At 37.4% G+C, this 143,070-nt stretch overlaps 11 protein-coding genes and 1 long non-coding RNA gene across 20 annotated transcripts; 4 read left to right on the top strand and 8 right to left on the bottom strand.

Moving 5' to 3' along the window:
- Positions 1–17,111: 17,111 nt before the first annotated feature.
- Positions 17,112–29,758, top strand: LOC149951373 (uncharacterized). 2 transcript variants are annotated; one of them, XM_090168008.1, is made up of 5 exons: positions 17,112–17,374; positions 20,766–21,082; positions 23,795–24,027; positions 26,488–26,696; positions 29,538–29,758. In XM_090168008.1, exons 1-5 carry the CDS (start codon positions 17,240–17,242, stop codon positions 29,667–29,669), a joined length of 1,026 nt encoding a protein of 341 aa, XP_090024134.1. In that variant the 5' UTR covers positions 17,112–17,239; the 3' UTR covers positions 29,670–29,758. The 2 variants fall into 2 exon arrangements, with proteins under 2 accessions (XP_090024134.1, XP_090024133.1); XM_090168007.1 differs by having other exon boundaries at positions 26,485–26,696.
- An 8-nt stretch (positions 29,759–29,766) lies between these two features.
- Positions 29,767–34,797, bottom strand: LOC149951372 (beta-hexosaminidase subunit beta-like). Its single transcript, XM_090168006.1, has 4 exons — positions 34,539–34,797; positions 33,148–33,481; positions 32,399–33,079; positions 29,767–31,373 (listed from the first exon to the last, which is right to left on the bottom strand). The coding sequence occupies exons 1-4, from the start codon at positions 34,730–34,732 to the stop codon at positions 30,936–30,938; spliced, it is 1,647 nt and encodes a 548-aa protein (XP_090024132.1). The 5' UTR covers positions 34,733–34,797; the 3' UTR covers positions 29,767–30,935.
- A 30,711-nt stretch (positions 34,798–65,508) lies between these two features.
- LOC149951371 (putative glutamate receptor) lies at positions 65,509–77,696 on the bottom strand. Its single transcript, XM_090170005.1, has 8 exons — positions 77,563–77,696; positions 76,870–76,958; positions 75,505–75,595; positions 72,272–72,433; positions 72,068–72,215; positions 71,781–71,995; positions 69,771–70,057; positions 65,509–65,889 (listed from the first exon to the last, which is right to left on the bottom strand). Exons 1-8 carry the CDS (start codon positions 77,617–77,619, stop codon positions 65,520–65,522), a joined length of 1,419 nt encoding a protein of 472 aa, XP_090026131.1. The 5' UTR covers positions 77,620–77,696; the 3' UTR covers positions 65,509–65,519.
- Positions 77,697–80,835: 3,139 nt separating this feature from the next.
- Positions 80,836–87,343, bottom strand: LOC149951370 (uncharacterized). The gene is made up of 2 exons (XM_090169550.1): positions 86,743–87,343; positions 80,836–81,381 (listed from the first exon to the last, which is right to left on the bottom strand). The coding sequence occupies exons 1-2, from the start codon at positions 87,341–87,343 to the stop codon at positions 80,990–80,992; spliced, it is 993 nt and encodes a 330-aa protein (XP_090025676.1). The 3' UTR covers positions 80,836–80,989.
- Positions 87,344–103,734: 16,391 nt separating this feature from the next.
- On the bottom strand, positions 103,735–105,931 carry LOC149951369 (uncharacterized). Of its 3 annotated transcripts, none has more exons than XR_016479993.1 (9): positions 105,860–105,931; positions 105,633–105,765; positions 105,480–105,567; positions 105,189–105,403; positions 105,058–105,121; positions 104,870–104,980; positions 104,694–104,810; positions 104,547–104,633; positions 103,735–104,489 (listed from the first exon to the last, which is right to left on the bottom strand). It is a non-coding gene; the product is annotated as an uncharacterized LOC149951369 (long non-coding RNA). The 3 variants fall into 3 exon arrangements; XR_016479995.1 differs by having other exon boundaries at positions 103,735–104,460; XR_016479994.1 differs by having other exon boundaries at positions 104,870–104,977.
- A 213-nt stretch (positions 105,932–106,144) lies between these two features.
- Positions 106,145–107,536, bottom strand: LOC149951368 (nurim homolog). The gene is made up of 4 exons (XM_090170004.1): positions 107,240–107,536; positions 107,000–107,175; positions 106,765–106,932; positions 106,145–106,585 (listed from the first exon to the last, which is right to left on the bottom strand). Exons 1-4 carry the CDS (start codon positions 107,403–107,405, stop codon positions 106,319–106,321), a joined length of 777 nt encoding a protein of 258 aa, XP_090026130.1. The 5' UTR covers positions 107,406–107,536; the 3' UTR covers positions 106,145–106,318.
- Positions 107,537–108,130: 594 nt separating this feature from the next.
- On the top strand, positions 108,131–116,511 carry LOC149951367 (prostaglandin reductase-3-like). 2 transcript variants are annotated; one of them, XM_090168003.1, is made up of 10 exons: positions 108,131–108,329; positions 108,399–108,489; positions 108,980–109,078; positions 109,138–109,236; positions 109,315–109,383; positions 110,224–110,298; positions 110,801–110,872; positions 112,613–112,774; positions 114,186–114,371; positions 116,173–116,511. In XM_090168003.1, exons 1-10 carry the CDS (start codon positions 108,202–108,204, stop codon positions 116,218–116,220), a joined length of 1,029 nt encoding a protein of 342 aa, XP_090024129.1. In that variant the 5' UTR covers positions 108,131–108,201; the 3' UTR covers positions 116,221–116,511. The 2 variants fall into 2 exon arrangements, with proteins under 2 accessions (XP_090024129.1, XP_090024130.1); XM_090168004.1 differs by lacking the exons at positions 108,131–108,329; positions 108,399–108,489 and adding an exon at positions 108,533–108,748.
- Positions 116,208–123,436, bottom strand: LOC149951366 (kinesin-like protein KIF18A). Of its 4 annotated transcripts, none has more exons than XM_090167999.1 (16): positions 123,066–123,436; positions 122,789–123,003; positions 122,566–122,720; positions 122,400–122,501; positions 121,717–122,028; positions 121,486–121,659; positions 121,348–121,422; positions 120,368–120,682; positions 120,224–120,298; positions 119,434–120,160; positions 119,096–119,368; positions 118,247–118,294; positions 118,096–118,179; positions 117,703–118,032; positions 117,325–117,481; positions 116,208–116,627 (listed from the first exon to the last, which is right to left on the bottom strand). In XM_090167999.1, exons 1-16 carry the CDS (start codon positions 123,290–123,292, stop codon positions 116,549–116,551), a joined length of 3,348 nt encoding a protein of 1,115 aa, XP_090024125.1. In that variant the 5' UTR covers positions 123,293–123,436; the 3' UTR covers positions 116,208–116,548. The 4 variants fall into 4 exon arrangements, with proteins under 4 accessions (XP_090024125.1, XP_090024127.1, XP_090024128.1 ...); XM_090168001.1 differs by having other exon boundaries at positions 118,096–118,164; XM_090168002.1 differs by having other exon boundaries at positions 118,096–118,161.
- A 278-nt stretch (positions 123,437–123,714) lies between these two features.
- On the top strand, positions 123,715–128,062 carry LOC149951365 (uncharacterized). Of its 2 annotated transcripts, none has more exons than XM_090167997.1 (14): positions 123,715–123,819; positions 124,085–124,195; positions 124,268–124,387; positions 124,456–124,597; positions 124,669–124,797; positions 125,486–125,587; positions 125,727–125,822; positions 125,903–125,977; positions 126,040–126,102; positions 126,175–126,216; positions 126,273–126,341; positions 127,008–127,121; positions 127,187–127,394; positions 127,452–128,062. In XM_090167997.1, exons 2-14 carry the CDS (start codon positions 124,133–124,135, stop codon positions 127,648–127,650), a joined length of 1,422 nt encoding a protein of 473 aa, XP_090024123.1. In that variant the 5' UTR covers positions 123,715–123,819; positions 124,085–124,132; the 3' UTR covers positions 127,651–128,062. The 2 variants fall into 2 exon arrangements, with proteins under 2 accessions (XP_090024123.1, XP_090024122.1); XM_090167996.1 differs by lacking the exon at positions 123,715–123,819 and adding an exon at positions 123,866–123,994.
- Positions 128,063–128,135: 73 nt separating this feature from the next.
- On the bottom strand, positions 128,136–129,892 carry MED18 (mediator complex subunit 18). The gene is made up of 9 exons (XM_090167998.1): positions 129,789–129,892; positions 129,408–129,517; positions 129,089–129,284; positions 128,953–129,022; positions 128,765–128,887; positions 128,624–128,702; positions 128,463–128,549; positions 128,347–128,393; positions 128,136–128,277 (listed from the first exon to the last, which is right to left on the bottom strand). Exons 3-9 carry the CDS (start codon positions 129,276–129,278, stop codon positions 128,229–128,231), a joined length of 645 nt encoding a protein of 214 aa, XP_090024124.1. The 5' UTR covers positions 129,279–129,284; positions 129,408–129,517; positions 129,789–129,892; the 3' UTR covers positions 128,136–128,228.
- Positions 129,893–134,625: 4,733 nt separating this feature from the next.
- On the bottom strand, positions 134,626–136,916 carry thoc5 (THO complex subunit 5). Its single transcript, XM_090167995.1, has 2 exons — positions 136,857–136,916; positions 134,626–136,786 (listed from the first exon to the last, which is right to left on the bottom strand). Exon 2 carries the CDS (start codon positions 136,777–136,779, stop codon positions 134,683–134,685), a length of 2,097 nt encoding a protein of 698 aa, XP_090024121.1. The 5' UTR covers positions 136,780–136,786; positions 136,857–136,916; the 3' UTR covers positions 134,626–134,682.
- Positions 136,917–137,135: 219 nt separating this feature from the next.
- Positions 137,136–138,532, top strand: LOC149951362 (uncharacterized). The gene is made up of 5 exons (XM_090170003.1): positions 137,136–137,304; positions 137,369–137,496; positions 137,559–137,638; positions 137,705–137,794; positions 138,289–138,532. Exons 1-5 carry the CDS (start codon positions 137,185–137,187, stop codon positions 138,426–138,428), a joined length of 558 nt encoding a protein of 185 aa, XP_090026129.1. The 5' UTR covers positions 137,136–137,184; the 3' UTR covers positions 138,429–138,532.
- Positions 138,533–143,070: the final 4,538 nt, after the last annotated feature.

Genomic DNA, 143,070 nt, shown 5'->3' with positions numbered 1-143,070 from the left:
TTTAACCGTATTTCTTGGTATTCGATCGAATTATTTAGTATTTGATCGAATTATTTGGTATTCGATCTAATGATTGGGTATAACCAAATATCTAACACACCCCAATAGTTCCTTTAAGACTCATTTACTGCAATATATATTGACCGGAAGTACCTTGCACCAACTGCTGGGTTTAGCACATGGAGAAACATCATTAAGCCTTATAAAAACTTGATTTGCTACTCCTCCGGTATACTCTCAACGGACGTACAAAGACAGCCATACTCGTAAACCCGTCCGTAATTGGGCGATCGCTTTCAAAACTAAACGCGAGGGTTCGGCAAACTTCGATCAAAGACTGGCAACTATCAATTTCGCGGGTTTTTCCAAAGTTCAAGAAGACCCTCAAATGACCCCTCAAGAAGGACGGGTCTACACGTTAGACGGACAATGGAAATGACCCTTGCCCTTCCCCGGCCAAACCAAAAAAATAGCAATCATGATTGTGTCCGCGTGGTTGGCTACGGAGTAGTACGGAGAGCTTAAACACCGGACACGTTAGTAACGGGAAACGTCGAAGTTTGTTTCGCTAGGCGCTTCCACAACTTAACATGACAGTACTGTCCAAGCCAAGTGAAATTTTCACCGTAACCTCTACATTTTTTTCTTACTTTCCAATGAAACTTTGAAACCTTACATTTTTTTATTTATTTAAATCATCTGGGTCTATTATATTGAAACGTTAGCCAAAAAGCAATTTGAGTTCTATTCCTGTAGGTATAAGGAAACCCCGGAAAAGTAACGACCAAATTAAATTTGATACTGGCTGAGTGTGTCACAATATTTGTAACAGGGAGAACTTAGGTCTATTTCAGTTTTCATTTCCGTGGAGTTCTACCAATTTTAAATATAATTTAGGAAAATCTAAAATAGGTACCTTTCTATACGATAAGTTAAGTTAGAAGAGACCACCTATGGACTGTGAGAAGGATGATAAAATACGCGAAAAAGTAGATTAGTCCATAATTAAAAGGGATAATAAAGCTAAATCCTAAACAAATTTGAAGAAATTAAAAAACATACTAATAACTCGTACCGATAGGTCTTCGAGCGAATCTCGGATCAAATAGATCTTCGAGTAATAAACTACATAAAAACTAAATAAAATAGCCAGAAATTCCAACGGTAGACCGGTTTCGTTCTATTTGGAACTCATCAGTACCGTGCGGGAAATCTGGCCGGCGACTGTTATATCGAAAAGAGAACCTAAGCCTAAACATTAAAAATTTCAAAACGCGTTGCATATAGCAACGGAAAGCCGAAAGGGGGGGGGGGGGGGAGTGTGGTGGAGAATAGTATTTTATCATCCTTCTCACAGTCCATAGGTGGTTTCTTCTAACTTAACTTATCGTTTATACTATTCTCCACCACACTCCCCCCCTTTCGGCTTTCCGTTGCTATATGCAACGCGTTTTGAAATTTTTAATGTTTAGGCTTAGGTTCTCTTTTAGATTTGACAGTCGCCAGCCAGATTTCCGCACGGTACTGACATGGGCCAAATAATGATAAATCCAGGACATGACTCTATGCGAAAAACCCGTCCGACAGCGCTAACACCCGACCACTATTGCCCCCTATTGGGAAAAATGCGCGATCGCGGACCTACGTCACTTTGGGGGCAAAGTGTTTAGGGGTAGTTTTCAAAAATAATACACGTGGTCGTCGTAGTAAATATCCTGGAATACTTATTCACAGTTATCATATCTAGTGTGGTTATTAATGTAAGTACTTTTTTTACGTACTAGGTTCATAATTAGTAAAATATATATAATTATATAATATTAAACATATACTTTCCTAGAATCGTTAACATTAATCTAAAAATGAGGGACCAATATGGCAGGATTTTCGAATTACAACCGCCACTTATTTCCGAATTTCGACTTAGTCAACACATGTTGTCAGAATTTATAGCCCGCTGTACCGGTAAAATCAAGAAACCACACCAGCGGAGGCCTATCATCAGAATGCCCTACAAGCCCGGACAGGTGACAAAACCAGCATGGGTAGCAGAACCCCACTACTGATGGTCGCACCCTCGACGCAAGCCGCTCAACCCAGCAGAAGGTGCAACAATGGGACGACCAGCCCGACACTTCGCACACAGCAGTGGGATAGAGAACGGATGCTCTAGCAACTCCGGCCGACACCCCACCTACAAAGGCAGGGAGCCAAGCCCTTTGGAGAGAGCGCCTAAAGGGGAACGGCAGGCACGCAGCAGCCCGCATAACCCGGCACAGCTGGCACCGGAGATCCCGGTGTGATCCAAAAGGCCGGGAGATGGGTCCGCCGCGCCCTCATACGGAGGCCCGCAGCCCCACAGCAGGCAATCCAATCCGCCGAGGCGGCCAGTTTGCCCGGCCCCTCTCCATTAGCCTGGGCCGAAGCCCAGTATCCAGCCCACACCTGACCGAAGTCGGAGGTTGGAGATAGGACCCTTTGGACGGAGCTAACATCTCCCAGTGCGCCACCGCCCTTACGGGTTACAAGAGCCGGACCCCGACTCCCCGGTAAAGCCACCAGTTATTGCACACTCCGACCCCTTGAGGGCCGACTTAGTCAACACAAGATGGCGTTCGGGAAACCGGAAATTTCTGCTTGATTTTGCTCCCAATTTTTTTTGTACCTTTTCCCCGCCTTCTAAAATGGCTGCCCGTTACTTTTGGTGGACGACCGATTTAGTACGTATTAAGGTACAAGAGGCATGTCCTTGATTTATCACTATTTGGCCCATGGTACTGATGAGTTCCAAATAGAACGAAACCGGTCTACCGTTGGAATTTCTGGCTATTTTATTTACTTTTAATTTAGTTTATTTCTCGAAGATCTATTGGATCCGAGTTTCGCGTTTGCTCGAAGACCTATTGGTACGAGTTATTAGTAAGTTTTTTAATTTCTTCAAATTTGTTTAGGATTTAGCTATATTATCCCTTTAATTATGGACTTATCTACTTTTTCGCGTATTTTATCACCTTTCTATACATTTAATTATTAATTTTTCAAAACACAATATTATAAAATATAATGTATTTATAAAAATAATAAATAATATAATAATTTAGGAATAATGTTTCGCATTCCTCTCAAAAGATGGCGCTGTAGATCCAAAATCCAGGTGGAGCCCAAAATAGGGCGGTGCCTCGGCAGTGTTGCCAATGTGTGGGATATAAATCCCACATTGTGGGATTTATATCGATTTTTTGGGCTATATGGGATAAAGTGATTTTTAAGCGAAAGTCATTGATTTTGTGGGATTTTTTACCTTAAATGTTTTATTATTATTTTTTTGAAAAACCACTTATTTTTCTATGCTGACAGCCACCCCTTAGTCTAGTGCTAGCCTAGCCTAGTACACATAGTGATGCAGCTCAGAAACATAGCTAGACACATAGTTACACAAATTAGCAATGTATTAACTATTAACTGACTATTAGCCTTTTGGGAATCAAATTGAATAAAAAAATAGTAAATTCTAAAAGTATTTTCAATTTATTTTTTTTTCCCGGGCTAGTCTACGAAACTAAAAAATATTTGGCAAGTTTTGGGAGGGGGTGTGGCTAAAAACGTTTTGGGGGTTTGGCTGAAAATTTTGTAACTGGGCTCCTCAAACATTGGCAACCGGTATTTTAAGTTGGTATCACACGTTCTTCGTTGCATAAATTACTTCTTGGCTATGATTGTATGGCACTAGCGTTGAAGTTGTGAGAAACTCCAAACGACTAAGCTACTCAGTGGCGTAGCCAGGATTTTAGTTCGGGGTGAGGGCACCATATGAAGAAAAAGTAATAAAATAAAATAAAAAGGTTCGTACGTACGACCCCTTAATTTTAAACACATATTTGAATTAATGAATTGGTCCCAACGACTTTTTGAATTAATTAACCGGTCCTTACGACTTTTTGAATTAATAAACTGTTTCCAACTACTTTTTGACTTAATTAACTTAGGGTTCGTACACGACCTGGGAAACCTGGAAAAGTCAGGGAATTTGAAAATGATTCAAAAAGGTCAGGGAAAAGTCAAGGAATTTGAAAATGATTCCCAAATTAAGGTAAGGGAAAAGTCAATGAATTTTAAAATGGTCCAAAAAAGTAAGGGAATTTTAAAATGACATCAAAAAAAATCAGTCAAATAACCTTTTGAAAGGTGTATTAAAAAAATAACAAATATTTTTCAAGATTTTACCTTAAATCATTCATTTATTCTACAATGGTCAGGGAAAATTTGGAAATTTGGTCAGGGAAAACCTGGAAATGTCAGGGAATTTCGTTCCGGAAATTTTGTACGAACCCTGAAACTGCTCCCAGATACTTTTTGAATTAATTAACTTTTTACAATTCCTTTTTCAATTAATAAACTCTTCCCAAGTATCCCAACTACTTTTTGTCTTAAAAAAACTGCTCCCAGATACTTTTTCAATTAATAAACATTTTACAGTGCCTTTTTGAATTTATAAACATTTTACAGTGCCCTTTTGAATTTTAATCATTTTACAGTGCCTTTTTGAATTTATAAACATTTTACAGTGCCTTTTTGAATTTATAAACATTTTACAGTGCCTTTTTGAATTTATAAACATTTTACTGTGCCTTTTTGAATTAATTAACATTTTACAGTGCCTTTTTGAATTTATAAACATTTTACAGTGCCCTTTTGAATTTATAAACATTTTACAGTGCCTTTTTGAATTTATAAACATTTTACAGTGCCCTTTTGAATTTATAAACATTTTACAGTGCCTTTTTGAATTAATAAACATTTTACAGTGCCTTTTGAATTAATAAGCATTTTACAGTGCCTTTTTGAATTTATAAACATTTTACAGTGCCCTTTTGAATTTATAAACATTTTACAGTGTCTTTTTGAATTTATAAACATTTTACAGTGCCTTTTTGAATTTATAAACATTTTACAGTGCCCTTTTGAATTTATAAACATTTTACATTGTCTTTTTGAATTTATAAACATTTTACAGTGCCCTTTTGAATTTATAAACATTTTACAGTGTCTTTTTGAATTTATAAACATTTTACAGTGCCTTTTTGAATTTATAAACATTTTACAGTGCCTTTTTGAATTAATAAACTCTTCCCAAGTATCCCAACTACTTTTTGTCTTAAAAAACTGCTCCCAGATACTTTTTGAATTAATAAACATTTTACAGTGCCTTTTTGAATTAATAAACATTTTACAGTGCCTTTTTGAATTTATAAACATTTTACAGTGCCTTTTTGAATTTATAAACATTTTACAGTGCCTTTTTCAATTTATAAACATTTTACAGTGCCTTTTTCAATTAATAAACTGCTCCCAACTACTTTTTGAATTAATAAACTGGTCCCAACTACTTTTTGAATTAATAAACTGGTCCCAGATACGTTTTGAATTTATAAACATTTTACAGTGCCTTTTTCAATTAATAAACTGCTCCCAACTACTTTTTGAATTAATAAACTGGTCCCAACTACTTTTTGAATTAATAAACTGGTCCCAGATACGTTTTGAATTAATAAACATTTTACAGTGCCTTTTTCAATTAACAAACTGCTCCCAACTACTTTTTGAATTAATAAACTGGTCCCAGATACGTTTTGAATTAATAAACATTTTACAGTGCCTTTTTCAATTAACAAACTGCTCCCAACTACTTTTTGAATTAATAAACTGCTCCCAACTACTTTTTGAATTAATAAACTGCTCCCAACTACTTTTTGAATTAATAAACTGGTCCCAGATACGTTTTTTATTAATAAACATTTTACAGTGCCTTTTTCAATTAACAACTGCTCCCAACAACGTTTTGAATTAATAAACTGGTCCCAGATACGTTTTTTATTAATAAACATTTTACAGTGCCTTTTTCAATTAACAACTGCTCCCAACAACGTTTTGAATTAATAAACTGGTCCCAACGTAATTTCGTATTAGTATACGGGCTATATGACTTGGGCCTAGCTAGGTTGGTGCCTTGGGTATTAAATGCCTAGCGGATTGTTTATTATTAATTATTATTTGGAAATAAAAAAAACTGTCGCAGTGACCAGGGACGCCGTTATTGAATGAATAAACTGGTTTCAGAAATGAGAGCGATTAAATTGGTCGCAGTCTCAGCCGCTTTTCACGTTTCCTAGAAACGGAAGAAAAGACGCGTATTTCTCAAGGGATGTATTTCTACACTTTTTTAAAATTAAACCAGACAAAGAAAAAGAAAAGATAAAGTACCCAAAATAGCGAAGACGGCGAAGCAGAGGGTCTTAACCCCTGCGTGGGGTCGGCGGAGGGGAAAGGACATTGTCTCCCCCCAACGATTAGTAAAGAGCAATTTTATGTTCAATCGAACCAACCCAGACGCTCGCCTTCGACGCGACTCAAAAAAGAAAACATTTCAGAATAAATTTGCCTATTAAAACTAAACGCTTTTCTATATGAACCTTACCTGTTACCATAAGTTCATAATTGCCTTTTACATAAGTGTTTCATTTCCCTAGCTTCGGCGTGTTTGTTTTACAATGACGGTACTTTTTGCTGGTAACATCACTCGCCTTTTCCGTTGCTACTTTTTCATCTTAGTGAAGAACATTTGGTTCACGCGAAATTTACTACACTTTGTTCTTATCCAAATGACGAAGAATCTTTTTATTAAATTTAAAATTGAGGTCTCTTTGTGCACATAAATGTTTTATTAAAGTTTAGTAAAAAGTACGTTACATAATCAGCTAGGCTAATACCCAAGGCCTAAGTCATCAAGCGACTTTTAAAGCCATTAATTCAGGTGGTCGGGTTACAACGCGTAGGAGGGTGGTGGCAAGCCCTGCATGCCACGCGAGCCAACAGCTCAATACACTCACTATTACCGTTAAGCTCAACGAGTTTTTACGTAAGGGGAAACCGAAGATCTCGAGAGCTCGAGGGAAAACCCCTTAAATTAGTGGGGAGAGAACTTTCAAACTCAACGCGGAAGGAATTGTTCCGCGTTTTCAACCATTGCCACAAGCTGAGATCGAACCCGGCTCCTCTTTCTGCGAGACGAAAGTGCTAACCACTCCGCCACCCCACTTCACCAAAGAAAAGAAAGGTTGATTAATAGGACTTTCTAGAAAATAAGCAACGCTTGCTGATCTGGTTTTTATGTCGCTTATTTGTCACGAAATGTGTAGAAGTTCAGTTCAGTTGTGCTTAAAAGCAGGATGCCTCGTCGAATTTACTCTTATGTCCGGGGCTTTTCGTAGTTAAACGTCATCGATACGTCACCCGTGACGAAGCAGCAACATCAAAACAATAAGGACAATGTTACTTCATAGAAAGGCCTATTGGCTTCGTGGGTAGTTTAAATTTGGGTCACAAGTATTGCCGCCTACCGCCCGAGTTTAAATTGTATCTATGAATTCTGTCTGCTCGTTCAAAATACTCTTTGCGCAACGGCGGAAAGTTTCAAACCGAAGAACATTGAAATTCAAAAGTCGTCTGCAATTTCTTCACACTTTTTTGGAGAAATCTAGCGTTAGAAATACTGCCCAACTTTTAAAATCGAGTAGTTTTTGACCATCTGGTGACCAAACTCTGTAAGTATAAATTATAAGAAACTACGTAACCGGAATGACAGTTAAGGTAATACACAACCACCAAAAAGGTTTTGAGCCTCAAGAATGTATTGAGGTGAACGGAGCGGGGTATTGAGGAGGACGGAGCGGGGTATTGAGGTGAATGGAGCGGGGTATTGAGGAGGACGGAGCGGGGTATTGAGGTGAATGGAGCGGGGTATTGAGGAGGACGGAGCGGGGTATTGAGGAGAACGGAGCGGGGTATTGAGGAGGACGGAGAAGGGTATTGAGGAGAACGGAGCGGGGTATTGAGGAGGACGGAGCGGGGTATTGAGGTGAATGGAGCGGGGTATTGAGGAGAACGGAGCGGGGTATTGAGGAGAACGGAGCGGGGTATTGAGGAGAACGGAGCGGGGTATTGAGGAGAACGGAGCGGGGTATTGAGGAGAACGGAGCGGGGTATTGAGGTGAATGGAGCGGGGTATTGAGGAGGACGGAGCGGGGTATTGAGGTGAACGGAGTGGGTATTGAGGAGGACGGAGCGGGGTCTTGAGGAGAACGGAGCGGGGTATTGAGGAGGACGGAGAAGGGTATTGAGGAGAACGGAGCGGGGTATTGAGGAGGACCGAGCGGGGTCTTGATGTGAATGGAGTGGGTTCTTGAGGAGAACGGAACGGTGTATTGAGGAGGACGGAGAAGGGTATTGAGGAGAACGGAGTGGGGTATTGAGGTGAACGGAGCGGGGTCTTGAGGAGAATGGAGCGGGGTATTGAGGAGAACGGAGCAGGGTCTTGAAGAGAACGGAGAAGGGTATTGAGGTGAACGTAGCGGGGTCTTGATGTGAATGGAGTGGGTTCTTGAGGAGAATGGAACGGGGTATTGAGGAGGACGGAGAAGGGTATTGAGGAGAACGGAGCGGTGTATTGAGGTGAACGGAGCAGGGTATTGAGGACAACGGATCAGGGTACCTCCCAGATATTCTCTGTGCGCCTATATTCCTTCTTGGTAGCTGTACTCGCTCTTCTGTAGAAATCATTAAAACATTTTAAATTCTTTCCTCGTGGCTTAATGGGCAAAATATAAATATACGATTAATAGCCTCTAAACTAACGGCGTAATAAAATAAGACTTTTATATCAGTTATTTTTATTTTTTTGCTTAAAAATATCAAATTATAATGATATGGAAATTTGAGTTTTCTTCCTGGATACGGCAGTTATATTTAGTTTATATCCTCAAATATTTTATTGCTTTCGTTAATTGGAAATCTGAATACAGTTTCGACGATAAAATGTTTAATAGCAAATGACCAAATTTATTTTTATTTAAGTCAAATATGAGTGTTTCAGACTATAGGAAATTAAAAATGTAACCTGTTGAAGTCTTTTATACGCTCTTCACAAAATTTCGATCTCACCCTATCATGGCGACCTACGCTTGATTGTCGAACAGGTGGCGCCATCCTTAGATTCATTGCCAAACTATTTTTCAGCTAGTTTCACGGTGGTTTAATAATTAATATAGTTACTTATTTTATAGCCATTCAAATTTAAACGCATTTCCTAGCTAAAAGCATTTGTTTTCATCGTAATTAATAATTTTAGTTTACACAGAGCCACGTAGCGGCCAACGGTAGAAGCTCTTAAACTGCTGAATTTTCGTCTGCTAAGCGGGCAATAAATTACAAAGCGTCTGCTTTAGCAGACGAAAATGTATTTTAATGTAGGAATCAAAAATGACAAAAATTATTTCTTGAAAAATTAAAATGCATAGAAAATCTGAACAAACTAAAATATTATATAGTAATTAAATTCAATTAAGATTTCATGTAATTCAAGATTAGCTAACTCATAAAAGTTCAATATCCATTAATTATACAGGAAAAGAACCATTATCCAAGATGGCTGATCAATAATTTTGGCGTTTTAAAGCACGTGATGGCTGGCAAATCAAAATAGTGAAACAAAATTATCGTCGTCCGCTGTTACGTCTGCAGCTGTGTTTTTTATCTGTCTAATTTTTGGCAGGTACCACCAATTTGAATCGGTTCCATTGCGCCAAATCCCATTCGACCGAAAAACACCCACTTCTCCGGGTTTAGGATTCGGTTTTAGCCGTTTCAGCATCTGTCAGAACAGCATGCAGTGTTACCTAACCTAACCTAACCTAACCTCACCTCACCTAACCTAACCTCACCTAACCTCACCTAACAGACTTAAAAATATATTAAAACGCTTCCATAAAAAATCAAAAGGAGTAGAAATAATTTTTTTTTTTTTTGCGGTCGCTCAATTGTGAATATTGCGTCAGTCGATTTGAAAAATACAAAACCCGCCTTTGGGCTAATTTCATCAAAAACATTGGCGGAATTCGGTCGAATGGGATTCGGCGCAATGGGAAGATACCAGAGTAAGTTATTAAATTATATTGTAGTGATTTCTTAAATTTTGTATTTCTATAAAAAGATAGGAAATATTATTGCTTGTCAAATAAAATCGTAAACGTTTTAATTTCCAAAGTTAAACCATTGAATAGGGAAGATTATATTCCCAACTCACTGAGAAAATCCATTTCCCTGGTAATCTATTTGTCAACTCACAAATTGTTTATGCTCTTCGGTGTGATTGATTCATGAAATATGAGGAATTTCATAATTAAAAATGCCCTTCTAAGTTTATTAAAATGGAATTTGTAACCAAACTATAAAAAATCTTGAAAGATTAAAATCTTAATTTATACTTCTAATGCAAATTGAAATATAAAAGTTATCTAAAATTGTCAAAGTGAAACTTTCTTGTCTTAAAATATAAGTTCAAATCACCGCGGGAAATTTAAAATTTCATGTTTATTTTTTATGTATTTTATATTTAGTTACTTTAGTTTATCTTTAATAGGGTAATTAATTTAATTTCCCTTGAGCATTACAATAATTTCAAAAAGGACAGCTCAAGCCACAAAAAACGAAGATTTGATTTTTTCTTTGCGAATACTCGAACATCATCGATTACTCGCCATTTTTTGAGGTCGAGTACTCGAACTCGACCTCGAATAAGTAATTGGAAAATACTCCTGGATTATCGAGTACCAAAAAATTTCATAGTCGGGTACTCGATTACTCGAGTAAGCTGCAGTGGCGTAGCTGAGAACTCAGAGGCCCCCCCGCATAAATCTCTATGAGGCCCGCCGAAGCTCGAGTTCCCCCACACCGCGGGCCCTGCGGACCATCAGCTACGCCACTGATAAGCTGCTCTAAGTTCAAAGAGGGGTTTTTGTAACTTTTTGGGGTGGCAATAATTAACGGTACCTACAAGACTTTCAAACAACAAATGCATTGTAACCCGGCCACCTGAATTAATGGCTTTAAAAGTCGCTTGATGACTTAGGCCTAAGGTGGTGCCTTGGGTATTTGCCTAGCTGATTATTATTTTTTTTATTATTATCAGGTTTTTAATACGTAGTGCGCCTGTGCGCTTTTTCTCTAAACAATGTTATACAGTTTTGGTTTTGGTTTGGAGTCAGGGCCGGATTTAGAGATCCTGGGCCCATAGGCAGATAAGGAGTCTGGGCCCCCTTTTCACGCGCTGCATTTACTCTTATCCCTGGAACTAGGCTTTACGGTTATATTACTAAATATGCGATAAATTATACAACATTGCGATTTAAGGCTGCGTCCGCAAACTGCCAGGCAGAAATTTTGGTAATTTTAAAACAAAATCTTCTACCTAGGAATTTCTCCAATATAAATTACGATTGATATTATAGATTTATGCCTTCGAATACAGTAATTACGGTCACTGGAGGGCCCCTTCCAAGGATGGGCCCTAGGCCACGGCCTAGGTTGGCCTAGCCAGAAATACGGCACTGTTTGGAGTGTCACTTTGATGTCTCTTCGCGAGTTCGGATGTCTGCCGGCGTTAGGTCTCAGAAGTCTTAACTTCCTGAGCAATATACGGACAGACGGTACATAAATAATTTAAAAAAAATTATATTGTATTGTTAGTTTACTATTGATAACTATAATTAGCCTAGCAGCCTAGTATACTAAACTTTTATATCACACTAGTCACTAACTCACTATAAGGTTACTAAATTTGTGTAAACTGTGGTTCATTTAAATTAAAGGAATATTTTTCAGCATTGAAAGTTAGTTTATACTTATTTTAAATTTAATTATCTAATTACTCTAATAAAACCTAATCAAGTACTCGATTACTCGACTCGAATACTCGATGAAAAAATATTTCATAACCGACTCGATTGCCTAAAACCACCACTCGCACAGCCCTACTAAACATTGATCATATTTGATAGAAGGGCATTTTTAGTTATGGAACCTTTAACTGGAACTAGTCATTTTTAAATCCAAAACTAGAACTTGCCATACATGAATACCATAGGGCTGGGGCTTTGACAATCAAAACTTGCGTATCATTCTGGTCATTATATATTTTCATAAGCTTACTTTTAAATATTCTGATTTAACTTCATTTAAGTTTACATATTTAAAACCAAACATTTTAAAGTCTAGGAATTTGTGTTATGAATTTAGTATATTTAAAAGTAAACTATAATAAATAGTTTTTTTACTTGACTCGAATAAGATAAAATTTCCCCTTAATCAAGTACTCGATTACTCGAAAGGCCTTATTTTGTACGTGTCATAGAACATCTAATGGAAACACTGAAACTTTCGAACAAAATCTGGAAATGTGCGGGTTTCCTATAATTCGCCTATTTAGTTTCCTATATTTTCCTATAATTCTTCTATTTAGTTTCCTATATTTTCCTATAATTCGCCCATTTTATTTCCTATATTTTCCTATAATTCGCCTATTTAGTTTCCTATATTTTCCTATAATTCGCCCATTTTATTTCCTATATTTTCCTATAATTCGCCTATTTAGTTTCCTATATTTTCCTATAATTCTTCTATTTAGTTTCCTATATTTTCCTATAATTCTTCTATTTAGTTTCCTATATTTTCCTATAATTCTTCTATTTAGTTTCCTATATTTTCCTATAATTCGCCTATTTAGGTTCCTATATTTTCCTATAATTCGCCCATTTTATTTCCTATATTTTCCTATAATTCACCTATTTAGTTTCCTATATTTTCCTATAATTCGCTTTTTTAGTTTCCTATATTTTCCTATAATTCTTCTATTTAGTTTCCTATATTTTCCTATAATTCGCCTATTTAGTTTCCTATATTTTCCTATAATTCTTCTATTTAGTTTCCTATATTTTTCCTATAATTCGCCTACTTAGTTTCCTATATTTTCCTATAATTCTTCTATTTAGTTTCCTATATTTTCCTATAATTCGCCTATTTAGTTTCCTATATTTTCCTATAATTCACCCATTTTATTTCCTATATTTTCCTATAATTCTCCTATTTAGTTTCCTGTTATTTCCTATAATTCGCCTATTTAGTTTCCTATATTTTCCTATAATTCAAATATTTTATTTCCTATATTTTCCTATAATTCGCCTATTTAGTTTCCTGTTTTTTCCTATAACTCGCCTATTTAGTTTCCTATAGTTTCCTATAATTCAAATATTTTATTTCCTATATTTTCCTATAATTCGCCTATTTAGTTTCCTGTTATTTCCTATAATTCGCCTATTTTATATCCTCTATTTTCCTATAATTCACATTTTTATTTCCTATAATGTAAGCATCCGCGGTTTCATATTTACACGTTCCATATACATGGATACTTCTCTCGTAATAGGTTTATTATATACTTCTGATATGAAATAGGAAACTGTCCAATTCTGAAAACCCGCACAGTATGTTTAACATATAAATCAATTAAACTATTTCATTAAACTGGAATTTTCCCATTTAAAATCGGGCCATGAAATTCGTCTTTCGAAATTTGGACGAAGCAATATTTGAATTTCGGCGGCGTCAGCTGGCGGCCTTCCTCGAATGAGTGCTATTACGACGCTCCCACCCGAACCAGTTACGACCCACAAACGCCCTCTACTGGCCGATTTCCCGTTAACGTCCCGATTTTTAATTTAACTTTCTTGGAAAATTAAGACTCAAGCCCAATTAAAATGACACCTCTCCCAGAAATTAGCTCCTTTCTGTCGTCATTAATGACGTCTTACGACGAGTTCCTACGATGTGTTGTCGAAATTTTTGAATTTTCAATCTGTTATCGTTAAGTTACTTTATACAATATACCAAATAGATTGGAAATGTCATGATCATTACCTACGCCAATTTAATTCCAAATTGTTTTTTTTTAAGAAAATTTTTGGGGTTTATTGGAACTTTAAGATGTCTGTCTTTTTCATTTTTTATTGATATATTTAAAAACTAATATTTTTATAAATATATATCTTATTAACTATTATAAATATATATTTTATTAACTATTATAAATATATATTTTATTAACTATTATAAATATATATCTTATTAACTATTATAAATATATATTTTATGAACTATTATAAATATATATTTTATGAACTATTATAAATATATATCTTATTAACTATTATAAATATATATTTTATTAACTATTATAAATATATATTTTATTAACTATTATAAATATATATCTTATTAACTATTATAAATATATATTTTATTAACTATTATAAATATATATTTTATTAACTATTATAAATATATATCTTATTAACTATTATAAATATATATTTTATTAACTATTATAAATATATATTTTATTAACTATTATAAATATATTTCTTATTAACTATTATAAATATATATTTTATTAACTATTATAAATATATATTTTATTAAGTATTATAAATATATATTTTATTAACTATTATAAATATATATTTTATTAACTATTATAAATATATATTTTATTAACTATTATAAATATATATCTTATTAACTATTATAAATATATATTTTATTAACTATTATAAATATATATTTTATTAACTATTATAAATATATATCTTATTAACTATTATAAATATATATTTTATTAACTATTATAAATATATATTTTATTAACTATTATAAATATATATCTTATTAACTATTATAAATATATATTTTATTAACTATTATAAATATATATTTTATGAACTATTATAAATGCTTTAGTCCCATTCGACCGAAATCCCATTCGACCGAAGGCGGTTTTTGAGGTGTCCCATTCGACCGAATTCCGCCGAAACGTGCGGTTTTTATGTGTCCCATTCGACCGAACGCTGCTATATAAATTGGCTTTTGCTATGTTTTCAATTTAGTTACTGAAGTCGTTTGCAATGGAGCGGAAAATAAAATGGAATGAGCATGAATTATATTTTTATCTTCACCTAGTCAAGAAAAGTAACTGAACCAAAACTGAAATAGTAACCTTAACCAACTCTAACCTAACCTAACCTAACCTAACCTAACCTAACCTAACCTAAACATGGATCTTCGATAGTACATACCTTATAAATAAAATACCAAATCACCCCGCCAATTGGGCTACATTTTAAAATTCTTTCGGTCGAATGGGAATAAACGATTATAAATATATATTTTATTAACTATTATAAATATATATATTGCATATTAAATATTATAAATATTATATATTGTATATGAAATATTATAAATTTTATATATCGTATATGAAATATTATAAATATTATAACTTGTATATTAAATATATTATAATTATTATATATTATATATTAAATATATTATAGTTATTATATATTATATATTAAATATAATATAGTTATTATATATTGTACATTAAATATATTATAAATATTTATTCGCCGTAAAATAGCCAGCTGTAATGGCAGAAGGCTCGAACCTGCGAAGGCGCATGTTTCAATGGCCTAGATGGATACTTCATATTAAGAATAATGTTATAAACTTCTGGTAATAGTAGCCGGTAGCGATGACAAAAAAAGGGTAAATCTGCTACATATTTTATCTTAAAAACCTTTAATATTTATTAATATAATATATGGTAAAAACCGTTATATTTTCACCGGTCGTCCTACGACTAGTATTTCTCAATAGCTTAAGTAACATAATATCTATAAGTATGACTTTTCTACTTTTTCGCGTAATTTAAGCTAATACCCAAAGCATCACCTTAGTCCCAAGTCATCTGGCGACTTTAAATGCCCATTAGACGTTACCTGGTGGCGCTATTTAATATTTTTGACGTCATTTTGAAAAAAGGGTGTAGTAAAAAAGGATTACCCTAATGTCATACTTATTGTTATTATCTTCCTTATGACATAGGTAAAATAATTCATTATTACTTTAAACTTTGACTTCTTGTTCATACGTACACTACATATTCAAATTACAGTACAATTTAGTATAGCAATTAACAGATCCATATTTTTGAATATTTAAATGTGGTTTACATGACGTTCTTATTTGTTTGCAAAATTCATTGAAAACTCTTGGAAATCAATATCAGATTTTTTTTTAAATGTGGTTAACAAAATCAAAATTAATTTTAAAATCTTAGGAAATCAGTACAAGATTTTAAACATATTTTTACGATTCAAATCCCCAAAATTAACTATAAAATCGTTGAAATAACTGTAAAGATGTGATTCAAAATTTCAAAATTAACTTTAAAATCTCGGAAATCGGTGGTAGGTTCTAAATTATTGTAAAGTTCTATTCAAAATCTTAAAATAAATTTTAAAGTCATGGAAATCGATGTTAGGCGATAATTTATTGTAAAGTTGCGAATCAAAATCTCAAAATTAACTTGAAAATCTCGGAAATCAACATAGGTGATAAATAATTGTAAAGTTGCTATTCAAAATCGCAAAAAAAATTTAAAATCTCGGAAATCGGTGGTAGGTTCTAAATTATTGTAAAGTTCTATTCAAAATCTTAAAATAAATTTTAAAGTCATGGAAATCGATGTTAGGCGATAATTTATTGTAAAGTTGCGAATCAAAATCTCAAAATTAACTTGAAAATCTCGGAAATCAACATAGGTGATAAATAATTGTAAAGTTGCTATTCAAAATCGCAAAATAAATTTTAAAATCATGGAAATCGATGTTAGGCGATAATTTATTTTAAAGTTGCTATTCAAAATCTCAAAATTAACTTGAAAATCTCGGAAATCGACATTAGGTGATAAATAATTGCAAAGTTGCTATTCGAAATCCCAAAATAAATTTTAGATATTCGATCGGAAATCAGTGAGATTTAAAAGTAAATGCTGTAATATTACGAAATATCTATCAAACTCATTTACAACAATTAGAATTTGGAAACAATCGCGTTTTCTAGATTTGTCTTCGTCTTGCGACGGTGCATCTTGTTGCGGCGAAATAACAGGAGGCAAGAGTCGGAAGCCGTTAGAAATCAAAGCGATGAGGGCCGCCCGGAAAGCGTCGAGCCAATGCAGAAAAAACACACCCTGAGGAGTTAGCCGCGGGGAGGGAGGGGGGTTGTCTTGCGGGAGGGCCGAAGGAACGGGGGCTGAAAAAACCAACTGCCTATAAATTTGGTAAAAAGTGCTAAACTTCGGCAGAACGTGGCGAGACTCGACCGGACAAGTTGGGATGGTGATACGACCAAATTTATAGTTTAACCAAATACTTTTTAACCGTCAATTTCGCGTTTTATAGTCGCTAACAGGCAATCATCATTTAAATCGTTTAGAAGGGCTAATATGAATTTTAGAATGTTATTCGGGATTACTAGCTCCCTAAGTTGTCAGTCGCTTAATCGCTACAAATTGTTTTGGATCGTTCTTCTGGTCAGTCTAAGGTGCCACTGTTGTCTGGCATTCGAAAACGTCGAAAAGGTATTTTCAGTTGCAATTTTTAATCGTGTTACCATTAGCTTATAAATTAAAATTATCATAAGTGTGCCAGCTCCCTCTCTTCCGCGTGTTAAATTTTACTGAAAGCCATTTCTACAATGACCGCACATTTTGGTGGACTTCAGATAAGGTTTAATAGGTGCTCTTTGGCGTGACACTATCGCGTGATAATTGGTTTTCAAGTTGCATATTTTTATCTCGAGAGTAGCTTATCATTTTGGGTCAGGCCACACACAGGTATCAATAATTATTTCGACTAACTGGAACACTCGTGTTAAATAATTATCAACTTATGGTGTTACTTTGTTTTGATTGATTTAGTTTCCGAACTAAAAATCACACAATACACGAAGTACCTGATAACTCTCCTCAATCGGTGTATCTAGCCTTGAGTATACTGGAGTGATTACGTAGCTGATTACCAATTTATCATTACAAAGAGGAAGTGGTGGCAATGTACCACGGTTTCACAATTGGGGTTAAATTAGGAGGTATATTTTTAATGGCAACTTAGCAGCATAGATGGCAGCAGACGTTTGGTTCAGAACGCAAATTTAAATTAATAGATCTAATTTCAAAATATTTATTATCTCTTAAACTAAATAGGTTTATTACAGATAAAACAAGAAGTAAATAAATAGATTTATTACAGATAACACAATAAGTAAATAAATAGATTTATTACAGATAACACAATAAGTAAATAAATAGGTTTATTACAGATAACACAATAAGTAAATAAATAGGTTTATAACAGATAAACAATTGGTAATTAAATAGGTTTATTACAGATAAACAATTGGTAATTAAATAGGTTTATTACAGATAACACAATAAGTAAATAAATAGGTTTATTACAGGTAAACAATTGGTAATTAAATAGGTTTATTACAGATAACACAATAAGTAAATAAATAGGTTTATTACAGATAAAAGCTAAGAAAATAAATAGGTTTATTACAGATAAAAGCTAAGAAAATAAATAGGTTTATTACAGATAAAAGCTAAGTAAATAAATAGGTTTATTACAGATAAAACAAAAAGTACATGAATAGGTTTGTTACAGATAAAACAATAAGTCAATAAATAGGTTTATTACAGATAAAACAAAAAGTACATGAATAGGTTTGTTACAGATAAAACAATAAGTCAATAAATAGGTTTATTATAAATTATGTCTCATTGTTAGGTAAGATTTTTAAGAAATTGATTAAGTTTAACCAAGAATCTGTTTCACTCTGTTAACTTCATTAAATTCTTAGTAGAACAAACATCTTTATTAGGATTATTATAAGGCTTTTATATGCCATCGAAATACTTTCCAAAGAAAACTAAATTTGCCGGTGTTGCATCAAGATTCGAGCAACGCTTGACAAATCACTCGAGCTATAGATTATAATGACACAACCCTCATCCTTCCTTTTAGATAAAAACAAAACAAAAACAAGTTGGCAAGCCAAAATATACCTCTCCTCGGAAGAGTTTTTAATTTTCAGTGAAGCGTAACTGTATCCGTGGTTCTGCGGTAGAACGGCGACCTGTCGTGCAAGAGGGCTCGGGTTCAAAGCCCAGCCGATTAAAAAATTATACTACACCCAATGACAAAAAGAGGGCGCTTTTGGAAAAACCTTTTCCCCGATTCTAAGAAACTGTGTACGCAGTGATTACACTTTGCCCCGAAAATGCGAACGCGACAGACAGACCCACAGACAGACAGACACGGTGGTTGTATAACCCCTCCTAGGGTACAAAGTCCCCTCGGAGAGGTAATTAAGGTAACTGTTAAAGATATTAACGTGAATCTATATTTTTTTTTTATATGTTTGTCTCATTTAATCGTTGTTAATGGTTTAAAGAAACGCGAGAGAGTCTACTATATAATCAGTGTTACGAAAAAGTACACAGTTAAAGTTTGGAGAGTTAAGAATATGAAACGTCATACTTATGCCATTATTTCATAGACTTATGATACTACTCTAAAACCCAATTTATTTAATACGGACTACTTTCTAAAGCCAATGAAATATTATGTGCAGGGTAATTACTTTTATTCCTAAAATTAGGGCTTAACTCGGAACAACTCCTTCCGCGTTGAGTTTAAGGGGTTTTCCACGAGCTCTTCGGCTTCCCCTTCCATAAAAACTAGTGGAGGTTAACGGTATTAGTTAGTGTAGGGAGCTGATGGCTCGTTTGGCATGCAGGGCTTACCACCACCCTCCTAGGCAGTATAACGCGGCCACCTAAATTAATGGCTTCAAAACTTCAAAGGTCACTTGATGTCTTAGGCCTAAGGTGGTGCCTTGGGTGATTAGCCTAGCGTATTATTATTATTATTATTATTATTATTAAAATAAATTAAATTAAACTTAGATTTCAAATTTGAAAAAATATTTAGTTGGTTTAAAAAAATATATAACCACTTTTTTCATCGCAGTTTAACGCCAATTTTAAAACGAATAGTTTAGTAACGTTCAAAGCGAGTATTGTCTCGTCAGGTATCCCACTTTAACCCAAAATTTCGTATATTGATTTAAAAATCGTGCATGAGTAGTACTAGGAAACTATAGAGGTATACACTTGAAATGTCTAAGGTTCCATTGGGACGTTGATACGAAAGGGCGTCGAGAAAAAGGCGGGGCTTAACTACGTCAAGTGTAAGACGTAACGCGACATTTCTAATTCATTGGCTCGAGGTTTGACGCGTCGTCATGGTAACAAATAGGCGATCTTCCCGCGCAAAATAGGCTTATAAAACAAAGGATTTAAAAACCTCAATTTATTATCGTACTTAATATTTTGGAGTAATTATAATTTTCTTCGCCAAAGAAGTGTAGTGATACCTAATTTCAGGTATTTGTATGGTTATAAAAGAGATACTCAGGTAAGCTAATAATATAATAACCATGACTAGGCTTAATGACGAGTTTTCGTCGAATGAGGGTAGCGAGGCGCGCGAGTTTTTCTCGTGAGTTTTCCCGCTTTAAGATACGCCCATTTCTACCAGCTTCATCACGGCCTTAAAGGCCCAAACACACATACGGTTCGCAAGCGATTTCGCCTGCGAATTTTCGCGCACGCGCCCATGCGCCATGACTTCCATTCTATTTAAGTCACGAGACGCGACGCGATTTGCTAGCGAAATTTCGCGCGCGAAGGCTATGTGTGCATCCGCCTTAAAAATCTTCCTTAGGCGTTCCAATTAGTGTATACCTATATAGTTTCCTGGTAGTACTGCTTTCTAGAACATAAAATCGTAAAATAAATATTTCTTCAGCGGCACCAATGGCGGGAAAATTGAATGTCGATGTTCCACAAACAGAAACCTTAATTTATTAATAAATAACGAATGAAACAAAACCTATTTATTGATCAGTTTCTGGTGCCCATCGACGTCTCCATCACCCGCTCCCACTTGTCACCGGAAACGGAAGTGTCGCTGTCCTCGGGGAAGACTCGAAGACTAATCCGAACGCAACCGTTGATCATGGCGGTCGACTTGTCCATCCTATCCCCCAAGGAGCCCTCGCGCCCAAAGGAAGTCTCGGCCAATCAGCGGATCCCTTTCACGTCGGCGTCGCAATTGCAGCAAGAGCGCGGGGTGATCCAACTGCCCTGGGGCTTCCCGCCTCTTCCGGAACCGGCCGCTGTCGTCCAGGGACCCTCGCCTGCCCACCACAACAACAAAGCCAAGTACGTGACTTCGTGTTAATTTCGTGGCTTCTTTGTTGACCACTTAAGAATAGACTTATCGGGCTGCACTTTTCGCTGTTTGGTCTTTGTCGAGACCCGGAAAACAGAATAATGGAACAAAGCGTATTTTTGCGTTTCCCTTTTCGAGTTTCCTTACCTGAGTTTAAAAACAACGTATCTCTTCACTTTATCCTAACCTTTTATCTCGTAAGTTAATAGCGTAAGTAAAGTAATATAAATAAGAATGAATCTTCGTATTGTTTAAACTGGCGGATCCTTTTCCCGACACTCTCGCCCAGCAAAGAGTTGAACTCGCGATTGAACTAACAAGGAGAGTACCCGAGGTGTTTATTGCCGATTTTGTTCAAAATCGGGTATAATGTAGACCTATATGAGATATTAAATTTCACAAAAGGAGACGTTGCACTACCCATTTGATTTGCAATGTTTTTGATCACTCTAAAAAAAAATCCATTTAAAAAAGCATGGGATTTTCTCGGTTTCACATGGTCCTAACTACGATTTTATTTTAAATTTGGATATCACTAAATGGGTAATTTTGACCACAGTTTGGTAAATTTCATAAAGTTTGGGTAAATTGGAACATTTTTGGGTAAAATAACGAAAAAATCTTATCTTTGATTTAAGTAGTCAAAAACATTTTCGTTTGCCATGACAAATCGAATGGGTAGTGCAACGTCTCCTTTTAGGAAATTTCATACCTCATATAGACAATAAAAACCTCGGGTACTCTCCTTGTAAGTAGTGTATTATCGTCCTTGATAATTTTGTAATTCACCTTGGACATATTTAGACACTAGGGGGCTCTGTCACTCTGTGTTGATAATTAAACCTTTAATACCCAATAGCTCTGAAAATCAGTTCGGTGATATTTTTTGATCATTAATATACTTTTTATGAATAATGAATATGTAATTTATGATAATAGGTAGCACTTCGTTGCCCTTAGTAATGGCTGTCATGTTGGTATACCATTTTGTTATCTATAGGAAAAAGAGTGGATGACGTTGAGTGACGTCATAGCGCGAAGTCACTATAGGATTTGCAATATTTATTTTTAAATTTTAGATAAACAATATCTTTTTACCGATGTTATTTGTTTTATTTGGAAAATTAAATTAATGTTAAAGCAATTATTTTATTTGTTTGGAGAAAGTATATTTATTTTATAGTAACTTCAAGATACCATATTTTTAATTTAAAATAATAATGGTGAAAATATAGTACAGTGGCGTAGTCAAGGTGGGCATCTCCCTATGTATAAAAAAATTCTTGATTTCTATTGTAAATTTTTGAAAAGGCTTCCAAAACTGGTTGACTTTCCGAAAACTCGATTTTTCGAGTTACGATGTTTTTAATCTCGAGTAACGAAATTATCCATCGCTTTAAACTTGAAAAGGTTTTTGGGAGGGTTTTGTCTCTGATTCAATGGAGTATCATTATTTTTTTCGAAGAGTACTTTTCCACTTGGAAATTCAAACAAAAAAACTTTTGATGTTTTCTCAGAAATTAGCTTTGAACAATTAATGCTGTTAATTTTCATTCAATTGTAAAACACTGAAAGTGTTTAATTAATTTAAAAGATATAAATTTAGCACTATAAATACAAATTTACAATGAATTGAATGGTATTACCCTTGGCACCACCTTAGGCCCAAGTCATCTAGCGACGTTTAAAGAAATTAATTCACGTGGCCGGTTTACAACGCGTAAGATGGTGGTGGCCAGGGTTGGACATAAGGATATTTCTTTAGTAGTCAGCCTGACTAGTGAGCCTACTAATTTAATTTATTTTAGTAGTCACTGACTAGTGGGGGTAAAAATGGGGTATAAAAACAAGAAGGACAGCCAACATTTTGCTTTACCCGTCAGAATTAAAATAGGAATTTATTATCACACGATGTGATTTTTTTGAATAAAATGGGATTGATGAAAGATGAATTTATGATACGCCAAATTCGCCATTATTTATGAATATTTAGGTAAATTCGTTTAATTTTAGTAGTCAGAGCATTTATTTTAGTAGTCAAATACCGTGACTAGTGCCTTATGTCCAACCCTGGTGGTGGCAAACCCTTCGTGTCAAGTGAGCCAACAGCTCCCTACACTCACTATTACCGCTAGCACGGCTCAACATTTACCCCCCTAACGATGTAAACTGTTCAATATATATTTCGTAATCATACGTACAAACGATATTTGAATTATGAAATAGTTTTAGAAAATCATTATAATGGTGTATTTCTTGTAAAGTAAGCGGGAAATTCCGATTAACATAAGCTATTAAATAAAGATGGTAACTTCTATGTACGTCTACTTGTCTCCTGTAATTTAATCTATACTATATTCCTAAGTGTCTTCTGTCTGTCTGTCTGTCTCGCGTCTGTTTCTCCCTAGGCGTCCGAGCCGTTCAACCTAGGACCTCCAAATTTCTCACAGCTATTCTTATAGCGCAAAGGCAGCGAGTCGCGCTATTTTAATCGATTTCCAATTTAGGTTAAGTTAATTAATTAAATAATGTTAAAAAGCGAGTCGAAATCTATGTATTTTTGCCCCTGGAAATTTGCCGTGAATCGTGCAACCTACATACACCTATACAACCAATATTTTTCTGCCTCAGTCAATTTCGCGGCTGAGCTGCGTCATGTACATTACACAACTTACGTTACAACGTAATATCTACCCTGGCAGTTCTAAGCACAACAACAAGAGTGACAACAGCAACAGGGGTTTTGACACCAACGAAATCGAGTGGCCATCTTTCCACCCCAGGAACAGACTGCAAGCCTTCGACTACGACCGGATGCCCATTCCTCTCAGCAACCAGGAGATCCTGGAAATGGAACGGCACGGATCTAACCCCGTCGTGGAAGACGCCTTGTCCGACTACTTGCGGGACAGACACGGCGACTTGGACCTCGAAGGTATTCACGACGGAAACCATAAGCCGATCGCACCATGGACTAAGAATCTAAGGGGACTTACTGTTCATGCTTTAAAAAGCACGCGTGAATACTGGGAATAGGAAAATCAAGGTTAAATTTTAGTTCAATGTGGACAAACTGTAGTCGATTTCCGGCGTAGTTTCGTAGAGAAGCTGTAGCGTTCACGTTCAATTTAAAAAAATGGCGCCGTTGTTGTCGGTTAAATGATGAGGCCTACTTAGTTTTTAACCTTTTATTTTTTAAATTGATTCTTTAAAAGTAATGACAATTAACCATCGTGTTAAAAATAACCAGTGAGCCGCTTATGCCTGAGGTTTTTTTAATCAAATTAACTGGAATCCATTTCGTTTCTAAACTTAAAAGTTTGTATGAACTAAGCCCCGACATAAAATTATCGTAGTGATAGTTGAACAGAATTATTGTGGTACTTCAAAGTGTCTGATGTACCTCAGTTAGCCTTCCGATTTAGGCCACGCTTACCGTGTCCAAATACTCGGAACAGTGAGTCCCCTTAGATTCTTGGTCCATGATCTTACTGTCCATCGTGGCGGTTAGCGGTACTATGATCTGCTAATATTACAAAATTTCGTCCGCTAAGCTTAGCTAACTGATAGCAACGCCAGTGCTAGGGTGGGTGCTTTCGACAACTTCTCGAAACAAACGAAACTACATGATAAATCTTCAATTAATGAGGGAATTTGATACCATAGCCCCTTAAATTTAACATAAAGTAATATAGTAATCTAAATAATAATTTATCTTTCATTACAAAGGTTTAGTTTAGGGTTGAAAAAAAAATTATATAAAAAAATACATTAATTTAAATTTGATTTAATTCCAAATACTGGTTTAATTTAATTTAAACTAATTGTATATTCTGTAAGTTATGTCTAACTGTATATAGCCCATTCGCAATTAACCCGAAACTCTTTGCTTAGATTAATCTAAAGACGGATTTTAAATTTCTTTGAAATTTAACTTTAATATGTCAGTTTTACAGTTACTTAACACATTAGGAGGATTGTGTGAACTCATATGTCCACGACATCTTATTCTTTTTGAAAATATTTAGATTGCTTTTAAGACATGTTAGAGATAAAAGATTTTTCAAAACCCTTGTGGTTTAAAACAGCCAATTCTCCTGTGGCTCAATAGTTGATTTTATAACATAAAAAGTGGTGCGCGATACGTGTCCCTCTCGGGGTAGGTAGTCTGTGGTGCGCGATACATGTCCCTCTTGGGGTAGGTAGTCTGTGGTACGCGATACATGTCCCTCTTGGGGTAGGTAGTCTGTGGTGCGCGATACGTGCCCCTCTCGGGATAGGTGGTCTGTAGTGTGAGATACATGTCCCTCTTGGGGTAGGTAGTCTGTGGTACGCTATACATGTCCCTCTTGGGGTAGGTAGTCTGTGGTGTGCGATACATGTCCCTCTTGGGGTAGGTAGTCTGTGGTGCGCGATACATGTCCCTCTTGGGGTAGGTAGTCTGTGGTGCGCGATATATGTCCCTCTTGGGGTAGGTAGTCTGTGGTGCGCGATATATGTCCCTCTTGGGGTAGGTAGTCTGTGGTGCGCGATATATGTCCCTCTTGGGGTAGGTAGTCTGTGGTACGCGATACGTGTCCCTCTTGGGGTAGGTAGTCTGTGGTGCGCGATACGTGCCCCTCTCGGGATAGGTGGTCTGTAGTGTGAGATACATGTCCCTCTCGGGGTAGGTAGTCTGTGGTGCGCGATACATGTCCCTCTTGGGGTAGGTAGTCTGTGGTACGCGATACATGTCCCTACTGGGGTAGGTAGTCTGTGGTGTGCGATACATGTCCCTCTTGGGGTAGGTAGTCTATGGTACGCGATACGTGTCCCTCTTGGGGTAGGTAGTCTGTGGTGCGCGATACGTGCCCCTCTCGGTATAGGTGGTCTGTAGTGTGAGATACATGTCCCTCTCGGGGTAGGTAGTCTGTGGTGCGCGATACATGTCCCTCTTGGGGTAGGTAGTCTGTGGTACGCGATACATGTCCCTCTTGGGGTAGGTAGTCTGTGGTACGCGATACGTGCCCCTCTCGGGATAGGTGGTCTGTAGTGTGAGATACATGTCCCTCTCGGGGTAGGTAGTCGGTGGTGCGCGATACATGTCCCTCTTGGGGTAGGTAGTCTGTGGTACGCGATACATGTCCCTCTTGGGGTAGGTAGTCTGTGGTACGCGATACGTGCCCCTCTCGGGATAGGTGGTCTGTAGTGTGCGATACATGTCCCTCTTGGGGTAGGTAGTCTGTGGTGCGCGATACATGTCCCTCTTGGGGTAGGTAGTCTGTGGTGCGCGATACATGTCCTTCACGGGGTAGGTAGTGTGCGATACATGTCCTTCACGGGGTAGGTGGTCTGTGGTGTGATTGGCTTTGTGATACGAGAAGTACAAAACTATAACAATCGTTAACATTAGCAGAAGAAATGGAAGCAGACGACGAAGGAGACGACTCTTTCTACCCGTACTGGAACGACGACGAAGAGCCGGCCAATTACATCATTCCAGTCGCCAACAAGAAGTCCAGTCAAGAGAATTCCCACACCAAAACATCCAAGAGATCGAAAACGCCTTCTTGGGTACCGCTTAACAACGCTAAGGCAGATTTTTGGAGATTGGCGCATAAATTGGTAACTAAGAGTTTTTAATCAAAATAAGCGAATCTAAACTTGTTATAAAATAACTATAGCTCCCAGTTTTATGCCAGTTTTGAGAAAATAAAATTAAAAAAAAACTGATATTCATATTATTTATTAATTATTATTAATATAATTAAATATTATGGTTGGACAATAAAATAAAAAACTGATATTAATATTATTAATTAATCACTATTAATAATATTAATATAATTAAATATTATGGTGGGACAATAAAATAAATGAAAACTGATATTAATATTATTAATTAATCATTATTAATATTATTAATGGTTCACTATTAATATTATTAAATATTATATTGGGACAATAAAATAAATAAAACTGATATTAATATTATTAATTAGTTAATTAATTATTATTAATATTAAATATTATATAGGTACAATAAAATAAACAAAAACTGATATTAATATTATTAATTATTTATTTGTTAAATATTATATTGGGACAATAAAATAAATTAATTATTATTAATATTATTATTATTAAATATTATATTGACCTGATCTACTATCACGAGGTACAAAAAGGGAGGGACTAATTAATTTTATCCCATATTTTTCAAATGTGAATTAGTGCCGTTTAAATATTATCAATACTGAGTTTCAAACTAGCTATTGAAAATTATGTCAATGCTTAGTTTATTCCAAATAGTTTACACCATACTTAAATATCAACTAGAGACGAAAATATTATCGACTGGATTATGAAGTTCACACATACACCGCAAACAAATTTGGCGCTGTCTGTTAATTGCCACAAAAAATAGAGTTATTATAAATAAATATACTCTTGGTACGAGCTTGTCCTCAATAGCTGAAGTATAGTTTTGGTGTACCTATACTATCAACGTAAGTTCAAAGCGCTTTTTACAACTAGTAATCTTACTACGTTTATATTAGATAACTGACTTTGTAATCAGGTTCAAAATTGATAACAGCACTGTCAAGTTCGCATTCGCGTACTGCGCAATTCTAAGCGTTCACTTTCATAATGTCAGGTGTTTAACCTTTTATGGTAAGTGACGTTACAAAAGTCTCGCCTTGAGACTGCGAAAACCGAGGAATTTTGTTATACACTGTCGCCATCTGTGGAGTAAACAAGGAACTAAAATACCAAAAAACGACATGCCCTAAAATAGCCTTTGCTATCCATCTCATGGTCTGCCACTATGCTATTCCCCTGTACAGAAATTCAAATCGAACCAATTGCTTAACCAAATATTACCATAAGTAAATAATGCCTCTAAGTAGTCAATTAAGCCTTTTTGAGGTGGAATCTCGGTCACGTGAGTGCCGCTTGTAAGAACCTTGGGTCACGTGGTTATAAAATTGCTTTAAAGTTTACCGTTGAACAGCGACTTCCAGCTTCATTAAATAAATAAATATTTAAAAGTTTAACTTTTCAAGAAAGTCATACTTAAAATTTTGTTATGTTTTTAAATATTTATACTTTTTTAATAGAAAAATTTAATTTCTTAAACCTAATTAAAGGGAATATAACCTGCAAAGCCATCTTTATGGAAGACCCCTTCAATATTTCAAATTTCCCTGCACAGTGGCGCCAAACATTTCTAATGCCAAAGGCAAGAGCGGCCAAAGCTGCAAGCGTTGGTGTTCCACACCAAATACCTGAGGTTATATTCCCTTTAAACGACGACTCGGACATTAGTATAATTATTGTGATAGTGATGTTAAGTCTCTGACTTGAAAATGGAAAAAAAAATGAAAGACTTATAAGACTAAAGCACGTTTTTAACCTAGGCTTAGTGACGCAGTCAGGGCTATGTTTTGACCACCGCCAACCCCGATCGCGGAAGCGTGTTATAGAAGTTGGCAGTGCTATGACGAATTTCCGGGAACATTTTAACAAGTTAGCTACGACCAAAACCATTTATGCTATCGCCTATAGTTCGCATAGTCATCTGACTTCTTAGAGGCATCATACACTTATGTTATCACATTTCCGGCTATTATTTGCAGTTCACACAGAGCCACGTAGCGGACAACTTGAGAAGTTCTTAACCATCTTCTAAGCAGACGAAAAATCTGAAGATGTCTGCTTAGCAGACGAAATTCCAGTAGGCTATGAGCTTCTCTCGTTGGCCACAACGTGGCGCTATGAAAATTGAAAAGATTAATTCCTTTCCCTTCTCGTGAGCGTGGATTATAATAATAAATTATTATAAATAAATACATTCTTAGCTGAACTATTAATTAAACAAGCTTATACTTTAGCGACAAATCTAGAGGTGGCGGTAAAGTAATTATAAAATTACTCCATTCTGGCGTTGGGGTAAAAATGTTTGATCAAAAAGACTGCCTGTGGCAATTTTTAGTAGATATATTCTGGATATCTTTACACCGCCTCTTCAAGAGGAGTAAAAACTATAGACCTAGTACTAGTGTAGAGTAATTATATCCACCAGAATAGTTTAATTTATCGTAAAAGGTGTACACCTTTTTGTTCCAGAAAAAGCGAAAAGTATAGGTTCCGTAAAACGTAATTCGTTCGACGCGTTTCAAGCACAGGTTGATGACGTGATTTCTCCCCGCTGTCTTGCTAGCGGAAAATTCAACCATGGCAATTCTGCCTAAGTTGAAACAAACACATTATTGGTTGAATCTATAGTGTTATGCTTGGTTTCCACTAGCGCGCGTCATAATGTTATTTTCTTTACGCGCGTAAAAACGTTTGAACGTTTCAAAGCTGAGAAACGCGTCGTTGCGCGCTCCAGTGGAAAACAAGCATAACAGATGACGGTGTCTCAAATCAATAGATGGTTTTTAACTATGCTTATATTTTCAGAGAAGAGACAAAGGCCGTAGAAAAATTAAGCGATCCGCGTCCATGGTTCAGAGGAGGTCTGGTTTGGACAAGTACATTTTGGGTCTCAAGACAGATAGCCTGACCAGAAGGCCACCAACAGTACAAAAATAGTAAAAACTTTACCTCCTGAAAGCATCCCTAGCTCGGGCCTAAAAAACCCTTTTAAGTATCAACTTCCCAAATAAAAAATAAGAAAAAATAAACAAAATAGATTAAAAAAAAACATTCTATTTATGTATAAAAATGACAACCACCTTTCAAATAACGTACCAAAAATATGTCTTTCATTTAAAAGTCTAACGAAATAAACAAATTTTAATTTAAATCTTTGTAAGTTTCGTACATTACTCAGGTAGGGGTGGAGTGACTCGGACCTAAGCGTCAAATATCTAAGTATTAATAGGATTGAAAAGCGTGTTACATGATACCATATGTATGCCATGGTTTCCATGGTAACCTTTTCACTAGCGCGAGGATTATCAGAATCTACCATTTTTTTGGATCCTTGTGAAACAAGGTTTCATTGAAATTTTTTCTATAGAAATATTTTAAAGAGGCATACTTATGAGTAATTAAGATTATAGGATTTTTCGGTATTTGGGAATTTTGCGTTAAACGTGAAACCCAATACAATTTCAACGCAGTTCCTAAATCATTTTTGCCGGGATTTATGGTTTTTTATGATATCCCAAAATTGAACAGCATTATTAATAAGATTTTTATTTTTTTTATTTATTTAATTAAACATTTTTTATGATTATTGATTTTTTTCAAAGTTTAGTGGATTTTTGAATTTAATTTTCTTTTCAGAACTTTAATAAACCTTTAATCGTCATCTAACAACGAGAGTACCCGAGGGGTTTATTGCCGATTTTGTTCTTAATCGGGTATAATGTAGACCTATATGAGATATGAAATTTCCCAAAAGGAGACGTTGCACTACCCATTCGATTTGCCATGGTTTTGATCACTTATAACCAAAATAAGATTTTTTCCTTATTTTACCGAAAAATGTTCCAATTTACCCAAACTTGATGAAATTTATCTAAATGTGGTCCAAATTACCCATTTCGTGATTTTCAAATTTAAAACAATTTTAGTAGATAAGTACCCTGTGAAACCGAGAAAATACTATGCTTTTTTAAATGGATATTTTTTGTTTTAAGTGGTCAAAAACATTTACGGTTGCCATGGAAAATCGAATGGATAGTGCAACGTCTCCTTTTGGGAAATTTTATACCCCATATGGGTCTACATTACGCCCGACCTTAAACCAAATCGGCAATAAACACCTCGGGTACTCTCCTTTCAAGTGTAAGGTATTTCTAGAACATTTTTCGTGCTCAAACAACTTGGATGTTGAAGGGAACAGCGGATTTATATAAAGGGGTCACATCCGCAGTAGCCGGGTCCAACGGTGGGTTCGACACGGAGTCCTCGCTTCAACATCCTGCAGCGGTGGTCGTCGAGCCTAGGGGCAGCGGCGTTGGCGTCAGTCAGAGTCTGGGCACTCCAGAGCCTCTCGGCGACGGCCGAACCCCGAGGCCAGGTGCGGGACATGACGTTGGTGCCGTCGACGTATTCTCCCCACATGGCCACAGCCCCGCCCATCACAAGGTCCTTCTGCGCGCTGGTTCCATTGAAGTCTTGGGGATCGCAGTTGTAGTAAGCGGGCCAATCGGATCCGTAACTGATGTAGTTGAGGTACCAACAGCTGGACAGGATGGTCTTGTATCCCGCTTGGGTGACCTTTGGTAGTTCATCTTTGTAACCGTCTTTCCAAATGTGGACCACGGTTTCCTTGTTCACTTGAACCTGATTGTTTAAATAAAAATAATAATCAGCTAGGCTAATACCCAAGGCACCACCTTAGGCCTAAGTCATCAAGCGACTTTTAAAGCCATTAGTTGAGGTGGCCGGGTTACTATGCGTAGGAGGGTGGTGGCGAGCCCTTCATGCCACGCGAGCCAACAGCTTCCTACACTAACTATTACCACTAACCTCAACAAGTTTTTATTACATTAAATACAGCCATGAAGTGTTTGTTGGAATCCTACACCAGGGTCTGGAATCACGTTTTTCCGAAACCGCTGTGTCTTATAGTTCTAAACGTTTCATCTCTTTTGCTAAAAGCAAAACCTTTTATCTTTTTGCTAATAGGCCGTAGAGTTCAAAACGTTTCCTCTCTTTCCTAATAGGCCCTAGAGTTCAAAACGATTTCTTTTTTTGCTAATAGGCCGTAGAGTTCAAAACGTTTCCTCTCATTGCTAATAGATGCTTCAGTTCAAAACTTTTTCTCTTTTTGCTAATAGATCGTAGAGTTCCAAACGTTTTCTCTCTTTTCTAATAGGCCCTAGGCTAGAGTTCAAAACCTTTTCTCTTTTTGCTAATAGGCCACAGAGTTCAAAACGCTTCTTCTCTTTCTTATAGGTCCTAGAGTTCAAAACAATTTCTCTTTTTGCTAAAAGGCCACAGAGTTCAAAAACTTTCCTCTCTTTCCTAATAGATCCTAGAGTTCAACACGTTTTCTCTTTTTGTTAATAGACAGTAGAGTTCAAAACGTTTCCTCTCTTTACTAATAGGTCCTAGAGTTCAACACGTTTCCTCTCTTTCCTAATATGTGCTGCAGTTCAAAACGTTTTATCTTTTGGATAATTGGGCATATAGTTCAAAACTTTATCTGTTTTTGCTAATAACCCACACAACTCAAAAGGTTTACTCTGCTCTAATAGGTTTTGTAGCTCCAAATTTATATATCTTTTATAACAAGACAACAATAACATGGGACCATCAACCCTAAATGGACACAGGAATAAATAATTGAAGCAAAAGAACTATACCTGATTGTCGAAAACTTCCTGCCAAATGACGGTTTTCTTGTTCAATTTCTTCTGGACGATATCGACGATCTGCTGTTCGTAATATTCCTCCAACTTGGAGAAATTGGCCGAGAACCCTCTAGTTTTCATAAAGTCCAGGATGTCCGGGTTGGTAGCCCAACAGTCGAAGCTCACTTCGTCACCCCCAAGATGCAAGTAATTGTCCGGGAAGACTTGCGCCAACTCCCCGAAAAATTTAGTGATGAAGTCGTAAGTGGCATTACGAATTGGGTCAATGGGGCCGAAAGTACCGTCCGGAACGCCTCCCTTGTAACACGGAGTCAACAATTGAGTTTGGTCCTTACCCCAAGACTGAGTGTGACCGGGAGAGTCAAACTCCGGTACAACACGGATGCCTCTGACCCTGGCGAACTCGATGACCTCGGCCACGTCGTCTTGTGTGTAAATGTGGCTAGAGTCAAAGGCCCCTTTGGCACTGAGACCCGGATATAGCTTGCTCTCGTAGGGAAACGATTGGTCGTCGACAATATGCCAATGGAAAACGTTCAACTTGTTTTGGGCCATCGCTTCCAGATTCTCGAGGAGGACTGGCACTGGTATGAAATGTCTGGAAGTGTCCAGTAGCACACCACGGAACCCAAATCGAGGGTAATCGATGATGGAAGTGGTATTCACGAGTAACTATTTAAGATATTCGTTAACAGTTAATCGAGCACCGAAGCTAGAAACTGTAAAAATATCAATCTTGCCTGCACGGAACCCGCGTCATTGCGTTCGTAAACGAGTTGACTAAACGTCTCCAGACCACGGATGGCTCCCCAAACGCTAGCCGCGATGAGTTCGGCTTTTCCGCTCAAGGATGGAGTGTGAACCTGAAGGACGTACTTTTCGTCCATGGTGTCGCTAGGGTAGATCTCGCAGGGGTTTCGAACCACCACGGTCAGATCAGTCAAGGTGTCCTCCCCGGCCCTGGCGCCTTCGCGACGCACTTTCTGAAACTTGGAGAACTTGGGACGGAGTTGGAAATTATTCAGCTTGTTGGTGATGGCCAGACATTTCAACTGGTTGAGCTGTTTGGTGTATCTGGTCAAAAAGGTTGAAAATCAATAAATATAACTATAAATATAAGAAATAAATAAATATAACTATAAATGTAAGAAATATATAAATATAACTATAAATGTAAGAAATATATAAATATAACTATAAATATAAGAAATATATAAATATAACTATAAATATAAGAAATAAATAAATATAACTATAAATGTAAGAAATATATAAATATAACTATAAGTGTAAGAAATATATAAATATAACTATAAATATAAGAAATATATAAATATAACTATAAATATAAGAAATAAATAAATATAACTATAAATGTAAGAAATATGTAAATATAACTATAAATATAAGAAATATATAAATATAACTATAAATATAAGAAATAAATATAACTATAAATGTAAGAAATATATGAATATAACTATAAATATAAGAAATATATAAATATATATAATGTATATGATTGTGTTGATTCTTCGGGCGCGTGCTCCTAATATTCTAGAAGAGTTGGGCTCTTGTGATTCTGCGTGTTCCATTCAATAATAAAAAATAAAAACGCGCGCGCTTATTATCTTTAACAGTGCATCGGAAAAACAGTGATATTTTCCGAAATGATCGTTTGTTTTGGAAATAAGATATTAATTTATGTTTATTGATTACTTATATATATATATATATATATATATATATATATAAAGGTAGGTTTCCATCTAAACTAGTAGCATCCACATGATCCCATATCAACATCTACCCGCAAATGACGTCAATAATAGGCACCCAAGAAATGCATGGAAGCCTACCCTTCCACTTCTTATTATTTCACCCAGAGCGTCGAGCTGGCATCGAACCCGGCTCCTCTTGCTACGAAGTGCTGACCCCTCTGCCACCCCAAATATGGTACCCTTACACGAAAAATAATTATAAACTTATGGTATTAGAAAAGGTGAATAATATTATTATTCGTAAGGTGTATAATATTATTATTTGAAGGTGAATAATATTATTATTTGAAGGTGAATAATATTGTTATTCGTAAGGTGACTAATATTATTATTCGTAAGGTGAATAATACCTGGCGATGGCTTGGTTCAAAACGTCGCAAGTCGGAAGATTCGAGGTGACATTCAAGGCCGGAGACAGGACGGCGTAGGTGTTCCCAATGACCAGAGCTTGAGGCAGGGGCCACAGCGAGCCTCCTTTGTTCTCCGCATTGGTCAAGGTGACCAAGAGGGCGGCCAGTAAAGCGCTTAACAGGGACGGATGCATCTTGCCAACAATGGACACACCTAGACGACTATCGGTTATAAAGGCAACGCGGGCTCGGAATCAAGCTCCTTATCTATCATATGAGCGACGCTAAACGCCTACAAAACGGAGATATCGCTCAGTCCTTGTTTTCGTTCCCATTTTATCAGCACTCCGCGGTTCAAAGTACGTCACAACTATCAAATTATAGTTTTCCTATTGTCATTTCGCCATTAGAGAGATTAAACCCGCGAGATTAAACGTCAACGATGCACGAGAAGAGAAGATTAAATTCGCAGAAAGGATTTTATCGCGACTGTTTCGTTATTTAACGTTGGCCAGGACCTATAACCAGAAGAAAATAAAATATTGCTTACAAGAGAAGCCAACGTGTACCGCGGTTGGCCTACTACCAGGATATTTGCGCGGCGGGAAGAAAACTTAAAGGAAAACAGGCGGAAGAAATCCTAGGCCTTTAAGGGTTTTCTCTCGAAACCTGTACCTAAGCAGGTTCCTACTTAAATTTAATCACCTGAAACATGCACCTTCGCAGGCTCCCGATAATTTCTTAAAATACGTTTAATTCAGCACATATAACCAGAAGTATATAAAGGAGAAAAATAGTGTGGGGCAAATACGTCATTATTAGAGTTGTTAATTTCTTGGAAAAATTAAATGCGGAAAAATTTCGGGAAACTTTTCCGCAAATCCGAAATATTTTTTTTTGTGCTCGTTATGAGCCATTGTAACGGGTGGGACAATACAGTCCGCTCGTCCATTTAATTAACCAGGTGCGAGATATGTGTTACGGCCACGCCAACGGGGGGATACTTGGGGATAGGGTTGGGACACCCGTGGCGGAAGTATGACAAACACCCGTTGTGGGATTAGTGGTCGTCCTCACGCGGCCATCCACAATCTCTGCCTCCCGGACGCCTGGGATTACAGGAGTGAGCCACTACTCCCGCCAAATCCGAAAAATTAAAAATTGAAACATATATTACTTTTCAGGGATTTTTATTCTATAGTAGTCTAGAGGTTTAGGTTTTTTTAGATTCGAAAAAATTAGGCTAAAATGAAGCGAAATTTAAATTTACGAACAATGTATGTTAATCATGGAATGATACCTTTTTTTTTCTTCTTTTTTCGGAAGAATACGGAAATTTTCTAGAGAAAAGGCAGGGAAAATTTTTAACGACCTTTTCATATTTACGTAAGATCAACTAATTTAACATTCAAAATAAGCTAGAAGTGATTTACGCAGCACCCCATACAAGGAGAACGCAACCCGTCAAAAGTCTTGCATTTTCTTGCGTACAATTGTCATTGGTTAGATGCTTTAGCACCTGCTACCGTCGGAAGGGGAAAATTCTGAAATTGTCTTCCCCCCATGCCCGTAAAACGTTCAGCGTAAAGGCCCGTCCAATGAAATTTGTACACAACACTGCGTTAGCGTGTTTAAAGGCTAGCTGCGTTCTCGTTGTGTTTGTTGAAAGTAAGAAACCGTATAGAAATGACATATTTTATGATATACAGGGTGTTTCAAAAGGTTATCCAAAGATTTTAAGGAGTTGTAGGGGGTGAATTGAGAAGTATGACAGTTTTGTTTGGAATTGCTCTTGTTGAGGCCTACTTCCAGGGGCTAGTAGGCCACACTTTGAAGCTCTCTGGCGCTCTTTTAACTCATCGTAGGAAATTGGGTTAAATTCAGGCATACTTATTAACTCACCCCCAACAACTCCTTAAAATTGTTGCATCACGTTTTGAAACACCCTGTATTGTGAAGTTTTCTAAAACATTTTTAATTTAAATTAGGCGGTCATGGTGACCTTCGTTCCTTCTTAGAATGATTTATTTATTTTGAGAGTCAATGACCCCTGGACTGCCCCTAATTGCGAGTCTGATGAATACAAACTTCCGGTATTATAACTAACTTCATTTGAAACCAATTTAAAATTGAAGAAAAGCACGTTTGCATCTTCGAGTGACATTGTTCGTGCTTAAACTATTTATTTAACGTAGCGTTTCGAACAATAAAGCCCGAGATAAGAGTAATTTGTTTTGATCGTCTATCGATTTTAGGCTTTGTTTCTAAGGGATTAGATCACGTACGACCAAGAATACAACAGCAAATTAGCCAAGTCCTAGCGCAGCGGGAAGGTTTTACTTTGCTCTTTCCGTGATAGGAAATGAGCCAATATCCTTTCTTCAGATTTATGGAGGCATTATTTTACTCGTTTATGCACTTTAGATAACTATTGTAATTTAACTGTAAGAGGTTACGTAAATTGCCCGGCTGCGAAAATTTGCGAAAGCGGTACACTGGAGCACTGGCAGAATTTTAAGTTTATAATTTATTTTAATTTAAATTAAATATTATAATCCATCTCGGAAAAATAAGTCGGAAAAATTTCCGGAAAATGACCGAGGTCTTTTTTCCGGAAAATTTTCCGTATTTTTCCGAAAATAATAAAAAAAAATCATTCCATAATTAGTCTAATATTGTTTGCAAATTTAAATAAAGCGGATTTTTGCCTAATTTTTCGAATCTAAAGTAAAACTAAACCTCTACACTAGCTTTAATCTGATTAACAATGTAACACTATTGGATTGTTTTGTAGTATGTTTACTGTTATTAGACATTTCTGGAAAGTTTCCGCAAGTCGGAAAACTTTTTGGAAAATTACCAACACTAATGTATCTTCAGGCCTCGTATTTCGAATTTAGTGTCTCGCGCGTTGTCAATACATAGTTTGCATCCTTACGTCATCAATGACGCAGTTCCAAGTATAGATATATGCACCAAGAATAAATATGCAATTTGAGCAAGAATGAACGGTTCAAAGCCGCCATTTTGCTGGTGTAGATTTCTTAGTAAAGCGCGAGGGTTAACAGTGTCAATCGTCTGTTTGCGGATTTTAATTATTTTCAAACGATTAAGAAATTAGATTCACGTTAAAAATGGTTATCTGCCTGGTTAATAATTGTTGGAGTAGTTCAATCAAAGAGTATAAAAACTACGTAACCTAGAGATATAATGACGGTCGAAAGCAGTAAAGGAAGTTGTAGCAACCGGGGGGGAAGGCACTCAGTGAATTTGCACTTCAAATTTCGGTACCGCAGCGCCATTACGGCAGTTTTTAGTACAATAAATAATAATACCGGAGAAAAATGGCAGTTACGGTGTTGCGGAGGTGCTAAATTTGGCATTTTGGATATTTAATTGTCTAATATCTGTCAATTCAAAAAAGTGACAGTAATTGGTTACTGTTTCGTGATTTTTTTTAGTTAGAATTTGTGGATTCGTTGTTTCGGTGTTTATTTTCAAAAAGTGAAGAATAAGGCGTTTGTTCTCTAACGTTGCCAAGTCCTAAAGGTAGCCAAGTCCTTAAGGAATTTTCAAGTATGTTGAACTAAATCAAAATGATTGCCACTTAAAACTGTCGTAGTGGCGCTGCGGTACCGAAATTTGAAGTGCAAATTCACTGAGTGCCTTCCCCCCCCGGTTGCTACAACTTCCTTTACTGCTTTCGACCGTCATTATATCTCTAGGTTACGTAGTTTTTATACTCTTTGGTTCAATTACAAAGGGAGAGCGAAAATTGTTTATTTTATTCGATAGCGAAGGTAATTGTAAAAGGGATCTCCGCAAAGGCCTAACTTTGATCAACTTATTTTCGTAGATATTTCAGTCGTAAGTTAATATTTTTTTTAAATAACCCGGGTTTAGAATCTTATCTGGCTTTGTTTAGAAATTTGAAAGCATCAATCTAATCTTCATATTTCGTTTTGTCGCTTCGACGAGATTACCAACAAAATGGCTACCTAAGAGCCGCGTTCACACTAGACACTTTGGAACCGTTTTTAAATGGTTTCGAAAGATAAAATTGAACATTTTCGGTGTCGATTGTATTAATAGCCATTCGATAAATACATTCGACAGCAAAATTTTACAGTTTGATCTTTCGAAACCGTTTTAAAACGGTTTCAAAATGTCTAGTGTGAACGCGGCTTTTGAGTGGCTACGCGCGAAACGGTTCTCTGAATTCGAATCTTGGGCACGGAGTTTTCTTTTATCAAATTGTACAAATTAAACTCCGTAAGGAAATTTACTCAATTATAAAATATATAAGTCGCTTGATGACTTAGGCCTACGGTGGTGCCTTGGTTAACCTAGAGCCTAGCTAGCCTAGCCTAGCTGATTATCTTCCCAATGTAATAATTTTAGAAAATTAATATACATGATGTAGGCACTTTTGAAAAATGTTTCAAGTGAATAACATTAGCAGTACAGGCAAGGATCCTATATGTTAGAAAGATATGAGGCGAGGGACTAACAATGGCAGCGCCGTCGGTGGGTCATGCGCGATAGAGAATCCGTCTTTAGATTCCGTCAAGGGCAAAACATAGAGGAAGCACCGAAAAAATTTGTCCTTGGGGGAATAGAAACAAGACGTCCCACGTTTAGAGGCTCTCTTAATATCGACGGCGCTGCCGTCGTTTTGAAAACACGGGCTGGCCGGAGGGCTACCTATCCTTCTAACATATAGGATCCTTGATACAGGGTGATGGATTGTTCTAGTGTTGTAAGTCGTAACATTTTCCAGAAAATGACCGAGGGCTTTTTTCCAGAAATGTTCCGTATTTTTCCCGCAAAAAATAAAAAAGTTTTCATTACATGATTAGTCTAATATATTGTTTGAAAATTGAAATAAAGCGGCATTTTCGCCTCATATTTTCGGATCTAAAAGTAAAATTAAACTTCTAGACTAGTTTAAACTGATTAACAATGTAACACTATTAATGTTTTGTAGTATGTTTACTGATATTAGACATTTTATATCGATAAATAGTTAAAAACATTAAAACACCCTAAAAAGTAATTTATGTTTAAATTTTTTATTTTTCCGATTTGCGGAAAATTTTCCGCATTTTATTTTTGCGGAAAATTAACAACACTAGATTCTTCTCTTGTAAGATACATGTATTATTTCCTTCTGGTATAATCCAGCGGTGTTGGTCTATTTGATCGACAAATATGTGATCGACAGTCGAACACTATACATTGCAATTGATCGAAATTCCATATGATCGAATTCCTTTTGGTCATTTATTTCATTAGATCGAATTCAAAAGTAATTATAATACAAGTTTAGTATATTTTATTTTACCTGCAGTAAGAATAATGACGGAATAATTCGATCAAAAGCAGTGCGACACTAGAATAGTTAAATACTAAAACCGATCGAACGGCTCCTCAATTTAATTTTTATCCAGGGCCGTTGAGGAGAAATCGACGTTTTGAGGAGATCTATTGTGTAGTTTTCAATACCTTCAAAAGGGTCACGTTACTGACTAGGCAATGTAGGCAATTGTCTATGTCCCGCACCTTCCAAGTGCGTGTATTTTAAATGTAGGTTTCCAAACTTTCCTTACCGTAATATAAAATGATAAAAAAATACTACATTTTGGCCCGGTTAGAAGACTTGGCCTAAGGTTCGGAAAAGTCAGGGGCGGCTTAAGGGCCGGGCAACCCGGGCAACTGCCCGGGGCGCTGTTTTGAGAGGGGCGCCAAAATTGAGTTGTGCGCCTTTTTAGGTTACCAAGAATATGATTTGTTTATAAAAAATTTAATGAAAGAATAACATAATTTGAAAAATCTTTAGCTAATTAGAAATACAAACCGTTTTCCCAACCAAAATGTCCAACATCGTCGATGATCGTTTTTTTTTGCGACTATTTATTTTAAAATAGTAAATAAACCATAAAATTACGGTGCATAGTTCTGACGGATAAAGCATTTTCCTGGTATTTTCATTATAAACCAGGGTATATAATATGAACAAGAAAAAGTGGTTGGGAGATACTACAAGAATAGAAGTGTGTCAGAATTTTTAACCCGGTGTACCTAGCAACAGGGGCCATACCACCGGAGGCCTATCATCATAGTGCCCTACGCCAGCGTCCACCTAGCCCGGACAGGTGACAAATCCAGCATGGGTAGTAGCGTGGGGCTAGCCAGTAAGAATTTGCCTGTACATCGATTACGTAATCATTAATGTTCGGATGATTACGATGAGTACAGAATGATTACGATGAGTACACAGGCATCCCAAAACTTTAAAATTGTTACAGATGAATAATTGAGTACGGGATAATTCCAATGAATAAGCGTGATTACAAATGATTACGCGCTTTACAAATGATTACACGTGATTACAGATGAGAACGTGTTCATTCATAATGATTACGGTGATTACATATGAGTACGAAGATTACAAATGAGTACAAAAGATTACAGACGAATGCGTAATCATTACAGTTAGGGTGTACACCGATTACTAATGGTCGGACCTTTGACGCAAGCCACTCAACCCAGCAGAAGGTGCAGCAATGGGTGGACCAATTCTCACTTCGCACACAGCAGTGGGATTAAGAGTGGATGCGGTAGCAGCTCCAGCCGACACCCTACCTACGGAGGTAAAGAGTCATACCCTTTGTAGAGAGCTGCTAAAGGGGAACGACGGGACACAGCGGTCCACATTACCCGGCACAGCTGGCCTAGAGATACGAATCGGTAATTTACCCTGGTAAATTACGCGGTAAATTACCCTGGTAACAGTAATTTACAATTTTCTCAGGTAAGTTACGAAAATGGTAATTTACCATCGTACTCGTGTTTCACTGATTCTCAATTTTCTTTGATTTTTCGGTCTAAAATGTACGTAAAATACGTCGCGCAAGATTACAAAACTCAAAACCTAACGTTATTCGCGTTTCAGTGTATTTTTGCAGCGTTTAATAATGTAATTTCACTCCAGCAAACAATAGATCATAGGCGTAAACCGCGTAACGCACTAACCCGACGAGCTAGGCACTGCTGCGACACCTAGATTCATTTTGGTTGCGAATTTCCAAGGAGTCGAAGGCCGTGTTAGAATAGTTTGATACGTTTAATAGGAAGAATACTTATGTCTAGCCTTGTTTATGCCGGTTCAATTAATTATCGATGAATCTGACGAGGATGAAAACGATAGTTAGTACCCTGAGGAATATGATGATACTGATCATGCATCTCAAAATGAAGATAATTGAACATTTTTGGGCATTTATAACCTATTGTGGTAATTTATAAAATGTATAATACCAAACTAAAGCGTTTCTTCTTTGTGTTCCTTGTTTTAATCGTAAAAAAACCGCCCTTATGGGTTACAAGAGCCGGACCCCGACTCCCCGGTAAACCCACCAGTTATTGCACACTCTAACCAATTTAGGGCCAAAGTAATACAGTACTTCTATGTACTTGCTTGCTATTTCGTTGTCATTTATCCAGCTTTATGATAAATAAACTAGCTGGCCATTTTCAAGAATTCTATTTGATTCTTAGACTATTATGAACCTGCATTTAATATTCTAAAATGCATTTAAATCGTTTTCGATGGCTAGTTCCAACGCAGTCTATCGGTACGATTTAATAGGTGGTTTTTTTAAGCTTGTCCGGGGACAAAAAGTGTAAACTTTTTACCCTAAGACGTTTTATTCGCCTGTTCTCGGGTTAAGATTTACCCTGTCCCGAATTTTGTTCGCTTGTTCCGGAGTATTAGGGTTACACTTTTTACTCCTCCTCGAAAGGAGGTGTAGAGGGAGTAATCTAGTTTTGTCGTCTGCTTAAATTTCTTTGCACGAAAATATGAAGGGAAACTTTTTGGAAATAACCTTTAACCTTTAACTACTCCCTTCCTACTCCAACTCGTTTTTTTCGTCAAGACAGAATTGAAGTAAAATGACGTCATATGGCTACACTTTTTAACCTTCTCAAAAATCCCAGAACAGGCGAAAAAAACCACCTAATCTGTCGTGCGTCCGTGGTTACAGTTAGTCTCTTCTATTTTACGCGCACGCGCAGAAAGCCATTTATTAGTTTCAGTTAGTTTTGTTAGATAGATATTAAAAAGAGTCACGTTGAATTTAATTAAGATGTCCGAGAAATAGAAGCATTCTGGTTCTTTTTATAAACAAGTCGGCCCAGGCCGTAATATTAGTTCCACATCAGTGTATTAGAGTGGACAAATATATACACCCTTAGTAGACACAGGTAGGCAAACTAATACAAAAGCTAATGAGGCTACGTGATTTATTATCTTTTTATAAATAAATTGCCACCCTAAGTTAAAGAGTGGATGCCGCCCACCATCAGCTGACCCGGGTGGGCAAACTAATAAAAAATCTGTTGGGCCCATGTGATTTCCTATTGTTTGAAATAAAATTCACCATCCTATGTTAAAGAGTGGCCACCGCCCACCCTGATGAAATCAACTTTTTTTCCGGTAACTCTCCTTTTAAGGGGGTTGGTCGGAGGGGGCGGAAATTAACGGCACTGCGTGCGCGTTAAAGAGTTCTATCGAATGAGACCAACTGTTTTTTTTTCGGTCACTCTCCCTTTAATAAGAAAGTGCCACACTTATTTATTACTTCTGACCATACACGGTTTCCATAAGAAAGTGCCACACTTATTTATTACTTCTGACCATACACGGTTTCCATAAGAAAGTGCCACACTTATTACTTTTGACCATACACGGTTTCGATAAAAAAGTGACACACTTATTTATCACTTCTGACCATACACGGTTTCGATTAGAAAGTGCCACATTTATTACTTCTGACCAAACACGGTTTCGATAAGAAAGTGCCACACTTATTATTATTATATAATATTATATGCTCTCTGCTGCAATGTCTAACGGATCTATCTCTCCTGCCTTTACGGGCACTACTAGTTAACAATCTACTTGTACCGCTATAGAAAGTGCCACACTTCTTACTTTTGACCAAACACGGTTTCGATAAGAAAGTGCCACATTTATTATCCCCAGTCCGACCCGCAGACCGCACCGTCAGCGGGGCCTCGCGATTCAGGGGCGAGGGAGAAAATTGACGGGCGAAAAAGCCTATGTGATACGAAAAGAGAACGGAATATGGTTGTCCGCAAATCCCCAGTCCGACCCGCAGACCGCACCGTCAGCGGGGCCTCGCGATTCAGGGGCGAGGGAGAAAATTGACGGGCGAAAAAGCCTATGTGATACGAACAGGGCCGGCTCAAGAAATATTTTTCACCCGGGCAAGGGGGATTTTTGGCGCCCCTCTTATTTTGAGACTAAATTAAACTACCCCCCACCCGTAAAAAACATTACCATCTCCATGTTATAAATTTACCGTTTTCCTAACAACAAATAATCCCTTTAATCACTTTCTAAATACTTAGTGTAAACATATTTAATACCTTCTTTATGGTACAGGGTCATTTTACATGGAGCTTGAAACACTAGGTAAGGTGGCAAGACTAGTATACCTTAAAGGGGCTCTAAAGTTCGGTGGCAAAAAAAAAAGAAAATTGAGCATGCTTTTCATTCCCCCCAACCCCTCACTCGGCCTTGGCAGAGGCGGGCAGAGTCAACCGTAAATTTCGCACTTTACTGACTTTACACACATTTTGCCACCGAAGTTTGGAGCCCCTTTAAGTACATTAATTATAATGTCCATACTGAATAGTATCACGGTTAATATGTGAAATAAAAGAATTAAGTTTACGAAGAACCCGTGAGTTAAAAATAAAAATAATCCCTGGATATTTTTATTTTTAACTCACGGGTTGTTCTTAGTAAACTTAATTCTTTTATTCATTACAATAATTGCTTTAACAACTTAATTAAGAAACTTTTTGTGGGATGAACTTTTTTAAAGCTGTCGCTTCCTTTTCTGCTTTAATGGCTTCTCTTCATTTCCTTTTTTTTAGTTCCACATCGAGATATATATATCGAAGTGGGACTATTGCTATGGACGGATTGTCTTAAGTGTTGTTGTTTGTGTGTGTGTTTGTGTGTTTGTGTGTTTGTTGTGGAAAAGCGACGACACGGCAGCCTTACCAACATGGTTTTCGCAGCGGCTTTAGTACGGAAACCCAACTACTTTGCTGCGTTGAAGATTGGTTCGACGGGCTGGAACGCACTGGACGTGTTGACATTATCTTCCTCGATTTCCGTAAAGCATTTGACTCTGTGTCTCACGAACTCTTAAAAGCCAAGCTCCACTCCTATGGCATTAGGGGCCAGACCTGGCTTTGGCTGGCTGCCTACCTTCAAAACCGGCGTTTCCGTGTTGTTATTCCAGGGGCTGCGTCCGACTGGCTTCCTGCGGCCTCTGGTGTTCCACAGGGCTCAGTTCTTGGCCCCCTTTTATTCGTCATTTTCATAAACGACATAGGGGACCATGTTATCTCCCGACTGTATATCTTCGCCGACGATGTTGCGCTCTCAAGAACCATTTTCGCCCCCTCCGATGTTATTACCCTACAAGAGGATCTCAATCGTATTCTGTCTTGGAGTGACTCGAACAGGCTACCTCTTAATGCCTCCAAATGCTCAGTCCTCTCCCTTCACCGCTCAGGGCAACCAGCTCACTCTCCCCACTACACTTTGGGGGATGTCGAACTTAAGTCCGTCACCTCCCAAAAATACCTCGGGGTAACGCTATCCTGTACCCTTGATTGGAATCCCCATATCTTGACCGTCACTTCCAAAGCCGCCCGTGCCCTAGGTTTTGTGCGCCGACACGTCTCACATTGCTCCTTCCAGACAAAAACCCTCGCTATAAAAACATATGTCCTCCCCATTCTGGAGTATTGTTCCCCAGTCTGGTCCCCCAACACCGCCAGCGGTATGCATACCATTGAAACCATCCAACGTAAAGCCCTCCGTTTTGTTGCCAACATCGGTTTCTCTTGGAGTACAAGCATGACGCGAGTCTTGAAAAACTTTAAATGGGATTCCCTCTCGGACCGTCGCCGCGTCAAACGCCTCGCAATAGTAAACAGTGTTATTCACCGCTCCAACGGAGCCCTGGCCCCGCTTACGTCCGCCATCTCGTCTTGGCGTCGTGTTCCGCGCGGGATGAAATCCGCGGCTCTCATTCTTCCTGGCTTTCGACTCTCCGTCCGCAGGCACTCCTTCCTCCCCTCTTCGGTCCGTGACTGGAACTCTCTCCCGGACTTCCTAAAGTCCATTCCCAACCCCAAACAGTTCCGCAAGGAGCTAACTGAGTTCCTAGAACTTCATATTTAACTCGTTTACATGTAATAATGTAATATAACTCCTTTATTTTGTTTTATTTCCCTTGTATCTCCCTCACATTGTACTGTTTTCCTGTACATACAAACTGTATATATTTTTTCTCTGTATATGTATAATTTGTATTGTCCACTGTCTTAACGTGATGGGTCTTAGACCTCTTGTTGAGCAATAAAAGAACTAAAGAACTAAAGAACTAATCGGACTGAGGATTTGCGGACAGCCATATTCCGTTCTCTTTTCGTATCACATAGGCTTTTTCGCCCGTCAATTTTCTCCCTCGCCCCTGAATCGCGAGGCCCCGCTGACGGTGCGGTCTGCGGGTCGGACTGGGGATTTGCGGACAACCATATTCCGTTCTCTTTTCGTATCACATAGGCTTTTTCGCCCGTCAATTTTCTCCCTCGCCCCTGAATCGCGAAGCCCCGCTGACGGTGCGGTCTGCGGGTCGGACTGGAGATTTGCGGACAACCATATTCCGTTCTCTTTTCGTATCACATAGGCTTTTTCGCCCGTCAATTTTCTCCCTCGCCCCTGAATCGCGAGGCCCCGCTGACGGTGCGGTCTGCGGGTCGGACTGGGGATTTGCGGACAACCATATTCCGTTCTCTTTTCGTATCACATAGGCTTTTTCGCCCGTCAATTTTCTCCCTCGCCCCTGAATCGCGAGGCCCCGCTGACGGTGCTGTCTGCGGGTCGGACTGGGGATAATAAGTGTGGCACTTTCTTATTGAAACCGTGTTTGGTCAAAAGTAAGAAGTGTGGCACTTTCTTATCGAAACCGTGTATGGTCAGAAGTAATAAATAAGTGTGGCACTTTCTATAGCGGTACAAGTAGATTGTTAACTAGTAGTGCCCGTAAAGGCAGGAGAGATAGATCCGTTAGACATTGCAGCAGAGAGCATATAATATTATATAATAATAATAAGTGTGGCACTTTCTTATCGAAACCGTGTTTGGTCAGAAGTAATAAATGTGGCACTTTCTAATCGAAACCGTGTATGGTCAGAAGTGATAAATAAGTGTGTCACTTTCTTATGGAAACCGTGTATGGTCAGAAGTAATAAATAAGTGTGGCACTTTCTTATGGAAACCGTGTATGGTCAGAAGTAATAAATAAGTGTGGCACTTTCTTATCGAAACCGTGTATGGTCAGAAGAAATAAATAAGTGTGGCACTTTCTTATCGAAACCGTGTATGGTCAGAAGTAATAAATAAGTGTGGCACTTTCTTATGGAAACCGTGTATGGTCAGAAGTAAAAAATAAGTGTGGCACGTTCTTATCGAAACCGTGTATGGTCAGAAGTAATAAATAAGTGTGGCACTTTCTTATCGAAACCGTGTATGGTCAGAAGTAATAAATAAGTGTGGCACTTTCTTATTAAAGGGAGAGTGACCGAAAAAAAACAGTTGGTCTCATTCGATAGAACTCTTTAACGCGCACGCAGTGCCGTTAATTTCCGCCCCCTCCGACCAACCCCCTTAAAGGGAGAGTTACCGGAAAAAAAGTTGATTTCATCAGGGTGGGCGGTGGCCACTCTTTAACATAGGATGGTGAATTTTATTTCAAACAATAGGAAATACCATGGGCCCAACAGATTTTTTATTAGTTTGCCCACCCGGGTCAGCTGATGGTGGGCGGCATCCACTCTTTAACTTAGGGTGGCAATTTATTTATAAAAAGATAATAAATCACGTAGCCTCATTAGCTTTTGTATTAGTTTGCCTACCTGTGTCTACTAAGGGTGTATATATTTGTCCACTCTAATACACTGATGTGGAACTAATATTACGGCCTGGGCCGACTTGTTTATAAAAAGAACCAGAATGCTTCTATTTCTCGGACATCTTAATTAAATTCAACGTGACTCTATTTAATATCTATCTAACAAAACTAACTGAAACTAATAAATGGCTTTCTGCGCGTGCGCGTAAAATAGAAGAGACTAACTGTAACCACGGACGCACGACAGATTAGGTGGTTTTTTTCGCCTGTTCTGGGATTTTTGAGAAGGTTAAAAAGTGTAGCCATATGACGTCATTTTACTTCAATTCTGTCTTGACGAAAAAAACGAGTTGGAGTAGGAAGGGAGTAGTTAAAGGTTAAAGGTTATTTCCAAAAAGTTTCCCTTCATATTTTCGTGCAAAGAAATTTAAGCAGACGACAAAACTAGATTACTCCCTCTACACCTCCTTTCGAGGAGGAGTAAAAAGTGTAACCCTAATACTCCGGAACAAGCGAACAAAATTCGGGACAGGGTAAATCTTAACCCGAGAACAGGCGAATAAAACGTCTTAGGGTAAAAAGTTTACACTTTTTGTCCCCGGACAAGCTTAAAAAAACCACCTATTAAATCGTACCGATAGACTGCGTTGGAACTAGCCATCGAAAACGATTTAAATGCATTTTAGAATATTAAATGCAGGTTCATAATAGTCTAAGAATCAAATAGAATTCTTGAAAATGGCCAGCTAGTTTATTTATCATAAAGCTGGATAAATGACAACGAAATAGCAAGCAAGTACATAGAAGTACTGTATTACTTTGGCCCTAAATTGGTTAGAGTGTGCAATAACTGGTGGGTTTACCGGGGAGTCGGGGTCCGGCTCTTGTAACCCATAAGGGCGGTTTTTTTACGATTAAAACAAGGAACACAAAGAAGAAACGCTTTAGTTTGGTATTATACATTTTATAAATTACCACAATAGGTTATAAATGCCCAAAAATGTTCAATTATCTTCATTTTGAGATGCATGATCAGTATCATCATATTCCTCAGGGTACTAACTATCGTTTTCATCCTCGTCAGATTCATCGATAATTAATTGAACCGGCATAAACAAGGCTAGACATAAGTATTCTTCCTATTAAACGTATCAAACTATTCTAACACGGCCTTCGACTCCTTGGAAATTCGCAACCAAAATGAATCTAGGTGTCGCAGCAGTGCCTAGCTCGTCGGGTTAGTGCGTTACGCGGTTTACGCCTATGATCTATTGTTTGCTGGAGTGAAATTACATTATTAAACGCTGCAAAAATACACTGAAACGCGAATAACGTTAGGTTTTGAGTTTTGTAATCTTGCGCGACGTATTTTACGTACATTTTAGACCGAAAAATCAAAGAAAATTGAGAATCAGTGAAACACGAGTACGATGGTAAATTACCATTTTCGTAACTTACCTGAGAAAATTGTAAATTACTGTTACCAGGGTAATTTACCGCGTAATTTACCAGGGTAAATTACCGATTCGTATCTCTAGGCCAGCTGTGCCGAGTAATGTGGACCGCTGTGTCCCGTCGTTCCCCTTTAGCAGCTCTCTACAAAGGGTATGACTCTTTACCTCCGTAGGTAGGGTGTCGGCTGGGGCTGCTACCGCATCCACTCTTAATCCCACTGCTGTGTGCGAAGTGAGAATTGGTCCGCCCATTGCTGCACCTACAATTATATCCCAGATGGCGCAGCGACCGCGATTTGGAAAAATCCGAATGCGGGAGTAGCGCTTAAGTGGTCCCTCCCGGAGCGCGATAAGTCTAACTTGTGCAGTACTTCCACTTTCAGGGTATTTTACCCCTTTTCGCGTAAAATTGACCTCGAGAGGGATTTTTTTGAGATTGAGGGTTATGGGTGAAATAAGGGTATTTTGAACATTTCATGGGAAATTTGAGGGTATTTAAAAATTTAAAAATTATCTACCATGAAATATAATTTCCCTTTTTGACAAAGTGTATTTGCTTATGTCGAGACCTTTTTGGAGAAGACAAAAATATTGTTTTCGTCCCTTAGTAAGCGAATTGCATACCTACCATTAATATTAGTGTCTTTTTCTTTGTAAAAATTAAAGAAAAAACTGTATAATTAAACTAAATTGTTTAAGTCGTTGTTTTTTTATGGGAATTTTCAGGGTATTTTTAAATTTAAAATGGGTAAAAGTCTGTATTTTATTGTTTGATTCTTGTGGGAATTTTAAGGGTATTATTGAAATTTGGAATGGGTAAAAGTGGGTTTTTTCAGCTTAAGTCTATGTAAATTGATCTTTTGCGAGTGGAAACACTGAACCTATGTAAATATATAAACCGTGGTCAAAGGTACGGAATCATGCGAGAGCGAGACTTTGGGTATGAAGTCATATCCACTTTGGTCGGTAGTCATTATTCCCAAGTACAAGTAAGTACATTCGTGGTAAAACTTACAGTTTTTTAAAACTACTAGAGATGGCAGTCTCCAAGCCCTTTCGCATGGCGAACGAGTAAGTATTCACCACGGCCGACTTGGAGGGCATTTGCAAGTTCTTCCCAGTTTCGCAAAACGCGTACTTAAATAAGGCCTCCAGGATGATTTCCTCCGACAGCAGACACGAAGCGAGACCTTGTTTCGTCCTTTCAAAAATGTCAAACATATCCGTCTGCCCGATGATGACGAAGTTGTTTTCTCTAACGATGATGTCCCACACTTCCTGGACTATCGGGTCTTGCGATCGCTGTAAGAACCAATTAACACACGATGGTACAAGGGCGAGATGGACTTTGTTTAAGCCTATTTTTATTGCTTTATTTATCGAAGCACTTCCCGAGATGGACATTGTTTAAGACTATTTTTATTGCTTTATCAGGGTTCGTACACGACCTGGAAAACGTGGAAAAGTTAGGGAATTTGAAAATGTTTCCAAAGGGTCAGAGAAAAGTAGGGGAATTTGAAAATGTTTCCAAAAGGTCAGGGAAAAGTCAGGGAATTTGAAAAGGTTTCCAAAAGGTCAGAGAAAAGTCAGGGAATTTGAAAAGGATTCCAAAATATCAGGGAAAAGTCAAGGAATTTGAAAATGGTCCCAAAAAGTAAGGTAATTTTAAAATGAACCCAAAAAAAATCAGGCAAATAAATTTTTGAAAGAAAATATTTTTCAAGATTTTTACCTCAAACCATTCATTTATTCTACAAAAATTTTCAGGGAATATTGGGCAAATTGGTCAGGGAAAACCGGGAAATGTCATGGAATTTAATTCCGGAAATTTGTACGAACCCTGTTTATTAAATTGTGTACACCGATTACAGGCGTATGAAAATTGGTTCAGCCTTCAGTAGGAAAATCTGTAATCAATTCAGCAATAGCTTTGGTACAGTCAAAGTTATAGGCTTGTACAGCGATTACGGAAATAAAATTTTAGTCCGGAAATTAAATCAATGAAAACATAGTGCTACCTTAAGTCAATAATTACCATTTCATAAGTGCGTCTATTAGTCGAAATATTTACTGATAGCTATGTGTGGAGTGATCTAGAATGTTCGTCATAGTACTCAACTTAATAACAAATTATCTCTAAGCTTTGGCACGCGCTAACTATGACGACGGAAAAATAACACCTATTATATTAAAGGGGCTCCAAAAATCGGTGGAAAAATGTGTGTAAAGTCAGTAAAGTGCGAAATTTACGGTTGACTCTGCCCGTCTCTGCCAAGGTCGAGTGAGGGGTTGGGGGGGATGAAAAGCATGCTCAATTTTCTTTTTTTTTGCCACCGAACTTTGGAGCCCCTTTAAGGTATACTAGTCTTGCCACCTTACCTAGTGTTTCAAGCTCCATGTAAAATGACCCTGTACCATAAAGAAGGTATTAAATATGTTTACACAAAGTATTTAGAAAGTGATTAAAGGGATTATTTATTGTTAGGAAAACGGTAAATTTATAACATGGAGATGGTAATGTTTTTTACGGGTGGGGGGTAGTTTAATTTAGTCTCAAAATAAGAGGGGCGCCAAAAATCCCCCTTGCCCGGGTGAAAAATATTTCTTGAGCCGGCCCTGGGAAAAGTGCTTAGGTGGCCCTGACTTTCACATTCACCACCTCCTTTAGTTTCACCCGAGGGGCTAACCACTCTTAGAAAGTCTGTACACCGAATTACGCGTAATCCCATTAGTACAGTCAAAGGTACGGCTCTGTACACCGATTATGCGGAGTGATCTGCCCCTCGGTTTCACCACCTTTTCCTTCACCAACTTCACCACCTTTACCTTCATCACCTTCAGTCTCACCACCTTTTCCTTCACCAACTTCACCACCTTTACCTTCATCACCTTCAGTCTCACCGCCTTTTCCTTCAACAACTTCACCACCTTTACCTTCATCACCTTCAGTCTCACCACCTTTTCCTTCACCAACTTCACCACCTATACCTTCATCACCTTCAGTCTCACCACCTTTTCCTTCACCAACTTCACCACCTTTACCTTCATCACCTTCAGTCTCACCACCTTTTCCTTCACCAACTTCACCACCTTTACCTTCATCACCTTCAGTCTCACCACCTTTTCCTTCACCAACTTCACCACCTTTACCTTCATCACCTTCAGTCTCACCACCTTTTCCTTCACCAACTTCACCACCTTTACCTACATCACCTTCAGTCTCACCACCTTTTCCTTCACCAACTTCACCACCTTTACCTTCATCACCTTCAGTCTCACCACCATTTCCTTCACCAACTTCACCACCTTTACCTTCATCACCTTCAGTCTCACCACTTTTTCCTTCACCAACTTCACCACCTTTACCTTCATCACCTTCAGTCTCACCACCTTTACCTTCATCACCTTCAGTCTCACCACCATTTCCTTCACCAACTTCACCACCTTTACCTTCATCACCTTCAGTCTCACCACCTTTTCCTTCACCAACTTCACCACCTTTACCTTCATCACCTTCAGTCTCACCACCTTTTCCTTCACCACCTTCACCACCTTTACCTTCATCACCTTCAGTCTCACCACCTTTTCCTTCACCAACTTCACCACCTTTACCTTCATCACCTTCAGTCTCACCACCTTTTCCTTCACCAACTTCACCACCTTTACCTTCATCACCTTCAGTCTCACCGCCTTTTCCTTCACCAACTTCACCACCTTTACCTTCATCACCTTCAGTCTCACCACCTTTTCCTTCACCAACTTCACCACCTTTACCTTCATCACCTTCAGTCTCACCACCTTTTCCTTCACCAACTTCACCACCTTTACCTTCATCACCTTCAGTCTCACCACCTTTTCCTTCACCAACTTCACCACCTTTACCTTCATCACCTTCAGTCTCACCACCTTTTCCTTCACCAACTTCACCACCTTTACCTTCATCACCTTCAGTCTCACCACCTTTTCCTTCACCAACTTCACCACCTTTACCTTCATCACCTTCAGTCTCACCACCTTTTCCTTCACCAACTTCACCACCTTTACCTTCATCACCTTCCGTCTCACCACCTTTTCCTTCACCAACTTCACCACCTTTACCTTCATCACCTTCAGTCTCACCGCCTTTTCCTTCACCAACTTCACCACCTTTACCTTCATCACCTTCAGTCTCACCACCTTTTCCTTCACCAACTTCACCACCTTCACCACCTTTACCTTCATCACCTTCAGTCTCACCACCTTTTCCTTCACCAACTTCACCACCTTTACCTTCATCACCTTCAGTCTCACCACCTTTTCCTTCACCAACTTCACCACCTTTACCTTCATCACCTTCAGTCTCACCACCTTTTCCTTCACCAACTTCACCACCTTCACCACCTTTACCTTCATCACCTTCAGTCTCACCACCTTTTCCTTCACCAACTTCACCACCTTTACCTTCATCACCTTCAGTCTCACCACCTTTTCCTTCACCAACTTCACCACCTTTACCTTCATCACCTTCAGTCTCACCACCTTTTCCTTCACCAACTTCACCACCTTCACCACCTTTACCTTCATCACCTTCAGTCTCACCACCTTTTCCTTCACCAACTTCACCACCTTTACCTTCATCACCTTCAGTCTCACCACCTTTTCCTTCACCAACTTCACCACCTTTACCTTCATCACCTTCAGTCTCACCACCTTTTCCTTCACCAACTTCACCACCTTTACCTTCATCACCTTCAGTCTCACCACCTTTTCCTTCACCAACTTCACCACCTTTACCTTCATCACCTTCAGTCTCACCACCTTTTCCTTCACCAACTTCACCACCTTTACCTTCATCACCTTCCGTCTCACCACCTTTTCCTTCACCAACTTCACCACCTTTACCTTCATCACCTTCAGTCTCACCACCTTTTCCTTCACCAACTTCACCACCTTTACCTTCATCACCTTCAGTCTCACCGCCTTTTCCTTCACCAACTTCACCACCTTTACCTTCATCACCTTCAGTCTCACCACCTTTTCCTTCACCAACTTCACCACCTTTACCTTCATCACCTTCAGTCTCACCACCTTTTCCTTCACCAACTTCACCACCTTTACCTTCATCACCTTCAGTCTCACCACCTTTTCCTTCACCAACTTCACCACCTTTACCTTCATCACCTTCAGTCTCACCACCTTTTCCTTCACCAACTTCACCACCTTCACCACCTTTACCTTCATCACCTTCAGTCTCACCACCTTTTCCTTCACCAACTTCACCACCTTTACCTTCATCACCTTCAGTCTCACCACCTTTTCCTTCACCAACTTCACCACCTTTACCTTCATCACCTTCAGTCTCACCGCCTTTTCCTTCACCAACTTCACCACCTTTACCTTCATCACCTTCAGTCTCACCACCTTTTCCTTCACCAACTTCACCACCTTTACCTTCATCACCTTCAGTCTCACCACCTTTTCCTTCACCAACTTCACCACCTTTACCTTCATCACCTTCAGTCTCACCACCTTTTCCTTCACCAACTTCACCACCTTCACCACCTTTACCTTCATCACCTTCAGTCTCACCACCTTTTCCTTCACCAACTTCACCACCTTTACCTTCATCACCTTCAGTCTCACCACCTTTTCCTTCACCAACTTCACCACCTTTACCTTCATCACCTTCAGTCTCACCGCCTTTTCCTTCACCAACTTCACCACCTTTACCTTCATCACCTTCAGTCTCACCACCTTTTCCTTCACCAACTTCACCACCTTTACCTTCATCACCTTCAGTCTCACCACCTTTTCCTTCACCAACTTCACCACCTTTACCTTCATCACCTTCAGTCTCACCACCTTTTCCTTCATCACCTTCAGTCTCACCACCTTTTCCTTCACCAACTTCACCACCTTTACCTTCATCACCTTCAGTCTCACCACCATTTCCTTCACCAACTTCACCACCTTTACCTTCATCACCTTCAGTCTCACCACCTTTTCCTTCACCAACTTCACCACCTTTACCTTCATCACCTTCAGTCTCACCACCTTTTCCTTCACCAACTTCACCACCTTTACCTTCATCACCTTCAGTCTCACCGCCTTTTCCTTCACCAACTTCACCACCTTTACCTTCATCACCTTCAGTCTCACCACCTTTTCCTTCACCAACTTCACCACCTTTACCTTCATCACCTTCAGTCTCACCACCTTTTCCTTCACCAACTTCACCACCTTTACCTTCATCACCTTCAGTCTCACCACCTTTTCCTTCACCAACTTCACCACCTTTACCTTCATCACCTTCAGTCTCACCACCTTTTCCTTCACCAACTTCACCACCTTTACCTTCATCACCTTCAGTCTCACCACCTTTTCCTTCACCAACTTCACCACCTTTACCTTCATCACCTTCCGTCTCACCACCATTTCCTTCACCAACTTCACCACCTTTACCTTCATCACCTTCAGTCTCACCACCATTTCCTTCACCAACTTCACCACCTTTACCTTCATCACCTTTAGTTTCACCACCTTTTCCTTCACCAACTTCACCACCTTTACCTTCATCACCTTCAGTCTCACCACCTTTTCCTTCACCAACTTCACCACCTTTACCTTCATCACCTTCAGTCTCACCACCTTTTCCTTCACCAACTTCACCACCTTTACCTTCATCACCTTCCGTCTCACCACCATTTCCTTCACCAACTTCACCACCTTTACCTTCATCACCTTCAGTCTCACCACCATTTCCTTCACCAACTTCACCACCTTTACCTTCATCACCTTCAGTCTCACCACCTTTTCCTTCACCAACTTCACCACCTTTACCTTCATCACCTTCAGTCTCACCACCTTTTCCTTCACCAACTTCACCACCTTTACCTTCATCACCTTCAGTCTCACCACCTTTTCCTTCACCAACTTCACCACCTTTACCTTCATCACCTTCAGTCTCACCACCTTTTCCTTCACCAACTTCACCACCTTTACCTTCATCACCTTCAGTCTCACCACCTTTTCCTTCACCAACTTCACCACCTTTACCTTCATCACCTTCCGTCTCACCACCATTTCCTTCACCAACTTCACCACCTTTACCTTCATCACCTTCAGTCTCACCACCATTTCCTTCACCAACTTCACCACCTTTACCTTCATCACCTTTAGTTTCACCACCTTTTCCTTCACCAACTTCACCACCTTTACCTTCATCACCTTCAGTCTCACCACCTTTTCCTTCACCACCTTCACCACCTTCACCACCTTTACCTTCATCACCTTCAGTCTCACCACCTTTTCCTTCACCAACTTCACCACCTTTACCTTCATCACCTTCAGTCTCACCACCTTTTCCTTCACCAACTTCACCACCTTTACCTTCATCACCTTCAGTCTCACCACCTTTTCCTTCACCAACTTCACCACCTTTACCTTCATCACCTTCAGTCTCACCACCTTTTCCTTCACCAACTTCACCACCTTTACCTTCATCACCTTCAGTCTCACCACCTTTTCCTTCACCAACTTCACCACCTTCACCACCTTTACCTTCATCACCTTCAGTCTCACCACCTTTTCCTTCACCAACTTCACCACCTTTACCTTCATCACCTTCAGTCTCACCACCTTTTCCTTCACCAACTTCACCACCTTTACCTTCATCACCTTCAGTCTCACCGCCTTTTCCTTCACCAACTTCACCACCTTTACCTTCATCACCTTCAGTCTCACCACCTTTTCCTTCACCAACTTCACCACCTTTACCTTCATCACCTTCAGTCTCACCACCTTTTCCTTCACCAACTTCACCACCTTTACCTTCATCACCTTCAGTCTCACCACCTTTTCCTTCATCACCTTCAGTCTCACCACCTTTTCCTTCACCAACTTCACCACCTTTACCTTCATCACCTTCAGTCTCACCACCATTTCCTTCACCAACTTCACCACCTTTACCTTCATCACCTTCAGTCTCACCACCTTTTCCTTCACCAACTTCACCACCTTTACCTTCATCACCTTCAGTCTCACCACCTTTTCCTTCACCAACTTCACCACCTTTACCTTCATCACCTTCAGTCTCACCGCCTTTTCCTTCACCAACTTCACCACCTTTACCTTCATCACCTTCAGTCTCACCACCTTTTCCTTCACCAACTTCACCACCTTTACCTTCATCACCTTCAGTCTCACCACCTTTTCCTTCACCAACTTCACCACCTTTACCTTCATCACCTTCAGTCTCACCACCTTTTCCTTCACCAACTTCACCACCTTTACCTTCATCACCTTCAGTCTCACCACCTTTTCCTTCACCAACTTCACCACCTTTACCTTCATCACCTTCAGTCTCACCACCTTTTCCTTCACCAACTTCACCACCTTTACCTTCATCACCTTCCGTCTCACCACCATTTCCTTCACCAACTTCACCACCTTTACCTTCATCACCTTCAGTCTCACCACCATTTCCTTCACCAACTTCACCACCTTTACCTTCATCACCTTTAGTTTCACCACCTTTTCCTTCACCAACTTCACCACCTTTACCTTCATCACCTTCAGTCTCACCACCTTTTCCTTCACCAACTTCACCACCTTTACCTTCATCACCTTCAGTCTCACCACCTTTTCCTTCACCAACTTCACCACCTTTACCTTCATCACCTTCCGTCTCACCACCATTTCCTTCACCAACTTCACCACCTTTACCTTCATCACCTTCAGTCTCACCACCATTTCCTTCACCAACTTCACCACCTTTACCTTCATCACCTTCAGTCTCACCACCTTTTCCTTCACCAACTTCACCACCTTTACCTTCATCACCTTCAGTCTCACCACCTTTTCCTTCACCAACTTCACCACCTTTACCTTCATCACCTTCAGTCTCACCACCTTTTCCTTCACCAACTTCACCACCTTTACCTTCATCACCTTCAGTCTCACCACCTTTTCCTTCACCAACTTCACCACCTTTACCTTCATCACCTTCAGTCTCACCACCTTTTCCTTCACCAACTTCACCACCTTTACCTTCATCACCTTCCGTCTCACCACCATTTCCTTCACCAACTTCACCACCTTTACCTTCATCACCTTCAGTCTCACCACCATTTCCTTCACCAACTTCACCACCTTTACCTTCATCACCTTTAGTTTCACCACCTTTTCCTTCACCAACTTCACCACCTTTACCTTCATCACCTTCAGTCTCACCACCTTTTCCTTCACCACCTTCACCACCTTCACCACCTTTACCTTCATCACCTTCAGTCTCACCACCTTTTCCTTCACCAACTTCACCACCTTTACCTTCATCACCTTCAGTCTCACCACCTTTTCCTTCACCAACTTCACCACCTTTACCTTCATCACCTTCAGTCTCACCACCTTTTCCTTCACCAACTTCACCACCTTTACCTTCATCACCTTCAGTCTCACCACCTTTTCCTTCACCAACTTCACCACCTTTACCTTCATCACCTTCAGTCTCACCACCTTTTCCTTCACCAACTTCACCACCTTTACCTTCATCACCTTCAGTCTCACCACCTTTAGTTTCACCACCTTCACCTTCATCACCTTCAGTCTCACCACCTTTAGTTTCACCACCTTTAGTTTCACCACCTTCAACCTCACCAACTTCACCACCTTTACCTTCATCGCCTTCAGTTTCACGAACTTCAACTTCACCACTTTTTCCTACACCAATTTCACCACCTTTACCTTCACCACCTCTAGTTTCACCAACTTCACCACCTTTACCTTCATCGCCTTCAGTTTCACCACCTCCAACTTCACCACTTTTTCCTACACCAACTTCACCACCTTTAGTTTCACCACCTTTAGTTTCACCACCTTCAACCTCACCAACTTCACCACCTTTACCTTCATCGCCTTCAGTTTCACGACCTTCAACTTCACCACTTTTTCCTACACCAACTTCACCACCTTTAGTTTCACCACCTTTAGTTTCACCACCTTCAACCTCACCAACTTCACCACCTTTACCTTCATCGCCTTCAGTTTCACGAACTTCAACTTCACCACTTTTTCCTACACCAATTTCACCACCTTTACCTTCACCACCTCTAGTTTCACCAACTTCACCACCTTTACCTTCATCGCCTTCAGTTTCACCACCTCCAACTTCACCACTTTTTCCTACACCAACTTCACCACCTTTAGTTTCACCACCTTTAGTTTCACCACCTTCAACCTCACCAACTTCACCACCTTTACCTTCATCGACTTCAGTTTCACGACCTTCAACTTCACCACTTTTTCCTACACCAACTTCACCACCTTTAGTTTCACCACCTTTAGTTTCACCACCTTCAACCTCACCACCTTCAGTCTCACCACCTTTTCCTTCACCAACTTCACCACCTTTACCTTCATCACCTTCAGTCTCACCACCTTTTCCTTCACCAACTTCACCACCTTTACCTTCATCACCTTCAGTCTCACCACCTTTTCCTTCACCAACTTCACCACCTTTACCTTCATCACCTTCAGTCTCACCACCTTTTCCTTCACCAACTTCACCACCTTTACCTTCATCACCTTCAGTCTCACCACCTTTAGTTTCACCACCTTCACCTTCATCACCTTCAGTCTCACCACCTTTAGTTTCACCACCTTTAGTTTCACCACCTTTAGTTTCACCACCTTCAACCTCACCAACTTCACCACCTTTACCTTCATCGCCTTCAGTTTCACGAACTTCAACTTCACCACTTTTTCCTACACCAATTTCACCACCTTTACCTTCACCACCTCTAGTTTCACCAACTTCACCACCTTTACCTTCATCGCCTTCAGTTTCACCACCTCCAACTTCACCACTTTTTCCTACACCAACTTCACCACCTTTAGTTTCACCACCTTTAGTTTCACCACCTTCAACCTCACCAACTTCACCACCTTTACCTTCATCGCCTTCAGTTTCACGACCTTCAACTTCACCACTTTTTCCTACACCAACTTCACCACCTTTAGTTTCACCACCTTTAGTTTCACCACCTTCAATCTCACCAACTTCACCACCTTTACCTTCATCGCCTTCAGTTTCACGAACTTCAACTTCACCACTTTTTCCTACACCAATTTCACCACCTTTACCTTCACCACCTCTAGTTTCACCAACTTCACCACCTTTACCTTCATCGCCTTCAGTTTCACCACCTCCAACTTCACCACTTTTTCCTACACCAACTTCACCACCTTTAGTTTCACCACCTTTAGTTTCACCACCTTCAACCTCACCAACTTCACCACCTTTACCTTCATCGACTTCAGTTTCACGACCTTCAACTTCACCACTTTTTCCTACACCAACTTCACCACCTTTAGTTTCACCACCTTTAGTTTCACCACCTTCAACCTCACCAACTTCACCACCTTTACCTTCATCGCCTTCAGTTTCACGAACTTCAACTTCACCACTTTTTCCTACACCAATTTCACCACCTTTACCTTCATCAATTTCACCACCTTTACCTTCACCACCTCTAGTTTCACCAACTTCAACCTCACCAACTTCACCACCATTACCTTCATCGCCTTCAGTTTCACGACCTTCAACTTCACCACTTTTTCCTACACCAACTTCACCACCTTTAGTTTCACCACCTTTAGTTTCACCACCTTCAACCTCACCACCTTTACCTTCATCGCCTTCAGTTTCACGACCTTCAACTTCACCACTTTTTCCTACACCAACTTCACCACCTTTAGTTTCACCACCTTTAGTTTCACCACCTTCAACCTCACCACCTTTACCTTCATCGCCTTCAGTTTCACGACCTTCAACTTCACCACTTTTTCCTACACCAACTTCACCACCTTTAGTTTCACCACCTTTAGTTTCACCACCTTTAGTTTCACCACCTTTAGTTTCACCACCTTCAACCTCACCAACTTCACCACCTTTACCTTCATCGCCTTCAGTTTCACGAACTTCAACTTCACCACTTTTTCCTACACCAATTTCACCACATTTACCTTCATCGCCTTTAGTTTCACCACCTACAACCTCACCACTTTTTCCTTCCTCAACTTCACCACCTTTACCTTCACCACCTCTAGTTTCACCAACTTCACCACCTTTACCTTCATCGCCTTCAGATTCACCACCTCCAACCTCACCACTTTTCCCTTCCCCAACTTCACCACCTTTACCTTCGCCACCTTTAGTTTCACCAACTTCACCACTTTTATCTTCATCGCCTACAGTTTCACCAACCTGTACCTCATTCCGACTAGATTTTGCCTTTTCGATCTTCTCCCAAAAACTAGTAGTTTTACCCTAAAGCAGCCTTCGATCAGATTTCGTTCGATCAAAAGGTACAGTCGGTAATATACAAATTCGATCAAATGGGACCGCTCGATCTTTTGGGAATCGATCAAATAGATTTAACCATTTGATTATGTCTTTAATATTTAATTTAACCTACGTATATATTTTTCTATTTAACAATATTTAATTTAACCTATGTACGTATTTTTTCTTTATTAAATAAACTAGAGCTTCAATGTTAATGCATTTTATCATTAGAAATTTGGCAAATATACCTAAAAAGATCATTAAAGTTTCTTTTATCATTAGAAATGTGGCTTATCTTAATTTGGCAAATATACCTAAAAAGATCATTATTTTGGTTCCACTTATTATAAAAAACAAGGTGATTAAGGAATCTGTAAAAACAAAAGTCAGGCTGGCCACGGGTTAAAGATTACTAATTTTTGTTTCCACTAATTATAAAAAACAAGGTGATTAAGGAATCTGTAAAAATATTTGTTACTTTTGGTCATACGTTGTAAGCATCGCGTATTACTTCGATAAGTGTCACACTTATTTGTTACTTTTGGTCATATTAAAACGGCCTCCGATAAGTGTCACACTTACTTGTTACTTTTGGTCATACGTTGTAAGCATCGCCTATTACTCCGATATAAGTGTCACACTTATTTGTTACTTTTGGTCATATTAGAACGGCCTCCGATAAGTGTCACACTTATTTGTTACTTAAGGTCATTCGTTGTAAGCATCGCCTATTACTCCGATAAGTGTAACACTTATTTGTTACTTAAGGTCATACGTTGTAAGCATCGCGTTTTACTCCGATAAGTGTCACACTTATTTTTTACCTTTGGTCATACGTTGTAAGCATCGCGTGTTACTTCGATAAGTGTCACACTTATTTGTTTCTTTTGGTCATACCTTGTAAGCATCGCGTATTACGTCGATAAGTGTCACACTTTTGTTACTTTTGGTCATATTAGAACGGCCTCCGATAAGTGTCACACTTATTTATTACTTCAGGTCATACGTTGTAAGCATCGCCTATTACTCCAATAACTGTTACACTCATTTGTTACTTTCGGTCATATTAGAACGGCCTCCGATAAGTGTCACAATCATTTACTTATTTGTTATTTCGTGTCACACTTATTTGTTACTTCAGGCCATACGTTGTAAGCATCGCGTATTACTCCGATAAGCGTCACAATTATTTGTTACTTCAGGTCATACGTTGTAAGCATCGCGTATTACTCCGATAAGTGTCACACTTATTTGTTACTTTTGGTCATACTAGAACGGCCTCCGATAAGTGTCACACTTATTCTTTACTTCAGGTCATACGTTGTAAGCATCGCGTATTACTCCGATAAGGCCAACCCGCCGCGACGGCGCCAAGCGGAACGATGAACGAAAAGCGGAGGGGGCAGGCTTACCTTGAAGTTGTTGCGTTAAACTCCGACCCTAGAAAAATGCCTTTGCGGCTAGTACGAGGTGACCTGCTCCCTCCCACCACCACTTCTGATCGGTCGGCCAAGACTCTGACGTTACCCCCGGAGCGCCCTTCACACCCTCAACCGCAAACTCCACTGAACTCGAGCCTTTACGAACAAGGCGAGGTAATCCTATCCAACACCCCTATCCAAGACGACCTGATTCAGGGGGAAACTATAATTTCGTTTCCCCCCCCCTTGGGGCAACGAAACAAAAACCAAAAGCAGATTTAATGAAAATTTATGCAATACTATACTTGTAATTTGCATATGGCGTGTTTCGGTTCTACGACATTGATACAGAATTTACATAAGCAAAACAATGTCGCTTAAATAGAAAGCCTAACTTGAAATTCAGTCACGCTTGTTAATTTGCATTCGACCACAGGTGAAATGTACATATCGAAAAGCGTATCGTTTTGAAAACATGTTAAAGCTTTTAACGGCTTGATTAATCTTTGTAAGTTGAAGCGATATCAGATTAGAGTTAGGATAAATATAATGTCTAACACGAAAATTCATTTCTAACCTTAAACGACTTGTAAAATATTTATTATTTTGAATTTTGTTTTTTTTATTTAAAGGGTCAATTACGCGTTTGAAAACTTTTTAAGTTTAACAGATTTCAGAGCACAAAAAATCGCAGAATATGATACGGAAGGGGAAGACCTACTTAATATTAACCCAGATTGTTTCAGACGCCGTTGTGGTCCTTTAAAGTAACATAGTTACGTCACTATCTTGATCATAGTTATTCATAAACAATATCCACTTCTACGATTAAAATCACATGGCAACCATGTTTTAAATTAATACGTAAAGACTAACGATTGGACGGAAAATCTTGATTTTTGTGTGTTAAGTAACACGTTGATTTTCTTGGTGAAATCAAGAACGCGTAGAAGTAACAAAGAACTATTAAAATATTGAATGCTGGCACCTAGGAGCAACAAACACAAGGAGAACGCAGCTAGCCTTTAAACACGCTAACGAAGGGTTGTGTACGAATTTCATTGGACGAGCGTCACGAGCCTTTACGCTGAACGTTTTACGGGCGGGGGGAAGACAATTTACGAATATTCCCCTTCCGACGGCAGCAGGCGCTAAAGCGTCTAGCCAATGAAAAATGTACACAAGAAAATCCACGAATTTTTACGGGTTGCGTTCTCCTTGTGCGGGGTGCTGTGTTTGTTGCTCCTAGCTGGCACCATGAAGTTATACCCTCTATAGTGCCTTAGTTTTCATATAGTCGTGGAAAATTTAATCTATAAATTATAATTATTATGTATATCCATTATTACTATTTTTATAATTATAAATTATAATACTGCAGTCATCGAATGCAAATTAAACAAAAAAAATTCTAGTTTAGGAAAAATATTAAAATGTTTAATTTTTGTGATGGCGCTAGAAACAGATTGCTAGGGCGGTTCCATTCGTAAATAGTTCTTAGGTACTTCTATCTAACTTTTAGGGCTTTGTGATTTACCATTCATTTCCTTAGTATTTAAGAGAACACAAATATTAAAGGTAAGCTTAACTAGTTTTTATGTTTTATGAGTTAAAAGCTTTAAAGAATCAAAATTAGGAAAAGTACACGGGCTAAAATGGCAAGGCTTAGAATCTACAATCGCTCACGTGGTCTCTATGTCTCTGCTACAATGTAATCAGCTGGGATTCCCGTGGGAAGAAATATTATTTTTTCATCCAACTGAAAGATCCTACTAAAGTTGATATTGGGATGGTTACCCATAGTGAAGGTGACTTTGGGGGGGTCGTAACGGGGAAAATAATAAAAATGGTAGCCCCCTGTCGAAAGCGCCGCAAATTATCTATGGGCTCTTGTTGAAATCGTTGTAGCAGCGAGGCAGCAACGCCATTCGGAAATTGGTGATGACTAGCGCCATCTATTGACCAGCTAATGAAGCCTCTCGTGGATGTCTAATAATAATAAATGACCACCACTTTCCTAGTTTGCAGCACTACATAGTTAATCAAGGCCAGTGCATACTCGGAATAAAAAATATTATCCGGTCTTTTCGCCGCAAATTCCCGCTAGGTGCGCATGTACGTCAAATCTACTGCTCCGGCCTGGTCTATAGCATATGCCATGGTAATTGAATCACGTAGGCTATGGTCGGTAGTGACTGGATCGTAGCATCGTAGGTCAGCGTTTGATGAATAAAACTAAATTGTGTGTAATTTTTTTAATAAATCTCAATATTTATATTACATTATTTTAAAATTGAAATACTAGTTAACCTATATCTATTTGGCAATTTTCACACATAAAACTACTAACTACTTAAAATTACATGAAAAATAAAGATTTTCTTAAGAGTTGGCTAAAAATTTCTAAAAGTTTTACTATAGACAATTGATATAAGTTAACTAATATTTCGATTTTAAAGTATAGTAATATAAATATTTGGGTATGGTTTGTAGTTACCTTCATTATCGAGCCAGGCGAATCTGGTAACAGACTAAACGAAAATAATTAGTTTATTTGCTGAACCACTATTAGCACACGATAAATTGTATAATGTTCCATAATATTTCCCAATTAATAGTTTAGCACCACATTACGTAGAGTCGCATAAGTTTAAAATGTTATTGCTCTCAAATAAATAATTCGACAGTAAATAAAGGCAAAGTAATCAAAATAGAATTAAAAATAATTTACAAAAAATCGCAATAAAATCTGGTTTTATTTAACGTTTCGAATCGTAAATAATTTCAAAATTGAATATTTTTTGGATCAATAAATTGTATGAATTATTTTTATAAATTCTTACGGGTCGCACTTTTAAAACGGTTCTGACCGGTTTCCGGTTCATCGTCTTGAGGTACTTGCTTTTGTTGATGGCCCTCGACCAAAGTACCACTTCACCACATACCGCTACGACCGAGAAAATAGAGCCACACGCGAGTAGATAGAAAAAGGCGATGAAATGGTGATATTTCAACGGATCCCACACTTTCGCCTGATCCTTGGGTGGTTCGGAGAAACACTGTCGACCCAAGAAGGACCCGAGGTCAATGGAGTGCTCGTAAACCCCGCTTTCGAAAACGGACGAAGCCCTTTATCAATTACCAAAAAAAAATAGATTATTACTTTTCCATGGCGAAGACATTCAATATAACACCAAAGAACAAACTTAAACTTAGGGACCATGACTGTGTGGAGACAATTTTAGTGTAGGCTCCTTCCCCCTAAACCAATCAAACCTCTTCCCCTTTTAGCGGCGTGCCACAACTAGACCAATTAACGACTTTTAAAATTCATTTTGCGCGTGAAAATACCTCTACATGTTATGGTCAAAAAAGCACGCAAAGAAGGCAGTGTCGCGCGCTAAAACGTCATTTCAAAATCCGTCAATTAAAGGCCGACTACATAAATCTTCGGTTAACTCTGTCTTTCACTGGAAGTAGGCTGACTGCATGGCACCCATGTATTGCAGTAAGCCTACTTCCAGTGAAAGACAGAGTAAACCGAAGATTTATGTAGTCGGCCTTTAAGTTACGTTATTTTTGAAGACTCAAGGTTCATGAACAAAAGCTCTTTCTATAAAATAATATATACGCATTCATGTATAAAAAGTGTTATTTTTTGGAGCGCGCGCTTCCCAATATTTCCGCGTAGAGGGTCTCGTGCGTTTTCGCGCGAGCTCAACCAAAACAAAAATATGCGCGCGCTCTCTAACTTTAACTGCACGATGAATCTAACGTTATCACGTGACCTCTCGTATTTCACATAAAGAGCTATTAGGCCAAAACTATTCGCTCGCTTTGGGACGAAAAGAGTACACCTTTTACCCCAAACTACCAACTTCTTCCATACTATAACAGCCAAACTGTATTTTGAAGTTGCTCGCTATTTCCTAAAACATTACTCCAAAGCTAGCGAATAGTTTTCGCCTAGGAGCAACAAACACAACACCCCACTCAAGGAGAACGCAACCCGTCAAACGTCGTAGAGTTTCTTGTGTACGTTTTTCATTGGCTAGACGCTTTAGCGTTTGCTGCCGTCGGAAGGGGAAATTTCCGAAATTGTCTTCCCCCCGCCCGTAAAACGTTCAGCGTAAAGGCTCGTGACGCTCGTCCAATGAAATTCGTACACAAACCTTCGTTAGCATGTTTAAAGGCTAGCTGCGTTCTCCTTGTGTTTGTTGCTCCTAGGTTTTCGCCTATTATCGTCTGGTTCACAAAATTGACGGATTTTGAAATGACGTTTTAGCGCGCGACACTACGAGTACATGTCTTGGGCACACAGCCTTCTTTGCGTGCTTTTTTGACCATAACATGTAGAGGTATTTTCACGCGCAAAATGAATTTTAAAAGCTGAAATTTATATCTATATTCGTAAAACCAGCCTAAGATCTAAATGGTCTACTCGAACGTCAAATCTGGACCTGAAATATGGATCAGCGGTCTCCAGAGCAGAGGTCTCAAACCATAGAGAATGGAATAACGTAGTCGACAGCGCGGTACTGCAACGGTCTACTGAGTTTTGGACTAAGGAAGTCGCTTCCCATTATAGCCTATTGTCAAAAGTGACATAATTACCAAAAGTGTGTCAATCGGACCTACATGTATTTCCGAATGAATGTTACGAGCGAAATACCAGTTGGGAGGGGAGAAGGGAAAGTATGCCTTGGAGAGGGAAGGAAGTTAAAACCAACAATTAACGCCTCCTAGTGAGGAACGGAGGAACTAAGTAGCACTGGTCAAAGTAAGTGTATTTTTTGATTTTCCGTCGTTCTGTGGAGATGCTATCGCCATCTACCTACGATATAATACCATAGACTAAAACAATATCCAGAAAGGCGACAATAAATAGTCTTTTATGTGGTCGATCTCGAGTCGAGCATTCATTAAACCTTTAGCATACGAAAGTACAGCGATTGTCACACTTTTGGTAATTATGTCACTTTTGCTATTGTGGTATAAACAAAAGGGTGCGCCAAACATTGAGTCCTTCTATAATAATGATAGGGCGAGCCATCCCTTTTTTCAAGCCAGAACCGGAGCTCTCCAAACCGCAACTCGAATGACTGATGTCTTCGGTTCGGATCCGGAATGTCCTTTGTGCGGGTATTCTGTGGAAGATATCTTCCACGTGGTCATGGACTATCCGAACCATGGAGAAAGCATGTCCGAACCTATCCGCTTATCATTGCCCCGAGGACTCATATTGGGCCAAGGCTGAACTAACTTTTCAGTTGCTCTTTTTACACTGTGTCGATTGTGGTTATAATACAACTGCTAACTGTTTTCTTTCGCGGCATTTTAAATTTTCAAATTCGTATCTAAATTAACTAAAACTTAATTTAACTCACGAAAAACAATTATAACCTCCCAGTTTTAGCTATAATAATTAATAACACCGGTAAGCATTTGAAGTCCAGTTTTCGATCGAAATATAGATTTCGAATTTCGAGATCTCGACGAATGGTACTCTGTAAAGATTTTGAATAAGCATAAATCAATGCAAATTGTCGAAGTCGATCTAGACATGGTACAGGGTATCGAGATCGAATTCCCGTTTGAATGTTTACAGAATAGCCCCCTGGTTGACCTTCTGACCAGGGTTGGACATAAGGGACTATAGTCACGGCATTTGACTACTAAAATAAATGCTCTGACTACTAAAATTAATAGAAATCTGGGGACCCACTAGTCAATTAGACTATTGAAAAATTTTCCTAAATATTCATAAATAATGGCGAATATGGCGTATTATAAATTCATCATTCATCAATCCCATTTTATTTAAAAAAATTGTGATCGGCCAAAGTCATGTAACTCAAGTGATAAACTCCTATTTTAAATGTTGGCTGTCCTTAACTATGTTTTTATTTACACCCACTAGTCAGTGAATACGTGACTACTAAAATAAATTGAGATCGGAGCCTCACTAGTCAGGCCATAAGTGTATAATATTATTACATAAGTGTGACACTTCCTATTCTTCACCTGCAAACGTTTTACCGAGAGCTATTCGCGAGACAAACTGCATTACGGGCTTCGTCGCCGTTTTGCGTCCGTTTGCTAACGCGTCAACCGTAGCCTTTGACAGTGTCTCGCTAGGGGGGGGATTTTCTTCTTGTGATGACGTCACTCCGTTACTAGCTCTCAGTAAAATATTCCCCAATGTGAAAAACTTATGGAATATTATTATAGACTTTTATTCAGGCTGACTACTAACCCTGCTTCTGATTGTACCACTTTTCTTTAAATGTCACGTGGTTTAGCGATTCGAGTTCTTATTGGATAATAAACATCACGCGTTTTCTGCATTGAATTGGGAATAATACTGCTAGAATTACAACTATGATTTTGGTTGCCATGGTTACGCGGGACCTGTTCTGAGAAGACTGTACGAAATTCATCTTTATAATTAGGCGGTAGCGCCATCTATATTTTGTAAAGTTATATGGCTAAAAATAAATAATTATTAGCTAACTCACCGTAGCTTCGGTTAAAAAGGATCGTGTTGACAGAATAAAATTATTTTTAAACAACTTCAAAGGTTTGTTTGTTACGAGAAATCATACATTTTAATTTCGCGTCAGATTCGCGCAAAAATTCAATTGCCATATAGTGGCCACCACCAGAGACAGATGCCGCCACGGTAGAACGATAAAGTGGATAGAGTTTCCTTATTGAAAGAAATAATAATAATAATAATAATAATAATCAGCTAGGCTAATACCCAAGGCACCACCTTAGGCCTAAGTCAATTGGTCCCGCGCCAGCCAGATTTAGTTGTACCTCTATTTATTCCCAACTCAATGGTTTTCTGCTATTTTGTATGCTTAAGAAGTTAAGAAATATCATGACAAGCATAGCCAAAGGTACGGAATCAGGCGAGAGCGAGACTTTGAGTATGAATTCATATCCACTTTGGTCAGTAGTCATTATTCCCAAGTATAAGTAAGTACATTCGTGGTAAAACTTACAGTTTTTTAAAACTACTAGAGATGGCAGTCTCCAAGCCCTTTCGCATGGCGAACGAGTAAGTATTCACCACGGCCGACTTGGAGGGCATTTGCAAGTTCTTCCCGGTTTCGCAAAACGCGTACTTAAATAAGGCTTCCATGATGATTTCCTCCGACAGCAGACACGAAGCGAGACCTTGTTTCGTCCTTTCAAAAATGTCAAACATGTCCGTCTGCCCGATGATGACGAAGTTGTTTTCTCTAACGATGATGTCCCACACTTCCTGGACTATCGGGTCTTGCGATCGCTGTAAGAACCAATTAACACACGATGGTACAAGGGCGAGATGGACTTTGCTTAAGCCTATTTTTATTGCTTTATCAGGGTTCGTACACGACCTGGAAAAAAGTCAGGGAATTTGAAAATGTTTCCAAAAGGTCAGGGAAAAGTCGGGGAATTTTAAAAGGTTTTCAAAAGGTTAGGGGAAGTCGGGGAATTTTAAAAGGTTTTCAAAAGGTTAGGGAAAGTCGGGGAATTTTAAAAGGTTTTCAAAAGGTTAGGGGAAGTTGGGGAATTTTAAAAGGTTTTCAAAAGGTTAGGGAAAGTCGGGGAATTTAAAAAGGTTTTCAAAAGGTTAGGGAAAGTCGGGGAATTTTAAAAGGTTTTCAAAAGGTTAGGGGAAGTCGGGGAATTTTAAAAGGTTTTCAAAAGGTTAGGGAAAGTCGGGGAATTTTAAAAGGTTTTCAAAAGGTTAGGGGAAGTTGGGGAATTTTAAAAGGTTTTCAAAAGGTTAGGGAAAGTCGGGGAATTTTAATAGGTTTTCAAAAGGTTAGGGAAAGTCGGGGAATTTTAAAAGGTTTCAAAAGGTTAGGGAAAGTCGGGGAATTTTAAAAGGTTTTCAAAAGGTTAGGGGAAGTTGGGGAATTTTAAAAGGTTTTCAAAAGGTTAGGGAAAGTCGGGGAATTTTAAAAGGTTTTCAAAAGGTTAGGGGAAGTTGGGGAATTTTAAAAGGTTTTCAAAAGGTTAGGGGAAGTTGGGGAATTTTAAAAGGTTTTCAAAAGGTTAGGGAAAGTCGGGGAATTTTAAAAGGTTTTCAAAAGGTTAGGGGAAGTTGGGGAATTTTAAAAGGTTTTCAAAAGGTCAGGGAATTTGAAAATGTTTCCAAAAGTTCAGGGAAAAGTCAGGGAATTTTAAAATGTTTCCAAAAGGTCAGGGAAAAGTCAGGGAATTTTAAAAGGTTTCCAAAAGGTCAGGGAAAGTCGGGGAATTTGAAAATGTTTCCAAAACGTCAGGGAAAAGTCAAGGAATTTTAAAATGGTCCCAAGAAGTAAGGGAATTTTAAAATAAAATAAAAATAAAATTTTAAAATGATCCAGGTAAATAAATTTTTAAAAGAAAATATTTTTCAAGATTTTTACCTCAAACCATTCATTTATTCTACAAAAATTGTCAATTTTGTCAGGGAAAACCTGGAATTTAATTCCGGAAATTTTGTACAAACCCTTTTTATTTTTCGAAGCACTTCCTAAAAATGTGTACACCGATTACAGGCGTATGGAAATTGGTTCAGCCTTCAGTAGGGATAAATCTGTAATCAATTCAGCAATAGATTTGGTACAGTCAAAGTTACAGGCTTGTACAGCGATTACGGAGATTTAATTTTACTCCGGAAATTAAATCAATGAAAACATAGTGCTACCGTAAGTCAATAATTACTCTTCCATAAGGGCGTCTATTAGTCAAAATATTTACTGATAGCTATGTGTGGAGTGATCTAGAATGTTCGTCATAGTACTCAACTTAATAACAAATGATCTCTAAGCCTTGGCAAGGGTCCCTATTGACGACGGTAAAATAACACCTATTATAACTGACGAGTTAGTCTGATGCCCACCAAAAATTTATGATAATTCTAGAACGGCTCTCAGTTAAATATTACGCGTGGTAGATAGTTTCATGATACACTTATGTTAAATATAATTACGGTAACACGATGAACCTCTCAAATGGAAATCAACGAAACATCTGACCTCAATGTAATAGGCTGGTGGTGTATTTTTGATGACGTAGAACTTGACACTTCGGTAATCCAAAACGTCCTTGAAGGTTTCGAGAATCTTGATGGTATCCGGCACGGCCAAAGTGGACAGAATGTTGTTGGTGAAGGTCATGGACAATATCAAAGAGCCCACGATCCAAGTAACCCAGACTAAACGATCAGCTAGAAAGCTTGGAATGCGGATACCTACCCAGGAAAAAATCAAAGCACATTCGATGAGCAACGTCCCCGAGAACAACCTTCATTATTGACGATTACTTTGCCTAAGTAAGACCCCCATTTGGAAGAAAGGCAATAGGCTGGCAATGACAGTTTCGCGTCTAAAACCGTTCTTTCGAAGCCAGTGGTGGATTCCGATCCAACTCAACAAAAACCACAAGCCAAACAAAACGACGCAAAACCATACCTGAAATAAAACAATTTTTAAAACCGTAAGAACAACCTAATAATTTCAACCCCTACTTCTAGTGGGAAGGTCATGAAGACTTCAAAAACGTGCGAATGGTATTCCTTGGGAGCTGCGGCCACAATTTTCCAATCTCTCACTTGCACCGGTGTTGTGAAATCGAGATGAGCGAAGTTCTGGTAATTCGGGGTCATTGGAAGAATCGAAATGTCAGCTTCCTGTCGAGAATTAACTTTTAAAAACAACCCAAAACCGTGGACGGTCTGGATTCGTCATTGAAGCGAAACTTCCTTATCACCGAAATATTTGTCATGTAGTGAAAATTAGCCGATTAACCCGATTTTAATAAAATTTTTAAAGGATCTATATCTACTTGGGAACCAGAAGGCTGACTAGACTGTATTTTCCCGCCAATTTACATACATAGTAGTAAACAGTACACATGTATTCTGAGAAGCTACACTCCATTAAAAATTAAAAACCATTCTCCAGACCCCTTTTCGTTTATCTTTGCCCCCTCCAAATTCTAGAACGTTCCTGGGGCTTCACAAGGGGGAGGGGCAGGGCTGGCGTTAGGGGGGGGATAAGCGGGGCAAAAGTACCCCGGGCCCGGGCCTCTGAAAGGGGCCGCCGGAACGGGTGCCTAGCTAAAACTATCTGACTATTTCCAAAAAAAAAATTTTGGAGTAAAAATTACCTGGGGCAAGAAAATCCTAGCGCCAGCCCTGGGGAGGGGGATATTGAGTGGTTGATGGGCCCAAAGAAGCTCGAAGCCAAGGGACCCTGCCCTGGTTTAATACGGCACGTTGAGGAACTGTGTCGTAAAAGAGCCCAAATTTTAAATTTCCATATCTCGTCTGAGATAGTTGATGCTAAAGTCAATTAACACACTTGAAATATGTTTATAAATTTTATAATTGACTTACATTGTTAGTTAATATCTTAAAAGGAGTATAAAGTTCTTTATTTATGGTGCATTACCTGCCACCAGCTTTAACAGAATCTAGAGGTGATTGGCACTATATACGTTAAAAGAAGTCTTAGTGTTGTTAGGGGACGATTTCTCAATTCAGTACAATAAATCTCTCACGAGACAAGTCTCCCTGTAGGCCATTAAAATGAAATGTACTTTCGCAGGCTCGACACAGATATAATATTGTTCCATACCTTTGTCACTTTAGGGACTATTTTACTGAGAGCTAGTAACGGAGTGACGTCATCACCAGAAGAAAATCTCCCCCTAGCGAGGCGCTGGCAATGGCTACGTGTGACGCCTTCGCAAGCCGACGCAAAACAGCGTCGAAGCCCGTAATGCAGTCCGTCTCGTGAATAGCTCTCAGTAAAACTTTTGCACGTGAAGAATAAGAAGTGTCACACTTATGTAAAAATATTATACACTTATGCTATTACTTAAAGATGTAAAATGTAAAAATTACACCGTGTAGGGATATTTACATATTGATAAAGCATATTTTCCCGATTGAATAATATTAATAAATCAATATATGACCTTGTTTGCCCCACACTATAGCAAGGGTCACACGAAAACTAAAACGCACTAACCATGGACAGTAAATTAAGAGGACAGGTTTTCGATACCCTTCCACAGTGCATTTTATTTATCCTCGCGTATCAATCAGCTCGAGAGACTCCGAGGGAGTCTTGCAAGGTCGTTTGTACCACGTGATCTTAAAATTACAAAATGGCAATCTAATGCCCGGTTGATATTGTTACGTAATTTTTTGCGCTTTATATTTAAGTAATTTTTAATTTTGGTTTTTTAATTCAATAAAAACTATCAACTGATATTTAGTATATCATGTTTAATTTTCATATTCCCAGTTTAATCTATAAAAACGTGAAAAAATACCTTTTGGCGTAAAAATGTTCTTCGTGTTTATCTTTTTTCTTTTTTCGGACAGTATCGTCCACTCTTAGCGATACTTGTTTTTTTTTTGTTTTTTCAAATACCCTTGGACGACTCCCTGAGTGTGATTGGCTTACGGGGGCTAAAAACCAGGCTTTTTACCGATCCTCTAAAATCTACTATCCATGGTTAAATACCTAATTGAGTCATCGTCTGATTTTGTAGCTATATTTTGGATAAAGCAGGGTACATGAAGGGATTGGACAATACTACAACAATGGTAAAGGCCCATTGGATTGCAGTCTATGCTTTAATACTTCAATGTCGCGTGTATTAAAAAATACAAGCACGCTTAATAGGTGTTATTATGAATGTATTCATTTCAACCATGAATATCGAACTATACCATTACCCTTTCTACCATCTGGGGCTAAGATGGGAGGTGCCTTTCTGCGTTTTAGGTAATCACTTGAGCCAATCAGGAGACAGACATTTGTCATTGACTCGATCCGCAAAACGTTTCCGGGATTGCGCGATTTAACCGGCGAATAAAATCACTAGTGATTCTTAGAAAAATAACTCTACTACTACAAAATCAATTGATAATCATGAATAAAGGAATTTGTTATTCATATTCTTACCTATTTTCGTTCAATCAAAAAGATGTGTATTAACATTTTAGACAACAAATCATAGATATAAGAAATGTATATAAAGGTCTAGATAAATTTCGGGGCATCTAAGCCTAACATAAAATACGGAATTGACACCTAGCAGACACCGAGGAAGGCACGTGACCAAGAGCGCGAGCTCTCTTAGCATTTTAGTACTAAGCGCTTGACCTTTCCGCAGGCCTTAGTCTTTAGACACCATCTGTTGGTGACTTTTAGTATAATTTTTAAGCGGGAGACAATGGCTCTCGCGACGATAGCACGAGCTTTCTTACCGATAGATAGCGCCTTATAAAGATAGCCTGCAGAAATTACGCGTTTCTGCTAGCTGTCACCTCCGTATTCACTCCCTTTGAAATATTTTATCTAGACCTTTATATACGTTTCCTATATCAATGCAACAAATTTAACGCTAAGCCTTGGCACTGAAACCTAGTCAAGTTTCAAATCGTTGCCCTTCGATACAATTTTTGAGCGTCGGCGCGTGACCGACGTCATGATAGCTAAGCCCCTCCCATCCTAGCGACTGAGGTCAGACTACCTAATTCAGTTCGATATTCATGGTTGAAATGAATACATTCCTGGTGTTATGTAAGGCTCGTGTGAACTTATTCGATTAAACTAGAGTCGAAACCATTTTCAACAGGCAGATGTATTCTTATCTCGTAAGATATACTTCTGGCGCTAGTGATATTCTTTTGCTTCAATATCGGCTTGATAGAGACAACCTAGTGCAAATGGAAGGGCTTACGTTTTTCATCAAATCTCCAACTAGTCCGGTACCATTACCATGTTCGTCTACTTTCCCGTAGTCCAAGTAGTTCTTCATAGAGATTTTGTACCTTTGAACGGATAAGAAACTTCAATCTTGAATTAAAAATTAATACTTTCCGTTTGAGGGAAAACCCGGCGAATCTTATGATGGGCGTCATTTTTGAATATGTTTTCCGGGCGAGGGGTCGGACATTCAAAGCCATCCCGTAAACTTTCCAAGAAATCTGAAAACCAGCGTGGATTTCTTAAAAATCCGAAGATTTTTCAAAATCTCGAAATCCGGCGCGAAATCTCGAAATCCTGCAAAAAATCGTAAAATCCGACGAGAAATCAAGAAATTGCAAAATCTCTAAGTCCGATGGAAAATAAAAAAATTACAAATTCGCGAAATACGATGAGAAATCCTGAAATCTTAAAATCCGACATAAAATCTTGATATCCATCAGAAACCGAGATATCGCGAAATCCCACGAAAAATCCCGAACAAAAGTTAAGAAATCCGGAATCCCAGAAATTTTTCGTGAATGTCCGACCCCTCATTTCCGGCCGTTCGGTTTCTGTTAGAATTGTTCGTTTTTGGAGGTAGAACTATCATATGTATTGCCGAATTTGCTCAGAGCAATTCTTTGATTATCGAAACAGCTCAAAACCATCACATCGTCAATTTTTAAATTTATCTTTTTACGAGAATGGCGTAAGATAAACGGTTGCGGTTTATTTTATGAAAAAACTTGAAATCTATTAGACCCTTAATTATTTAAAAATATATATATATATTTAAAATTGGCGTTTTAAGTCACACTTTAGCAGCAAGAGGAGCCGGGTTCGATCCCAGCCTGTGACACTGGGTAAAAACTCGGAACAACTCCTTCCGCGTTGAGTTTGCAAGTTATCTCCCCACTGGTTAAAGGGTTTTTCCCTCGAGTTCTTCGGTTTCCCCTTCCATAAAATCTTGTCAAGGTTAACGGTAATAGTGAGTGTAGGGAGCTGTTGGCTCGCGTGGCATGCATGGCTTTCCACCACCCTCCAACGCATTGTAACCCGGCCACCTGAACTAATGGCTTTAAAAGTCGCTAGATGACTTGGGCGTAAGGTGGTGCCTTGGGTGTTAGCGTAGCTGATTATTGTAGCGCATTATAGATCCTGTTTTTATATTACGTATTACACAGTTTGAAGACTTCTAAGCAAGTAAAAACAGTTTTTTTTTAAAGTTTCCTATATTTTCTTCATTTGAACATTACTCTACACGATACAGCAGAGGGAGTCCTTACCCCATCTGGCGGTAGAAAACTTTGCTAAACATTCACAGGTTTTTTCTTAAATTCAGAACGAAAACTCTTACTTGAATTTGTATTTTCGCATAAACATATCCAGGATTGTAGTTAAGTGACCTCCAAAGTTGTCGTCTTCAGAATAAAAATAAAATGGTACCTTCGCGAGAAACGATTTCTTATTAAGAGTCGTTTGTTTCGAAAACCAAGGCATTGCCAAACGGGGTAGGTACGTTTGTTCGAATTTCAATCGTCCGAACGGTGGAACAAATGTTCGAATTTCATTCGTCCGAACCGCCGAAATAACAAATGTTTCAATTATTCGAATTGAACAACTTGTTTGTTTCATTCGTCCGAATCGGTAGCATCACTTGTCCGAATTCTGTCGCTAAATTAGTATTTCTTTTTGTTTTTTTTTGGTCCGGTTAGGTTAGGTTAGGTTCACGTTAATGTTACTATTTTCTTATATTAACAATATTTAAAAAACCAACCAATTCCTAATGTTCGAAAAAACGGACAAACAATTATTCTAACAAATGAAATTCGGCAATAAAGTTAACATAAATTGAACGACTAAATCAAAAACAAAAGTTGTGATAAATGTTTCGGGCAAATGAAATACGTTTTCGGACATACGATACTGTTTGTACGATCATTTGTCCGGTGGACAAATGATCATTCGGACATTTGTACCACCGTTCGGACGAATGTAATTCGAACAAATGCACCCAAATCTGCCAAACAGTTAAAGATATGTATCTTACCGGAATACCCGCGAATCGAACCACCAGATCCAAGTGGCTAGAGGCATTGTCTACCATTGTTACGAAGGATTTTGAAGTTCTTCGTTAGTCCGAAGGCACCGAAGACCACTACCAAACGAACCGAACGTGAGTGCAAACGATATATCAAACTAGGTTTTAACGAAAAGAAATATAAAAACCGCGTTTACTGATGTTGAAAATAAGCTTCATTTTCGAGTAAATAAAGATTTTTACAGTACGGATGGCGTGTCACTAAACATTATCGCCCAGGCTGATATTTCGTGCACCGCCCTCTTAAAATTAAACCGATCAAACGTATTTGCCCGTGAATTAAAGCGCTACCGATGTTAGATATTCATTTACGATTAAATTTTAAATTTTTATCGAGTGGCTTTCCGTTTAAATTCTGATAAAATTTTCACACCGTTTCGTAATTAAAAAAAACGTAATTAAATTTAACAAAATATTGTTGGATTTGAGGTTCGACGCGGGAGTCGAAATGTCCGTGGTGTGATAGAGTCGCCAAATTTTGATATTATAAAACAATGGCGGACGTCCGCGGCTTTCGTCGGAAGCTCTGATTAAATATTCAGCGGGTTTCGTTAACAAAAACACGTACAGAAATTCGACAAATATTATTAGATCGTGAATAAAACTAACCCGACTCGTGTACACAAATTCGGTAAACATGTACGCGTTTCAGCGCTCAGCACACGGATGCACTTTACCCCTTTTTGGTCCTCACCGCTTTTTCCGAGATCTAGCGCGGGTAGGAGACTTAATAGGCCCTCATGTTGCCGTTGACGATGTTTTGAAGAGAAATTCGATCGTAAGCTTTGGGTGTCCTAAAAATCATGATTAAATTATTAAAATCATAACCATGATTTAATCATTTCAATCTCGATTTAATCATTTCAATTTCGATCAAACCATTTCAATCTCGATAATACAGTAAAAGCCTCTTTTTCGTTCAAGCTGAACGTTTCTGTTTTAACAATTACATAATTGAATTATTTTTTTCTTATTAGGCTGAACCTTCCTCTAGTGCTTAAAATAATTTTGATATTAATAGTTAACGAGATATAAGGTCCTAACTAAAGGGTAGTTTGGGCGCTTGCTCAACTTATTTAGCTCCGGGGGTCCGAATTAAAACGTAATAACTTAATTTCTTTTAAATTTAAAATTGTCAAAATTATTTTAAGCACTAAACAAGAGGCTGTTCTACACTTAAATATTAATTTTATAGTTAAAATACAAGATTAAAAGAGTTCAGCTTGAAATAGCGCGAAAGTAAACAATGGCCACAGTAGTCTTCCCCCTTAATCATTTCAATTTCTGTCAAACCATTTCAATCTCGATTTAATCTTGTAATCGTTTCATGATATAATCCATTTAATAACTATATAATCCATTTAATAACTATATAATCCATTTAATAACTATATAATCCATTTAACCATGATATAATTCATTTAACCGTGATATAATCCATTTAATTACGATTTAATTAATTTAATCATGATATAAATCAATTTGATCATGATATAATATATTTAATCATGATATAATCAATTTGATCATGATATAATATATTTAATCATGATATAATCCATTTTATCATGATATAATATATTTAATCACGATATAATCAATTTAATCACGATTTCATTCATTAAATCATGATATAATACATTTACTCGTGGTTTTTATAATTTCAATCATGATTAAATCCCAATTTTATTATTTTAATTATGATTTAATCATAATTTTATAATTTTAATCATGATTTAATCCTCAGAAATTTTCCACTTTCTAAATTTGCCAAATTTTTAAATAAACATTATTTATACGCACATTATTTCATCACCAACATACTATTCATTATTATTAAAATAACATTATATATAAAATAAAAAATAATATGAATTAAATGTAATTAATATTTTATTTACAAAATGCTACGTAATATTACAAAACATAACGCATTTATAAAAATAATATATTTATAAATAATTATTGTAATAATAATTATGAATAATCTTTCGTATTTCTTCCAAGAGATGGCGCTCTAGACCGGAGATATAAGCTGCAGTGACACGTTCTTCCTTACGTAAATTCTAGACTGTCACACCACGAGGGAATCTAAACGGAAGCTTGAATCTCCCTGCTAGGGTTGTACTCCTTTAAGATACAATATATTCATTAGTAAAGGAAAAGATTTAATACATTTTTGTATTGGAAATAAGCAATAAACGTACTTTAGGGTGATTTTGAAATAATTCTTCTCAGCACTCTATAAATACTATCAGAAGTGTATAATAAATCTCTTAAGAGAAAAGTATCCGCCTAGCTAGACCACATTTTAAAACAAGCAGTTTTCAACGCGAGATATAGGTCATCACGGCACCTGTATTACTCCACCTACTTATGTCAAATATAAATATTAAAATTATTATTGAAAAATGCAGCGATAGTACTTGTTTCAAATGAATAACCTCATTTATGGATTCTTCTACTTAAGTCCTATATGTTATATACTTCTGAAAGTAGGTAATATCAGGAAACTATAGAGGTATACACTTGGAATGTCTAAGGTTCCATTGGGACGGTGATACGAAAGCGCGTCGAGAAAAAGGCGGGGCTTAACTACGTCAAGTGTAAGACGTAACGTGACATTTCAAATTCATTGGCTCGGGGTTTGACGCGAAGAGAATGCGTCGTCATGGTAACAAATAGGCGATCTTCCCGCGCAAAAAAAGGCTTATAAAATTGGATTTAAAAACCTCAATTTGTTATCGTACTTAATATTTTAAAGTAATTAGAATGTTCTTCGCGAAAGAAGTGTAGTGATACCTAATTTCGGGTATTTGTATGGTTATAAAAGAGATACTCAGGTAAGCTAATAATATAATAACCATGACTAGGCTTAATGACGAGTTTTCGTCGAATGAGGGTAGCGAGGCGCGTGAGTTTTTCTCGTGAGTTTTCCCGCTTTAAGACACGCCCATTTCTACGAGCTTCATTACGGCCGTAAAAATCTTCCTTAGTGTGATGACTTAGGCCTAAGGTGGTGCCTTGGGTATTAGCCTAGCTGATTATTATTATTATAGTTTCCTGGTAATATGTAAGGGTATAGAAGAATACATCTCAAAAATTAGTAACAAGCCGTATACCACTAGCAGTAGTGGCTTACAAAAAACCTGATTTGGCCGGTACGCGACCGCCTTGTTTTCGTTCTAAACGCAACATCATGGCCTGATCAGCCTTCTAGCAATATATTAACGTGGGAAAATAGCATATCTTACAGACAGGGTCACGAAACAAGATTCTCGTCACGGCAAACTTTAACACTTCGATTTGAAATTTGTATTGTCAAAACTAGAAGGACAAATTCACGGTGACAATGTCTGTTCCGCGCTTGCAACAATTACGGTTCGGCCACTTGTTCCTTTCCCACACTCGCCGACACATCCTTCTTCGATTTTCGCCTCCCGGGGCCTTGACGCGACTTTTCTTTGTTCCGCGCGTCACTTCCGGTTGCGTGTCCTTCCTTTCGATTCCCCGTGGCCTCTTTCTCGCCGCCGCCGACCGTCGGGTCTTCGAGTACTTGCCGGACACTGTCCTCGACCCATTTGTGGACGTGCTCTTTGACCTCGTTGGCGCCACCGTTTCCGCGGTTCTCTTTCCGTTTGGGCTTCCGTTTGCTTTTGTCTTCAGCCGCTCGTTCCGTTCTATGGCCATCTGCATCCGCCGGAAGCTCTTTTTGGCTCTTTTTGGACTTGGAAGAAACGCGTCGTCTTCGGTGGTGGTCTTTCCGTTCTGAAAAGGTACTCAGTTTAATCATTTGTTTCGACAAAAGCGCAACCATGAAGGTATTCAACGAGGTATTCATTTCCATCACGAATGCCCGAATTTTTTAAATAAAAGATCAACACTTTGAAGGTCGAGATGACCCTTTTGAAGGTCGTTCTTTTTTATTATAAAATGTTAGCGGGCAGAAAATTTTGAAGGTCGAGGTCACAATTTAATAAATATGGCCCATTTCTGCACCCTGGTTTAACTGTACAAGTACTTCCAACTTGGCGTAATTTTCAAATATCCGAAGGTAATCAGTTAGTCAGATCAGGTTTATCTTTTATATTCGCCTCACCCAGCAACCTCCAAGACTATAATAGTATCTGATTCATTATGTCAAATAATCGAACTGATCCGATGTAATTCAGATTCAGTTAGCTGAGCAGTTATCTGAGACCTAGATGGGTAGCGGCTAAAGCAGACGCTATTAGTTTTTCCTCTTCGTTATTCGTCAATTTGACTTTATAAATAATGATATTTGCATTTTAATATAATTTTTGCATCTTTTATTTAAGAAACGTTCTTATGATTTTTAATATATCTGTAGCAGACGCTAGACCATACGCGCCACCTCGACTCGTTTCAGTCGCGAATTATACAGGGTGTTTTGAATTGCTCTGAATAGGCAAGAGATAGAGTAGCGAAATTTTCAGGGTATTATTTCTAGTGTGGGATCGCTTTAAATCCTAAATTTCAGAAAAATCGGAAATAATTTCGGGGTTTTGTAAAAAATATTTTTTCACCGGTAGGTGCTAGAAAAAACGTTTCAATAAGAAATGTGTAAAGTGCTGTCGAAAATGTTCAAAGAAATTGGTTTCATTGACCAAAGAACACTTTTTCACGAAGACATGAGCTGATGAAAAAAACAAGCTGTCCATAGGGGCCAATAACCTTCGCATTTTTGTGCGTAAATGAAAGAAATGTCTGAAAGATTTAATTGAACATTTTATTCGAATAAACATAAAAATTTTACAAGTGAGGTTCTATGATACCTCCGTTTGCCGTTATACATGTTTGGGCACAATGAAGCATGTTTTGAAACGAGCGTCTGATCATATCAGGAGTGACAAGTTCGAAGGCTGCAATGATTCGGTGACGCAAATCTTCGATGCTCTCAACGGGCGTAAACTTGTGCTTTGATGAACCCCCACAAGAAAAAGTCCATCGGAGTTAGGTCCGGAGTCTTCACAGGCCATCGAACGTGACCGTTCCTACCAACCCAACGCTGAGTGAACGCGTTCTTAAGATACTTAATACACATCTAGATACGTGGGGTGGTGCGCCGTCATGTTGGTACCATTATGTTTGTGGAATATCTTTTAAAGTGTCTGCTATTTCGTTCTGCAAAAGCGCCAAGTAGCGTTGTCCATTAAGACGAGCTGGGATGAAAAATGGGCTGTTAACTCGATATCCGAGAAAACCCGCCCAAAAATTCAGTCTTAGTTGTTTTTGATGATGGTGATGAAAACCCCAGTGAGGATTTTCGTCACACCACATGTGGGTGTTTTTATGGTTGAAAGGCCCATCTCCCAAAGGAACACTCGTTGGTCACCAGCATTTGATTGATGAAATTTAGGTTCTCATCAGACATGGTTATCTGCCAGTTGCAGAAATCAAATCTACGTTCCATATCTCATTCGTGCAACGCTTGGTGGAGGGTCACTCGATACGGATGGAAGTTGTGATTGTGAAGAGTGGCTAGAACGGTGTATTCCATGTTGATGTTTTGACGACCTGGTCCACGAAATATGGGATTGACGTTTCCGTAAGTCTGAAAGTCACGAACAGCTCCAAGAACGGTGTTGTGGCTTGGCATTCTATCTAGATATCGAACGGTGAACAATTCACTAACTTATGCGCGTTACGATTGGCTTCACCATAAAATAACTCGACCATAAAATAACTTGACCAAAAAATAACTCGACCATAAAATAACTTGACCAAAAAATAACTTGACCTTAAAATAACTCGACCATAAAAGCACGCTGATCACGAGAATAATTTAGTGGCATGTTGATTAGACTCGTTAAACGTTAGTGAATGGTTGAAAACAAAAAGATTTCACATTAAATACTAATTGAAAACTTGACCTTTGTGCGTTTACTAATAAACGTTGCCAAAATTATAGTTACGCACACGCGTCTCTCGGAATAAATCACGTGTTAACATGCTCCAAAACATGGCGTTTTCCAACCCTTCAACTAGTTGTAACTATTGTTTGAAATAACTTATGATTATGAATGTTTTTCCACGTACTTAATCCGCTAAGATCTATCTAATGACATAAATGAAAACCCAGTGCTCCTTCGGGGAAAGTAACTTCGCCGCTAGGAGTCGTGGCTAAAAACTTATTTCCTTATTACAAAATTTGGGCTCTTTGAAACACTGTACCAGTTTAAACTACCTGGTTTGCAGTTTGACCTGTGAAATCAACTGATCTGATAGACAGGGTGACCACTGAAAAACCCCAAACAATTTATAGGAATATAGGAAATTCAACAGTCGATTTATAGGAGAATATAGGAGTATTTTCTTTGACAATATAGGAACATATAGGAAAATTTGCAAAAATTTAAATTTGTTTTATTATTATTATTTTAAGCAGGCGACGATATTCTTAATTCCGTTCAGTGCAGTTCTTTGGAGAAGCAGTTTACATTTTATCAAAGGGATTTTGTACATTGAGCGCCATCTGTATTACGAAAAGCGAACTAAGCACGCGGGAAATTCGAAAAAACCACTCGAAATACAAAATAATATCTAATTATAGGAAAATATAGGAAAAATGGTTAAATTATAGGAAAATATAGGAAAAATGGTGTAAATTGACGTGATCAAAATTTGACCTCGTGTAAATTGACGTGTTGATTATTGCCCGCGAGTTGAAGAAAACAGCTTGCTTACACATTTGCGTGCAGGCTACCAAAGATAACTAAATATTTACTTTTGATACAAATGGATGTATTAAAACAGCCGTCCTTAAGAATTTGTTTAACTGCTACTCAAATAAACTTAAGATCCTATTAGCACGTAATAAAGTTAACGCCGGGAAATCATCATAGTTTTGCTAGATAAGCCCAAAACTAGCCTTGGCTCTTTCTGCAAAATGAAAAAATACGCTCCTAGCATGTGCATTTAATCTATTGATATATTCAGGGTGTCCACTAAAAAATGAACCAGGGCGAATATCTCAAAATCTGTTTTAGGTACGAATTTGAAATTTTCAGGTCGCATAGAGCGTGTAGGGGTAACACCTACTATGAAAATGTCGATGACCTTGAACCATGTCTTCAAGGTCATCCAAAAATTATCTCGAGAACCGTAAGTGTTAGAAAGTTGGTTCCAATTAGAAACGTATTCCACGTCACGGTTTAAAACTAAACAACTTTGACCTGATAGGATTTGACCAATAGGAAGTAGAGAAAATGTTTACTAAAATCACAAAGGTCGTAAAAGGGGAAATTGCAAGATTAGATTTTTGAAATTTGCTAGACAAACTCATCTTGGTGGGAGTCTTTAAAGTTTGTAAAATTGGATGACCTTGAAAACGCGGTTCACGGTCGTGAAAAAATTATCTCGCGCTCCATTGCGTTTAGAAACCAGGTTTCAATTAGAAAAGTGCGTATCACCGCATTCTCGTCCAAGTAGCTTGGAACCATGTCTTCAAGGACATTCGAAAATAACCTTGAGAAATAACTTGAAACTGAATTAATCTTTAATTTAAAAATGAAAAATCGAACCTTTAATTTTACGAGAAAGAATTAGAAATGTATTTCATGAAACCACACAAGAAATGTTGGAGAACACAATGAACGCATTTGTTACACGTGCACAAGCGTGTGTAGTTGCAGACGGTTAAGATTTCGAACATTTTTTGTAAAGAGTTCTTGAAATTAATTTCAATTATTTACTTCGTTTAAAAAATAAATTTCTGTTATTTTATTTCGTTTTCTTAAATGATTAAAGTATTTTCATTCTCAAACTAATTCAGTTTCAAGTTATTTCTCAAGGTCATTTTCGAATGTCCTTGAAGACATTGTTCAAAGCTACTTGGACGAGAATGCGCTTTTCTAATTGAAACCTAGTTTCTAAACCCAATGGATCGCGAGATATTTTTTTCCCAACCTTGAACCACGTTTTCAAGATCATCCAATTTTACAAACTTTAAAGAATCCCACCATGTTGAGTTTGTCTAGCAAATTTCGATAAAACGGAGGACTTTTTTTTTGAGGTGCGTTGGGCTCGACCAATCAGCGAACGTTATGCCGTCAAGTGATAGACGCAAAAATTCGTAAGCCTACTTTTAAAGATTTTCAAATTCGCTTCTTATATCACATGACAACATAACCCACCGTACCCACGCTGATTAGTCGAGCTCAAAGTGCTTAAAAAAATCGAGAAAATAAAGTAGAGATATTTCAACATTTGTTTTCTCCGTTTTCTCGTTTACCGGCAGCGCTCACGGCGGTAAAATTTTGCAAATTTTGTCCGTGTGGGCCAGCGCACTGAGCGCAGCGGTAAAACTTAAAACTAGATAATAGAGAAAACCAGGAAAACACTGCCCGTGTGAACCAGCCTTATATTATAACAGATGTAAATAACTATTACGCATAAAATTACCAAAATTGTCCCCATAAATACATTCTTGGTAAGATAAGCGCCTCTAGTGGGAACAATACGCAATGTAATAATCAACTTTATGGTTTTGTGTTTAGAAAAAATAGCGTCATCTGCTACATTACTTGTCAATTAAATTAATTTAAATTACTTGTCAATTAAATTAATTTAAATTACTTGTCAATTAAATTAATTTAAATTACTTGTCAATTAAATTAATTTAAATTACTTGTCAATTAAATTAATTTAAATTACTTGTCAATTAAATTAATTTAAATTACTTGTCAATTAAATTAATTTAAATTACTTGTCAATTAAATTAATTTAAATTACTTGTCAATTAAATTAATTTAAATTACTTGTCAATTAAATTAATTTAAATTACTTGTCAATTAAATTAATTTAAATTACTTGTCAATTAAATTAATTTAAATTACTTGTCAATTAAATTAATTTAAATTACTTGTCAATTAAATTAATTTAAATTACTTGTCAATTAAATTAATTTAAATTACTTGTCAATTAAATTAATTTAAATTACTTGTCAATTAAATTAATTTAAATTACTTGTCAATTAAATTAATTTAAATTACTTGTCAATTAAATTAATTTAAATTACTTGTCAATTAAATTAATTTAAATTACTTGTCAATTAAATTAATTTAAATATATTGTAGTAGGCATTTGACACACTACTTACAAACCCACCTTCTTTAGTTTGCAGATTGGAAGTCATGGCTACAGCGTTCAGGATCAAATCAGCGTCGATGTCCTGGTCTTCCTCGACCCAGATGTCCCTGACATAGAAGTCGTACGTCGAGGAATCCAGATGCGTCGCTTCAAGAACCACTTCGTCCGATGAGTCGTCTTCGGCGACTGGACCACCTTTCGACCTGGAAGACACTCCGCTGAACCCGGACCGCTGAGGACCTCGAACCGGAGCCATCAAGCTCTTGGACGATTTGACCATCTTGGACCTGAACCGTTCCATCTGCACGAGTCTGGTGAAGAAATCTTCTTCCATCTTCGTGTTCGGACGTAACAAGGTCATCATGCGCCAGTCGATCTCAACCTGGCTCAAGTCCAACAGACGGACGCTTCGAAGACTGGTGGGAACGGGACTCGGGAAGGGGTAACAGGTGTTCTTCATTTGGCAAAGGACTTCTTCGTCCCAGAAGCGATCGTAACGCAATTTTAAATCGGGGACTTTCCATAGAGCCGCTTTCAACTCGTCCCGTGTTCGAAAGGCGGTTTTACTGAAGTCCAAATGGGTCAGAGATTTCGCTACTTGAACTTCGCCGCTCGCCATTTATAAACACGTTTTAAAATTTTATAAATATTCTTCCATTTTTAAAGTAACGGCTAAGTTACGTGAAAACGCCGATAGAGATAATACTGCCATCTATGTTTACGTATCAAAACCTTAGGCGCTATGTACACAGATCGATATTTTTCATGAATACATTTTCTCGGCTAGACTCGTGGCGCCATTTACCGAGGGCACTAAGAACCATATCAACGCAATTTCGCTGTAAGCTCTTTTTTTGACTACGGAGCTCATGGCGCCATCTATCACCGTGTTTCTTACAAATCCATTGGACAACAGTGACGAAATTTATTTGCTAGAAATGAAAACATTTATAATTTATACGGCGTTTTACAGCTTATTATTTTAAACTAAACGAAAATATAAGCAAACGATGCCAAAATTATATTAAAATGCAAGTATCATTATTTATTAAGTCTATTTACGAATAACTAATAGCGTTCAATGGCGAACCAAAGGGGGCGTAGCGGTAGTTTTCGATCGCGGATTACATCAGAAAAATATGGTTATAACTAGGGACGCAACGAGTTTTGGTCGGGTAAACAGAGCAAGTGGAGCCCCAATTTCTTTGGGACCCTTAGAAGGTTTTTGGCCTACCATTTTTTTGTAAAGCTAGCAAAATATGTTAATTGGGGGATCTTAAAATGCATTTTGGGCGTGAAAATACGCCACCATGTTAGGGTATAAAAGCAGGTAAATAAGCCTGCTATACCTCATAATGTAAAGGTTTGTCACGCGCAAAAACGTAATTTTGAAATCAGGCAATTCATATTCAACATTTCAAGTTCTACTCTCCCTGTAATAAATTCTACTAGAATTTTAAGCAACTTTAAAAATAACTCCCAAAGGTTTTCGTTAGTTGGGCTCCCTTGGTTGGAGTTACAAGGAGAGTACCCGAGGTGTTTATTGCCGATTTTGTTCAAAGTCAGGCGTAATGTAGACCTATATGAGGTATGAAATTTCCCAAAAGGAGACGTTGCACTACCCATTCGATTTGCCATGCCAACCGAAAATGTTTTTGACCACTTAAATAAAAATAAGATTTTTCCCTTATTTTACCCAACAATTTTTACAATTTTACCCCAAAAATGTTCCAATTTACCGAAACTTGGTGAAATTTATCTAAATGTGATCCAAATTACTCATTTTGTGATTTTAAAATTTTTAAACCGAGAAAATCCCATGCTTTTTAAAATTGCGATTTTTTTGTTTTAAGTGGTCATAAACATTTTTCGAAATCCCATGCTTTTTTAAATAGCGATTTTTTTTATTTAAGTGATCAAAACATTTCCGGTTGCCATGGCAAATCGAATGGGTAGTGCAAAGTCTCCGTTTGGAAAATTTCATACCTCATATAGGTCTACATATTACGCCCGACTTTAAACAAAATCGGCAATAAACAACTCGGGTACTCTCCTTTTTAAGTCCAACCAAGGGAGCCCAACTAACGAAAACTTTTGGGATATATCTTTAAAGTTTCTTAAAATTCTATTAGAAACCTCCCACTGTAACCTACTTACTACCTACGCAAATATGTTTCAGTGGGCGTGAATATTTAATAGTTTAAATGGCTGTTTTTCTCGTATACGCTACATATTACACGCAGTAAAAAAAAATCGATTCGATATGCTAATTAATGATTTCCGTGAGAAATGGCTCTTAAGAATCCACAAAGGAACTTCATACATAGGTAAAACTATTGATTTAGCCCATATTTTAAGTAGAACCAAGCCGCAAGAAACCTCCGTAATTCTTACACGAATGTGTGAATAATAAATTAGTGACTAAATCTAATCATGCGCCTTAAACACGATACAAAACCCTAAACACGCGTCCAAGATTTAGAATTTAAATAACTGATAAGGAGACTAGTTTATACCCGAGGTGTTGATCTCCGATTTCGTTCAAACTCGGGTAGTAAGTAAACCTTTGTTTAACTTGAAAATCCCTAAAAGGGTGGATAAGAATGGGCTTTCGTTTTGCCATGGCAGCCGAAACTGTTTTTCACAACTTAAAACCTGATTTTCTCTACGGAAAATCGGAAATTAACATGGAAAAATCGAAGGATATTTCTCTAAAATTTACAAATTTAATTAATTAGAAACAGAATTCAGATCATGTGTAAATTGGGTTAATTGTGGTAAATACATGTCAATTTGGGTAAATACACTTACATTGGGTTAATTGTGGTAAATACATGTCAATTTGGGTAAATACACTTACATTGGGTTAATTGTGGTAAACACACATAAAATGGGTAAATTTGGGTAAATATACGTAAATTGGATATATTGTGGTAAACACACATAAAATGGGTAAATTTGGGTAAATATACGTAAATTGGATATATTGTGGTAAATATACGTAAATTGGATAAATTGTGGTAAATACTCATAAAATGGGTAAATTTGGGTAAATATACGTAAATTGGATATATTGTGGTAAATACACATAAAATGGGTAAATTTGGGTAAATATACGTAAATTGGATAAATTGTGGTAAATACTCATAAAATGGGTAAATTTGGGTAAATATACGTAAATTGGATATATTGTGGTAAATACACATAAAATGGGTAAATTTGGGTAAATATACGTAAATTGGATATATTGTGGTAAATACACATAAAATGGGTAAATTTGGGTAAATATACGTAAATTGGATAAATTGTGGTAAATACTCATAAAATGGGTAAATTTGGGTAAATATACGTAAATTGGATAAATTGTGGTAAATACACATAAAATGGGTAAATTTGGGTAAATATACGTAAATTGGATATATTGTGGTAAATACTCATAAAATGGGTAAATTTGGGTAAATATACGTAAATTGGATAAATTTGTTGAAATATGGGTAAATATACGTTTTAAGTTGTAAAAACATTTTCGGTTGGCATGGCAAAACGAAAGCCCATTCTTATCGACCCTTTTAGGAATTTTCAAGTTACACAAATGGTCTACTTACCACCCGAGTTTGAACGAAATCGGAGATCAACACCTCGGGTAGTCTCCTTGTGAGAACGGATAATAATAGCAATTTAGGAAGATGGATAAAAATATATGAATTTATTACGGACAACTCATGAGATTGATTGTACTATTTAGAAAATACTTTAATAATTTTAAAACATTTTAAAAATAAACATACAAAATACGAAACGTGATTAAAAAAAGACATCAGCGTTTTTTCATTTTTTTCATCACGTTTCGTATTTTGTATGTTTATTTTTAAAATGTTTTAAAATTATTAAAGTATTTTCTAAATAGTACAATCAATCTCATGAGTTGTCCGTAATAAATTCATATATTTTTATTTAATACCACCATGACAAAAATCAGTTCTTTTATTAGGAAGATGGATTTAGGAAGTATTATGTACTTCTGGTTTTAATAATAAGACCTATTAATTTAGGTTTATAACCATAATAGTAATTTACCCTTAGACTTGTATAACCAAAATATTAACACCTTTAAAATTTAAACTGATTTTAACGTTTTTATCTATACTTAATAATAAGTAACTCTAATGACAATTTTTGTACTAAAAAAATGTATCGATTAGTGCTATTTTTTTTAATATACCATAGAAAATACTATAACAAACTAACTCTGTATAAATTTTAAAAGTGTTTAACTAACATATTTTTATACAGAATAAAAAAAGTTTGAATTGAATTGAATTCAATAAGGAAAATAAAATGGAGAATCATTTTGAAATGTGAATCAAAATATATTGCCCTACGTTTCAGAAACGTATTATCGACCATTTTTGAGTTTGAATGCTCATACTAATTTTAGGGTGCTGATTCTAAATTTCTAGTTGCCGAGATTTGAAACTGCAAAAACGCATTAAAATCGAAAAGTTTCGAAAATACTCCACAGAAACGCATTAACGACCGGCGGAAATTTGCAGTAACGCATTATGTCGTTATGTACCAATAAGAGTCTTCATTTCGTATAATTTCATCTGCTCTGATTTCTTCAGCCGCATTCCCAGGGTAACAGTCACAATGGTCGTTAATTATTATTATTATACCCCATAATGCATTTCTGCCAAGAGTTTTAGCCAAATATAAACGTACAAAACGCATTATGTCAAATTATTCTAAGATCTACATAATTTTGGCGATAGTCGTTGTCATATTTAGATTGTGGACTAAAAGGAACCCCTAACATCTAGTTTTCAGTTACCTAAATATTGTAGTATTGTTATTTTTCGTAAGAATTACAAAAATCTATTTCTCTCTAAATGCCATTTTTGGAGATAATGTGTTTCTGAAACGTAGGGCAGTATAGCAGTTATGACAAGAAAATTACCCCCCATCGTAAAAAAATCGTCAAAACCTTGGATTGATAAATTAATTACACCCAATAAAACGTAACAAATGACGGGAAATTTAGCTTTTCCGACAAGTTCCGGTTACCAGCCACGCTACTTACAATAACGATTATACGCCAGATAATACGTAAAAATCGATAAAATGCAAAGCTACAGGACTGGTGACAGCGACGTATGCAAAAAGCGTGCTTAAAAATAAGCTTGAATAAAATCTAAACTTAATACTGACCTTATAAAAACTTTCCTAATCTATCGGAGCATTCGATTTGGATAATACAACGGTCAGACTCTTGGCACTGGACACAGAATAACGGTCAGTCAGTGCGTCCTGCGAAAAGACCATCGACCGGGTGACCGTCACGCGGAACACCACCAGTCTCTCCAACCATAAATAAAGGAAGCGGGGCAGGCAGTTCACTTCCCCCCTTCAGTTTCGCCAGTACATACACCGGACAGCTGGTCGAAATCTGGCAGGCAGCCTTTGAAAATGAATGATTGATTGTAGAACGGAGATTCGTATTTCTCTTTAATAATTTCGTGATCGACGCCCTCGAAAGGTTATTACAGAATTCGTTAAATGATTTCTTTCGTTTGGACACGAAAAATAGGCTTAAGTTTAAGTAACCGGATGTGCTAGCAATATTCATATTTTTTTGCACCTAACGCGATAAATAAAACTAGATCTCTCCAAAAGGGTTGGAATTTTTCTTATACATCACCATAAGTTTATAATATACACTCTTTTTTTTTGGGAATTTTGCTGGGCGCGTTCATGTTGAGTTTACCCCCCTTAACCCCCATTCTCCTAATCCTGGGACCAAAGACCCGAGCCTAGACCCCCATTTAGTGGCCGACTAGCGGGCTGCCAAAACGAGGGGTCGAAAAGACCGCGAAAAAGAGTGTATACTAGATCCCTATAAGTAAGAACATAAGTGTATAATATTGATATATAAGTGTGACACTTCCTATTCTTCACATGCAAAATTTTTACTGAGAGCTATTCCATTATGGTCTTCGTCACCGTTTTGCGTCCGCTTGCTAACGCGTCACACGCAGCCTTTGACAGAGCCTCGCTAGGGGGAGATTTTCTTCTTGCGATGACATCACTCCGTTACTAGCTCTCAGTAAAATATTCCCCAAAGTGACAAACTTATAGAATAATATTATAGACTTATGGTAAGAATCGAACATAGGCTGTTCGTTAATAGTATAGATTCACAATTCCACGAGGGACTGATACGGAAGTAACAGCTAGCAGACAACGCGTATTTTATAGCGCCATCTTTCCACCAGAAGCAAAAAAAAAAATGACACGTGACCTCAACTCCACGTTACTCTAGGGCTATCAACAATAGGTGTTTTTTTCCGCCTGTTCTGGGTTTTTTGAGCAGGTTAAAAGTGTAGCCCTATGAGTCTATGACGTCATTTTACTTCAATTCTACCTTGGCTGCGTTCAACAACTATCAACGGAGAAAAACCGCTGAGTTATCGTTGAGTTCTTTTAATCAACGATACGTCACAAAAATCTAAAAGTTGTTGTACGATTTCTAGTTCGCTGACTTAACGAACAAAATATCGTCTGCTACCCCTCCTTTAACTTTGTTGAATGACGTCACGACACCGATGAGCAACGGAAAAACCTGCTCCTCCGACCGCTGACTTCGTTGAGCAACATGACGTAGAAACCGCAAGTTAAAAAAAGCGTACAGTAAGCTCAACGCTCAGCGCTGACCTCAGCGCTGAGTCCCGCTGAACGTAACCCTTGACGAGAAAAACGAGTTGTAAGAAGGGAGTAGTTAAAGGTTAAAGGTTATTTATTTGCCGTAGCAGCCATAGTTTCGTTTTAAGATGGCGACCGGTGTTGAGGTCATAACTATATGACTAATTTTTCTCATTTATTTGATAATAATAATAATCAGCTAACCTTAGGCCTAAGTCATCAAGCGATTTTTAAAGTCATAAAATAGCATTTAACAATTGGATTTTCGTCATTAAAAGCTTGCCGCGTGGGAAGATGTTCAAAACCCGTTGTTTTCGTGAAACGAAAATTTAAGCAGACGAATTTTCTATATAAGCTAGATTACTCCCTTCACACCTCCTTTCGAGGAGGAGTAAAAAGTGTAACCTTTGAGCTCTGGAACAAGCGAACAAAATTCGGGACAGGGTAAATCTTACCCCGAGAACGGGCGAATAAAACGTTTTCGGGTAAAAAGTTGACACTTTTTGTCCTCGGACAGGCCAAAAAAAATCACATATTGGCTGCGTTCAGTAACTCTAAAAATGCTCAGCGCTGAGCTCAACGGTCAACGGCTTTTTACTGAACGGGTTTTTTGACTTCCGGTTTTGACGTCACGTTGCCCGTCCGTTGAGCAACGAAGTCATCGAGTGAAAGAGCAAGTGTTTCCGTTGCTCAACGGTCGCATTACGTCCCAGAACAGAGTAAGGCTAGCTGCAGATACCGCAATAGACGATATTTAAAAAAAATTACAACAAGCGTAAAAAGCGTTCAACAAGATCCTACGTCACGTTGGCAACGGTCTCAACGAAAATATTTTTTCAGATACTTCGTTGAGAGTTACTGAACGCAGCCATTATTAGGCCTAATATACCGCTTTGTTTTTCTAAATACTAATTTTGAACACTGATAGATGGCACTATTACGTAGCGCGACCAGAAAATATTTTCCAAATACTAGTTTTGGTCTCCGATAGATGGCACTATTACGTAGCGCATCCAAAAAATATGGGTCTTCTGTTAGCTGTCTCTTCCGTGTTCTTCCCACGTGCCCGTATGCAGCGTAAGGTACCTATGCGATTTCATACATCTATGGCGTTAACAGCGATTTCTCCCGAGACGTCAAAGTCGCCATCTGATGGTGCAAAATCGAAATATAAGCTTGCATTTGAAATCCGGTTTCGTTTCAACGACTGGATTGTAGATCGTTAAGCCTAACGCGAGTTGTCGCGAAGAGATATGCTTTAAACTATGAATATTTTACGACAATACCTGTTCATATTGAAATTAATAAAATATTCTTTCAAAATGTTGACACATTATAGTTGTTTCGCTTAAATTTCCCCAAATCAAGGATTTTTCCAGCCCACAAACCCATCGCCACCCGTGTCAAATTTCAAACAAGCGTCGGTATTGCTAGCTCCGTTCTACGTGTTAACTTCTCGTGCTTCGGTTCGTCTCGTATCCATGGAGATAGCCGTTTCCGCTACCGACGGAAGTTGAAGATGCTTAAAAGATAGGGCATAAAGTCGCCGCCGGGAGTCACGTATACCGGTTCTGATTTTTGAAGGGAAAAATTGCTGTTAACGTTAGATTTAGTATATTGTAAACTGATGACATTACTGCATATATCTTTCGCTAACTGAGAGCAAAGTCAACTAACATTGTTAGTCAAGAGATTCAAGAGAAAAAAGAAGATTTTAGTTTTATATCTATAATAATTGTAATTTACTAATACAAAAATGCCCGCGATGGTAAAAGCGTCAACGCGAAAAATTTGCTTTCCACTAGGTCCCGTCATAACAAGGAGGAGCGTTCTATGCATTGAATTGGGAATAGTACCTCTAGAATGACAATTTCTATCTGCCTTCCGCGAAACAAATTTTTCAAAATTGAGAACATTATCATTCGTCGGTGGCGCCGTCCGCTGTTAGCGGTGAGAACTATATACTATACAATTGAATTAATAGTACTAATGTACTTGGAAAGTGATAGATGGCGCTACCCGTATAATGATAGAGTTGACAGCTGAGTGCCCCATAGAAATAGAAATTAGACTAGAAGCACTGCCCTTTCCGCCAATCCCAAGGGAAACAGGCGAGCTAGAAGGCTGACATTAGGGTGGAATCGCGATGTACGCGCCATCTGACAAACGCATTAAACATTGTCGCCATGGCTACGACGCGGAAGAGGGGGGGGGAAAGGCGATCCACCGCGCATCACGTCGTGCGCAGCGGCGGTCTTTTCGTGTTTAAATTTTTGCGTCTAAAAGTATATCCGTAAAAATGGTTAAAAACTGCGCTTTTTCAAATTGTAAAGAAAGATCTGGGAAAGAAATAAAATTATCATTTCATAAGTATGTAATATTATAGTAAATATTTTATAATAATCTCGGAATAAGAGATTTTTTTACACTAAGATTTCCTCTGAGAAATGATGAATTACTAGGAAAATGGGTTTTAGCGGTAAATCGCGAAAATTGGACTCCGCCTTCAATTACTTGATATGACTTTGTGTGTAGTAAACATTTTCTGCCGGATGAAATTTACTTTCAAAATGGAATGCATCATTGGAAGCAAATGCTGTACCTAAAGTTAAGTTAATCATGGACAAATCTACTTTTTCGCATATTTTATCATCCAATGCTGTACCTACACAATTAAAATTTACCCTATACATTCTGAAATAAAAAACTAACTGAAATATGAATAAATTCTTTATTAAAACAAGAATTTGAAAGAGCTCCCAAAAATATCTATTCCAGAACAAAGCATATTTACATCTTCTAGAGTATGTCAATTTATTGATTTTAGTAATTGTTATTTAGTTTCCCTATTTATCAGAGGTTATTTCAGAAAACTTACGGAAAAAGTGAACTACCGCAAACCACTCAATTTTACTGGTGATAGTTTAAAAGACACTGAAACCCAGATTTTAGAATCTCATGTAGGCATATTTTAAACCACACTGAAATAATAAAAATTTAGTTAAACTGTGATGATTTGTGGTATTTCAGAATTACAATGATTGCGCAAAGTAAACGTGTGACTTTAAGGGTGACACGGTAGATATAGTAGATTCTTGAGATTTTTATGATTTTCCTAAAGCTGTTTAAATAACTTAATATAATGTCAGATAAATAAAAAAAGGTTTTAATACGTTGCCTACGATCTGTTTTATGTTATTCCACGTGACCATATTTACTTATTTAGTTTAAATTGTTTCTATGAGATGGCGCGACTATCGCGATTCCACTCTGATGGCAGCCTTCTAGCTGGTACGTCCCCGCCCAATCCAATCGTGCTTCTAGTCTAATTTCTATTTCTATGGAGTGCCCTAACTCGAAATTTCAGAATTTGTTTCGCGAAACCACGAATCCCGAACGCGCCTATGTCATTCTAACGGTACTATTCCCAATTCAATGGTTCTATGTGCCAAAGTTGAATGGCACGCCGTTACGCGCGCTAGAGGAAACAAAGGCTTAACAGAAATTTTAATTTCTACGCGAAAAATTTATTTTAGGCCTAAAACGCTTACACCGTTTTAGGATTTTTTTAAATTATACTCAGAAATAAGAAAAAAATGTGCTTATAAATGTCCAACCTAGTTAACTTGGGTTGTGTTGAGTATGGTTTTATTTTAGGAAGGCAACAATATTTATTGATTTGTTTTGTACAATATAGGCTTTGTCGGTTTCAAACGAAATTACGCGCAGCACCTTTTGCTGCGAGCTCGGCCATAACTTAGATTAAAAGTTTTTTCCCGCCCTATTGAAATTAATGTAAAGTTGGCGATAATTAAACGTTAATTAATTAACTTAAATGTAATATAAAATCGTCTCGAAAAATCGTTTATCGCTTTATAACATTCAAAAATAATATTTTTCCCGCGCCATGTAGATAATCGAACAGCTGCTCGTCTAGGTAAAGTTTGCGTTGTCAACGCGCGTATTAGAAAGCAAATGAGATTTTAGAAAGTAGTTTGCTAAAGGCGCTTAAACAAATCATCCTCCCACGAAATCGCCAAGAAGTAAAATATCCGAGAGCCAGGACCTGCAAGTATTGTTTAAATAAGGTATTGTGGAAATAATGGAAACTGGTCTGTAAAATTTCCATCATTTTAACAAGCACTATATAAACAGTGACTTGCAGATCCTGGCTATCGGGAAGTCTTAAAAATATAACGAAATTCGTGGGATTTTTGGCGTTAAATGGACTTAGAACCTATTTTAGAGAATCTACGTATAGAAAAGGTCCAACTCTTTTAATAGGCAAACACATATTTAACATTAGAGAAACAGATAAAGAAGACAGCGTAGCTCAAGCAGGGTGGTTCAAGGGCAATGCATACGAGAGACGTCGGTGACTAAAAAGGTCTATGATATAACAATTAATGTAAGTAATTTAATTTTAATTGTCATATAATTTCTATAAAATATTATTCCAGGCTACATTTTACATTAGCGTCAACGGGAATTATAGTTTATTTTAAACTAAGTTACGCGTGAGCTCGCCCCTAGAGGGGGCTGAGCGTCAATCACTCGAACCGTTGCCTACTTTATAATAACGTGCGCCATCTGCCTTAATATCAGTCAACTAATTATGTGAAGAAATAGCAGACGATTTTTGAATTTCAATGTTTTTCGATTGAAAGTTTCAGCTGGTGAGCAGAGATAATTTTGAACGAGCAGACAGCTTTCATATATTCAATTTAAAACTCGGTCGGTAGGCGGCGATACTTATGACCAAAATTTTAACTACGCACGAACCCTATAGATGAAACATGAAATATATATATTTTTAAATTTTATAATATAGTTCTCAATAATAATCAGCTAGGAGCAACAAACACACAAGAGGATCCGGGTTCAATCCCAACTTGTGACACGGGGTGAAAACTCGGAATTACTCCTTCCGCGTTGAGTTTGCAAGTTATCTCCCCACTGGTCTAAGGGGTTTTCCCCCGAGCTCTTCGGTTTCCCCTTCCATAAAAACTTGTCGAGGTTAACGGCAATAGTTAGTGTAGGGAGCTGTTAGCTCGCGTGGCTTGAAGGGCTGGCCACCACCCTCCTACGCATTGTAACCCGGCCACCTGGATTAATGGCTTTAAAAGTTGCTTGATGACTTAGGCCTAAGGTGGTGCCTTATTAAAGGAGAACGCAACCCGTCAAAAGTCGTGCATTTTCTTGCGTACATTTTTCATTGGTTAGACGCTTTAGGGCCCGCTGCCACCGGAAGAGGAAAATCGGAAATTGTCTTCCCCCTTTCCGTACAACGTTTAGCGTAAAGGTTCGTCCAATGAAATTTGTACACAGCACTGCGTTAACGTGTTTAAAGGCTATCTTCGTAAATCAGTGTTGCCGCCAGGTATTTTCTGAATGTACCTTTATAGAATTTGGAAACGTACTTTTTGTACTTTTGCTATAAAAAACATGCCGCCACCTATTTCTGTATATTTTTAATGCCAACAAGTTTTAATAGATGACGCTTAACTTTTTTCTCAGAAATGTTTCAATTTTAAATTGAAATGTGGTACAACCAAATTTTGGTAACTTTGAACATGTGAGTCTCAAAAGCCTAATTTTGTATATTATTGTAAATCTAACCTAGTCAGGAACTTCTTAAAGGTCGTTTTACTCATAATTTTACGGTTTTTAAAGACCTCGAAGGAAAATTTCCCAAAATTCTGAAAGGTACGAGTAACCCGGCCTCCTTAATTAATGGCTTTAAAAGTGGCTTGGTGACTTAGGCCTAAGGTGGTGCCTTGGGTATTAGCCTAGCTGATTATTATCATTATTATTATTCTGATTGATTAGAGTTCTTTAAAGTGGAGGAGACTTGGGTCTTGCATCTCTGATTAGTCAGTGATTACATGGAAACCATTGGCAAACGGGGAACAAGGTTCAAATATTTAATTAATTTTGCTGTCTAGCCTCAGACACACGCGTGAATACGAGGAATCGGGAATACACGACAATTTTTTGTTATTTAATGATAAACATGGTGGCGCTGCAATCTATTTCTGAACACCTGATGCAACGATAGTTGAAACGGAAATCTAGAACTGGCTAGAGCTGGCTAACGAATTAGACTAGGCCAACGACGCGTCCCTCTAGATTTTTGGTCCATGCTTGGACCAAAACGTTATTAAAAGGACTAATAATTTGTTCAATAGGTAGTGTATGGAAAGAAAGGTCACGTACGCTACCTGGTGGCATTTGGTAAACCCTTCTTCTTCCATTTTCTATTGTCCCTGCTAGCGATAAAGCTCGTTTTAGACACGGTAGGCGTAAGCCGAGTCATCTAAAACAAATCTACCTCCATCGGTTTCGCTATCAACTGTTGGTTACCATGGTAACTATGGAGTTCCGGCAGGAACTAGGTAAGCGCGAGGCAGTTATTTCGAATCGAGGGTACGAGGTCTATATCATCTTTCGTGGAGAGACACATTCAATAAAATAAAGATTTCAGTGACGGTAATGTAGCCTCAAGACGAAAGAGGGCGATAGCGTCGCTTTTCAAAAATTTCCTTATAAATTTTCAACGCAGAGTTGGCTCTCATTATTTTCTCCATGAAGAAGCTTACACCGAGCTAATGAATAGATCCCAATGCCAAACAGAAACAGATGTTTATTTAGCTGGCAGTGACCCAAAAGTAGGCCCGTAACCACCCTGATACTACTCTTAGATACGTTCTTAAAAGACCCAGGGATAAACTCCTTGGCCTGCCTTTGACCATCCGTCTCAAGCGAATGCTTGACCTGTCTCTCATAGTGCCATCTAGGAGCAACAAACACAACACCCCACACAAGGAGAACGCAACCCGTCAAAAGTCGTGGATTTTCTTGCGTACATTTTTCATTGGCTAGACGCTTTAGCGCCTGCTGCCGTCGGAAGGGGAAAATTTGGAAATTGTCTTCCCCCCCGCCCGAAAAACGTTCAGCGTAAAGGCTTGTGACGCTCGTCCAATGAAATTCGTACACAACCCTTCGTTAGCGTGTTTAAAGGCTAGCTGCGTTCTCCTTGTGTTTGTTGCTCCTAGCTGCCATGCACATGGCCCGCGAACTAGGCCATTGGGTATCGGAATAGCAGGTTCAGCACCCAAGAACCTAGCCTCCGCACCCTCCTTGGCCAGAGTGTCGGCCTTCTCATTGGCATGATGGCACCTATGACCAGGCACCCAATAGAGTTGAACCCTATTAGGGGTGCCCAGTTCTGAAAGGAGATCCGAACAGCTAAGAACGAGCTTAAAAGTGATACTAAACTAATTAAGAGCCTTAAAGTCTACCTGCACTGTCTCCTATTTTCTCGGTGCATCTCCTTATAGCACCTTCTATAGAAATTAATTCCGTTTTTAAAAGTGCGCGTGACTTAATTTATAGCATCACTGACGTCACAGATGCTAGTTTAATGCTAGATTTAATTCGTGTCGCTAATGTACTCATTTAGACTACAGCAGCGCCAACCGTGAAATAATTATTCCCTGGTAGAAATGTTTCTTTCATACAGATGTGGTAAAGAAAGTTTCATCCACCGGTATTTAAAACCATGATACGGTAATCAGAGCCCTCTATTTCTTAATGTTTAGTATGTTTTCATCGTACAACGCGACGTAACTTGGCTTTTTAATTTCTAGGGTGTAGACAAACGTTGCCATACGTAATCATGATCTAGCCAATTTGGCGGTTTGAGTAAAATATAATTGGTTTGGCTTCTTCTACGTCATTTCAATTTCGGGTCAATTGAAAGCGGAAGTTTGTCTGCTAGAATTCACATTTTCTATTTGGAATATCTTATAAAATAATTAATATTTTAATATGAAATTTTGACAGTGTTGACAACTATACATAATCTTATAAAATATTAAATTTTAATTATTGGGTGCAGGTAGACTTTAAAGGCAGCCTGGCTGTCCAAAAATCTGAACCGTCTTGACCCGATACTTCTTCTTCAGACAGAAGTCTACACAGAAGCAGATGGTAGAAATCTCAGCCTGAAAAATCGTAGCAAAAACTTCGAGGCTCTCGAAAGAGCCAAATTTCTTAGTCTGACCATGGACTGTAAATTTTAGAGGACGAGTAAAGCGTAGCCTTCCCCTGTAGAATTTTATTTTCCCCGAGCATCAATCACTTCGAACTGGAGAGAGAGAGTCCGTCAAGGTCATTTGTACCACGCATAGAGATAGCCCCCCCCCCCCCCCCCGCATGTTATCTGGAAATCTGGCCGACCGAAAGACACGCGCTTTAGTTTTTTTTTATGACCTTGAGCGACTCCCGTCAGCCTGATCGGTGAACGGGGCGTAAAATACCTCTGGAATACCGGTCCTCTAAAATTTACAGTCCGTGGTCTGACAGTAAACTCCAGCTCCCACCCCTGAGTGAGTCTTGAAGCCATCCGTGAACCAAAAAATTTCACCCTTATAGGCTGACCAATCCCGAGTTGGGCAAAACTCGGAGTGAATTTTTGCGAGTGGTTTTCCCCCACACTTTTCTCACTCCACTCCCAAATAAAAAACTCCACTCGTGAGAGTGGAGTTTTCACTTTTTCGACAATCGCCGAGTGAGGTCGCGGGAAAAGAGTGAAGGTGGTCAAGGTCAGTCTTTCACTCTTATCGATTTTCAAGACTATTAAAAGAAGGCGGGAAATTCGAATTTAAATTTAAATTGATGGCATTACTGGAGTGCGTGGTGCCATCTATTAACGGGAAGGGAGGCTAAAATATACTTTTTGGAACGAATTCAAATTTCCCGATTTAAATTTCAGGTTTTCCGCAAAGAATATGAGTGAAATTAGTGACCTTGACTAATCTCACTCTTTGAGGAAGAGTGAACTCGGCGAGTGTCGAAAAGCGAATGTGGGAAAGAGTGAAGATTTTTATTTAGTTCCACTGTCACTCTTGAGGGAGAGTGAATCTCTCAAAATCACTAGCGATTTTGCCCAATCACCCAACCTCTTAGCTCTATTAAAAAGCTTACGAGTAGTTTTGCGAAGTCCACCAATCTCATTATTCCACCAAGTAACTAACCTGGCTGGTTGGTAGACTTTGCCGGACAGTTTTGGTGGTAGGAGTCGATTATGGACGGTTGCGTGTGATCAACAACAACAGCCATTTGGAGCTACAGCACCGAGGAGAGTCTAGAGCCTAGGAGGATTCAGCCGCATCCCCGTAAATGAAGATCAAGGTCTTCCCTATACCTAATCCAAGAATTGATCTATTTATATATAGAGATAATGTTTATATACCGTCGTTTTTTACCTTCGCTCCCGTTGCAGCTCTAGGATAAGAACCTGGCCCCTCCCCTTAATATTCAGTCAATTCCAGGAGGCACATTATTGCCTCCCTAAATATTACGTCCTCTAGGCTCTTGACGCGATTGACGTAATATACGTATATCTCCGTGACGCGTTAATAAGAACGCCTCCTTTTACATTTCTTCCCCCCTTTAGTTGATTCCCCTGGTTAATGATGCGTCGCGACTGACGGAATATATACATTATATATATAGACTCTTAAACGCACCAATCGACCGCCATTTTCTTACAGTCTACGGGGAGGGTGATGAAAAAACCGGTAGAGGGCTTGCTCGTGGTTGTCTATACGATAATGGCGGCGCCCAGTAAATGTTTCTAAAAAGAGTGTTATTCCTAGGAGAATGGACAAGGAATACGCAGTATCATATTCCTAGGTTATTCTTGCGGCTCTTGCCTAGGCCAGTTAGTTGATCTAGGATTGAGAATTTCGGTAACTACCTGGGCAGGTTGATTGGATCGTTTGTAAATTGGCCAATAACATAAATTACAGCAATTATAAATAATATTTTTACATTGGATATATAATTTAAGTTAAAGTACCTTAAACAGAGTATAAGGTGTCTAACTATAATACTGTACAATGGCTCTCTGACGACGATATCGTTTGGCTATTTTACATTTTAGCTTCCTTGGCCATTAATACACCTATCTGCAATTAGAATTGTGGAAGACGGAATTACAGGGGCAGGTTCCATTTGGCAAAAAAACGTTTATGACTAATCCTGCATGTAGATGGCGCCTTAGGTTCAAACATTGTTTTGCCAGTTTTTAACGATCGCATAGACATAGGAACTATACTTATACCTAGACGGAGTATTGCAGATTCTGAAGGCCCTAGCTTTTTGTGCCCAGTTTTCAGTCCCACGCGCGTCTCATGTGTGATATGGACAAAATTCCGTGGCGCCACCAAATCGTTTGGTGGAGAATGGAGAAACTATTAAAAGCGGAAAATTCTAATGCTGGACGCAAAAACGTATTTGCTTACCGAGACTTGTAAAAATTGTTTAATTTTCGAAAATAAAGTTAGTTTTTGGTAAAATACAACGCGAAATAAAATATTTTACGTAAATTTAAACTTCAAACAATTGAAAATGATACAAACTTGTGTGGCTTCCAATCGTCAAAGTCGGTCACCAAAGGAAAAAATACCATTTCACAAGTATTTCTTGTTTTTATCATAACAATTTCAGGTCTTTGTTTAAAACCTTGTATTGTCCATTTTTCACAATAAAGATTACCTCAATCTAACTTAAACTTGTGCTCAAAATATCTTAAGGCAATAAATCGATTGAACTTAATACCCGGAAAGTATCACTTTGTTTGTGGAAAACACTTTAAAGAATTAGATTATCATATTGGCAAAAACGCGAAAGCTCTCACGCGGAAAATTCTTAAGGAAAACTCAATTCCTTCGGTTTTTGCGAGGGGAAAAAGTGATCTAACATTCACCTTAAAAAGTTATCAAGGAAATTGAACAACATTTAATGTAAATATTTAGAAATTCGAATGGGCATATATTGCCATCCTTCAGAGGTATCAAGAATATGAAGGATTAACATTGGCTAACAAATTATCCAAATTTCATATACAGTTTAAAACTCAAAAAATGAAAGTCAACTTGGCCGCACAAACAGTTAGCAGTTCTGTGGCAAAAAGCATAGAATTTTTGAAAGAGGCTGGTGATCCAGTGTTTCAAGGAAGCGGGCCAACATCTAAATTTATATCAAAAATTGATCGGTATCTACAAAAAACCAATTTTTAAGCAACTTTTCTCCACAATTTTGACACTGTATCTTACCTCACTGTTCCTTGCAGTTTGTTTGAGGTATTGAACTCTCGAAATCCATGGGCTAAAGGTTACAAGGCACCCATTCGGCTTTCCAACCTTGAAATAACCAAATGTTACATAATGAAGACTAAAGAACTTCTATTCAATTTAACAGACCTGGAAGGCAACTTGATTTTTTAAAGCCAAAGAAAGACAGCCATTATTGGTTTTGGTGTCACAATTCACAGTGTTTTGGACATTGGAGAGAAGTACATTGTTCCCCCTGATGGACCACTGAAGTATATTTTTTAAAATACCAGATTTTGCAAACAATTGTTTATTTTTTAAGGTACCTTTTAACTTAAAAACTTTCGCAGGACCATTTAGAGTTATATTTTAAGTTTTTAACACAATTCGTCAGCGAGGAGGTTGGAACAACAATCCTACTTGTAGAAACTTCACTGCTGCATACAAAAACACGTTGGTTACTAAAATTGAAAATCAAAAAAGTGGCCACTTAATTGCTTTGGACAACACTCACGTTCCAAATTTGTGCATGGTGCCAGTTCCAACCAACGAACTTACGAGTTATTAAAGAAGAATCTCTAGAGGAAGAAATGGATGACTTTTTTATGTTTCTTACTGATGAAACATCAACATCCAACATCTTACGTTATATGGCTGGTTTTGTTGTAAAGAAATTACAAAAAGAATTAAAATCCGAAACATGTTTACACGCTTTAGACGAAAGGCATTCCTCACTATCAAGTCATAGCTATGTAAAGGGAGATCCAACCAAACTTCTTCTCCTTTTAAAGCTAGTGTTCTCAAGATTTGTAGCTTGACCGAGAAGGCAGTGAGATACTTTGGATCAATTCAAACTGTGGCTAAAAACATTGACTTAAAAATAGAATGTTTGGTTCTGCGCCAGTTAGTAACGGACAATATTTTTCCAACTCTTACTGAACAGATGTTTGATGACGAACTTGGATCACAACACCACGTTAATGTTTTGATGAAAAAGATTATCGAAATATACGTTAACATAAGGCTGAGGAAAATAAGCAGAGACATAAACAATCAAATGAAGAAAGAAGCTATTCGAAAAAGACTCACCAAGCTAATACTTTTTCAAGGGCAATAAGAGTTCTTTAATCCTTTATTAGTGTGTGTAGAATCCCTTCCACAATTATACCTCCCTTTTACATCCTTTGATTGCCAAATACTCAGACACTGTTTATTTTTATTCCTATTAGCATGTATTTCTGCTATTATTTATATTCATATTGAAACTAATATATTCATAAGTATTACATTAACAGATATCATTAATATTTACTCACATTTCATTATATAATTTGGAAATTTATTGGTACATTCCTCCATACTTCCTTTGTTTACATCTTACAGCTGACTTACTTTTTTTAGTATAGTCAAGGCTATAGCCTAGGTATAGTTAGCCGCGCGTAGACGCCGTAGGCGGCGCCACGTAATTTTGTCCATATCACGCCTATCTCTAATAACAGGGGCCTTTTCAAAATTCAGATGGCAATGATAGAGCTGCCACTTGCTTTAATACATCAATAAGTTAATATAAAATGAACTCAACATCAACGTTGAATGCTTGAAAATGTTTATTTAAAAAATATCAGTATTCAGAAATAATGGCCATATATTAAAATATTAAGAATATCACTCTACATGAAAGATTCCTATCAAACTTGTACTTTACAATACAAAACTATTTAAAAACATGATTCATTTAAATTAAACACGCAATTTATAAAGTGAGAATCAATCTGTTAGCTCAGCTTCTTTAACTCTATCCTTTTAATGTGAGACTGCCGTTTGTTGTACTCGTGATCGAAGAGGTCCACACGGAAACGAGCCGTCATGTATATTGTCATGATAATGGCCAATAAGACACGATCAAGCCTCATAACGGGATGAAACCACAGAATGAAGGTGAAGGCGGAAAAACCACCGTGGCGCATATGGTTGTAAAGCCGCCGTAGCTCCGGTGTTTTTGTGGTCAAGGGGTTTGGATAGCCCATTGAATGATAGTACACCTGGTCAAAACCGGTAAAATAGGCTATGGTTATGCAACTTTAATAAATTGTATAAAAGTGTGTGTAACACTGAATTTTATGTTATTTTGTTGAATTTGTTCAAAGCTAATGTTTTGTTTAAATATATCCAACTTTCATAAGCATGTCTACAACTTAGGGTATGCCTAAAATAATCTTACCTGTTTGATACCAATAATTTCACCCAAATCCATAACCAACGCTTCACCGTATATGGCTGCCCATGCAAAAACATGAGTTAGAGTGAAAATCCACCACCAACTTGCATTACAACTCGTATCAAAGGCCCAAAAAGTATAATCAACTGGTTGCCAAAAACGCATCATCAACTAAAGAATTATACTCTAATATAAGTAAATTTCATATCACAAAAATTTTACTTAATCATTTACTAACCTGTAACGTGACACATGTCAAGCCACAATAGATACTCCGTTGTAATACATCCAGATCGCAATGTCTTGGTAGTATTTTTCTTATATTTGAATACGTTGTTCCACTATGTTGTATGATAAATATCAAAATAAGGAATACGTCAAACAACAAATAACTCAAATTAAAGACGACTGACTCTGAAATACATATTTTTAATCAATTAGAATTTTAGAATATAAAATAATTTTTGTATTTACTAACGATTTTCAGAGGAATCCTTTCGAATTTCCACGGTTTTAAAGTGACTATGATCATGCCTTGATAGGGTTAAAAGACCATGCCAGGCTGTAACCAAACAAACCAAAAATAACACCGTAGATATTAACGCGTGCAAAATTAGTGATATTCTTTTACTAACGGATGTCATTTTGAATCACGTTTTGGATGAAAAAAGAGTTTTGTGTCGCATAAATTTTACATTAAATCTCAGTTATTACCGCGGTTCAGTTATGTTGTAAAATTTCAAACTTAACGGCAACCACTCAATTGACACTTGACAGTTCCTAAACTTCCAACTTCCTAAACAAGCAGAACTATTAGCAGACTACAGCAGGCCGAACAGTGCTGTACATAGAAGACTTTTCCTTGGATATATTAAAAACGCGCTAAATTTCAACAGATAAAAACGAGGACAAGATTTTGTTTGGCAATGTAATGCTCTACTTTTCTGTTTTAAAAATTTTGTTTTATGAAGTTAATAAAATCAACGACTTACACGTTGAGAACAATGCGCACACACTAATATGAGTAACCAGTTAACGATTACATAAAAAAAATAAACTATAGCAAACCTTAAATAGATAAAGAGAGGTTTTCGTCCGATAAAGTTTGACTTGTTTAGATATTAATCAAGAAAAAATGTCGAAAACTTTGAAATAAAGGTGCTGTTAATCTCAATACCTTCGTTCACTAGCCCTCATTTATTCCCTTACACGCATAAGCTCTTAACACAGTTATCAATAGAATTTTATCAAATCGATAATATATTTTTGGGGTCACCCAAAAGTTCAATATAGAACGGGGCTTTTCGGGGACTATGGCCCTATCTGTTCTCACTTCAAAATAAAGGCAGATTAAAAAGGAAAAAACAAGCAAACAGAACGCATCATAGCGCTCAGTTAGTAGCTTTCACGTTTAAATCTTTGGCAAGTCAGTTACACGAAATGGCGCTTCCAAAAACCTTTAGGAAATTAATTGTAAAAACTTTGTCTACCGATTTTCGCAAAGCGGTGGATATTGTGAATGTACCAATGGTACAACCTGGTCCCACGGAAGTACTTATAAAGAACAAGTACGTCTATTGTGTTACTACAAAGAATTTCGGATGAGGAAAACTACGATAATCTTTATATTTTGTTAGGTATCTTGGAGTCAACGCTTCGGATGTAAATGCATCGAATGGCAAATACTTCACCACCAAACTGTATCCACCTTTCGATATCGGATTAGAGGCATCAAATTTTTAATAAGCAAATTCTGCTATTTACCAGGAAATTACATATGCGTACACTTGGAATGTCTAAAGAAGATGTTGATTCTCATAGAAACGGGCTTGGTTTAGTTCGCATCGTGCGGCGGGCGATTCGACAATAAACCTTGACTCAATTACCTCATTCGCTGAACAGTCTAAATACGTGAATATACGTGCCATTAAAACTGTGTCTTTGAAAACATTACAAAATTATGCGAGAACTTCTGATCCATTTTGCGGTAAGTTTGTTTTACTAGTGAACGTCTTCCATTTTTCCGCGGCGGCGGTTTATTAGCTACTGCGGGAAGCCAATGAATTTGAAAATACGTGTTACGTCTTCCATTTGACGTAATTTAAGGCTTTAAGCCCAGCCGGTATCTCCAGGTGCATTCACAGAACGGTAGACATTCCAAGTGTCCATGTATAATTTCCTGGTTTTTATCGCTAACCCAATAAACTAATACGTTTAGGGAATAGGAGAAGTGGTTGCGGTAGGCGAAAAAGTTAAAGACTTTAAAGTCAATCAAGCTGTGGCTCACGTTGGCCTCAAAGCGTACTCGGAATATGTGGTATTTCAAATTAATTTTAATCTTTTTACAATTTTATTGTTAAAATCTTTTCCTTTCAGTGCAAACCTGCTAAAGAGATAATTGGTATTCAGGAGTTGAACCCCAAAATACTACCTTTACTAGTTAGCGGTTTATCAGCGTCTCTTAGTTTGGATAAAGTATTAATATCTTAAACTAATATCAAAAGTAAATTGTAACGTAATCATTAAAATTATTATTAATTTGCAAATTCGTAGAAAGGTCTACTAAGATCGAAAGATAAAGTATTAATAACTTCTGCAGCCGGTGGGACCGGACATTTAGCGGTAAGTAATAATTTATTTATTAATTACAAGTTAATTCATTATTTCAAGAGTTAAATAATTATTTATTAATTAATTAATTATAATTATCGATAAATAATTTCTTAATAATTAATCGCCATTATTAATTAATTATAATTAGAATTATCGAAAAATAATTTCTTAATAATTAATCGCCATTATTAATTAATTAGCATTATTAATAAACAAATTCTGCGTGCATTAATTAAATAATTATGTATTAATTATAATTAATAATGACAATTAAGTAGTAATTACAGGGTTGCCACAAAATTTTCCGATTCAAATTCCCTGTTTTCCCTGACCATTTTAAGAGATTTTCCCTGACTTATTAAAGCCAAAATTTTTCTTTTATATTTTACATTTATCAGAAGTTAATAAATTTGATGGACTTATCAAGGTTATTGCAATGTGAAAAAATTAGCCAAACTTTCATGGAAATAAATGATAATCGTGGAATTTGTCATAGATCTAGAGTTAAATTACCTTCAAAAAGTGCCAAGATAAAATTGAATTCCCTGAATTTTTAACAATTCTTAAAATTCCCTGACATTTCCCTGACTTTTTAGGCCCATTTTTAAATTACCTGACTTTTCCCTGATTTCCCTGACGCGTGGCAACCCTGAATTAATTAAGAAACTATTTATTCATTAATACTGATAATTATAATAATTAGTTAATCCATTAAAATATTTAATAGTGGTGACTAATTTTTAATTAAATAATTATTTAATTTTCGCTAATGCTAATTAATTAAGAAAAATTAAATCATTAATCAATAACTGTAATTAATTATTTTATAATTTGAATTGTTGCATACAGGTCCAATGGGCCAAGAGTATCGGCTGCCACGTTATAGGTACCTGCTCTAGCAAAGAAAAAGTAGCCTACTTAAAAGTAGGTTTTAAAAATATTTTTATCATAAGTAACATAGTATATGTAAGTACGACACGTCAATCCCCATTCCCTTCGTTGGCAAACATTACTGCCAGGTTAGTTAGATGTCGATAAATACTAGATAAAAGGTGTTTTGGTCGCAGTATCGAAAATAATTATCTTTAGAAACGAAGTTAGTGTTTATAATATTTAATATTATGTTACGATTCAAAAATTTCATTGTTATTTTCGTAAAGTTAGCGTTCTTTTTACTTAAAAAAGCGATTAATATTTAAATAAGCCTTGGCTGATCAGTGAAAAGTCTAAAAGCGGCAATTTATCGGGCAGTTCCAGAGACTAATAAAGTGTCCAGTTTACATAGCTATTGGCGAAACAGACTGTCCTGAAAAAAATGAGCGTTGGAAAACTAGGAGGTGTGTCACACTATTTTACTATTATGTTACTTATGGTTAAAGTAATAGTAATATTTAGCATAATCTAATGAATGTGGCTTAAATTACAGACAATCGGATGTGATCTAGCCATAAACTACCAAAGAGAAAATTTATCGGACATTTTGAAGACGGAATATAGAGTAAAATGAAGCTAGCTTATTAGAGAGAAAAGCGTCAGACAATAAAACGTGTACGGAGAACACGTAGACAGTACATACTCAACATTTTATTTTGAATGCGATATAGACTTTAATAAGGTTCTAGTTAATTTAATAGAACTTATTAGTGGTAATAAATTCAAGAATGTGTTAATTTTAACTACTCTATGTGTTCTTCGTGCACGTTTTACTGTAGGGTTTAAAGGGAGTATGAATTACACCAAAAAGTCGTCTGCTGACACGCTCTACGGCTTATACTTAACGTAACTAGCTCCCACCATGGACGAATCCATGCTCCAACTAAACTCTAGCTTTCGTCAAACCTGGTGGCGAAACTTGTTGATCGTGGGGTGGCGGAGTGGTTAGCACTTTCACCTCGCAGCATAAGGAGTCGGGTTCGATTCCAGCTTGTGGCAATGGGTGAAAACCACTCCTTCTGCGTTAAGTTTGCAAGTTCTCTCCCCACTGGTTTAATAGGTTTGCCCCAAGCTCTTCGGCTTCCCGTTTCCATAAAAACTTATTGAGGTTAACGATAATAATAGACGAGTAAAGAAATTGTTTGCCAGTTTTTCATTAATTTTCACGGGGAAGGTATTTTGAAACAGAGGGAAGAAAATGGGGGTTATCCAGCCTATACACGTAATATTTGTGATGGTAGCGGCATCTTACGGCTGATTCTTGCAACTATAAACCTATTTTCATTGGTCTATGAACGTCGGCTGCTTATGTTGTCATTTTTTGATTACGATATACATGAAAGATCTCTTATCGTTTTACTATTATTATTAGTTTAAATTAGCTTTGTTAAATGAGTTTCCAGGGTGGTTCCCAGTTGTTGCCTTAAAGGTTGTAAAAGCTTTCCTTTTGGTAAACTGAAATCTTCATTTAAAATCACTTTCAAAGCAAACCTACATTGAAAGATGCATTAAGCCTTGTCCGAAAAATATTTTTAAATTTAGATTTTAATATTATCATACCATGTTTTTTTAGTTGTTAAGTTCATCTTCAGAAACTACGTTTTTCTTTTTTCGAAACCGTTTTAATCATTAACACTCAATATTTAAATAAATTAGTTTAAGATGTGGAACACTGAACCGCCACTTCGCCGGAACATTTTGTAAAAGTGTACAAGTAGGATAATTTACGTTCTGCGCAGACTCCCGTAATAGCCAATCAGGTTCTCCTTTCCTACCCACAATTCCCTCGGAAGTTCGTTAAAAATATTTCAAATGGAAAGCGGTTTTATTTACTCGTCTATTAGTGAGTGTAGGGAGCTGTTGGCTCGTGTGGCATCTAGGACCGACAAACACAAGGAGAACGCAGCTAGCCTTTAAACACGCTAACGCAGTGTTGCGTACAAATTTCATTGGACCAACCTTTTCACTGAACGGGCGGGGGGAAGACAATTTCGGAATTTTCCCTTCCGACGACAGCAGGCGCTAAAGCGTCTAACCAATGAAAACTGTACATAAGAAAATGCAGGACCTCTGACGGGTTGCGTTCTCCTTGGGTGGGGTGTTGTGTTTGTTTCTCCTAGGTGCCATGAAGGGCTTGCCACCACCCTCCTACGTATTGTAACCCGGCCACCTATATAAGGGCTTGGGCCTAAGGTGGTGCCTTGGGTATTAGCCTAGCTGATTATTTTATACCATAAACGTGGAAATTCATACTACCTTTAATCTCACTGTAAAAATGTTATTTTTAATGAAATATACACTTTAGGAAGGAATAGACGTAATTTGGGAAACTGTGGGTGGGAAAATGTTCGTCACCTTACTGGACCATCTGGCCAACAATGGACGGCTCATTTCAGTAGGCACAATCAGCGGATACAAGTCTACCACAACTGTGCCAGTGGTCAACATAGACGCTTTTCCAAGAAAAGTAGAGTCGTTTGCGCGAAAGTGAATAATATATTTCTTACGACAGAATTATCCATCTTTGACATTAAAGCGAGACCGGAAGTTTATCAAGATATGAGTATTTAAACTGCTGTTTCGTCATAAGCGAACCAACGCAGAGGCCCAACTACATGTAAATGATAATGTTCGAAGCGACATCTGTTGCGATTCCAGGGAATCTAGAATTTAACTCAAAATTCACCCTTTACCATAGCGCTACCAATCGTGCAAATTGTGAAAATAAATGGTGCGGGGAAACGTATTTCAATGAAATATCTATTTTGTTTCACATTTGCAATTATTTTAATTTTTAACGATATGGAGTCTCACCTCAGCATTCGCAATTGGTTGTTTTCGGTTTAAAATCGTCTGCTTTACATACCGCGGGTGATGGTAAAGTAAAGTTCTGCCACCATACAAAATGGTCACTTTTACCCACTATTCTATATGGTCACTTTTACCACCATTCAAAATGGTCACTTTTACCTACCATTCTATATGGTCACTTTTACCACCATTCAAAATGGTCACTTTTACCTACCATTCTATATGGTCACTTTTACCACCATTCAAAATGGTCACTTTTACCCACTATTCTATATGGTCACTTTTACCACCATTCAAAATGGTCACTTTTACCCACCATTCTATATGGTCACTTTTACCACCATCCAATATGGCCGGGCTCCCAGCGATTTTTTTTTTAAATATTATAGGAATTATAGGAAATTTCGTAGAAAATATAGGAATTTATAGGAACATTTTTAGCCAAAAAATAGGAATTTATAGGAAAATTTTAGCTAAAAATAGAAATTTATACGAACAATTTTGAAAAAATAGGAAATTATAGGAGTATATTGAAATTATAGGAGTTTATTGAAACTATAGGAATGGATAGGAACTCTGCCAGCCCAACCGTTGATGTTTTCGGGAACACCGGACCTAAGCCAGAGCTAAGCTCTATTTAGAAGGCAAATTTTTCCCAAACGTTAAGGTTGTTTTCTAATACATTATTTTTAAAATTCTAGGAATTTCTGGATATAGCTGCTATAGAAAAACTAGAAAATTTCGAAAAAATAGGAATTTATAGGAACAATTTTGAGAAAATAGGAAATTATAGGAATTTATAGGAATTATAGGAACTCTGGGAGCCCTGATATGGTCACTTTTACCCACCATTCAATATAGGAATATTGCTCAGAAAGTATGACCAATTCACGTCGCAATTTATTTTATTCTGAAACGTAAGTCGAAAAAGCAACGGGAGCCTGAGGATAACCTTAGCAATAAATTGATGTGTATACTTCTCTCTGAGACATATATTATAAACTTCTGATGTTACGTTATCGTAAAGATAAAAAAAGGTAAATAATTTATTTAAATTTTTGGCACAGTTACTACTAAATTCACTATCGCTAAATGGATTCATGCTTTTTCATCATATGGAATACATACCGGCATATCTAGCCATGCTAATTACGATGTTAAAAGATGGCAAGATTACCGTCACCATTGAAAACGGAGCCCGCAGCAAGGACGGAGAATTCCTTGGCCTCGAATCGATCGCGAGAGCTGTAGAAGTAAGTCGCTCATTTTTATCATGAGTTCATAAAATAGTCTCCCTCCTGAGTAAACAAGTGAGATTGGGTGAAATTCAGCTCGACCTCCTCCCTCCACCAAGAATGTATTTATTTATACTCAGGGAGAATGAATATGTAGAGACTATCGACGGACGCGTTGAGCCAATGAGCCCCTAACCCCGTCACGCTAAGGGGGGGGGGGGGAAAGGAGGCGGTCTTATTTTTTGCGTCCTCGCTGCAGCGATAATCGCGTCGAAAAACGTAATTTTTAAGCACCAATGAGATTGCAGTATTATTTGATTTTATTAAAGCGGAGGAGCATACCGGGGGGCCCAACGGGTGGAATTGGAGAGACGCTAAAAATAATCTCGACATATTCATTCTCCCTGAGTATAAATAAATACATTCTTGCCTCCACTAAACGCCTCACGTAATTCATTTACGCTCGCTAACTTTCGGTGAGCAATCGGAGCAACCCCAACGCCATTCTGAGGAGCCACAAATTGTGCGAAACCAGTCTATGGTTGGAAATTCTTGATATTTAATTTAATTATGAATTCGTTTTGAGTAGAAGATCCATTTGTTTCGAGTTTTATTTATACCCGAATTGTAGGCCTAAGTTTTTTAATTTCTTTAAATTTGTTGATAGTTTAGCTTTTTTGCCCCATTTCAATATGGACTTTTCAACCTTTTCGCGAGTTTGGTCAAACTTTGCAATGCAGTACATAGGTGGTTCATATTAACTTAACTTTTCGGAATAAAGATTTAGACTAAATTGAAAATGTAGAAGCTCCCATATGTACGCAAGATAGTGTTAAGAGGTTATTAACACGTAATACCATAAGTATATAAGAATTATTCCATACGTTTGTCACTTTGGAGAATATTTTACTGAGAGCTAGTAACGGAGTGACGTTATCACAAGAAGAAAATCTCCCCCTAGCGAGGCGCTGACAAAGGCTACGTGTGACGCGTTAGCAAGCGGACGCAAAACGACGTCGAAGCCCGTAATGCAGTCTGTTAAATGTGAATAGGAAGGGTCACACTTATAAATCAATATTATACACTTATGGTAATACGTTTTGGAAAATAATTCCACAATCAATGATATATCGTTATTTCACTGTTTGTTTAAAACATTTTACTGATAATTGAGTAAGATTTCGCTCTCATATCAACATATCTGGTCAAATGTTCGGCCCATTAATTTCTCAAACGGGGAAAAGCGCAAACAGGGGGAGGGATGCGGTAATTTTACAAAACAAAGAAGGGACGGTACTCTCAATAGGGTATGCCGTCATGCCGCACCTTTGGCTATATCCGCCATGATTGAATGCTTTTTTTTCCCTATAGCGGCTAAGTTAGCTTAAAGGGAACCACCAGCGTTTGAGTTCGATCTGTTTCACGCGCTTTAGTTCCCAGAATAGGATTGGTCTTATATGCTAAATTCGGGCCGAATTTTTCAAACGCCGGTGTAGCCCTTTAAGGAACGCCTGACACCAGCGCTGTGGCGTCGGTTTTTGACAACTTGTCTACTCAAACGAAACTAATTGATAAATTTTATAGTTTGATACGTAACTCCCGTTATTTAAAGCCAGTGGCGGCTCGGGCGTAATGTAGACCTATATGATATATGAAATTTCCCAAAAGGAGACGTTGCACTACCCATTCGATTTGCCATCCCAAAGCGAGCGAATAGTTTTGGCCTACTTGGTCTTATTTTGTTGGTACAATGTAAAAGAAAAATGGCAAATGTTTCATGTTCAATTTGTTCATCAAGAAATGTGTTTTTTTGTTTCAGTACATGTATGATGGACAGAACATAGGCAAAGTGATGGTGACGTTGTAATTTTTTTTAATTAAAGACTCAAAAAGGGACCATTAAAACATTATACTACAAGGTTAAAATAAATCTACCTTAAACACTTCTATACAAATTAATAAAAAAATTGGTGACACAGTGAAGGTTCAAACAGATCTTTGAGATCATAAGAAAGCCGATTGGCGGGGCGCAATGCAGTGCCGCAAGCCGCTAAATTAACATGACAAATTTTAAAACAAAACAATTATTTATGGTGGATAATAATGTATAGAAAGCAATTTTTTTTAATAAAAATTACAATTTAAATATTAATAAAAATTCTACAATATAATACATTTACGTTATTCTATGGAACTTAAGACTGTCTTTTAGCATTAGATGCATTGAACGGTCCCTGAGGCAACATTGAATGCGATTTGGATTTATGCAAAGTCCTAAATTATGAATAAATGGTGTAAGAGTTCAAAATAATTGGCAAAACATAACATTACTCATTCCTAATAGGCCTCAACCAGTGCTTGAAATGGACCGGAACACCGTTCCATTTTGTCAACATTTTTCCTCATAACGTTCTAGTTCGTAATGATTATTTTCATGTTCCAGTTTGTGAATAAGTCCATTTTGAGCACTGGCCTCAACGAATTTTATTAAATTAAACTTAAATCTTATAACTTAAAGCAACAGTCGGCTCTTATCATTTCCACCTTAATTATGAAAAGGCCCCTGTTATTAGAGATGGCCAATTAATCTATCAGATTCTTCAGAAAACGGGACTTTACCAGAGAGCGTAGTGCCATCTATTTATGGCAAAGGAAGCAAAATTTGAAATAGCCATCGGAGAGCCATATTATAGTTAGACAACTTATAAACTATTAAGGGATATATAATTGAGTATATTTGCTGGAATTTATGTAAGTGGCCAATTTGCAAATAATCCAATAAACGCGAGGGGCACCTATAAGTATCCTCTTGGGTCGAAATGTAGCTTAGCTATCTTATTTTGATGTCGATGGTGGCGACATCTGTTGTAAATAGAGCTACTTGACAGAGCCAATATTTTCTTCCAATCAAGAATGTTTTCAGGTGAAGAGAGCCCTTTGTAACAGGCAATAAAAACCAGAATGTACTTACGAGCTTCGTGGTTTATTAATCCCTAATGACGACCCTCTTAATCCAAGATTGGACACTTGAGAATTCTTAACAGGTTGAGCATTCTCTTTCGCTTTCTGAGGTGTTAATGTTTTCCTCAAGTTAGAACTCTTTGTGGGAAATTGAAATTGTTTCAACTCTACAAATAGAAACTCTCATAAGTTAATAAAATAATGGACATTCTTTAAAAAACATTTATTCAAATAAAAAATAAAAATCTTGCTTAGTCAAAACAGTAAATAAGCTTCTAAAAATTAAGAGCCTCGTATTAGAAAATCAAGAATGCAAAGTATAAAACATCACATTGTTTAAAGGCAAGCCAAAGCAGTAACACCGGAAAAAGTAACAAAAGATTCTTACTCTTTTCCACAAAGCCTTGCGCATGAAGATTTGGTGTTGAAACACCAGCTGTTAACTTGCGACGTTGATGCAAAGGAACGTTTAGTGATGGCTTGGAAAAATTTCTTACAATTGGTGCCACCGGTTGTACTGGCTGTAGCGTTACAGTTGCAATTTCTACTTTATTGGAAGAACCCTTGGAAAATATACTCTTCTTAAAGAGTTTGTCGATTGGAGTCTTTGGTTGGAGAAACGCAAAAGGTTTAGACTTTGAACCAGCAATGCTGGGTTGAGGCGGTTGAACGGGTGAGAGTGCAAGGTAGGTTTGATTCACCAGATTGTTGTCGTGCCCTGAAATAAAAAGAAAATATTAAAGAAAGTTTTTTTTTAAACAAAATCCAGTATAAAATCTACCTTGAACTGTCAGTGCATCATGTTTCTCATCAAAAACAAATGTGTTGTCGCATTTGGCTTCCTCAACTACTAAATGATTGTGAACTATGATATTAAAACTACTTTTGTAATTTAAAAAGACATTAAATTCATCTAAAAAAAGAAACTTTACCAGGAGATGGCGGAGTCCTAATTGCAAATGCCCCAGGCGTAAGACGAACTATAAAAAATGACAAAATATAAATTTATGACATGCACAAATCCATGATTTTAATAGCAGTTATAACTAATTAATAATACAAGAAAGGTTCCAATACAATTTCTTAAAGGGATAAGCAACTAAATAGTGATTTGATAAAATAAAGGTGGTCTTGACCAACTTGTTAAATTGTTGCTCTTAAGTCGCAAGACCCAGCTTTATTAGTGTATTCTTCGAACAAAGCGATTTGCAGGTGCGCTTGAAAAAGCTATTCTCTCAACTGTAGAGCACTAAAATAGACTTTTTGAAAGAGACTGTGACATAACAGCAACATTTCAACAAGAAGGCCATGTTTCTTTATAAAATAAGATCTATTGTCTGTTAATGAGCTAGGAATATAAGAGTACGTTCAGTAACAATCAACGGGAAAAACCCCGATGGTTTCATATTTTCAACTGATGAGCTTTTTCGTCATAATGACGTCGTAAGTTGTTGAACACTTTCATTCAGTAATCAGTGTTTTTTTAAAATGGCATATAATTTATAGTAGTTTTACATCATTCACCAGAAAAACTGGCTCTTCCAGCCTATGCCCATCAGGACTTCAAAAACCGGAAACGCAAAAAAGCGTACAGTAGGAAACAGATGTCAGCGATAACTAATCAGCGAGTCCGCCAAACGGTGCTGAACGCACACCCATTGTGTCGCAGTTTTTTTGCAAGAAAATCTTTGTTTAACCGGATAAAACTTTAAAATTTTTATAGCATCCCTACATTAATGTAAATTGCTAAATTGTAATAATTCAAATTTTAAATATCTTACCTGGTGACGGTGGCGTATCCATATCAAATGTTGGGTTTTTAATGGTTTCTTGCAAAGTGTTAAACTCAATTTTCCTCTGAAAAGGTTGGTTAGATGGTTGAGATAAATGCTCCTTTTTGGGTGTAAATTTCTCATCGTAATTGCGTAGAGTTGTAAGAACTTGGTTATCAATTTCCATATTGAAAGTTCTCTCCAAAGATCGAGTGACAGATTTGGTTTTGGCCAAAGGAAATGGCGATCCATGCTTGCCTCTATTCAAAACATATGGGGTTCCTGTAGAAAATGAACATTCTTATTAAAATGCTTTAAAAACTTTCATTAAACCAAAAACCTCGAACCTTCTTCAGAGTCATTAATCAGCGGAGAAGCTAATTTCTCAAGTTCAGAGTCTTCTTCTACGTTATTGCCCAGGAAACTGTCCACTTGGATGTACGAATGATCTCCTGGTTTGTCAGTGCTGTGGTACGCTGCTAGAGTTTTTTTGGAATTTGAGACATAAGGCGTGGAAGAAAATGGATTACATGGAAGTCCAGATTGCGATTTTCTATTCCAAGGTGATATAGATTCTCGGGTAAACTTGTAAATGGGTAGCAGTACATAGTTCTTGATATATTCTTCAGGTTCGTTATTTGGTTTGAGCTGATCTGCCCATATAACTTCTTTAGACCCTTCAACTTGCCCTAGAAGTTTTTCATAATCTTCGACAATATTACTGGAGAGAAAGCCATGTTCCTTAAGTAAAAGATGCATTTCTTTGACATGCGACAGAGCCTGCTCCGACAACCGCCAATTAGCTGCATTTTCATTTGTTTGAAGGTTTAAAATTTTGATGATATGTTGAGATTGAACATTCAGACCAGTAATTTCCACCTCCAATCTTTTCTTATCCATGTACAAACGCAGGTGACTATTTTCAAAACTATCGTGTCCGAACTTCTGATTTAGTAACAAATTTATTTGATCCTGGTTAGTTTGCAATTGCCGCTCGTAACGTTCTTTCAAATTTCTTAAACGGTTTTCTTGAGTCTCTGATGCTTTAAGGGCACTTTCAAGTTTCAAATTGCTCTAAAAATAAAATAAAAGGTACATTAGATTCATTTCTAAAAAATATTTTCAAAGCATTTATACTCTGGTAAGACGGTCTCGACACCATGTCATGCAATGAACTTGGTTATGAATTTGTTTCCGCCATTGTCGTTTAGCCTATAAATGAAGAAAATTAGGTTTTTTGTTTAGAAAGGTTTTCTTAACTTAAAGGACTGATAAACTTACCGCTAAAGATTTGGCATCACTCTCACAATTCAGAATTTGTGTTCTTATCTTAATCTGCTTGGTAAATAACTCTTCCATGGATATCAAGAACTCTGAATCCAACGAGTTCAACACATTCAAAGGAGTTGGTGCACAAACAGGAGAATTTGGCGTCACAGAAACCATTTCAGCCACAGCTTTTAACTTAATTTCATCCTGATCTATGTCAAATTGCAATGAAGTTTGACACACTGCGGAGGCCGTTGCTACATCGTTTATAAAAGCATTAGATTCTTCTTCTTCATATGCTTTCAGTTTCTGTTTCAATTGCGCAATCTACATAGGAATAATTGTTATTGAACAATATAAATTGTTGGCTAATATCATAATTTTAGTTTTAATGATTGTCTGTTATGGAGCGATTGTGTAATCGGAAGTTGCCTAACCGGAAACTCAACCCTTTCTCTCTATGCTGGCAAAATTTCTTCTAAATTAATTTGATGGCTATAGATACGAGCTAAAACAAGTTAGTTTCAAATTTGAAAATAACTAACATAATTTTAAATTCAACAGTCAATTGCTTTATCAGTCCTTAGCCACATGTTTTAAATTGCCATTGGCGAAACAGACTATTAAAGAACTTGACGTTGTGAGAATAGGAATTGTCATACTTCTGATAATAATCAGCTAGGCTAATACCCCAAGGCACCACCCTAGGCCCAAGTCATCTAGCGAGTTTTGCCTTAATTCAGGTGGCCAGGTTAAATTACATACGACAATTATAATTACCGTTAATTTCTACAAGTTTTTATGGAAAAGGGAAATAAATCTCAGGCAAAACCCCTATAACCAGCAAGGACAGAACTCGCAAACTCTACGATGAAGAAGTTGTTCAGATTTTTAACCCAGTGCCACAAGCTGGGATCGAACTAAGCTCCTCTTGCTGCGAGACCAAAGTGCGAACAACTCCACCACTTGCTCTTAAATTTTAATAAAGTTACCTCGATCTTCTGAGATTCCATGATTTTCTTATATTGAGAAACATGAGACTCCACATTGTAATCATTCCTTTTTAGCTAAATATATGCAGGAAAAATTTCACTAATTGTATTCTTAACAGCAAGCAAGGTTAATCATACAGTGACTTTGATAGCTTTAGCTCTGCTTGCGTAATTCAGGGTATTGTGTGTATCATCGTAAGTCAAAGAGGCAGGACTGACAGCTGCTATCATAACAGTGGCGCAATTTCCACCCAAGCTATCTTTTAGAATCCTAGTTAGTTTACTGTTACGATAAGGTATATGGTTCCCTTTCTGAGAATAAAATGGAAATATTGAATTGTAATTCTGATGAAATTTAAAATAACTAACCTTTTTATCAGCAAGGGCATTAATGCAGCTTCCAAGAGCCAACAAGGACTGATTTATGCTTGCACCTTCTTTCAGACGAGCTTTATTGTGTCCTCGGATGGCAGTAGCTCTTTCAGATCCAGCCAAATCCACGAGACTCATCTTGCCAATTCTGATATTCTCGGATGGTCCAGCAACTTTATCCGTTTGTTTTAGGTAAACTTGGAACACAGCGTGAGAACGGGATGACTCTGCATTTGCATCTGTTGGATGTTGGGTACGGCTTCGGTTTCCATAGACAAGAAGATTCAGAAGATCTTCCGGGCTAGTAGGCTAGAAAGTAGTTTTTTCTTTAAATAATTATCTTGGCTTATACCTTATGCCAGAGTCATAGCAGGATTTTTAATTAAGACAGTAAGGTTTATTTGTTTACGAGGGTGGTGGCAAGCCCTTCATGCCACACGAGTAAACCGCTCAATGCACTTCCTATTATCATTAGGAAAGGGGAAATCGAAGAAATATGGGGAAAACTCCTTTAACCCATGAGAAGATAGCTCTCAAAATTTAGCGCAGGAGTTACTCCGAGTTTTCACCCAGAGATACAAGTTGGGATCAAACACAAGCCCCTCTGGCTGCCGGGCGAAGTGCGAACCACAGCACCTTAATTTACCATTGAACCTTATCTAAAATGATAATGTAATTACTTTATGCATTGAAAGACCTTGTACTTTGACACCAGAAGTATCTTCCCTAATTTGCAAGGCAACTGATGGCACTAAAAGATCTTTAATCGACTCATTGTATACCTTTAAAAATTAAAAACAATTTGTAGATAGAATTAATAAAAAAATTAACTTCATATACTATTACTTCTAAATAGGACACCAAAATTTCACAGTCTTTATCCTTAACCATTTCAATTCTGCGAAAGAGCTCCATAACCATTAGAAACGTTATACCAGGATTCTTATCATTTCCTAGCATTGTATGAGTTTTTCCAGACCCAGTTGCTCCATAAGCAAAAACTTAAGTAAACAGGAAAACAAAAATAGGAAAATAGTACAACGCTATCAGGCTAATAACTTTAGAATACCTGAGCAGTTAAATCCATTCATTAAACTCTCAATAATAGGTTTTGTTGTTTCCTCAAAAACTTCCAAATTCGAGCAATCACCATCAAAGACACGATCAAACTCAAATGTTTTGTCTTTATTGGGACGAATATTAATATCCCTAAGTGTACTTTTTTTTCCTTGAAAGAAGAAGTCATTTTTTTCTTCTACGGGATCAAAAACCAGCCATGTTCTACTTGATTTCGGGGATACCTTATATTAGTTAGCTTTTCACAATTTAGTAAAACAAAATCTTACCTATCTGGTACATGAACAACGCACCGGCAGTTGACACTATTTTCATACTCATTAAATGGCCGAACTCTCACTACAACTTTAATATTACTTAAAACATCAATAGCACTAGTATTGGAACTTTTGAAACTATGGTTACTTAGTCGACGACTACTACGCCCAAACGACCGTCTCTTTATACTAACATTGAATTTGCTTCGTCCAGGCGTTTTTTTAAAACTTCGATTCATCTCTAAACACTAGGCCGATAATAATTCCACAAAAATAGTTCACTGAAGTGTCTGAACCAAAAACATTAATTAAAACACCATCAACACAATTGAACGCATGAAACATAGACTCTGCCAAGAATTTCAACACAATAAATCCGACTTTAGAAACTTTTCTGATTATATTAAGTTTAAGCGTGTGAAAAATTTACTTAGAACCATAAATATTTTATCCGAAATCAACTAAAAAACCTAAAATAAATTCAAAGTCCAATTTAAACGGTTTCATTGTTGCCGAAACATCTTTTTCTGTTAAAAAGTTTTGAAACGATTGCCGTTGAAAGAAACACATTTTCATTGGTCAATATTAAGGTCACATGCTATGATAAGGAAATTTGCGGTACTTTTTTACGCCAACGGCGGAAAAGAGGGAAAATAGAGATATAGACTGATGACGTCACTAGATAAACTTTGAACGTTTTTTAGTTGCTTGCTGAAATTTTAGTAGATAATCATCTTTATCAGCTATAATTTATTTTTCAATTTGGGTAATTATTATTTAAAAAAACTATATTTTTACAATTCAATTAGGGATCGGGTTGTATTCTAATTCAATTTTTGTATGGGCCTGTTATAAGAATCCTTTTGACCGAGGCTTGCATGTTGCCCTCGTTTAACCCTTGGCTAACACGTATTTAAGAAATAAAACTATGAAATATGAATGTAACTTTTTCTTTAAAATGATCCAATTTTTATTGATCTTAGTATCTAATTTCAGTTATTAATACTCGCTAATCTGAAATTTTTTTAAAGTTTCAGGAGCAGTTTCACTCCAAGTTTGAATTTAATTCAAAAAACACAATGGCAGCCTCTAACAAGAGGAATGATGATTGCTATTTTTTCTTTTATTCAACGTGCACAAAGGTATTTTAAAGTTAAAACAAAACCTAATTCTTCAAAATTTATTAAGAAATACACATAATGTTCAATTTATAGGGTGACCGTTGCCCATTTCGCCATTGCGAAGCAGCCTTAGGTAAAGAAACTGTATGCCCCACATGGAGGGAAGGCAGGTGTTTTAGTCCAACTTGCCAGTTTCGTCATATGGAAAATAGGGTTTGTATCACCTAAAAGGCTCATCATGTGAAGTAGAAATATTAATAATTCCTAACATTTTGGAACAGAAAAATCGTTCAGAAATACCTTGTTATTGGGAAAATCAACCCAGCGGGTGTTTAAGGCCTCATTGTGTATTTTTACATTTAAAACCTAGAGGCAACCAACCAGGAGAGTCTAGAAGAGAACCTATCCCAAACCCAGTTAACAGTTGAGTAAAACTTTCATAAAAAGTTTTCTGCTTCGCACATTTTTTTTTAAACTAATGTTTTGCATTGCAGTGCTATTCTCTTCTCAACCTGAAATGCCCAGCGCCTCACACCACAACATGACAGTGGACCTAGGAGGGGGGCAACTAGGGGCCGTGACTCAACCTATAGCACCGGTGGTAGTCAATTTTGATGAACAGGGTGAGCATATGGCTGCCAAAATGGGTTACGCAGCCTTGTAACAAAAACACTAAATATATTGACACAAATATATTGTACAGCTCAGCATTTATTGAATGTTTGCAAAATGAATGAGAAAATCTTTTTTTTCCCTCCCAACTATGGCGCCTATACGAATCTCCAAAAATAAACTGACCATCAGACTTCATTTAAATGTTTACGGCAAAAAAAAAATGTTATATATGAAAAAAAAGCGGCAACTTTAATTGCGTAAAAAAAAATATAATTATCAATGTAAAAAAACTTTTTTTCTCTGATAAGCAACGGAGAATAAATATTGACTATTCATGTTTTCTGCAAGAACTTGTCTCAAAACTGTTGTTTGCTTTTTACATATTTTTTTTAAAGCAAGTACTAGCTCATACCACCAGGAAATTAATTCAAATATACGTTCCTATCTTTAAAGCTGCGCACCTAGGCACAAATTATTTTGTTTACTTAAGCTAATTTACGAAAGTATACGATAAAAAGATGAAATTGACATGCTTTGCTCTGGGTTATTTAAAAACTGTTTCTGCCTGTCTTGCTTTAAAAAATGCAAATGCATTGAAATTTTCCAATAAGGGACATCAAAGCATTTGTGAAAGCAACCAATAGTTCGGTTAAATTTAAAGAACAAATGGATCTATATCAAAGTTCTTAATTGCAGAATCAGATACCGAGAGTAACATGTCAGTAACACCAATCAAGGCCCATTCACATAATCATCTGGAAAAAACTCAAATGGCGCGAAGCTTACACTTTCAAGAGGGTAATTTTTTCGGTCTGTTTTGTAGTTAATTTCATTTAAAATGATCTCTAACTAATTGTTAGTTTTGTTTGAGATAAACTACAAAACACATGATAAAGTTATGAGGTCAAATTTTAAAATTATAAACCCTTTTATGTAGAAAATGACCCGGAAGAAATAAGCGTTAAAACCCTAGAACAAATTCGTTTGGAAAAATTGCATAAACAATCAATTGCGTTTTATGAAACTATTGATGGTAAATATTTGTAAAAATAATTTTTACTAGAATAAAATTACATTGAAGCTATATTTTCCTATTATTTCTTCACAATACAGAGCTTATTGAAAAAAATGAAGCAACATCGCCGATTAACACATTACCAGAGGAATTATCCTCTGTCAAAAGAACTAGTAAGAAATGTTCAAAGTTAGATGATTGCAAATTTTATATTTTATTCTATTCTATTAAACAGAAGTTGATCTTAGAGCTCGATTAAAAAGGAATAAATTAAACGAGGACTTCAGCTCTGAAAATGGTATAATATTTCTTTTATTTCGCAATATAAATTTTCCATGTTTGATCTCAAAGATTTATTTCCAACTTCTAGAAACGTTATTAGGCACAACAAACTTTTCTAAAATTAATAAAAGTAAGAAAAATTTGACTAAAAATTTACGCACAGTTTTAACGTAATTATAATTGCAGGTTCAGATTTTAAAATTAAAACTTTGGAGGAAATTCGTAAAGAGAAGGAGAAGAAAAGCCAAAATATTGGTATATATTTATAGGTTTAGTCATTTTAAACATAAGTCTATTATTATATTCCTAAAGTGTGTAAGTTAGTGGAAACAATTACTCATAGCTATGTGTAAGGTGACTTATAATTGAAAACATACCCAGAACACACACTCCCTATGACGATAAGGCAAATAGCATGTATTAAAAAGTAGTCTGAAGTCCACTAATAATGTGTGGTCATAATCAGTTTAATCCCTTAAAATTATGCCTCTGTGTAGCATTTCCATAGAAACAAATTCAATGGCACCTTGTTTCACACTTAACATAATTATTTGAATGTAAATGTAAAATCTTTATACTCCTTGCACTATTGAAAAGGTTACATGTAAAAAGAATCGTGTGATCACGAGGCACTTGCTAAACTAAAAATTGTCGAAAGCAGAAACATGCTAGGAATTTTATGCATTTCCAAAATCTACTTCAATTACTTCCATTTGACACCTATTAAGTTGGAAGTAACTTAATTTATGTCATATTCCATGAAAAAAGTTTCATTAAAGAAAATCGAGCTAACACACTTATGCACAACAATTATAATTGTTGGTAATTAAGGGCTTTGAAGAAGTATTATGCATTCTAGCTCTAAAAAATTATTATAAACTTATGTTTTAGTTTTTACTTTAAATTAATTCAATTTAATAGAGGTACCAAATAATGCAACCGAAAGGAGTGAAATTGAAATGAGTAGCGAAGAATCAACAAAAACACGTAAAAGAAGAATAATAAATAGAAAATCAGTCTTGCAAACTATCAATGGTATAAAGACAATACTTAAACGTTACATTTAAATTATTCTAACCACTCTTTTCTTAAATTATTAGAAAATGGTAGTTTAGTCGCTTCTCGTAATGAAGAAAACAGCGAAAATTCCCAGGAAGAACTAACAAATGGGGAACCCATTGCGGCGAAGAAAATTTGTTTAACCTTGGAAATTACCAAAGAACCTGCCACAAATGACGCAGATCGTAATAAACGAATAACTGAGGATTCTCTATTAGAAGAACCTAATTCTAATTTAAAGCCCGAAAGGTAGTGTGAATTTAACTTAAAAAGAATATTGCTTTTTTTAACCAAAAATTATTTCAGCAAGAGCACAAACGACGCAAAGATCTCATCACCCAAACAAGATATTCCCATCCTTTCTAATATTTCTAAAACACGCACCAATACTTTAAGTAGTAACTTCGACGATGAAGAAATAGACCTATCATTTGATGAAGATGACGGCTCAGATATAGATGTGGATGAAGCCGTAGAAGATTTAGAAAAAATTATTTACAGTTGAAATTTTACGCTGCATTTGAAGATATTTGCACAATCATAACAAAAAATTGTTTCATTAATATATCCGGCCATTTGTATTATTGGACAGCCTCTGGTGCCAATATGGTTATTTAACTTATTAGATACATTTTTTTTATGGATATGGTAAATCAAAACTGAATTTTACCGATATCTATAGAAAAAAAACCTGGTATAGCAGTTGACATTAGCAAATGTCAACGTTAAGGTTGTTAGCATCCATTCGGTTTCTTCAAGAAAATTGGTAACAGTAGTCTTTTAGGTAATTGTCCATTTAGTTTTTAAAAATAATGCCGGCGCTATACCAATTTAATTAAATGTAAATTCACCCTCTGTTAATTTTAACGTTTCAAGATGAGATTTTTAATTTGCAATGATTGTACAATTTCTAAATGTGCGACTGAGATAAAAATGAACACGCTTCATTAATGGTTTTAAAATATGAAAAATGTGTAAATAATAACGAAATTGAATTTAAAAACTTTGTATTTTAAAAACATGTTCCTTGAATTACAATACTTTTCACATTGCAAAATTACCGACTTTTACTAAAAAAATATTTTACACGGCTTGAAGCCTTCTATAATCAATTTTCTCCAACTGAACCAATCTTAAGAATTTAATTAAGGGAAAATTAAATCTGAGGATTTAAAATAGATGAGGTTATTTGTAAGGATACGGTTTGAGTTGATCAGAAAACTGTTTCATTTCATCAGCTAGGGAATCCTAAGTATAAAAATGATTATAATTTAAGTTTCACCCGATAAATCCTTGGAATAAATATAGTTTTTTAACCTGTCCAGCAGGGGCTACTACGCTTAATTCCACCAAGTAAGATTGTGAAACAGTTTCAATATTGTCAGGATTACCCGGTTGTACAAGCTGTAGTTAATTTTAACATCAATATTAGCATAATTGGGGGAAATTTAAATGACGTATTTAAAATGATTACTTGCCCGAAAAACCTTTGCAACTGTAACTTTCATACGGCCTTTTCTAAACATGAATCCTTTTAATACAAATTCATAATCTAACCTGAAAATGCATAAATACGTTTAACAAATGAAGAAAGCCCAGGTTAACTAGAGATAATATACCTAAACCCCATTTCATTTAGAAACTGTACAACATTTGGTGATGTACCAACATCTATACAACTTCTGACTAAAGTGGCACGATTCTTATCACCAATTTCAGGTTGACCAACATATCTTAAATGCCTATATACATAAAACATTTAATTTTTTCCAGTTTTTAACTAGCAGCCCTTGTTAAAATTTAGTACCATGGCATACCCATGTTGACCCCTAACGCTTGTCTCGCTTTAAGAACTAACGGAGTTCCAGTCGCACCACCTAAACTTATTCAATATTTAACTGTTGAGTAATGAACAATTTGTTCAGTTAATTGTGAAGGCTTACGAATCTGGAAAGTCATTTCGTGATCGTGAAATGTTTCAGGTGGACTATCAGCATTGTCGCAAAGACCCCGGAGTCTGTGTAGCAAACTTTCACAGGAAGTGTCCATGATACTTCCTTGAAGGACGTACTCTTGTTGGGGTGAAGAGACATTTCCACGCCGAACAGACCCTAATCCAAGAGGGTCCATCATTTACAGCTGAAATAAATATATCATTAACTTTATGTTCAATTTAATAGTTATCACCCCATCACAAGTAATCCTAATATATTTCAAATAACAAAAACTCGACTTAAAAACATATATAACAGTTTCACACACTTTTGAAAATGGCAGCTATGTAGTTCATAAATTGCACACTGGCACATATGGCGCTGATAGTCTTGGCTTAGGCACAATAGTCCTTTATTTTTCCAACGGAGCTGCTGCGTCTAAAAAGTTTCAGCTAGGTATAACCATAAGTAACATAATAACAATAAGTATGACACTTCCTATTGCTTTAATGCTAATTTTCTAACCGAAACTTTTTTCGGCACTGATACCCTCTTCAAGCTGTGACTTGGACTCGCGACTTACCGTTATGGATGACTACTTTTTGATAAAAATTTAATGATAAAATACGCGAAAAAGTAGATTAGTCCATAATTAAAAGGGATAATATATCTAAATCCTAACCAAATTTGAAGAAATTAAAAAACTTACTAATAACTCGTACCGATAGGTGGTCTCTTCTAACTTAACTTTTCGATAAAAATTTAAGCCTAATATCGGAGAGCACGTTCTGGAGTCGCGAGGGGCTTTGGCTTTGTTCTGAAGCCCGCGTGCGAATCATGCGTGATAAAAAACATGAGTTCGTGGCGCCGAGAAAAACTTTTTTAATTTTTATCATTTTAGCCTAATATTCCGCCTATCTATCGGAAACCAGATATTTCGGCTTAGCGGAAGTCTCGCATATCTTAGACACTAGAGGGCTCTGTACTGCTGAGAAAACATCTTGACAAGGGAGTTGTACAGGGTACGTATCAGCCGTGGGGAGCGAAAATAAAAAGAGCGACGTGTCAAGCCGGTGATAGAATTAATCTTTTTAACAGCTTTTGTGCAGTGGTGACTCACGGGCTGTAAATTTTAGAGGACCGGTATTCCCGAGGTATTTTACGCCCCGTTCACCGATCAGGCTGACGGGAGTCGCTCAAGGTCATAAAAAAAACTAAAGCGCGTGTCTTTCGGTCGGCCAGATTTCCAGATAACATGCGGGGGGGGGTCTATCTCTATGCGTGGTACAAATGACCTTGACGGACTCTCTCTCTCTAGTTCAAAGTGATTGATGCTCGGGGTAACCAAAATTCTACAGGGGAAGGCTACGCTTTACTCGTCCTCTAAAATTTACAGTCCATGGGTGACTGAAGTTGAGGGAGGAGTCCACCCAAACTCCGAGATCGCGCACCGGAGAATCACTGGTGGAGATAGTAGAACCACCCAAAAAGTACGAAGCACAGGGATTAGAACGCCTAAGATGGTTCACTCCACATTTAGAGACATTAAATTCCATTTTGTGAGCTTTAGCCCAGGCCGCCACAGCCTGGAGGTCTTGATTGAGGCGCTGTTGATCTAATGAGGTGGAAACCTGGTTTGCTAATTGTTATTATGTTACTTTTACTAACAGATATTTTGATTTTCTTATTGTGATGCCGTAACTGTATGAATATCTTTTATTAAAATACAGTGTGTTGCGTTGTCATACTTATTGTTTTTATGTTACTTATGGTGTAACCAATGAGGTAGAATAAATTGAGATCCAAATCCGACTTCCAGGACCTACCGTTTCCCGGGACAGTATTTGCTGACAGTGATGTTCCTGTTAGATTTAAGAAAGTATTTTCTACCCTAAACAAAACGTACTTTCTGAGGAGCAAACGTACTTTACGTATTTTAGTCGACGCTGCGAGCGCCATCTAGAGTTTTCACACGGAAAAGGCGCCAATTTTTTTAAAATTCAAACGAAATGGCAAGAAATATCTATAAAATAGGCGCGAATTTTAATTTAATTAAAAAGAATAACTCCAATAGCAATTTAGAAATGTTTAATACGATAATGAAATAATTAATAATTGAATACAAATTTTTGGCATAATTTCAGGTATCATGTAATTGTTTAGACATAAAGTTCGAATTAAAGATCAGGGGGAATTGCTTTCTTAATCAAACAACGACTCGGCGGCTCCCAGTTAAAACAAGATCTATCTGTTGTGGTTTTTCCAATAAGCTCTTTAGTTAAAATGAGGGAATTACAAGTTTTTGTTGATAACAAATTTCTCTGATCGCTTTTAATTAGTTTGTAGTGTGAAAACACTCTCTCAACGTTAGCACTTGAGTGCGGCAAAGAAATGAGCGCTTTTGAAAAACGAGCGAGTGTAGGGAACATTTGATTTCCTAATGAATTTTTAAATTGGCCAACTTTATTCCAAAATCCCTCTAGTGATTCATCACTATTTCCTAGATTTTGTAAACAATCAAAATTTGGCAGCATTCTCCACTCTTCGTTTAGAGTTTCTAATTCTTTAGCGGAAACTTAGTTGGGAAATTGCGTAGCTAAAGGGACAAGACTCGCTACCTCCCCAGATACGGCGATATATGGTTACAAACACGATATTTTCGTTAAAAAAAGATCATCGAATGAAAATCGGGATTTAATTTGGGAGCACAGCTCCTCGTAGAACTCGGTTACTCTTTCATAAAACATCGTTAAATCATTTGGGCAAATTTTGACTTCAGAAATCATTATTTCTGCTTTGGTACCGATATAGACGTTTCTGGGAGATAGCCGTTTCGATTTATTTTTTGGACAAATGTTACTGACGGAAGTTTCATCAACATATTTTTTTGCAAAAAATTTCTCAGCATCGTTTAATCTCTGTGTGCAGTTTTGTGATCCTTGGAGATTCGCTTTGAAAAATAAGGTTCATTTTGTTAATGTGACCTAAAATTTAATTTAAAAAACTGTAGTATAATTTGTTCGTTGGGTTTCTCAATGCATTAAGAATTGTTGCAGCCGAAGCTACTTTGTCCTCTAGGGCAGCCGATTGAAAAAAAAAGTATTAGAGCCGGCCATTGTTCAAGCATTCTAGAAACCACAGCTCCTAAAGAGAGGCAACGCGTTTGGCAAGGTGTTAATAGCTTATGAGGTTCAACTTTCACAAAGTCTTGGAATTCTTGGTATTCCATGATCCGTTTAGCGCTATGGCTAAAGTAGGAATTAGAATCAGACGATTCTGCATCACCTAGTATTTCTTCTTGGAAAACATCGGCAATTATCTGTCTCTTTGGTTTAGTGTATCCGGATACTCCTGGTTCGTCGCAATCGTCACCGTCTGTTTTATTCAATAAGAGCACTTTGGTTGTTTTTGTTTTAGTTTAAATTAAAAATCGATCCATAATTGAACTTTCAAGTAGCTAAACTTTCGTAATAACATTGAACTGCGAATTTAAAGAGAAACTAGCAACAAAATTGAAAACATATGAGCTCAAAAGCTTTGATGCTTTTAGTTTTGGCGTTTGAATTAAAGTGTGGTGGACTGGACTACTAGATTAAGCATATCAGAGTCAAAATGTCAGAGTAGTATTGACTGATGTCACTTGTTAATTACGTATAAGTACATCCTCGAAAGGACCAAAGTTTACCCCACCCCCCCTCACAAAGACCAGAATACCCGGAAATTAGAAAAGAGATAGTAAACTTGACCAACAAATTTTCAGCTGTTCGTGGTAGACAGTATAATAACAAATGGGGGAACCCCTCTCGTTTGGAAAGGTATTGACTTAGTTTCTACTGCATTCCTCTTCCACTCCCCTCATGACATAGCTATTAGCTACTTATATAGGGGAGGATTAGAAGAACTTAACAATCAACAGAAAAAGACGGGAGAGTGAGGGAAAGTTGGGACACTTCAATAAGAGATAACACATTCTTTTGTAAGATCTTTTATTCCCCGAATCCCCGGCTAGGGCCGAGTTTCCCCATTCTACTACCGGATATTAACTGACCCCCGTTTGATAAGCTTTGAACAACCACCTGGCCACTGCCAAGTGCCACTGGCAGTCTGCCTGTATTTCAGGTGTAATTTTTGTAAACCACCTACTGTGCAACGAACTTTGAATGAGTGAAAAACGGGGAATATTTGGGGTATTTCAATGGTTGACCACTCTTTGCGCGAGAATCGTTTTTATTTATATACGAAAATTTTCATAACGTAATAAAAACCATTCATTTATTCCAAAATTGTATTTTGGCATTGAAAATAATAAAAACGTACTAAATACGTTGAAAAAAATCCAAAACGTATTTTTGTACTTCAAATTTCAAAACGTACTAAAAAAGTACAATTGTACCGTCCGGAACATCACTGTTTGCTGAGTTTCCGAGGCCGCTCTAGTAAATGAACTTAATCAAATCGTGTTGGCGCCATCTATCGTGTTATTGGTAAACTAAACCTTAATATATTTTGCAAAAGTGTCTGCTTATAGAAACCGATGGCACCAACACGATTGGATTAAGTTGAAACTTAAGCCTAATTCTCCTACTACGTGTCCCGCGAATCCCAGATTTGTTTGTTCATATTCTACCTCATTGGGTGTAATCTAGGAGCAACAAACCTAGGATTCTATATTTTTAAATATATAATCTCATAATATAGAATCCTTGAACAAACACAGCTCCTAGGTGTAACTAATAGGTGGTTTCTTTTCGCTTGTTCCGTGATTTCGGAGTAGCGTAAAAAGAGTAACGCTATGACGTCATTTTACGGAGTACAAACGTTTTTCCAAAATGGCTGCTTGTGGCCTTTTTTTTTAGCTGATAAATTCTGGCTAGCACACGACAAAATCCGATTTACTCTCTTTAAAAAAAGTGGCCAGAGTAATATTTTAGATCTCGCACAAACCAACTTTAAAACCGGCCTAAATTCCCGCACAAGCCAAAATCGGATTAACCCCAAAAGAGCCCAAATTCCCGCCCAAGAAAAATTACCGATTTCTACTATAGAACGGAAATTGGCGCGTTATTTGAAAATAAATTTGGATGGGTTATTCAGTAAAGATACTAATTTATTGAAAAAATCACAGTTTGCAAAGCTGGTTCCAGCTTATATTTTCTAGGAACGTTGATTCCCGTTATGAAGGATGGGGATGAAACATAGAAATCTCATAGGTAACTAGAATGCTGCCGTGTAACTGGCAAATGGCCCAAACGCCGTGGCAGACTACGCCAGATCTCAGCCAATCAGAGCTCTAAGAGCGGTTCTGCCAAGAATTTAATGTCACCGGAGAGAATGACGTCCCCTATCTCCCGCTATAGTAACGGAACCAAGGAGGATAATAATCCTCCTTGGCGGAACCACTCTACGGCCTCTCATTGGCTGAAGGTTCAAGGCGAACTGGCGTCAAGCTCAGCCGTAGGCGGCAGCATTCTAGTTACCTATGAGATTTCTATGACTGAAACTAAATGTTTTGACAAAAATTTCAATTTTGGAAGAAAAATGAAAAATTTAAACAAAAAAAATTTATTTTATGTATTATACATAAGTTTTAAATCATATATACTTTATCTTTGGGTAAACAGACTGAGCCTTTCTAGATACTTAAAAGGGCGGCTTCTGTTACGACCCATTGATACACGTGTAAAGGCTACAGTTTGCGAAAACTCTTTAGGCCCTTCAACTGAATCTGCGTATCCATCAGTCTCTAAATAAATATCGAAGTCAATGAGTAGTTGTTGAATCTGGCATGACAGAACATAGTTTGGGTCATAATCTTCGGAAAAGAAATTGTTCGGGAAGACAATATTGATGTCCCTCTCCATTTCCCAAATTCCACTGTTGCTTATACTAGTTTTCATTCCCTTCCAATTCAGCGTTAACAGGAAAACTGGCAAAACCTTCGGGTAATCTGGCGAGATTAAAATCAGCGCCTTCAAACTAGAAGATCCTCTTTCGATAGTTAATCTATACACTGGAACTTCCTCCGTGATAATTCCAGCTTCTTTCATGCTTTTGCAGGTTGGATGATTTTCAACTTCATCCCACGTTCTCAACAGCCATTCTTTCAATCTACAAGACGTTTTAGGTGGAAACTGGCTCATAATTTCTGGAGGAATTGTTAGGTTTCTTTGCTCCATTGCCAGAAGCTGCTTTTGAAGGCTCATTCTTGCAATCAACCTTTCACGAATGCATTTCACGCATTTTTCAAAGAATGATGCGCTTATCGAGTGTTGTTTTTTGATGGGAATAATGGCCCCATTTTGAAATGAAGACTCATTGTTTTCAGTATTCAGAAATTCAAGCCCTGCCAGTTTTTGTGTCCAAACATACGGATATCCGACTTGAGGTATCAAGGTTTCGAACTTCTCCATTTTTAATTTTTCCAGAATGAAACTTGTTCCTGGATTTGGCGATTCCTTGCCTGTATCTTGATAATATAAACAATCCAACAAAGTTTGAGGCTGTAGAGCATGAGCCATAACACCAGGCCCCAAACTGGTTTTTATTTCGGCAATACTTGTAGTCACAATTTGAAGGTGTAACATATAGCTAAATTTTAATGACAAATCGATATCCTTATTCGTGTGAACTACCATTACGATGCTCAATGGATGTTTAGCCAAATATTTCTTTGAATCTGAACCGCGTTTATCTAAAGTAGCTCTTCTGTGCCTTTTTTTCGTAACTACTTCTTCCTGATCAGAATCAACGCTATCTTCTTCAATATCGTAAGTTTTTGTTTGAATAACTTTGGCTTCTTCCACATTGCCTTCAATATCAACTTCTAATAGCTTATCACATGTCTCTTTATACGCATTACCTTGAACGTAAAGCACATATAGAGGTCTTGGTAGGAATTCCGCAGCTTTATGCTTCAATTCAGTCATTTGTAAAGGAACTCCCAATTCGCCGTGCAGTGGTTGACTAGCTTCAATTATATTCTTCAAAGTCGGTAGCAGACTGTCAAGACATTCTTTTTTGCTGTCAATTTCTTTCATGTAATTCTTTTTTAACTTTTCCATCTCTTCAAGCTTTTCTGTTAATCGCTTTCGCTGCTCCAGTTCCCATTCTAATTGAGCCAGTTGTTGCTGATGCGCATCACCTTTGGTTATTTCAGGTCGCGATATAGAAGCTGGGGCCTCTTTATAAAACTCTTCTACAGGAACCAAATCGATATCTTCATCTTTAGAATGAAACTCTAAACATTTGGTAACTTCTTTCTCCAAATGCATAACTTCATATAGCAGATTTTGAAGCTGCAGATGATAGTTGTCCACTTTTTGTTTTACTTCGTTAACCAAATCTCTGTTCTTTTTCCAACGATGTTTATCCAGTCTGTTCAATTTCTTAAGCTCTAAAAACATCATTGACGTTTCGACTTTACATTCAGCCACTTCAGCCTCACAATCTTTGTTCCTTTGGACATCTTTTATTTTCTTCAAATTAGTTTTCATATTCGATACTATTTCGGTGAAAAGTTCATAATCTTCCTCGCTGTTTCGATTTTGAGCTTCCTCCTCTTCCAACAAAAAGGGGTCTACCATTACCACTAACGGCGCTGGAGTCCCAGTAGCCGGTGCGTCCAAAGGGCCTTTGCTCGAGGTTCGTTTTACCTTTTTTTCTCGCGTACCAGCCACGGAAGAAGTCCCTTCTTCCTTCATTTTTTGCCTTTTAAAAGTAGACATTACGGAATAATTCAAACGTTAAATTGTATAATTAACTGTTAATAAGCAGTTACCTTTAAGCTTAAGATTTAGTAAAAATTTATGCCCAAAATGGCCGTTTATCGTAGGGGGACCGTTCGATGGCGCTTGAGTCTCAGAGGACTACGTAACGATTGTTCGTAGATGTCGCCACTATAACGGCGAGGCGCGAAAAATGAAGTTATCTTGATTGGTGGAAATGGAAAATCTCTTTGCATATTTATATTTTTATGAAAGAATGTTGTTTGCATTTCATAATTATAAAAAACTCGGCTCAGTTATCATATAAAAACCGTAGAATGGCAACATTCATAAATAGATATAGCAAAGCATCTTTACTGTAAAGTTCATATTGTTTCTGTAATGTATCCGTTTGTAAGGCTAGTGTTAGTGGCGGTTTTAATTGACATAGTTAGAAGCCAAACTTCGCGTTTGGGAAAGTGTCCTAACGTATCAATGATGAAAGACTTCCAAATGCCCGACGTAAGTATATTTTAATAAATCTAACGAAGCATTACGGCAATATGAGCGTGTTAGCTGTTTTCAGTTGGCTGGTGTTTGGTATGTGTCCTCTAAATCTCCGGACATAGCTGATCTCTTCGTGAAGTGTCTAACCATAACATTCACCAAAGTTGCGGATGATTATAACGTCACCGCTGTTGGTTTGGATATGGTGTAAGATTGGTAATCAAATTTAGTAGTGGTTAATTCAATTCTGAGTCGTATCATTTTTGCAGTGGTAACAAATACCAAAACACCGCTAATGTTAAATATGATCAGACTACTAATAGCGTGGCTGTTAATGTTCCTAGCTTTGGTAGGTCTTTGTCTTATTTTAGAGACGCTTTTGGACCCTAAATATTGATCCAGTACCTGTTTTTAGCTTTCAATCAGCATTTTGTAGTCGTGCATATCAATCCAAAGACAGTTTCTATAGCTTTCAATTGCGTACAAACTGGGGACTCGCACACTCGTAATTATGAATTAATATTACTATTAGGCCAAGAACCTATAGCAATTGTGTCTCTAGAAGTATTATACTCCCAACTCAATCCCGGTTTTCTCTCGTGCTGGGGATTATTTTTTTACCATGATTCCCGTATAAACATAGACTAAGATAGGTTTAAACCTTTCTTAGTCTATGGTATAAATATATTCGATATATTAGACTTAAAGGCTGACTACATAGTTATTCGGCATACTCTGCCTTTCACTGGAAGCTGGCTCGCTGCAAGACACATATGCTATGCAAGCAGCCAACTACTAGTGAGAAACAGTAAACCGAATAAATTAAGTAAACAGGGCCGTAGTATCAATTCATTTGAAAAATTCGACACGTATAAGTGATAGCAGATCCGACCAATCAAATTCTGGTTAATATCGGGGATATCTCTTAAAAATTCAAATGATGTTGTGTCCCATTTAAATTAAGGAGTTGTTGTGACTAAATTTTTATACCATTTATAGAATATCTATGGATATTTACTCGGGTCAAATGCATTTCGAAACAGACTGAGGAGGCGCTGAGAAAATTCGTTGCCAGCAAGAATATAGACAACACTAAACTATTTGTGGCTTCCTGTAATTGCCCCACCAGTACTCGATGATTAATTTAATTGATCAATAATTATAGGCCTACCTCATTTAACTGTTGTATTTTAGTTTAAATTTAAATTATCATTATGAATAAAGGGTTTTAATATACAATTGACCAAGGTGTATGACCATTGTTTAAAATTAACGAACGTGAACGTATTTATACTTAGGGATAACTATTAGTACTAACAAATAACAATCGGCTAGGCTTTTAGGGCCTACGAAATATAGTAGCCAATCTATGTCTATCTATTGGGTGCTTGCTCGTAATGTCGTAGGCATATACGTCATAACTAGGCCCCGCCTTGAAACGGCTGCCATTACAGTAGGTTGTTTTTCCGCCTGTACTGGGTTTCTTAAGCAGGTTAAAAAGTGTAGCCCTATGGCGTTTTCCATTGGGACTGCTCCGAGCGTGATCCGGATTTGCCTTCTACGTCATCGCTCTACCACGGAGAACTCCGCTAGGTGCTCGGAGGACTAGACTTCCAGCCCTCCCAATGGAATACGAATTTTTCTCGGAGTCACTTTGCTTAAAAATTGCTCTTTTTTGGTTGCCCCGTCCCTCGAGTTGGGGCAGCTCGGATCAATCCGCGAGGGAGCAACAGTGCCAATGGAAGACGTGCCTCCTTTTTGGAGTTGCCCTTTTTGTCCCAATGGAACATGTTTTATATTTAGGAGCGCTCCAGGAGCGCTCAGAGGACTCCAATGGAAAACGCCATTACTTGACGAAAAAAACGGGTTGGAGTAAGAAGGGAGTGGTTAAAGGTTATTTATTTGCCGCAGCAACCGTAGTTTTGTTTTAAGATGGCGTCCGGTGGTGTGGTAATCACTATATGAGTCATTTTTCTCATTTATTTAATAATAATAATCAGTTAGGCCTAAGGTGGTGCCTTGGGAATTATACTAAGTCATCAAGCGACCTTAAAGTCATTATATAGCATTTTCGTTATTAAAAGCTTGCCACATGTGAAGGTATTCAAACCCGTCATGTTTTCGTGAATCGAAATTTAAACAGACGAAGAACACCTTACGATTAGGAGTAAAAAGTATAACCTTTGAGCTCTGGAACAAGCGAACAAAATTCGGAACATGGTAAATCTTACCCCGAGGACGGGCGAATAAAACGGTTTAGTGTTAAAATTTTACACTTTTTGTCCAGGGACAGGTGGAAAAAAACAACCTATTAATTTAACTTACCAGATCACGGTTAAATTACGTAGGAGAGTGTTTGCAAGCCCTTTGTTCCACGAGTGCCAACAGCTCACTACACTTACTGTCCATAGTGGCTTTTCACTAAGGTAATAACAAAAGTGTACAATGTCTCTTGCGGGAGAAGTACCCAACTAGGCTGCCATAAAAATGTGAAACATCTACATTCTAAGGCTCCACTAACAAGGAGAGTACCCGAGGGGTTTATTGTCGATTTTGTTCAAAGTCGGGCGTAATGTAGACCTATATGAGATATTAAATTTCCCAAATGGAGACGTTGCACTACCCATTCGTTTTGCTATAGCAACCGAAAATGTTTTTGATCACTTAAAACAATAAAATCTCCATTTAAAAAAACATGGGATTTTCTCGGTTTCACAGGGTCCTAGCTACGAAAATTTTGAAAATTTTTGAAAATCACGAAATGTGTAATTTGGACCACATTTAGGTAAATTTCATCAAGTTTGGGTAAATTGAAACATTTTTAGGGAAATTTGTAACAAATTTTGGGTAAAATAAGGAAAAAATCTTATTTTGGTTGTAAGTGGTCCAAAACATTTTCGGTTGCCATGGCAAATCGAATGGGTAGTGCAACGTCTCCTTTTGGGAAATTTCATACCTCATATAGGTCCACATACGGCCGACTTTGAACTAAATCGGCAATAAACACCTCGGGTACTCTCCTTGTCAGTGACGCCAGGTCTGTTGAACGCTTTTTTACGATTGTTGTAAATTTTATACAATATCGTCTGTCAATTTATGAAAGGATAAAAACTTCGTTAGATTTGCATATTTAATAAAACAATGATGATATTTACAATGAGTCCGACTAGTTTCGTTCTGCTTAGCAAAACATCTTCAGGGACTAAAATATCATCATTGATTGTAAATATCATCATTGTTTTATTAAATATGCAAATCTAACGAAGTTTTTATCCTTTCATAAATTATCAATCGCATATTGTACGTGCAAACATACTAAGCCTTAATATCGTCTGTCGTGTCCTCTGCAACTAGCCTTCCCGCGTGCTGTGACGTCACGATTGCGTTTATCAACAAAATAAGCGGCTCTTCCAGCCGCTTATTTCGTTGACTCTCCGTTTGCAAACTTGACGTCAATCCCGGAAGTGAAAAAAGTCGTACAGTAGCGGTCCAACCGTTTGCCGTTACTGAACGCGGCCCGATATTCCATTGCAGATGCAGATAATGCTAGTAAATAGTTTCGGATTATTGGTTGGAGGGGGATTCGTGCGCAGCTCAAATTTATTTCCGAAACCTGTCGGTGACGTCCACTTACTGATTGCCTTGAATGTAGTGGCAGTAGTTAGCGCTAAGTTCATCATCGTTGCGTGCCATATTCTGTTGTAGAATATTCAGGTGAGTTTTCCAATAATAAAAATTATAATAATATCATTATTTTTAAGTTATTCCTTAAGTTCATTGGTACCATAAGGCTTTAATTTAGTTCGATAACATGTGGTTGTATGTAAAATTTATTTATTTTTATTATTCATTTTGTTTTATTTTTATTTATTAATTTTATTAATTTTTATTAGTTATAAATTTTTATTAACTATAAATTTTTATTTTTATTAGTATTAGTAATTTTTATTTTTTATTAGTTTTATTATTATTTATTATTTTTATTTATTTTATTTAATACAATTTTTTATTTTTTATTTATTAATATTTTATTTTTTATTTTTTTATTTATTTATTTACTATTTTTAATTTTTATTATTATTATATATTTATTATTATTATTATTATCTATTTATTATTATTTTATTTATATTTATTATTATATATTTATTATTATTTTATTTATATTTATTATTATCTATTTATTATTATTTTATTTATATTTATTATAATTTTTTTATTTCTATTTATTATTATCTATTTATTATTATTTTATTTATATTTATTATAATTTTTTTATTTCTTTTTTTATTGTATTTATTTTTTATTATGATATATATTTTGTTATTTATATTATCAAGAATGTATTTATTTATACCTAGGGAGAATGTCTATGTCGAGACGGTTTTTAGCCTTTCTCTCAATCTACCCGTTGGTCCCCCCAGTACGCTCCTCCGCTTAAAATAAAACGAATAGTCCCGGTATTTCATTGGCTGCTTAAAATTTACGTCACCTAACGCGATGGTAATAAACGACGGTGACGTTTTGTCTTTCCCCCCGCGCGAGACGTGGGAAAGGCGTTCAACGTGCCCGGCGATTGTCGTAACATAATCATTCTTCCTAAATATAAATAAATACATTCTTGATATTATTAATATTTTATTTATATTATCAAGAATGTATTTATTTATACTCAGGGAGAATGAATATGTCGAGATTATAATAATAATAAAAATAATAATCAGCTAGGCTAATACCCAAGGCACCACCCTAGGCCTAAGTCATCGAACGACTTTTAAAGCCTTTAATTCAGGTGGCCGAGTTACAATGCGTAGGAGGGTGGTGGCAAGCCCTGCAAGCCACGCGAGCCAACAGCTCCCTACACTAACTATTACCGTTAACCTCAACAAGTTTTTATGGAAGGGGAAACCGAAGATCTCGGGGGGAAAACCCCTTAAACCAGTGGGGAGAGAATTTGCAAACTCAACGCAGAAGGAGTTGTTCCGAGTTTTCACCCAGTGCCACAAGTTGGGATCGAACCCGGCTCCTCTTGCTGCGAGGCGAAAGTGCTAACCACTCCGCCACCCGCGTTTCTCCAATTGCACCCGTTGCCCATGGACTAACAAAACGTTTTGTTAGTCCATGGTTGGGGCCCCCGGTACGCTCCTCCTCTGTGAGGACGCAAAAAATAAGATCGCCTCCTTTTTTCATCCCCAGACCCCCCCCCCCCTTAGCGTGACGGGGTTAGGGCCTCAACGTGTCCGTCGATAATCTCGACATATTCATTCGCTTTAGTCCCATTCGACCGAATTCCGCCGAAACGTGCGGTTTTTATGTGTCCCATTCGACCGAACGCTTTTATGTGTCCCATTCGACCGAACGCTTTTATGTGTCCCATTCGACCGAACGCTGCTATATAAATTGGCTTTTGCTATGTTTTCAATTTAGTTACTGAAGTCGTTTGCAATGGAGCGGATAGCTAATACAAAGACCGCGAGAATCCTTTGAAATCTCAAAATGAAGTAGCACTCTCCCTACTAGATGCAGTAGCTATGAATTTAGATATGCCATTTTAATATCTTTGTACTATGCATTTATTTGAAAATAAAATGGAATGAGCATGAATTATATTTTTATCTTCACCTAGTCAAGAAAAGTAACTGAACCAAAACTGAAATAGTAAACTTAACCAACTCTAACCTAACGTAACCTAACCTAAACTAACCTAACCTAAACATGGATCTTCGATAGTACATACCTTATAAATAAAATACCAAATCACCCCGCCAATTGGGCTACATT

This window comes from Leiobunum rupestre, chromosome 3 (genome assembly GCF_980474605.1).
Source record: "Leiobunum rupestre chromosome 3, qqLeiRupe1.1.hap1, whole genome shotgun sequence".
NCBI classification, from domain to species: Eukaryota; Metazoa; Arthropoda; class Arachnida; order Opiliones; family Sclerosomatidae; genus Leiobunum; species Leiobunum rupestre.
Note: the sequence above shows the minus strand (reverse complement) of the source record. Positions and strands in the feature narration are given on the sequence as shown.

Bases quoted from the DNA above. Each gene is read 5' to 3' on its own strand.
- LOC149951362 (XM_090170003.1), top strand. From the start codon at position 137,185: ATGTATCCGTTTGTAAGGCTAGTGTTAGTGGCGGTTTTAATTGACATA. The intron at 137,305-137,368 runs GTAAGTATATTT...AGCTGTTTTCAG, and splicing joins AAGACTTCCAAATGCCCGAC to TTGGCTGGTGTTTGGTATGT. The intron at 137,795-138,288 runs GTAATTATGAAT...TACCATTTATAG, and splicing joins AACTGGGGACTCGCACACTC to AATATCTATGGATATTTACT.
- LOC149951365 (XM_090167996.1), top strand. The intron at 124,388-124,455 runs GTTTGTATCACC...ATTTTGGAACAG, and splicing joins TTCGTCATATGGAAAATAGG to AAAAATCGTTCAGAAATACC. The intron at 124,598-124,668 runs GTTGAGTAAAAC...TTTGCATTGCAG, and splicing joins TATCCCAAACCCAGTTAACA to TGCTATTCTCTTCTCAACCT.
- LOC149951368 (XM_090170004.1), bottom strand. From the start codon at position 107,405: ATGACATCCGTTAGTAAAAGAATATCACTAATTTTGCACGCGTTAATA. The intron at 106,933-106,999 runs GTTAGTAAATGA...ATAATTCTTTAG, and splicing joins TGACATGTGTCACGTTACAG to TTGATGATGCGTTTTTGGCA. The intron at 106,586-106,764 runs GTAAGATTATTT...GGTTTTGACCAG, and splicing joins AAATTATTGGTATCAAACAG to GTGTACTATCATTCAATGGG.
- LOC149951372 (XM_090168006.1), bottom strand. From the start codon at position 34,732: ATGCATCCGTCCCTGTTAAGCGCTTTACTGGCCGCCCTCTTGGTCACC. The intron at 33,482-34,538 runs GTATTATTCACC...CTTTTTGACCAG, and splicing joins TTGAACCAAGCCATCGCCAG to ATACACCAAACAGCTCAACC. The intron at 33,080-33,147 runs GCAAGATTGATA...TATCTTAAATAG, and splicing joins ATGACGCGGGTTCCGTGCAG to TTACTCGTGAATACCACTTC.
- LOC149951371 (XM_090170005.1), bottom strand. From the start codon at position 77,619: ATGGTAGACAATGCCTCTAGCCACTTGGATCTGGTGGTTCGATTCGCG. The intron at 71,996-72,067 runs GTAATCGTCAAT...TTTCCTGGGTAG, and splicing joins GGGGGTCTTACTTAGGCAAA to GTATCCGCATTCCAAGCTTT. The intron at 65,890-69,770 runs GTAAGTTTTACC...TAATTGATAAAG, and splicing joins TCTAGTAGTTTTAAAAAACT to GGCTTCGTCCGTTTTCGAAA.
- LOC149951373 (XM_090168007.1), top strand. From the start codon at position 17,240: ATGAATTTTAGAATGTTATTCGGGATTACTAGCTCCCTAAGTTGTCAG. The intron at 21,083-23,794 runs GTACGTGACTTC...CTACCCTGGCAG, and splicing joins CACCACAACAACAAAGCCAA to TTCTAAGCACAACAACAAGA. The intron at 24,028-26,484 runs GTATTCACGACG...CGTTAACATTAG, and splicing joins CGGCGACTTGGACCTCGAAG to CAGAAGAAATGGAAGCAGAC.
- LOC149951370 (XM_090169550.1), bottom strand. From the start codon at position 87,343: ATGGCGAGCGGCGAAGTTCAAGTAGCGAAATCTCTGACCCATTTGGAC. The intron at 81,382-86,742 runs GTGGGTTTGTAA...GTACCTTTTCAG, and splicing joins CAATCTGCAAACTAAAGAAG to AACGGAAAGACCACCACCGA.
- thoc5 (XM_090167995.1), bottom strand. From the start codon at position 136,779: ATGAAGGAAGAAGGGACTTCTTCCGTGGCTGGTACGCGAGAAAAAAAG.
- MED18 (XM_090167998.1), bottom strand. From the start codon at position 129,278: ATGATGGACCCTCTTGGATTAGGGTCTGTTCGGCGTGGAAATGTCTCT. The intron at 128,703-128,764 runs GTATATTATCTC...ATGCATTTTCAG, and splicing joins CTAAATGAAATGGGGTTTAG to GTTAGATTATGAATTTGTAT. The intron at 128,550-128,623 runs GCAAGTAATCAT...AATTAACTACAG, and splicing joins CAGTTGCAAAGGTTTTTCGG to CTTGTACAACCGGGTAATCC.
- LOC149951366 (XM_090167999.1), bottom strand. From the start codon at position 123,292: ATGAATCGAAGTTTTAAAAAAACGCCTGGACGAAGCAAATTCAATGTT. The intron at 121,660-121,716 runs GTTAGTTATTTT...TTTTATTCTCAG, and splicing joins ATGCCCTTGCTGATAAAAAG to AAAGGGAACCATATACCTTA. The intron at 120,299-120,367 runs GTAAGTTTATCA...CTTCATTTATAG, and splicing joins GTGATGCCAAATCTTTAGCG to GCTAAACGACAATGGCGGAA.
- LOC149951367 (XM_090168003.1), top strand. From the start codon at position 108,202: ATGGCGCTTCCAAAAACCTTTAGGAAATTAATTGTAAAAACTTTGTCT. The intron at 110,873-112,612 runs GTAAAATGAAGC...TATACACTTTAG, and splicing joins TTTTGAAGACGGAATATAGA to GAAGGAATAGACGTAATTTG. The intron at 114,372-116,172 runs GTAAGTCGCTCA...TTTTTGTTTCAG, and splicing joins CGATCGCGAGAGCTGTAGAA to TACATGTATGATGGACAGAA.